The 144,179-nt window shown below is 40.9% G+C and overlaps 5 protein-coding genes across 12 annotated transcripts in view; 2 read left to right on the plus strand and 3 right to left on the minus strand.

Annotated features, from left to right (window-relative positions):
• Positions 1–11,763: 11,763 nt before the first annotated feature.
• Positions 11,764–73,277, plus strand: LOC108604759. The gene is made up of 7 exons (XM_017994349.1): positions 11,764–12,334; positions 38,988–39,033; positions 60,391–60,540; positions 62,281–62,372; positions 62,560–62,670; positions 72,502–72,771; positions 72,829–73,277. The coding sequence occupies exons 3-7, from the start codon at positions 60,420–60,422 to the stop codon at positions 73,204–73,206; spliced, it is 972 nt and encodes a 323-aa protein (XP_017849838.1). The 5' UTR covers positions 11,764–12,334; positions 38,988–39,033; positions 60,391–60,419; the 3' UTR covers positions 73,207–73,277.
• A 19,627-nt stretch (positions 73,278–92,904) lies between these two features.
• LOC108603535 (dynein heavy chain 10, axonemal) lies at positions 92,905–121,367 on the plus strand. Its single transcript, XM_017992434.1, has 42 exons — positions 92,905–93,003; positions 93,064–93,254; positions 93,307–93,901; positions 93,957–94,263; positions 94,319–94,717; positions 94,768–95,659; positions 95,711–95,872; positions 95,932–96,126; positions 96,184–96,475; positions 96,577–96,735; positions 98,106–98,258; positions 98,700–98,918; positions 98,978–99,112; positions 100,081–100,502; positions 100,924–101,119; positions 101,867–102,100; positions 102,485–102,590; positions 103,912–104,032; positions 104,329–105,073; positions 105,125–105,652; positions 106,263–106,421; positions 106,878–106,988; positions 107,972–108,805; positions 108,882–108,974; positions 109,036–109,196; positions 109,277–109,601; positions 110,775–110,963; positions 111,020–111,682; positions 111,747–111,889; positions 112,716–113,080; positions 113,137–115,442; positions 115,885–115,956; positions 116,625–117,093; positions 117,154–117,296; positions 117,537–117,867; positions 117,925–118,056; positions 119,748–119,959; positions 120,253–120,393; positions 120,493–120,597; positions 120,676–120,777; positions 120,920–121,066; positions 121,196–121,367. The coding sequence occupies exons 2-42, from the start codon at positions 93,091–93,093 to the stop codon at positions 121,343–121,345; spliced, it is 13,377 nt and encodes a 4,458-aa protein (XP_017847923.1). The 5' UTR covers positions 92,905–93,003; positions 93,064–93,090; the 3' UTR covers positions 121,346–121,367.
• Positions 121,368–121,550: 183 nt separating this feature from the next.
• LOC108603534 lies at positions 121,551–122,407 on the minus strand. 2 transcript variants are annotated; one of them, XM_017992433.2, is made up of 3 exons: positions 122,254–122,407; positions 121,960–122,181; positions 121,551–121,899 (listed from the first exon to the last, which is right to left on the minus strand). In XM_017992433.2, the coding sequence occupies exons 1-3, from the start codon at positions 122,323–122,325 to the stop codon at positions 121,567–121,569; spliced, it is 627 nt and encodes a 208-aa protein (XP_017847922.1). In that variant the 5' UTR covers positions 122,326–122,407; the 3' UTR covers positions 121,551–121,566. The 2 variants fall into 2 exon arrangements, with proteins under 2 accessions (XP_017847922.1, XP_033150099.1); XM_033294208.1 differs by having other exon boundaries at positions 121,551–122,181.
• A 287-nt stretch (positions 122,408–122,694) lies between these two features.
• LOC108603304 (papilin) lies at positions 122,695–141,991 on the minus strand. Of its 6 annotated transcripts, XM_017991980.1 has the most exons (18): positions 141,687–141,991; positions 133,466–133,526; positions 133,215–133,393; positions 132,132–133,160; positions 131,773–132,076; positions 128,073–131,715; positions 127,834–128,013; positions 127,449–127,619; positions 126,313–127,358; positions 126,070–126,253; positions 125,811–126,011; positions 125,576–125,746; positions 124,747–125,309; positions 124,534–124,684; positions 123,843–124,289; positions 123,584–123,742; positions 123,407–123,523; positions 122,695–123,112 (listed from the first exon to the last, which is right to left on the minus strand). In XM_017991980.1, exons 1-18 carry the CDS (start codon positions 141,707–141,709, stop codon positions 122,949–122,951), a joined length of 8,793 nt encoding a protein of 2,930 aa, XP_017847469.1. In that variant the 5' UTR covers positions 141,710–141,991; the 3' UTR covers positions 122,695–122,948. The 6 variants fall into 6 exon arrangements, with proteins under 6 accessions (XP_017847469.1, XP_017847470.1, XP_017847473.1 ...); XM_017991981.1 differs by lacking the exon at positions 127,449–127,619; XM_017991984.1 differs by lacking the exon at positions 123,843–124,289.
• Positions 141,992–143,466: 1,475 nt separating this feature from the next.
• The window catches only part of LOC108603306 (translation initiation factor IF-2, mitochondrial), a 2,868-nt gene continuing 2,155 nt past the window's right edge, over positions 143,467–144,179 (minus strand). Inside the window, exon 6 of one of the 2 annotated variants that reach the window (XM_017991988.2) lies at positions 143,467–144,179. This exon is cut by the window's right edge and continues 176 nt beyond it. In XM_017991988.2, coding sequence (XP_017847477.1) covers positions 143,996–144,179 — 184 coding nt within the window. In that variant the 3' untranslated portion in view covers positions 143,467–143,995. The other variant, XM_017991987.2, reaches the window with a different exon arrangement.

Below are 144,179 nucleotides of genomic sequence, written 5' to 3' on the forward strand. Positions count from 1 at the left end.
AGGCAAGCGGCGCTGCTCAAACTATAATGCACTACGCTTAAAATAATTATTGCTTCAACTACATAAAGAGCGTAGATATGATTTGCCTTTGTTATAAAGCAGCGATGTGTATAAGAGCACACATTGTATTAATCTGCTGCAAAACGGTGTAAATTAGTTAGCAAGTGTATCTAAAGGTTGCTCAAGAGCATGTAACAGTATGTAAAACAATAATTCATAAGCGATTTAATTAAAAGTAAAAATAATCTTACGATTGTAACTTCTTGTGCTACTATAAATTGTTTTTAAAGTGTATGTCAAAGTTGTCTGCATCTCACTTTAGCTTTACACTTGCTCCTGTGAAACTTTTGTCTACAAAAATACATTAACATTTTGTTCTCAAAGTGTATATCAATATCGGCAGCAGACCACTTTAGTCACAAACATGCTTCTATGAAACGAAAACCCACAAAAGTGTATAGCAAAGTTGTCTGCATGCCACTTTTGCTTTACAGCTTCTCATCTAAAACATTTACATACAAAGTCAATGAAGTTCTTTTAAAATTTCTTCCAAAGTGTATATCAAAGTTGCATACAGCCGATTCTAATGCAACTAAATTCATCAAAATATTAGTCAAAGTGTAACTCAAAGTTGCCTGCATCCCACTTTATCCTCTTGTAAAGATAAAGCAACTTCAACAACTAAATTCATCTTGATATACATTCATGTTTAATTAATTGTTTGCACTATACAGTGCTTGCAAAATAATACGCACATAATTAAATTTTATTTGCAAAGCGTTTATTTAAATTTTTGCATTAAATTCGCGCCCATTGTGCGCGACTGTCTAAAATACATGCGAACAATGCCCGCTGCCCTATGGGGTCATGTACAATTGTAAATAATACCGCTATCAATTAGTCAAGCATATGTTTCGATAATTCCAACGCTGCCACCCGCGCGCACTATGATCGAATTTTGGTTTATATAGAGAGACAGGCAGACAGACAGGTATACAAGCCGCCAAGAATAATGCAAATTGCAATTTGCAAAATTAAATTTGCTTGTTTGCTGCATAATTCGACTTTAAAGTCAAAGCTGTGCAAACAAATTTGGTTAAGAGGAGCAACAACAAAAAAAGGAAAGCAAGATATATACACTATATATATGTGCGCACACAATAATGTGAAGCATTGAGAGAGAGAGAGCGTAGCAACGGGGTTGCCAGGGCGGCAATTTCCGCAAAAGAACTGTTTAGCAATAAATGTGCAGAAAATATTCGGAAATAAGTATTCATTCACATGGAGTTTAAACTGACGGCAAATGAGGCCGTATGCGGGAGGGGGGAGGTGGCGCGCAACAGTGGCCGGAACTTAAAATGGATTTTGCGGGAATTCTCATTTGAATACGCAACGGGGAAGCAATTGCCATAAGTACAAAACCGAAGCGGCGATGCGCTTAAAGTCGCATAATTGTAGTGAAAAGCAAAAAGCAAAGCGCATTGCATAAACAAACAAAATGCTAAGCAATATAATATAGTTAACTGCAGCATAAAAGTGAATAGACTTGAAGTAAGCGTATGCAGCAGTTGACGGCCATTAATAGTTGAAGCAAGCTGGAGCCAGAGCCTGACCGTAATCGCATATGCCTGGCCGCAAAGCAACCAATGTGTGTGTGCGTGTGTATACAAGTCAACCCACACACACACACAGACACAGAGAGAGTGAAATTTGAACATACACACATACATTATGGTTGGTCATGGCTAACGGGGGGTGGGGGTTTGGGTGGGGCATAAAAAGCGTGTACCCATGCAGCCTAACCACAACATTATGTCGAATATCAGAGAATCTTCAATGCGCAGCGCCAGCCCCAGCCAGCCACTGGGGCCAAAGCGTAGCATAGTTTTGTGCGCTGAGTATCGATGATGGGGTTAGAGCCTGCACGGTTTAGAGTTTATGTTTGGCTTTGGCATGCTTCAAGGCATACATTTTCATTTTCAGTCCCGCCACACGCAAATGCAGTTCGCTGTTGCAGTTGCAGTTGCAGTTTTGGCCTTAACTAAGCCATAGACCAAGGCCAATAAGCGTTGGGGGCTTAATGAGTTGCCAGCAGCAGCGCCAGCGAAGAAAAAAAAATATTGTCGCAGCTGCTTGTTTATTAATTTGTTGTAAAACATTTATATCTATGCACTTTACGCTTTAGAGTTGGGGGCTAAAAAACAGCAACAAACTTAATTCAATTGCTACTCTTGCTGCTGCTGCACTCAAAGCAAAACTTTACTTCTTTTTTATTATTTGTTGGCAACAACAAAAAAATAACACAAAGCGTAAGCGAGAGAGCAACAGCAGCAGCAATTGCTGTACGACAGTCTCTGCTTCGTTTCGTTTGGGACCAAAGTCCATTAAGATGCTTTAATTATTTAGCAGTCTTAAAAGCAATGGCAATGCCTTTTGCCATTTTTTAATCGCAACGAGAGCGTTTGCATTTAATTATAAGCACCCTCAAACCCTAAAGCCCTAAGGCATACACACGAAACTAAAGTGAAGTTCAAACACAAGAGTGCGCGCATAAAAAGCCAAACATAATTGTTTGTCTACTTTAAATATACGACAGGACGACAAGACGCCCCGAGGTAGCAACGATTGACTTTTGTCACCTGACAGTGCAAAGTTTGCAAAAAAAACACAAACACGCACACACACACACACATGTATGAAATCATATTCACGCACAACAAACACAAATCTTTCAACACACACACACACACGTGTCACTGCGCTAGCCTTCAACGGCACAATTTCGTAATTTTTATGGCAAAAGTTCTCTAATCAAATTTAATGAATTGTGAAAAAGGCAACAAATAAGTATAGGACAACTTTGTTGCCAAAGTTTGTCCTGCTTTTGAACTCAACTGAAGCTGCTTAGCTTCAGCTAGAGCTTCAGCTGATTTTTTGCCTTGGCTCTCTGTCACTTGACAGCGTCATCATCAACAACGAGCATGTAGTCGACGAGTATAAGGACTTGGCTTCGATTTGCGTTGCGTTGCCAGCATTGTAAATTGGCGGATGTGATTGGGCCCTGTGACTGGGCCTGGGCATTATTAAATGCCGCATAAAATTTTGTGTGTGCCGAACTCTAACAAATGCGCCCACAGTTTGCTGGCTGCCTGCCTCTCTCTCTGTTATATATGAACAAACATATACACACCACTCATAATATACACAAGCAAACAAACATTTCGTGCTGACTTGTTGTTGTGTTCTTTTGTCAACACACACACACACAAACACACACACACAGACTTCCACTTGAGCCACTTTGGCTTTGGGCTGACTGTGGGCAAACTTTGTCAATGTAACGGAAAACTGCGTTTAAGTAAATTTTTCATCTAATTCGACTGGGACTAGGGCACGTAAATTAAATGTGAGTGTGTGTGTGTGTGTGTGTGTTCAGCTCAATGCCAGCTGTCTACCAAAAATTTCACATAAGCAAACAAATTAAGCAACAAAATTCACAACTTTTCACAATATTTAAACGGAATTTTTTTTGTTGGCGTGTGAGGCACCCTGTATGAGCATGTGTGTGTGTGCACTTATAATAGGCCAACCATAAATTCCAATATTTTATTAATGCGATTTGAACGCGTTGCCAGTTGCCATATGGCAGTATTAATCAAAAGCAAACAAAAAAAAAATGCTACAAAATTTAGGCTATTTTTCATTAAATTTTCTTTTGCTCAGCGCACAAAGTTTACTCGCACAAATATAATTTACACACACACAAATATGGGGGGGTCGGGTAGTCAAACTTGTAGCATCATTATGATTACTCATACGCAGCGTTTGCAACAATCATGCGTCGCGTTATTAGCTGTGTCAGCAACACAAAAGTAATGACAACGAAAATATGCCACGAGTATTTTTATTATTTGCGTTTTGCCGTTTGCTTTTGTCTGCTCGAGAAGCTGCCGAAACGTTTCACTAGCTGCTGCTGCTGCTCCAACTGCTGCTCGTTCTAGTATATAATATAGTGAATGACATTGATGTTAGTTTTCCAGCTTGGTACGGCCTTAAGCTGGCAGCGTAGTTGCTTCATCAACTGTTTGCTTGCTTTGCTTGCTCGCGCTTAAACTGAAATGTTGAGATTTATGTCTTGACATGATCTTTTGTGCCAGCAGCTAAGAAAATATTTTACGAAATAATACGCTCACATAAGCATGTGTGTGTGTCTGTATTCATATTTTGGGCGTTAAGTGCTTTCTGCTGTGTCATCCTTTTAGCATTTGCAGCATAATTAGCTCGCTGAGTGCGTGTCGAGTTGAGTTGAGCTCTATTGAGTTGAATCTGGGCATACAATCGTCGTCCTGCTGCTGCTCAAGCCTCTAAATAACGCCCATCATCATTACTTTTTTCTTCTTGGGCGCCGCTTCTTTGAGTGTTTGTCATGAAAATTGTTGCTGCGTTGCTTGCATGAGAAATCGCTGTGAATTTTGTGGGCACGTTTGATGACCTAGTGAATTTTATACGTTTAAAAAAAAAGGGTGTGTTTAAATTGAAGCACATAGCTAATTAAAAGTTTAAGGCATTTAATTTGTTATATATATGCTTTGTAATTTGTTAAGCTTAAACTTAAAGCGCTTGCAGTTTGTTTAATTATAAGTTAGAAAACTGTTATTATCTTTCTTTAATTGTGAACTATGAACACTGGACGCTAAAATTAAATGATTATAAAAATTATTTAAAATTAATTCATTTAAATATTAGGAATTTCTTGCTTTTATGACAGTCTAGCAGCTGCTCTAGCGTAAGCAGCAGCTTCAGTTAGTTCACATTAACTTTGTCGTTCGATTCGTCAAACATTAAAGATTTGCAGCCCAACAGTTTTTTTTGATTTATATATATTGCTCGCTGCTTTCTTTTTTTGTATAGCATAACAAGTCTGTGTTTGGCTTTTTTGTTATGTCTATAAGCTTTGGGTTACAGCAGGCGCGGCGGCCGACTTTGAGCTAATTAAACGTCAGCTGACTGGCCATTTTTGTATGGGCTGCGTTAGCTAAAAATTTTTATCGCAATATAAATGTTGTGCTCATAACTTTTGCATTTTTTTGTCGACTGTGATTCGTGCGCTGCAAATTGAGTTCATTGCACTTGTCAGGGCAGGCAGTCGTACCACGCGGCGTATGCGCAATATTTGCTAGTTGTGCAGCATTTTCTTTGGCAGTTGGTTGGCTGGCTGGCTGGCCAACGCAGTCAGCTGAACTTTGACAGTGCTGAGCTGTAATTTATGACTTGTTTTACAACACCCCCGCCAAAAGTCACACATACACACACACACACACACACACACTACATACTGCCATCGATAGATGGCGCCACTTGCGCGTTAGCTAGAATTGAAATATTTATGGAGTTTCTTTTTGGTTACATTTTTGTGGGTTTACACACTCGCCGAGCTTTGAGTTTTATCTATGATGCCACGCCCACACGACGCTTATGCTTACGCCCAGCAGCGCTTAGAACTGAGTGAGTGAACTGGTGGCAGCGACGGCGGCGCGCGCTTAGTCAACAGTTGACGTTGTCTTTGTTTATGACATGTCTCCTCATTCATTTTAATTAATTCCTGTACTTGGCCCACTGGCAATGACGGCGCAATGCAAACGCAAACAATAAAAAAAGAATTTATATATAAGTAAGTAAGAAGTGGCTTGGACACTGGTGTTGGTGTTGAAAAAATCACGAAGGCTTTTATGCTGGCCCAACTATTTTTATTTTCATTTTTATGCACGTTCGTTGCTTGGCCGCTGACTTACAAGTGCCCACGCTCGCTATGGCGAGACTATGGTTAAGATGTTGTCGTGCTCGGAGCGGGAACGTAGCCAGCAATTGATGTAGTTTATGGAGCCATTTATGACGATTCAACATTTTTATTCCAACCACAGCGCGGAGTGGAAGAGAGAGAGGGAGAGCGAGAGCAGCCACAACTTAAATTTACTGCCGTTTTGCCAAAGCCGTTGCGCCGGTGTGGGCAAATAAAAACAATGAGCGAACTCTCTGTGGCGAAAACAATGCCAAAACAACAGCACAAAATAAGTACGAATATGTTGGAAGAAGAAGCAGAAGTTCGTTGCTTCGTTGGAGGCTATAGATAAAGCTAAGATGCGCACAGCGTATCGAGTTTCTATTATCTCTGCAAAACGTCGCGACGTCTAGGAGTCGAAAAACTTTTTACGCACCCAGCGCCAGAACGCGGGAGAACTTAAAAAAATATAAAAATAAATATATATATATACATCAGTATGTAAGCATATTTATCTATGTACAGCAGCTAAGCAAGCGCGATGGAAACATAAAGCAAAAGTGCCGCAGGGCTCAACTTTGGGGGGGTTGGCAGGTGTTGGCAAAAGCAACGCGCACACAATCGCATAATGAAGAGTGCGTCATTATCCTGTAGATACATAAACAATACCAGCAACAACAACAACAACAAACAAACAAACAACAGACAACTCGCTGCACTAGCAACTATGCTCCAACTATAACAATTACAACAACAGACAAACTAGAGGTTACCAAAGCAAGCGAGTGGAAAATATTTTTGCATTGTTTTAACTTTGCGTTTAATTACCAGCGCCAAGTAAAAAGGCAGCGCTGAAATTGTTAGTCGAAGCGTAAGTCAAAGCAAAAGAAAAAAGCTGCAACAAACAAAAGTAAAAGCAGCAATATGACAAGCATAGCATAGAATAGTAACAATTGCATTAACTAGCTAATCGGCAATTAGCAGAGGCATAACAGTAAATTGCATTGCTTAAATTAAACGTTTTTCACAATTTTTATAGCGCATAAATTCGTAGCATGCGCATTCCACGTCGTTGCTATTTTATTTATTTAATGACAAATTTCTTGCATATTCACACTCAATTTTCAATTGAAAATATCAAGCGTATTTATTTAAAAAATACACACAAAAAGGTAATTTGCGCATTTTCTCGCTAGTGCTTATAAAAATATACAATTATCACGAAATGCAAATAATTTTTTTAATTTGAATCGAGTGCGAGTGCGATTTCTTTTATTGGCTGTTATATTTTATATTGCAAAGTTGTATAAACGCGTTTTACGTTTTTATTAAATATTACGCTTCAGCATTTGTTAGTGTTGCATGTTTTAATTAAAAATTGTTAGCTTGCGGCTTAGCAGTATAACAGTAAACTGGGCAATATATATTTTTTTAAATGCTGCGTAAAATACCAAAAAATCTATATGCGTCATATGAATTTAGTGCCGGCGCTCTAAATAAGGAATTTTGGCATGAGTATGCCAATTAAATTTTATTGAGCTAAACACAAAAAACACGCATAAGTTGCTCTCATTGTTGTTGTTGTTGTTAAGCTCAGGCAGCTGCTCATCAAGCTTGACTAAATGATGATGCGAACGAGAGCGAATGGTGAGGTGAGCGCATTTTCAGTTTTGCCACAAGTGTTCATTTGTGTTAAGCTTGCAAAATTGTTTTTCTTATGATTTCGCTGTGTGCTGCTGCACGCTGCACATGGCGTATGAGTGATGTTTATATGAAAATTATGCAAAATGCATATTAAAAAAAGGCAACAACAACAGCAAAGCTTGGCCCCCCCCAATGCCATTTGCTGCTGTTGTAAAAATGTAAGCCAAGCGCTGCTTACGGCTTAAGCATGCCAGCAAATTTTTGTAGCGTGCCACAATGCATAAAATTCATATAACATATACTTATGTATGTTTGTTTGTGTGCGCGTGGCCACAAAAATATTTAATAAATTTAACTAGCAAACAAGCGCTCAGGTCAAAAGCTGCAGTCGTAAAAAGCAACAACAGCAAAAAATGCAAGTTAAGCGTTCACTCCCATTTTTTTCTTTTTGTTGCTTGACTGTTGCCTACACCACATGTTAATGATAGTTGCCAAAGCCGCAAGCTGCTGCAACAAATCTGCAACATTCACTTTGCTACTGTGGGCGTGGCGTGGCGGGGGTCTGCTGGCATTTTTGTTAGCTGACATGTAAATAAAACTAAAGTGCGTATGCTTTGCACTTCATGCACGGCACATTTGGCTTTAATGCGGCATAATTACCAAACAATTTCATTTCTCACACACACACACGCACACGCACACATATGCTCTCAATAGTGACTGTCATTGTCATTGTCTCTAGACTGTGGTCTGTTGCGTTTGCTTGTTGACTTCTGGCTGCGAATTGTCAACAGCTCCTGCACGCAGCGCTATAAACATACAAAGGCTGTCTACTATGTCTACATGCATGCATGAGTGTGTATCTGTGTGTGTGTGTGTGTGTATTTTCGGGTCACTTAAGTTTTATGTGGCACAACGCGTTACCAAATTGCGTTCAAATTGCGCACACAGATAACAGTTTTTCATTACGGCACATAAAAGTGTTTGGTATCATTTTGGGCTGTCATTGTTGTTGTTGTTGCTGTTGCTGTTGCTGCTGCAAAGTGAAGCACGTGTTGGTGTAGCAATTTGCCAGAGCAGCAACAGCAGCAGCAGCTCATGTCATGCAACAGGCAGCGACGCTGCTGCGCTCAGTCCAGCTGCACGTTGGCCCTCTAGCACTCAAATTGCTCTACACACAATTACCCAAACCCAACAATCCAACAAACCCCACAGCAACCTATACAAAAGTCAAGCAATACACTGACAAAAAGTAAAAACTTCAATACAAAAATACAAAATTCAGCTAAAGTTATTTAAAAGAGAAGAACCTCAGAGCGATAGTAAAGTAAAAGAAAAAACTTCAATACAAAAATATAAATTTCAGCTAAAGTTATTCATAAGAGAAGAATCTCTTAAACTTTCCATTTAAATGTCTAGCCCAACAAATCATTTGTTTATTATGTTTTATAGCTAGTTACATATAGAACATATATTTGGTTTGTCCGCTTGCAGCAGCTCAGAGCGATCGAGCGCCAAAGAGCCAAAGGCGTGAGCAACGCTAAGCGATTCGGCTGATTATATCGCTCACACGCTCTAAGCGGCTTGCGCTCTCAGTACCAACGAGCGAAAGGCGCAAGCAGCGCTCCGCTCACTAGTAACGATTGGGATTATTGTATCGCTTAGGCTATCCAAGAGACTTGCGCTTGTATCGCTTACGCTCTTTAAGAGGCTTGCGCTATCAGCGCCAACGAGCGAAAGGCGTAAGCAGCGCTCCGCTCACGAGTAAACGATTGGGCTTATTGTATCGCTCTGGCTCTCCAAGAGGCTTGGGCTCCATTAGTAAGCGACTTTGCTGCTTGCTCTCGCAGTGCTAACGAGCGAAAGGCGTAAATCGCTCACGAGCTGTTTCCACTCTCAGCTTCACTAGTGTTCTGATTAATAGCTGATAAGACACTCTATTGAGTCGCTCACGCTCTCTAAAACGCTTACGCTCACAGCTTCTGATCTTGCACTTGCATATTGATGAGAGGCTGGCAGCTAAGCAGCAAGCGAAGCATTACGTAGATCAGTTGTGTCTGAACTGTAGGTGAGTAAACAAGCAGTGGATCAGTTATAATTTAATTTAACTTAAATTGTTCCCAACATCAATCCAATTAATTGTAATAGCTTTAGTATGTTTCTTATTTGGGATTTAACTAAATTGCTAATAACACTTGTTGAAAAATTAGGTAGATATTGCTTTCTTAATGATTTAATCGCACAGCAAAACATATGCAGCTCATTTTAATATTTCTAACTTATCCGTTCTGCTCTGCAATTTATGCTGTGAACTCTACATTTATAATTTTAAATTTACCATTAAATTATGTAGCTTATCATTTAAATTGAAACATTTTTTACACACTTAAGCTTCAATAAGTTTAAGCAAACTCTCATTTGTTTTGCTCAGTGCACGTTTGACATGCCCACAGCATTGTCAGCTGGTCAGAGCTGTAGCTTAGCACTTAGCCATCGCTGCTGCTGCCGCTGCCGCTGCTTTTTTTCATCTTGTTTGAAGGGCGAACACTTGTGCATATATAAAGCCTCAGCCTATAGCGCTGTGCTTGGTATTTTGTTGCTTTTGGGCGCATTTAGGCGCTGGCGCCAGTTGTCATTGTCGTTGGAGCGGGTGCTCGTCATTGTCGCACAAGTTAATTTTTCAACTGCCTAAGCGCGCGCACAGATTTAAATATGTTTGGCACTTTATACACAAGAGCAACATTTGTGTTATGCTGCGTGGGGTGGGTGGATCAGGCAGATTGATTGCTGGCGCCTGGCTTGTTGTCTCATAGCGAGACACTGACTGCGACTGCGACTGCTTAGCAAATTTTGCAATTTGTGAGCATAAAGTTTGCAGCTTTAGGCATTTGTTGTTGCCTTGCCCATTTTAGGCGCTGACAATGGTTCAACTTTTGTGCTTATCATGCGTGCAAGTTACGCCAACGTTTTAATTGAAAAATACTTTGGCGCAAAGTTTTGTATGCTCACTCGCTCTTGTTTTCATAGTTGGCGAAGCTGCCTCAAGTTCAAGTGAGTGTCAAATGGCAAGCACTTCAAGAGAGCGAGAGAGAGAGAGAGAGAGCAGCCAATGCTTGAGTGCACTTAGCACATGCCGTCTAGGTGTGAACTGCATGCCAAGACAACGCCTGCTGCTTAGTCAATAAAGCCAAACTCATTTTTAATTGCTGACTTAAGCAGCAGCAGCCGTCGACGCCGCCGCCAACATAGCCAAAGGCAATGCTATGGCCTGGCCCAGTAACCTAACTAACTTTTAGCTGAGAAAAACTCTTGCTCTTAACCGGCATTTTCTTTTGCATCGTTTGCTCTTGCAGTCAATGCGTGGCATATTAACTTTAAAACTAAGTTTAATAATTTGCTTAAGCTTAAAGCGGCCACAACAATTAAAGCATTTCAAATTAAATAAAATCATAGCCACAGCTTTATGTTGAATTAACATTAAATTATAACTCATATGACCTGCTTATCGTTCATGTTTAAAAATTAAGTCAAATTGATAACCGCTTTATGGCTTTCTGCGTTTTAAAGTCGCTGCTTTTGCATAAAGTCTTTTGGCACCGCAAAATGTATCAGCAGATAACATTTAACTTATCTTATTCAAGGTGTGCGTGTGTGTGCGTGGAGTGTTGCACACACACGCAGCACGTCCAGCTGTTGGCTGGTTGCACGTTTCGCTTGCCTCTTATTACGCTGCCTCGTAAAAAGCAACGACTGCCTTGCTGCGCTGTCTGCTTGGATTATTTCCATTAACTGTAGCACACACACACACACACACGCATCAACTAGTAAGTGTGTGTGTGTTTTGTCATTTGTAATAAAGTTTGGCAACAAATTGCCGCTCGTTGTCGCCCGTTGTCGTTGCCGCTGCAGTTAATCCTTTTCCTTGGCCAAGGCGTTAACATTTTGACACGCACGTGTCCGTCCGTCGTACATTTTTAAGTGATTAAAAAAAATAAAGCGACACAGCGCAAGAGTCAAAGCAGCAGCATTTAAATGCGCACAACGTGCAAAATATAAATTGTTGTCAATGCTAAGAGCAAACACCAATTGCAGCAGCAGCAGCGCCAGCAGCAGCAGCAGCAACAGCAACTTGTGTGCCACAAAGGCAAACGCGACGTCTTCTGCTTATCAGCGAAACGTTTTGGCAATGAAACGCGCCCACACAGCATCCACATTTCATTACCGAATCGTTTTTTCGGCTCTGCGCCTTCGGCTCGGCTGCTGTTGTTGGCGCTTCGTTCGTTTGTGCGCTCGTTTGTGCTGCCTGCAATCAGTTTGAAAATGCCTTTCGTGCGGTTCGGTTGACTCGTATCAGCGGCTCAGTTTTGTATTGCGGCAGAATAATGCGCCCTGTGTGCCACTGGGAACAGTTCTAAACTAAAGTAAACAACAACAATTGCGAGTGCACAAATATTAAGTAACAATTCGAGTGAAGAAGAAAATTCAACTCACTGTGAGTTCAATGCGCTTAACCGGCTACGGCTTCAATCAGCCCATAGCAATTTGCATTGATGAACTGAACTGAACTGTGTGTGCAGCATGTGCGGCATGCATAATAATAAAATCGTAAGCGATATACAAAACCAAAACCCTTAAATCGCCGCTGAGACGCAGCTCAAGACAAGCGTCATACAAGTCGCTCAGTTTCAGTTTGTGTGTGTGTTTGTGTGTGTGAAAGTGTGAAAAAGCGCAAAATAAATATTAAAAGCAAAACGTGCGTGGCTTAGAAAGGCAGCAGCAGCCGCCGCCGCACAACAATAACAACATATAGAAAAAACTGAAAGCTAACAAAATACGTGGAACGCAACAGCTAAAGCCAAAGCTAAGGCTAAAGCATAAGCAGCTTACTCAAGCCGCTTGTTTTGGAATCAGGTTAGTACTTGCAGTTGCTACAGCTATAAGTTTTATATTGGTTTGTGTTTAATTTGTAGACGGGGCTGTAGCTTTTATCTCTAAAGCACTTACACGCCCCCCAAACAAAAGCAGCAGTTGACACACTGCTCGGTCCACACACACACACACAGCTTGATTTATGGCAATCGAATGGCATATAAGCCTAGCAGCATATAGCAGCTGCCTGGCTGACGTTTTGGGCTATGCTTGGCCACCTGCTATTTACCTAGGGCAGCAACACACACACAATTTCCCTTCAGCTGGAAACTAAATAATTATGCGGCTCGAATGCCAGAGCCAGAGTCAGTGCCACTGCACACTGAGCAAGAAAGAGGCGCAGAGTGTTGTAGGGGGGGGCACACTTATGCCTGTGTGGTTGTTTATGCTAAGCTCGAGTTATGTGGAGTCAGAGCCACACGCATACGCTTTGTGGTGCCGCGTGCTTGGCTGCTGCAGTAGCTGCTCATCAAGAATGAATTAAAAGTTATTTTAAATTCGTGACACTCGCCTAATTTTGCATGTCGCTGCTTGTTGTTGCTGTTGTTGTTGTTGCTATGCTCAAGGGCTCTGTGTCATGGCAGTCAGCACAGCTGACACCTGCCAGACAGCCAGGACTAGCAGCAGGGACATGCATACACTAAAGAGTCACAGTCACACATTCTAATATGCACACACACACACAGGCACAGCCAGTCAGAGACCGTTAGGACAGCTCTGTGGCGCTCGCTTTGGCAAGTGAATTAAATTTCAAATGTTTCTTAATTTACTTTTTCGGTTTCGCGTTGACAGTTCAAATTGCTATAACAAATTTTCTAGCGCTACGCTTGCCATTCATTCATTTCACCGCACACATACATACGCATTACGTATACGCAGCGTATGCATAAGTGAAATATTATGTACAGCTGTCGAGTTTGTTTTGTTTGCTTCTTTTTTTTCCGTGCTTCGCTTTTTTGGCTTGAAGTCGTTGCTTTTTTTCTTTCGTGTTGCTGTTGTTGTTGTTGGCGCAAAATAAATGAAGCCATTCGAGCGCAATCAGAATTTCACATTAAAGCGTAGCACCACCCACTCATCGACATGGCGCATCGACGTTACGCATACGCATATAGGAAACGCATTACGGTATACAGCGACAGCTGACGCAAGCTGCTGAACTGTAAAGGTAATGTGCGCGCCTGGCACCGTAAGGTAACAAGTCATGTCAAGCGATAGGTTGATTGCCTCACTCACACTCACACACATTCAGAGACACACACACACACATATAAAACACTCAATGCGAACGTTTGATTTTTAGCTTTGATTGCATTAAGTCATCAGCTTACTTGTTTATTTGATATTTTTAATAATTTGAATGCGCATATCATAAAAAATAAATTGGAATTTATGACAGCTGAAAGCTTTAAAATTTAAATTTAAAATGTGTGTGAGCTGCGGCGCTTTTATATTTATTAATAAATTCTTAATTTTGGGACAGCAATGACAGCAAAATGTTGCATTAATTTGCTGTCTGCTAATAAATAATATTTATATTAGCTAATTAAGTTTTAAAGCTATGCATTAAATTTGCTAAAAAGTATGCTACATAAATTTGCACTCAAATTGAATTTGCAGCTACTCAGCAGAAATTCCAAGCAATTGCTATAACATCTAATAATATAAATTAAGTTGCATTCTTTTGTGGTTTTGACGCAAGTCTTTTGCTGTTGAGAGCGAGAGAAAACTTTGTTTTAAAACAAGTGCCAGCCAATGTCTAATCTGTCTAGCAATCTATTCATCTGGCTGGCTGTCTGTCTGTCTGTCCGTCTGTTTTGCTGCATTTGTCTATTTGCCTTTGGCTTGCTGTATTTTTTGTGAAATAAAAACCGTTTACAGTTTTTAGTTAACTCGAGCAGCAAACAAAATTACTGCGTGCAAAGTAAATAAATACGAGAGCTTCAGCCAAAGCACTTGAACAACTTTAACGCCCACGCCCACCACCCCTCGCCAACGCTGTTAAAACCAACTAACGCTGCTTTGACAGCTGCTTTTGGCAAATAGCAAACGAGCGCGCGCTCTCAAATTGAAATTAAATGTAGTGCAACTCAATTACAACTTATTTCAGTCATTGAAAATGCCCAATGCAAACAACAAATGTTGTGTGCGTAACGTTACTATGCAGCCACAAAAAAATAAAAAAAAAAACTCTGGATGCTTCAACGTAATGAAATTAGTGTCAAAAAGTTGCAACTTCAACTTGCGCCAAGTGGCGCCGCCGTTGCTATGCGCCGCAGCTCTTTAATTTAGACAACTAAGTGATAAGCCGCACCCCCAGCACTGGCAACGCTTCAACGAGTGCTTTGTGCAACTTGTGCAACAAATTGTAGGCTGTGCATAAAGTTGTGCTGCTGCCAGCTGAATGAAAATGTTGCGCTATCAAATAAGCTTAAAATGTCGCAGCAGTTCCACGTACAATTTCTAGCTTTGCGCTACGTTGGGCATTAGCGAATACATAAATAGATATAGCAGTTGAATATCTTGCATGCTGTTTTCTATAGCTATGCTTGCAATTTTATATAAAGCGAATGTGGGCAATAGTTCCAGGAATCGAAGCAATTTATTGTAATGAATGCTATCATTATTTTCTATTTATATATCAGCGATAATTAAATACTTCAGTGAAATGATATTTGTTGCAACTCAATTGTGCCAAGCAATTCAATTAAATTTTATATTAATGCTAGACTTACTTAATATTTAAAAATATGCCACATAATTAGGCAAACATAATTAAACAAATATAAAAGAAAATATATTGGCATGCTTACCCTTATATATAGTGCACATAATGAGGCATTCCTGCAAAATAAAATTCAATAAAGTTAATAGAGCTGCACAGCTATTCATAAAATTGCTGCGAAATTAGTATGCCCTGCTTTTTAGCAGTTAATAGAGTTGCTAAATAATAGTTGCTACTTGCATTTGCCTGCAGTTTTTCTATTTTTTGTTGCTGCTGCTTTTGTGCCGCCAACTTAGGCAGCCAGTCACGATAGCGACTTTCTTTGCCAAACAAGCGCGCGCGTAGCAAAAAACGCGCGTTGAATGAATTTGATGAAGTGGTTGGTAGTGCGCCAGTGGCAAACGAAAAAACACGACAACAAAAAGCAGAGCCCAAATAAAAAAAAATTTGGTATTCATTGGCTAAGGTGAGGCGGCGTTGTTTTTTGCCTTGCACTTTTGTTTTTGTTGTTTTGTATGCTGCAACTTGTTTAACGTTGAGCTGCGCGTGTTTTTTTCTTTCTTACGCGCAAATTGAATGGCTTTTGGGGCCAGAGTGCAATGGACCAGCAGCAGCAGCTGCAGCAGCTACAAGTAAATGAACTGACTGGCTGAATTGAGAATTTGGCGCTCGAGACTTTTGATTAACTTGAATCAAAGCCTGCAGGCTAAGTTTTCAAAATTAAAATTTATTGCCAATTTGCGGCAAATTCGATTAAACTTAAGCTACGCGCAGGGCGCACAAACGTAAAAGGCATAGGCAATAGCAAATTGTAGGCGTTGAGGTGAGATGCAAGCGCAAAAAGGAAAAAAAAACAGAATAACACGCAGCCGGACATGAAAGTGAGCTTGGGAATTTAAATCCAATAGATAAAGACAGACGGCCTAGCCGGGCACAGGGCAAGCACTTGCCACAGATTCCCCGTCTACACAAGTCTCTGCTCACAAACTGTTGAAAAGCTGTTGAAGTTTATTGGAAAAATATTCAAATCACGTGGGTGGTGCAAAACTTTTGCCCAAGCAGCAGCAGCAACCAGCACGACTGAGCAAAGGAGCGAGAAACACCCTCGACTCTCAGTCCTCTAGCCGAGTGATAAAAACGGCAAAGAAATTACTTATAGATTGAATGAAATTGTCAGCGGCCCCTCTAACCAAAGCGAACTCCACACACAGCAGGCCACTGAAAGTATTTTTTGATCAATTTAAATGCCAGGGCTAAGACAACGAAATCTCTAGACTACAAAGCCAAGGCCTAAGCTGTGGATTTCGAGTGCAGCAGCACTCCATGTAAATGTACATATATCTCCATAGCATAGCATGTAATTAAAATGGCACAGCAAATGCCTAAACGATGAACAGCAAACTGTTCAAGCCCCGCCCACAGCTCTCATATCACACACAGTTGCCAAAACTTATCTAATAAGTGCCAGTCGCTGCGTGACACAAGCGCAACAGCAATACTGTCAATATAGAACAACGTGCTATGGCTTTGGCTTTGGCTGACCTCGCAAATTATATGTCGAGCAACTTTAGCGCCAGCTGACGAAAAAAAAAATCAATGACTATAAATCGCTTGACGCCTGTTCACACTTATTTATAGCATTCTGTGGGGATTTATGCAGCGCATATTTATTTATGAACAACAATTTGCTGGCTACTTTAAGGCCAAGATCAGACTAGGCCTAGGCCTAGACTTTACTCATAAATTAGCTGCGGCGGCAGCAGCAGCAACAGCAGCGCTAAAAGCAACAAATGTAAATAGTTCAATAACAAGAGCCAAACAACCAATAACAATAACAAGCTGCCTGCAGCATGCTTAGTTCACACACACACACACATAGACATGCTGCCGTCTAAAGCAGCAATAACAAGGCTGACATGTTTTATTTATGGAGGAGCCAAACGTTTGCTATACGACGTAAATAACAAAGCGACAAACGAGCAAACGACAAGCGAGAGTAGCTGTTAAAATTGTTTTAATTTGCTCTACGTTTCGGTACAACAACAAGTACAACAATAACAACAACAAGAAAGAAAAGAATGGCACTCGAGGCAATGACTTAGAAAAGTGTATCAAGTGTTGGCAACTTGGCCTTTTAATAGCTAAATTTAACGTTGAAAGTTTAAGATTGATTTCAAAAGTTTTAAAAATATAGTAGACATTATCTGTTGACATTAAGCTACCTAGACAAGGTGAAGGGGGAGGAATTTTATATTGTTATTTTAAGTAAACGCTGTTATATTTTTATTACAATCAATCAATTGAATTCGAATATAACATTTAAAAAGAAAAATAGGCATTATGATTATTCTAATATTTTTTTGAAATTTATTTTTTATTTTAAATATTGTGCTGCATTTAAATTAAAACAATTACATTTACTTTGTATCTCATTTTATAGCAAAGAAATATTTTCTAGCGCACTTATGTGCGCTCAATAGTAGCAATCGCCCATTCAATTGATTTATCAAGCAATATTTCGTAATGCCTGCTAACTAATGAGAGCAAATATTTTCGCTCAAGTCTAGTCGAGTGAATTTTACACGACATCTCTGCTCTGTGAACAAGAAAACATAACATAAACAAACATGACTGCAAATGAGTGTCGCTCTGCTTCGCTTGTCCGTTGTTCTTGCTGTCAAAGTGGCTGTTGTTGCTGCTGCTGTTGCTGCTGCTGCTGCTGCCGGTTAAGTGACCAATGGCCAAAACGCTGTTCAAACGCACAGTAATAATTCAATTGCGCTGGGCGATAAACGTGCGCTGTTGTTCTTGTTGCTGTTGCTGTGGGGCGGAGGCAAACAGCAGCAAGATTGATGGCGAGCATTGAGAGCTGCTTTTGGCGACATTTGTGTGACGTGTCGCCAGCGTCTTTGCTGAATTATGTATGCCAGTGTAAGTGTCTGAGTGTGAGTGTGAGAGTGCGTTGAGGCGCAAATGTTTGGTAGATGCGAAAACTTTGCCAACTTCGACTGTGTGCTAAAAGAAAATAGAAGATGGCACGTAAAGCAAAGCTAAAGTCTGCACTGGATTTAAGTTGGCTTTGACACACACACACTAGAGTCGAGGCCTGGCAGGCTCAGCATTAAAGCTTCAACTTTTTGACCAACTTTCGCCGCTAGGCAAAAGTTATCAAAAATTCCACTTGCGCCCGTGAATCAAGTGCCGTTTACTGATTGTACCAAATGGGAAGCTTTGGGTGGGACGGCAGCTACGCTTAATCCGCTTCACATTTTATCAGCATTGTGACACTGCTTCAATGTGAGAGTATGAGTGTATGCTAGCTGTATATATATACGCCTGTCTGTGTGTGTGTGTGTGCTGCTGTGATCACGCGCATTCATAAGTTGAACTAAGCCTAGACCGAATCACTTTTAAGCGCATGGAAACTTGCCGTTTGTAGTCAAGCGCTCGCTCTGCCGTGTGGAGTGGCGTTGGTCTGGGTTGCTGCTGCTGCTAAATCGCTGCCTAATGCCGCAACTAAGCCCTTAACTACAACATTGACAACTGCCGCACATTGAGTAGAGAGTACGCTCTGCTGCTCACGCATAATGAATTAATCGAAGACTTTAGCCACGCATTTACATGCGGGCCACGACCCACCAAAATGCTTTAACACTAACCAGTTGCCCCCAAAAAGTGGACACAAACACACACACACACACACACACACACACACACAGACACACAGCAGGTGTGTTTTAGGGTTATCTTTGTGCCAAAAACTTTGCTCGTGCTGTTAAGCTGCTCAAAAGCTTGGCAACAGCGAAAGTCTTAGCACGTGTCTTCAAATGAAAAGCGCTACGGCGCATTATATGCAATAAATCAGATTAGTGGCATTTATTTAGCTACTAACTAGGTATAGTTTATTTTTAGCAGCGGCAAGTGTATTTTATTTGCTTTGAAGTTGTAATAAACAAAAGGCAAAGCTTTGAGCCCTTTGGGAGTTTAACATTTGTAATTTGTATAACTTTTAAAATAAAAATAATCAAAAATAAAACTTATGCTTCAATTTTTAGTATACAAATCAAACTAAAATTTATTTGTTGTTTATGCTGCATACAAAAATAAGTGAGCTGCTGTTTTTCAGAATTTTTTTCGCGCTTTGGCTTTGTTTATGCTAATTTAATTTGCTCTAATACTAAATTGCCAACAATTTATATTTAAGCAAGTAAAACAAACGTACAAAATTAATTTCAGTTTGTTAGCATTGTCATGATTTTGATGCCAACTTTCTGCTTTAGCCACATATGTGGCCATTGCTCGAAACAATTAACTCGAAACTTTTGTGCTATTTGGAAAATCAAATACTGCAGCAGCTACTGCAAATTGCAATAAACAGCGTGTAGTACAACATGTGTGGCTGCAGTATTTTATGAATTTGTAGCATGTTGTATTTGTTTGCAGAAATCAGAAATCAAAGTCATCATTGAGTCCTGCAGATAGCACTCGCAGCGACTTGGAATTCATTTTTCGGTTTGGTAGCTAAACATTTCCTCAATTTACTGCTGAAATATGCTTCGTGCCAAGAGAATTTTTGCGGGCAAAATGGCTGCTCTGCTGTTGCTTTTTTGGTGGTGGTGGTGGCCACACAGCATTTTATGCAAATATGGCAAGTTTATGGGCATTGTGTGTGTGTCGAGGCATATGAGTTTTAAGTGAACTTTTGACCATTATTACATGTGGAGCAAAAGCAAAAGCAAAAGCAGCTTAGGCAAAATGCACTGTGCACAGTGCAGAGAGAACTAATGTTAAAATATATTGCATAAATTTGCTACGCCAGCGGCCCTGTCCAAGGGCTCAAGGCTCAGGCACAAGCACAGCAAAGTGACAGTGCAGGCAGCTCAAATAGGCAGAAAATAGAGCACAGCACAAAATAACTAAAAATATAGTGCACACTTGGCTAGCAGAGAAAGAAGAAGAGACTGTGAGAGCTACATGTAAAGACAGTTGAGTTAACAATTGCAATTTTTACATACTAGTTGCTTTGGCTCTTATGCAAAGCTTTTTACTCCACTGACAGATAAATCAATCAAACTCTGATTTTGCTGTTGCTGCCTTTTTCTTGACTTTTTTTTAGCACACAGCTATATATATGCATATAGCTTAGCTCAAGTGTCTGTGTGCAGTCAAAGATTTCCAATTAAAATTCTTTGTTGCTTTTGTTTCATCTTGCAAAACAAAGCAAAAATTGTTAAATTAGCTCAAAGCTATGTAAAAAGCTACAGTGTGTGTGTGCTTGTGTTTGTGTGTGTGTGTATGTGTGTGTGCTTGACTGCAGCTCATATATAATCGAAAAAGTTTTGCGTTCACACGCTGAACTGCCAAAGGGGCAATGACTTATCAAATGTTATAGTTATGCTAATAATGCTAAGCGTCCCCAACTTTTCTCTCTCTCTCTCTCTCTCGCTGTTTCTCTTTGTCTGCAAGCAAAAATTTCAGCTTTGAGTTGCGCATAATTAATCATTGTCTGCGCGACTACTAAAGAAACTTTTCAACTTTTGCCAGCTAGAAATTGGCATTAGCATCAATTTTAATTTGCTTTAGTTGTGATCGAATTAGGCTCAGCCACACTAATGATACTCATGCAATTAGTTCATTGTGGACTTAGCCCAAAATGCTGCTGATTGCTAATAATCAAGTATACGCCGCATTTACTTTTGGCAGACAAAGTTTTTTTGTGTAGCACTTGCGTGATTTGCGTGCTTGACGCTTTTAGTTCAACACAAATTTGTGGTGCTTGAATATTTTCGCATTTTAAAACATTTTGTGGGCGTATCAATATTTGCCGAATGTGTTTTGAATCGCAAATGAGTAGCGAGCGCTCGCTTCTAGGAGTCAAACAACTCGCTGTGTTGTGTGACAAATCATGAATAAAAAAAGGTTCTCAAACAATTCCCACAACGTGTAAATTCATTAAAAATTTGCTGCCAACATGACGCACGCACACAGCCAAAAGCAAAGCCGCAATGCAAATAAAAATGTAAAGAAAAAAAAACTGGCTGAGTCTTCAAACTAAGCTCGTTGCTAAACGAACTATTTGAGCGCCTATAAATAAACATGGGCAACGTTGAGGAAACGATTTCACTTTGGGGTTAGCAGACTTACATAAATCGAATCTTATTTATTTTTGCTGCTTTTGCCTGTGCAATTTGTACCCCAAAGCGCCAAGGCAAAGCCTCGAGTGTTGCTTAGCGCTGATAAGATATATATGCGTAAAGATCCCATGCCAATGTCTCATGACCCCAAAAGCAGCAGCGAGTCCCAGCGCTGAATGAATTTCAAATGCCGCACACTTTTAGGCCAAAGCATATAGCCAAGGCTAAAAGGTGAAAGCAGCTTAAATTCAAATCAAATATGCAAGCTTAATATTTATATTTCGTAAGATAATTGCTTAAACTGATTGATTATCTAACTTTACTTTTCATTTAAATATATATATATATATATATAGTGTATATATGTTAGCGACTTGTTTGCATTTGCTTTTTATCTCTTGTTGCTTTATTTATTTGTACACAGTTTTTGGCAAAAATTCGGGTCAACATTATGGGCAGCTACGTTTCTAAAATATGTTTTTCTCTGTAGTTGAAGGGGTTGTGTGTGCTCTAGGGGGGTGGGGGCTGAGAGTTACTACAGTGCGTGCTGTCGCAGGCAGTCGTTGCTTTTGTGTCTGCTTACGGACATTTCTGCAATATCCTTTCACACAGAAAATTGCAAACAAATACGCATACACACACGAGTTGCTTGCGCGCAGCAAATGAATAAATAAATAAGCCAGCGACGCTGTAGCAGCAGCAGCAGCAGCTTCAGCTACTTCTACGCTTTGTTTGGGGTGCTCGACACTCGACTCGACTGTAACTGTGACTGACTGTGTTGGCATTTTGCTTTCGCTTTTTCTCTCTTTTATTTTTTGGGCAAATGGCAAATGAAATGCCGCGCAACAGAATTTATAGAAATTTATTTGTCCGACGCACTGGCTACAAAGTAAACAAATCTAGAAACGTGCCTCATGGCCAGGACCAACGCACACACACACACACATAGATACGCATACTTGTGTGCGCATGCATGCATGCTACAGTTATATGTGTGTGTGTGTGGGTGTAACACGCACGCACATTTGGCAAAGCATGAAAGCGAGCCTTAAATTAAATTTTCGTAAATTTGATTTGAAACGCGTGCGTGGAAATTCATTTAACGCTCCCAAGTACACACTCATGTAACAGTATGTGTGTGTGTGTGTTTGTCTCTCAATAGCAACAATTGCAACTGCTATTTATATTTAATTGCCTGTTTATGCGTCAATCAGACTAGCCACTGGTCTCTGTTTCCGAATCAAGCGTAACGTGCGGTTTTTTTTTGTGGTAATTGTTCCCCTGACTGCCAGCAGAGAGTTTTGGGCCGTGTGTGTCTTTAGCTTGCCAAGCACGTATTGTCACGTTCTTCAAAATATGAAACGTCTACTGATTTTTAATGAAGCAAAACTTTTGTTCGCCCAGGCCAAAAGGTACAAAAGTCAGAGCAAAACTAGCGAAGCCAAACAAAAAAAAACACGCAGCAGCACGAAAATGTCAAACCAAGGGGAACGCTTGTAAAAGTTCTCACACACACACGCGCTGATTAATACATATGTGTGCTAAACGTACTTGTTGGCTTGCCGTTTGTTCAGGTGTAGAGGCACTTGGACTCTATGGTCCGAGCCACAGCAACGTTACGGTCATGTACGTAATAATTAAAAGTATCGAGAGTAAAGCGTGTGTGTGTGTATTGGTATGTGTGTGTGTGTGTGTGTGGCACTTGTCGCATGGGCGCGCGCTCACCACTTCACTGCGGCTGATTGCAAAATAGTGGAACGAGTGAACAAAGATATGGCAACGTTACGTATACGACATGTTGGACGTTTGGGGTCTCTGTTGGCTTGTCTGTGTGTGCGCTACGTGAGCTTTAACAATCGTTGAGGATTCTTTCACTCTGTCTCTGCATGTGTGTTAGTGTGTGTGTGTGCCTGGCTAGTCAATTTAGTAGCCTAGCATAGATTGCCAGCACACGAAACAAAGCAAACGACAAATAAACAAACAAACAAACGTACAAACGAATGGAACGTAACAAACGAAATGTAGCTCACCACCCTGCACCCCTCTGGCCATACATGAAACGTGTGTATAAACAAAAACTTTGCAGCTAACGCTCGCAGAGAGCTTGAGGTAGATCTCTGGCTAGATATTGGCAGCGCAGCCAGCACACGTGACCCCCAACCCCTGCCTGCTGGCACAGACTATAGATTCTAATACACAAAGCACACTTAAGTTATTGTTACTGTTATTTAGTTAGTTTATGCCACTTTGTATTATGTTTGCTTGTATGTGTGCGTGTGTGAGTGTGCGCTTGTGTGCTCGCTTTTGTCTGCAAGCGTATTTGCTTTTTATTGTATTGCATTCCCAGTGATTTTTGTGCCGCCACAAAAACCCGAACCCCCAAGCCTCAATGTGTGTGTGTGTGTGTTTGTCTGTGTGTTGGGGCAGGCAGCCGCTACACATTGATTTGATTGATTTGAGCTGCGTCAGCTGTGCGCGTGTTTGGATAAGCGCAAGAGAAAAATGAAAGTGCCTGTCGATAAAAACAGCAGCAACAAACAAAACGAAATTGTTTAAAATTACAACAAAAACAGCGACCTACATATGCGTGCACACATTTAAAGCTACTTTATAAAAGCATAAAATTAACAACAGCTTAGTTTATTATTGTTGAACTCAGTGTTAAATCTTTGCATTTGCCACATGAATTTTTGATAGTTATTATTTTATTTTGGTAGTGCAACTCTTTTGCACCATTTGCTCTCTATTGATTTAAAAAGCACTCAAAAATGTACATGGCAAGGTATTATATATGCGTATATATTTCGCATAGGCTTAGGCGCACAAATCGACTTTAGTTTACTTTTTTTGCTATATTTTTATTTAGCGTGGCAGTTACATGAAAATGTACTTTGCATGAATTCGTACGTCACGCTTGATTTTTAATTTAAACAACAAGCGGCGCATATGTCACATAAGTGGGCGTAAGCTAAAGGTGATATAAATGGCTGAGGCTGTAGCTAATATATTTTCTTTGCCTACTTTATGAACGCGCTGAGTTAATAAGCTCAGCTGTAGCAGAGATAAAATCACTTAAATAAATATTGCCTTCTTTTGGAGCGCTCTTGAGATTATAAGCCCAAAAGAAGAGAAGTTAAGAGATAAATATAAACAACTAATAAAAGATTTTAAATGCAACTAATAAAAGCATTTTAATTGCAGCTATAAATACAACGTTGGCTTATGACTCCCTTTTCAATTCGCCTACTTATGATGCCTATTAGTTAATAAGGCCAACTTGCTGTAGAAAGACTTAGAGCTTACCTCGTTCCAATTAATCAGCTAATAAATACAAAGTGTGCCTTATGCTCACTTTAAGGCATTGCCTGGCTGTTGTTTTGTCTCCCGCTGCGTTGTCACATCATCATGCTGGCTGGTCAATCTGCAGTTAACTGGACAGTTGACAAATAACACGATTATAAAGTGAACAACCCAAAGATTTTCTTAAGCACAATATGTCTGAGCTGTGAGCGCTGTGCCCTGTTGACCGTTTTTTTGGGTGCTGGGTCTCTCTAAGCTGTCGCAGTTAATGCTCCCTGCGGAAACATTTTAATAAAAATGTCAGCTTATGGCTGCTGACAGGTCGCGTGACACGCTGCCAGCGACAGGCTCTCAGTTCAACCTGCCGCCGCCGCTGCTGCTGCTGATGCTGCCGCCGCCGCCTCCACTGCTGCGCCTGATGTATTTATGATGAGGATATGCGCCTAGGCAGCACAAAAATTTTCGTGTTACACAAATACAAACGTGTATGTGAAGCACGTTTTGTGATTTTTATTGTTGTCAGTGTCGTTGGAAAATCCATTTGAGGGCTTTTGCGTTGCGCCATCGGCTTACAGTTTAGTTTATTTGCGTAAAAAGATTTAAAGGGACGCGTGGCGGCGGCACGGCGACGGCGACGTCGGCAGCGCAGCATCAAAAATCAACGCATGTAGGCCTCATAATTCTGTCAGCGTCATAAACGCGTCGCCAGGCTCAACATGGCAGCTGCATGCGCTTGGAATAATAAACGAGTATATCCCAATACTAGCTACACACACACATGTATACATATGCCACATGCCACGCAGCAGCAACAACAACAAGAGCAACATGCATGCACGCTTTATGTTTTAATTTGATTTGATTTGTGCTTGTTCTTGGGGCGGGGGTAGTCCGCACCGAATGTGCGAATAATGTTGAAGCAACCAAATTTGATTTATCACGCGCCACTCGATGCGCCCCAAAGGGCACACAACATGCCGCAGGCGTCTTAATTGGTTTTCGTATGCGCATATTGGCAATGGCTAAATGCGCTGCCCAACGGGGGCGACAATTAGCCGCACTCAATTGCCTCACAAGCTGTTAAGTGTGTGTGTGTGTGTGTGTGTGCCCATAAGCGCTGCCAGACTGTAAAAAGAAATCGAAAAAATGCAAAACTGCCAAGTGCCAAAAATATATATGTGCGCCATATAGTCGAAGGCTGTAAAAACTTGCTTGGCAACAGTTCATAAGAAATTCATACGCACCAGCCATACGAATATATCAGTGCATATAAAATTCAAAGCGCTTTTACAGCTTAACATATACGCAGATAAATCAGTTTTATAAATTGCAAACAAACTTGATTGAAATATTTGCATAAATTCTATAAATTTCTTTTCTTAAATATGCGGCGCTTGCAATAGAAAATGTTTGCTCGCAAAGAACTCGCTCCCACGCTCTCTCTCTCTCTCTCTGTCTCTCTCTTTCCTTAACAAGTGAAAAATTTATATAAATATTTGAATTTCAAGTTAATTTAAAGTATTTTTACTTGCTCAATTTATTTTAGCAGTATACAAATGCCTTTGCAATTAAAGTTCATCATCATATTTGATGAACTGGCAAAAAAAGTTTTTGTTAGGCGAGTAAAATGGGGAATTTATTTTGGAGCAAGCCCAGGTCATTTAATTAGGCATATTAATTTTAAATACTGTAGTAGGAGGAGTACTTCTTACTATTAGAAAGAATCGAACGCAGCTCAATTGACAAGAAGATCGGACTCTTTGTATAGAATATTAGAATAAAGTATTTAAATTATAACAAAAGAGTCAACAAATTGCTTGCACAATTGATTTAGATGATTTAGATATTGATCTAAATAGTAACTCAGAAGATTTTCTCCGCCTCACATGTGAGCCGACGATCTAAATTCTTCATTACTTTGACTTGAAGCTTTGTTGATCTTTATAATAATACGAAATTATAGAAATTATATAAAGATGCCAGCATAAACTACTTTTGAACCAAATACAAGAGAACTCTACTAACAATTTTAATAAATAAAATTCATTTAAATATTTATTGCAAATGTTAATGCATTTAAACCAATTCCTAAACAATTGCATACCAATTGATATGAGTTGAAGCTTCTACTGAAGCCGCTGCAATGTTAACTGTCTGGCATATGCCACAACAGCTGCTGGTGTTGCTGCCTCAGCTGCTTTTGGTCTCTGCAACACCCAACAGCGCGTTTTAATTATGCAGCAGACGGCGACGCCAAGTGCTGACTGCCGACTGCAGTCGCGACTTGAAGCAGGCGCAAGGTTTTGCGTTTACTACTGTAGGTCGTAGTCGACGACGTCGCCAGCAGTTTGAAAATTAATATAAAATAGCAAAAACTTTTGCCTAGTGCATTACGAAATTTTGTGCGAGCAGCTACAGCAGGGGGCGTGGCATTTGGCTTGTGGCAGCGGCCAGCAGTCAGTAACGGTTTTTAGCGCCCCGTAGCCGTTTTTACAGCCCCGACAGCATTCAGAAACAATTTGCTACAGATTATGAAAATTGCTTAAGAAATTAAATTGCTGCAATAGCTGAGCGAATGCTGCTGCTGCTGTTGCTGCCTCTGCTGCTGCCATTTGGATATGCGGGTGGTGCATAGATTGTGGTCGCGGCTGCCTGCCTGGGCAAATTTGCATTTTCCATTTGCGGTTTTGCTGGTCAGGTTAGTAAGGGCCATAAGCAAATGCCTTTGATTTGCCAGAGCACGTAGCCTGAAAAGGCACGGCACGAATAAAAAGAAAAGGATTTTCAGGACCTAGTTCACAGAGGGCAGGCGGCACACTGTCGACTTTATGCTGTGGCTACTAATTCAATTTGCAATAACCACAAGCCTAGCAAACGGCAATGACAGCAACAGCAACAATCAGAAGAAATGGTTCTAATTATGTAGCCTCGGTAGCTGGTCAGCAGCTCTCTAAGCAGCTTAGGCCGAAAGAGAGCGAACTTTATTAAAAATATTTGACCGCCAAAAGCATTTGCATACTTTTGAGCGCCTGCGTGTAGTGAAATTTTTATGAGCCCATTTATTTATCTTTCGTTTTGGCCCTAAGCACGCACATTGCCTATAAAGTTGCGTTTGGGGTTTCGCTTTTACTTTGCTTCGTTTTCTTTATTTTTTTTTCGTTTTTGCTTTTGACTGTTTTACTGTTCAATTAGCATAATAGGCACACAATGAGTCGTAGCGCGAAGACGCGACTGATCCTTTTGGCAAATAAATAAATGCATAAATACTAAAACATACACACAACACAGCAGAAAAAAACAAGACACACACTGACTATTCATTTTATAAATGGACAGCGCAGGGTCGGTCAGGCCTTCATTTCCGGTTTTGTTTACGCAAATCGAGCACATTTCGCATAATTTGCCAGCGTTGTGCCTGGCATCCCGAAAAGTTCCACTTCAGCAGCCCCACATACAAGTATTGTGTATAAACATGCACAGCGAGAAAAAACAAAGCTATTAGGCTAATAAAACAATTAAATAAAATTATAGAAAAATATGTTAAATTAAGCTTGTGGATAGCTTAAGCTGCACGGGAAACAAAGTGCGGTATAAAAAGAGCGAATTCAGTTTGAAAAGATGTAAGCATTTGCTTAATTCCGTATAATCTCAACTTATTATGAAATACTTGAATTTTTCAATCCCAAATATTCATATACTCAATCCTAAGTGGACTTGCGCTATAAAAATACCAAATTCTATTCGAAACGATGTCAGCATATTCTATTCGAAACGATGTCCGTATAATCTCAACTTATATTATGAAGTACTTGAATTTTTCAATCCCAAGTGAACTTAAAAATTATTAAATAATTTTTGTTCATAAAAATATCTTAAGATATAAACAAAACTTAAGCAAATAGTGCAAGAAATATTCCTAAATACTCCTCAAACTATTTTGAATTCTTTTGTCGTATTTGGCAGCTCTTTCAATAAGTAATTGTAAATTTTTTATCAGAGGATTTTATAATTATTACAAGTATATTTCATGTAATCGTCATTTCAATTGTACAGACTATGCAAAGCAATTATGTCGCTTCCAAAATAAATTATAAATAAAATAATATTATGTATATTAGCTTAACAACTTAGTTTAGCATGCATACTTAACTACTTAGACTTAAACCAAATATTTTACACTTGATCTAATCGTACTTTTTTTATTTCTTTGTTTAACTTTTACAATTTCTTGCGGTGTATTTTTGTATAAGCATATACATTTATATATGCGCAATGTTTTTCTTGTGGGGGTAAATTCTTATGAAAATGCTTTGCAAATTGAATGAAAACATATTGACTATGCGCTCCGCAGCGGTAGCGGCAACGGCAATGGCTATAGCGCTGACGATGACGATGACGATGCTTGGGCTGATGTCAACGCTGGCAGCGGCTAAAGAAAACAACATCGTTGATGTTGGCAGCGCACAAACAGCAGCTCAACGTTACGATAGCAAAACGTTTGATGTTAGTGCTGTAAGCACATGTATATTTGCTCACACACACACACACACAGACACACACACACACTTTTGCATATGATTGTGAATGTCTGAGGTTTGCATTTGGTCGCTGCTTATTTGTATTTGTATTTGGCTTTGTTGTTGTGTGTTGCGGGATTTTCGAAGATTTTTGTTGGATTCTTTTTATTTTGAGCGAGGGTTACACTTGGGTTAACTGTATATTTGTGTGTGTGTGGGTTGGTTTTTGAATATGTCTCATTTGAAACTGTTTCTTTGCAATTTGCATGACAGTATATTTGCTTGTAGTTGTTGCTAGCCCGAGAGATAGAAAGAGAGAGAGAGCAACATTATAATGCCGTCTGCTGCATGCCGCACGTACGCGCCACAGTTTGCTGGAATTTGATCTTTAATGTGGCGCCCTGCTACACAAAAATATGCGCCAAGAACAAAGCAGAGACCGACAAGCGGCAAACATTGACCTTAATGGCTAATAGACAACAGGGCGCATAAATTCCTTGCTGGCCTGGACTGGGGCTCTACGCCACGGCCAATTGGCTGCAATATAACAAAGTGCAGCGGAGCGAGTGTGCTGAGAGCAAAAACTCAGACCTAAAAGGATGCCAGCCAAACGGCGACAAGCACAAGCGAACAAAAAGCATGCAGGCATAAAAAGCTCAACAATAACAAACAGACGGCAGGCAGGCAGCATTTTTGTATGCGTGTGTGTGTGTGTGTGTGTGTGTGTCTGTGCATGGCAAGTATTTTAGAATTGTGTAGGAGTTTGCTATGTAATTCCCATAGTATCAAGCGCAACAACAATGCTAATATGACAACAAATGCAAGAGCAGCAAGAAATGCTTTACTTTGGCTATAAAAACAAATTTAAGCATTGCAAATATGTTGATATTTGCAAATACAATGTGAAGGGCACCAACACAATTTATTTATGCTTGCTTTTGCTTATAAATACTAAGAAACAAACACACTGTGCTTCAGTTGAACTCAACAATGCAAATGCAAGAATTATTTTTAACAATGGTTAGAAATGAATACAACACTAGAAAAAGTTTAGGTAAAGCGCTGCTTAAACGACTTTTTATATGCAATTATAATATAAAAATGGCTAAAAGAATATTCTTAGCATTAGCATTGATTTAACTAAGCTTAAAATATGGTTCAACAATGGCTACAAATGAATACAAAATGTAGCTACAGTGGACAAATTAATAAAAGCAACTTTTTGATATCAAAATATTTGATAAATTATTAAATTAATTGAAGCTAAGAAAATTTCCACTCATTACTTTTCAATAATGACTAGAATTTAATTTAAGATTTCAATACTTATGATTACAAGCTTATTCTTATCATTAGCATTCATTTAACTTAGTTTAAAATACAAAATATTCCGACTTATTATTCTTAGCAATGGGTACAAATGCATACAAATTATATAAAAGCAACTTTTCTTATCAAGATATTTAATAAATTTGTTCATTATAATATTTTAATTATTAAATTAATTGAAGCTAAGCAGCTTCCCACTCTTATTTTTAAACAATGAAAATAATTTAAGATTTTTATGGATCTAATGCTAATTATAGGCATTATCTAAATATTTTGTATACAAGTGAACAAATTCATTGTCAGTTTTTAGTTTTTAGCAAACTAAATCAAGTTGTCATTAGAATTTTTTAATTATTAAGTTAGGCAAATTCCCACTCATTACTTTTTAATAGGGACTAGACTTTAATTTAAGATTTTGGCATAAATAATCTTAGAGCCATATGTGCCAAAACTAAAATAATTTAATCATAAGCATTGATTTAACTTAACTAAATATTTTGTATGCCAGTGAATTTAAAACCAAACAAATTCATTGTCAGTTTGCTAAAAACTAAATCAAGTTGTCATTAGAACTATGAACTTATTTGAAGTTAAGCAAATTCCCACTCATTACTTTTTAACAATGACTAGAATTTAATTTAACATTTTGATACGTATGGCTAAGCATTGATTTATACTAACTAAATAGTTTTGTATGTCATTGTCAGTTTGCTAAAAACTAAATCAAGTTGCCCGCTGCTTGGCAACCCTATTCCAATTTATAAAGACAAATTATATTTGCCGCAGAGCGTTTTGCAGCTTTTGCTTGCTGACTCGCTCGTTGGCACGTTGGGCGCCAAGCTCAACTAGATAACAAGTTTTTGCTAACATTTGCTTAAAGCGCAACTTGCGCTCGCTGGCATTATTTTGAGCTGTCTTGCATAATTAAATCAGATCACATTTTAAAATTCCATTTATATTTACCTCTGGCCGTGGCCGTTACTGCTGTTGTTGTTGCTGTTGTTGTGCTTGTCGTAGGCGCTCGTAAATCATGATTAAAAGCTTCGGGGCGAATGGGCGTAGCAACCAACAAGTACAGCGGACCCAATACAGAAACTACTATGCCTAACACGTAGCTAGCCAAAAAAAAAAGAAAATAAAGGGACAGCAAAAACTTCAAAATAAGCAGAGCAAAAAAGCAGCAGCAGCAGCTACTGCGGTGCTTGTTGTTGTTGTTGCTGCCGACTGACGAGGACGCCGACTGGGCGAGATTCAATTCTGTAGATACAAGTGGCAAACAAGCAAAAGCCAGGCAGAGCGTTAGAGAAGTCGAGTCGCAGCCAACAACTGCGGTGACTCACTTGCCACACACACACACACAGACACACACACATGTATGTGAGAGCGGCAAGAGCGCTGCGGCGACAACACAAAAACCAAGGCTGAGATAGAGCAGCGGCAAACGTTCCACAAAAAAAACTTGATATGGCTGCCATACATACTCATACTCTAGCTTACATAGCTATGCATGTGTGTGTGTCTGTGTGTGTGTGACTACTGTCTTGTATATAAGGCTGAGATAAATCAAATGTGGCGAGAAATTGCAACAACAAGACGACTGCCAGCCAGCCAGCCACAACAACAATAACTGCAAGCAGTTTGCCGCGTCGTCGTCGTCGTTGCAACGAGTGAAAAAAAAATAACATCAACGTGTATATAGCCAAAGCGAAAATGCGAAAAATTTATCCAATTTGGTAAAAATTTGGGTCACAAACGGGAGCGTGGACGCCTGGAAGCGTTCACAGCTCTCAAAAAGAAAAAGCGCAGCTGCTATTGTCTGTGTGTCATATGTGCTGCTGTCTGTGTGTGTGTGTGTGTGTGTGTGTGAGGAGGCCACAGGAAGCGCTCAAGTGCAGCTACAAGCAAGTGCTAAAGCCATTGTCCTGCTCCCTTTTTAACACACAAACACACACATATATATTATATATATATTTTATGCGCTTGCCTTGTTTGCAGCCCAAAACAAGTAAAACGCCTCAAAAAAAACGTGAGCTACAATAAATATGGCACAGCAGCAAGCATATATACTATATATATATACAAAAATATGAAATGTCGTGTGAGTTTGTGAGCAGCAACTAAGCAAATGAAAAGCGAAACGTTCTTCGCATTGCGTTGTCAGCGTTAATGGCAGCCGCCGACTCTTGACAGCTAATAGCACATGAAATGAGTAAATTATCACAAGCCACACACACACGCACACACACACACACATGGCTAATTTGCAGCATGCACCCTACCAAAAAAGAAATGTATGAAGCAGCAAGAAAAAAATGGCAGTAAAGTAAACTGACAAGCCACAACATTGCGTATACGTGATGTGAGCATTTACACTGTGTGATTTTTTGTGTGTCTGTGTGTGTGTGTGTGTTGCCTGCAGCGCTGCATTTACTGCCAGTTGGCAGCTGGCAGATAAGCGAAAAATGCAGCGTAAAAAATTGAACGCATATTTCGCAAACATAAATGACAAGCAACGTAGTGGGGATGGGCGTGGGCGTGGCCGCACCTTGGCTGACTTTCTACCTGGGACTGCGCTACAACAAGTCGCAATAATTCTCTTAGCTGCCATTGTGGCTTATAATGAAAGAAAAGCAGCTACTTCCTGCTGTATCCTGTTGCTGCTGTTGGGCTGCATTAAATCAATGAATCGAACGCAATGCGGATGTCAGCAAGTTGCCATTTTGAGAAATTAAAAGTGTCCGTTGCCGTTTTCATTTCCGCCCACTGGCCTTTTTCCTAGCAGCGTTGGTTTCCTGTTGTGCGCTCGTCGCGCCTAAACCGCCAGCCAGGTAATTCCCCAAAATGAAATCCTATTAAAAAGTAACGCAACGAGCGTTGAAATTGCCAAGCCAAAGCACTCGATAATGATGCCGCCGCAGTTGTCCCATAGTGGGGGGCGGCGCACACTGTTAATAAGCTGGCTAATAACCCAAGACGACCTGCTGCGGCAAGTTCTAGCCGCCGCAGCCCCATGCCCCCTTTACAGTTCGTCAATTTTAATGGTTGCGGCGGCACTTGGGAAAAATACTCGGAAATCGCTGCTTAAAAGTAATTCAGTTTTATATTAAAAAGATTTCAACGTTGCCGAAACTCATTTGCATTGCGCGACGCTCAAAAGTAATAAAATAAACAAGTATGCTCCAAAAAAAAAAAACAGAAAAAATGGTAAATGGTAAAAAATAAAAAGGACGCAACAAGGGGCGGCGCGTCCGTTGCGTTTGTGTGTGTTGTCGACGGGCCGCCGACAAAATGGTGTGAAAGTGATTTATATTTTAATTCAAAAATGAATTATTTAGCACACTTTTTAATTCCTTTTTGCTTTTAGAGTCGCCACTCGCGACTCGCACTTGTTTACTTGCTGGAAATCTGAAATTCTGATTACTTTTTATTTGCTTTTATTTTTTATCAAAGTTTATTGCATTTGCCCCGAAAAAAATAAACATAAAGCAATGTGAAATGCAAATTTCAAAACACTTAGTACGACTCATTAGCGCACGCCACATTTAACTTTCGAGCCTAAAAAGCTGTCGACACTTTGCCAGCAAACACTTGAAGGCAAAACTATACTTCAACTTTGTATAAACAAACGACTCAAGTATAAGAGACAACGCCAGCTAGTAATATAGCACTTGAGCCATAATATGCATAATCAAGTTGTTGGGATGCGCTGGATACGCGACTATTAAATACGCTATAGAAATTAAGGTGAGCAAGCGAGACGAGATATAAAAATTAAATAAATAATAATTAATATTTGTAGCAGCCAAAGTTAAGTAAGTGCTACAATTTAGACTTTGCGCTGTAAGTTTCTGCAGCTTTATTAATATTTTTGGCTGCTTGTTTTATAAAGAATTTCTGCACAGACGACCCTTGGCTTAGCTTTGGCATAGAATTATGTAGCAGCTATGCTTGTTATGCTTTGTCGTAGACAAACGACTCATATGTAAATAGAAAACTGCAAGCGCTTGTGTCACTTGCATAAATTTCTACAGATTTCGCTTGTGTGTACTAAAGCATGCGCTTTATAATATGAAAAACTTGTTATGGCTGAGTGGTTAACGCAGGGGGCAGCTAGTCATATATATGTGCATGTGTGTGTGTGTGTAAGTGCCTGTAAAATCGACACTAAATTTAAGCATAAGCGGGGGCGGCGGCAGCATTGTCAACTGATTATTATGAGCAGCATAAGCAGTCAGCAACGAATGCGGTGCAAAAGTCAACTACAGCAGCAGCCAGGGCTGCAAACAAAAAGTATGACAAAACTACTCGTTGAATTTGCAATGAGTGCTCAGACTGCAGCAGCAGCAGCAGCAAAAAAAAATTTGAATATAAAATGCGTTATGTGGCAAGAAGCAGAGACAGCGACAGTCAGACAGATGGGCCAGCGCTAGGGCCAACGCGACAACGAGCAGCACGACAATGGGCAGATCCTGCGGCAACAATGAAATTGCGTATGTAAATTTGATGTCGTTACCAGCGGCGTCGGCAGCATTGCAGAAATAATTAAAGTGGAATGCGCTCAGGCCAGCACACACAGCTCAGCAAAAAAAGGCAAGAGCAAGTGGAAGAAGTAGACCACACAGCAGTTAAAAAAAAGAAGCAAAGAATGTGAGTAACGCTAACTGCTGTGTAAACGAAACTGAGATACACTGAAAATTTCAACAAGCAAAGCTATAAATCTGCGCAAGAAATTGTAGCCACCAACTTGAGGCGCAACTATTGTTTAAATATACAAATAATTCAGGCAAGAATTTATATATATTTTGCTAGCTAGCGCATAAGCTTAGTTCGGCAGTTAGTGCAACTCAGCTGCAGCTTTGGTTTTGCTTGTTGTCTTCTCTGCCACTTGTGCGTCCATATGCAAAATAGCAACAGCAGCTGCTTCTAACTCGCATTGCAAATGCGACTATGACTCTGACTCTGACTCTGACTCTGAATATGGCGCTGACTGCTGCTGAGTGCAACTTGTCAAAAAATGCTGCTGCTGCTGCTGCTGCAATGGCTTTGGCAGTGGGAATGACAACGACGCTTTGCTTTGGCATAAATATGAGTGCCATCAAATTAATATGCGCGGCATATGGCTGACGATTTTGTGGTACAATATGTTAAGTGCGAGCGGCAACGACAGCAGCTGCTGCAACTGCTGCAACTGCTTGGGGACAGCTTGCATAATGCAATGGGTTGAGCTGCGACGCCTTTGGCTTGACTTGGCTCAGTGCGCAGCGCGTTCTTTTCCTTTTTTTTTTCTACACTTCACGCTACTTGAGTGACAAGGCGTTTGGGCACACGGCAGCGCCTTGAGTTATGATGCTTAGCCGCATCACTGCAAGCGCATAGATAACATAACAGCAGCAGCAGCAACTGCCACGACACTCACAAAGTGTGTCTCTGCCTAAAAGAGAGAGAGAGCGCACGAGTGTGAGCGGTGTAAGTAACAGGCGCATTTAATTTTCAGCTAGCAAAGCGCAAGTGTCCAAGAGCTGTAGCTTTTACTTGAATTGTCTGTGGCATGTAGCGCTGTTGACACGCAGCACATGTTGCACTGTCAGCTCAAGTGTGGCAAGCTTCACGCCACGCAGAGTAGCGAGCATACACTGCGCCGAAAAGTATGCTAAACAAGCAACTAAGCGCATGCTAAATAAAATAAAAAATATATAGTAAAATAGAGTAAGCAATATATAAAGGAAAATAGTAACAAAACTATATAATAAAAAAAAATAAAACATGTATGAAACTATTTAAAAATATGGAAAAAATACAAAAATAAATAAATACAAAAAAAAAATTATATATACAAAAAATTTTATAATTTAAAAAAATATATTAAAAAATAAAGTAAAACATGTTAATGAAGCTGTTAAAAAATATGGACAAAATGCAAGGAAACTTTATTACTTAACAAAATATAATAAAAAATATTTTGATAAAGACTACTCACCTCTAAAAAAATCTTGATATCTATTTTTTTTTATAATATAACAGAATCAAAATATAACAAAATCAAATGCACTCACCACTTTTAGTTATTATATTAGTTTGTATAAAATTAAGCCTGTAAATAAATAAATATAACAAAATATATTAGAAAATATAGTATAAAATTGCAAACAAAGTAGCTACACTAACAAAATGCTGTTATTTAAAGTTTATAAACAATTTTTTCTAAGCAACAATATTTTATTTTATTTCTGTGCAGCTTGAACTCGCTGTTTAGTTGCAGCTCTCGGGCTGGCGGCTGTTGCCCTTTTGTTGCTACTAATATCTCAAGTGTGTCTCACAGCAACAGATTTGTTGCTGCTGCTGTTGCTGCTGCTGCTGCTGTTTGTTGATCATCTAAGAGCTTTTCATTTTCTTATCGTTGCGCTGGCAACCACAAAAGGCACAGACATATACACAAAAAACAGTCGAAAGTTGTCGAACGTGTCAAGTACAAGGCGCAAAACAACACGAGATGGCGCCAAACAGTTTGATTTAGTTCACTAGCAAAATGCTATCCATTGCTTTGATTGCTGTTTAAGCCAGTTGAGGCTAATGGCATGTGAAATACGTATGACAAAAAGCGTGAAAACGATGCCGATGCCGATAGACAATATAAATTTGCGTGGCAAAACGCTTTGCCAGCTGTTGATTCACTTTCCTTTGAGGCTACGCAATGCTTCAGTGAGCAAAAAGTAGCCTTAGCTCCAAAAGCGAAACGTCTGAGGGCGTTGCGTCCAAGTTAGAGAAAGAAAGGCCACGCCCAGCTGCCCAGAGAGCTGTCACGCAATTGTTTGGTCAAAGTGGGCGTGTGCCGAGCGTACCAGCGCCAAAGGCGTATTAGTTACGCATCAGTGGGCAGCAGCAGCTGCTATAGCATTTGATTAGGCGTTTTGTCTGTGCTGCAAAGTATATTGATAAAGGCATAGCTATGTGCTTGTGTGTGTGTGTGAAGGTGCGTTAGACGGGTCAAAGGTTGACTTTGACTTGCAATTAATTTGCTTTGTTTTTTGCAGTTGACTGAGCAGCAGCAGCAGCAGCACGACGAGCTATGTGGCGTATGAAGTGAGGAGGGGGGGTGCACATTGTTGTTGCTTGGCAGCCCATTTCGCTCGTAACATAAATTATTTTATTAAGCCACTTTTGGCTACGGCCCTTTGGCACGCCCCAAAGTTATGCGAATTATTTTGTAAAAGTTAATTTCGTATAATAAATTCAAAATCGCGTTTGGCAACAACAACAACAACAACAAATACATGCAACAATGCCAAATGTCCAAAGGCGTTGAATTTTGTATTTGTGTGTATTTTATGGCCCAAACAGTTGTTGTTGTTGCAATTTGTTGGCCGTGTAATTAGTTGTAGACAGCGTAGTGCGTAGCGTTAGCGCCTGCCAGCCCCAAAAAGTATGCAACACAATTACAATTTCAGCAGGTGATTAAATGCGCTCTAATTGTTTTTGTTGCTACACTAATGGCCGCAATTAGTAGTAGCCCTGGCAAAAGGCGTCTCAACGTCTGTAGCTTCAAGTGTGTGTGTGTGTGTGTGTGGGTGTATAATTTATGCTTGCGTGTCTTGCCACAATTTGTTGCCCCCATCCCCACACACACAAAAGCTGGCAAAACATTTAAATAAAATCGACTCACATACACAAACAAAAAGAGAGAGCGAGCGCAATGAAAACTTTTTACTCAACACAACGATAATTGCCCGCATTTGTCGTTTTCGCCTTTGCCACACACTTGACTTTGTCTGCGCTAAACTGTATTTTTGACTGGCACCAAAGCGACGCCAACGCCAGCATATGTGGGCGTGTCTATGCCGCCCACTCGCAGCCGCTTGCTTACTCTCTGTCTGTGTGTGTGTGCATTTGTTTGTGCTTGGCGCTGACCGGCACTTGAGGCATCAATAAAAATCTCTTGATAAATGTTCAATTTAATTTTGTGCTTTTACTTATCTCTAGCCTGGACCCAGCAGCTCCGCCTGCTCTACTCGCTTGGATTTCATTTCATTTCATTTCTTTTATGTACAGTTTGCTGCGCTCGCTTTTCTTTAGCAATTTTTATACCATTTCATTGCGCGCTTGCCTTTCACACACACACACACACACACACATACAGTTGGCACTATCAAGATACGCTAGCAAATGGGCATATTTGTGCCACAGCTAAATGTCAAGCAGCACTTGAATTGATTGGTCAAACACAATGGGCTCTTTAGCTTATTACAAGTAAATAAGGGGTTAATTTTTAGTAGCAGCTGCTTTAAATGGCAGAAAAGGGTCACAAACAAATGCAGCTGGAGTTCAACTAATAATTTTATTATATTATTAAAAGTAGCTTCAAGTTTATTTCAATAGTTGCCAAGCTCAAGCTGCTTGACTCATTAACATAAGCTACGCAATTCAGTTTAAAGTTTAAGTTTTTTCTAGCAACTGCTCAAATTTTAAGCTGCACTTTCACTTTCTCTGCAACTAGCGCTCGCTTCATCAATTGCAATTTTTTTTGCTTTAGCTAGAATTTTGATTTTGCTTTGACTGCCTGCTATAAATCCATGTTTTTTTTTGCTCACTCTTGTACGTAATTTAATTTGTCTTTTCGCAATTTTCTTTACTTGCAGAAATTGCCGCCAGCAGACGGCGTCTGGCGCCGGAACTGTCTAACGGGTAAGAAATATGCTCAGGCTTTGATTTAATTGAACTTGCGCCAGTTGCTGCTGCTGCTACTTGCAACATGGCTGCTGCTCCATTTAAAATGCGGTGGCTTATTAAACATGAGCAGCTGAGCAGAGCAGAGCGAGGCGAAGCTAATGGCAGTCCGTTGTTGGCTGCATAGTCTGGCTGCTGCCACATGTGGCAACAAATATTGTCTCATTTTGTATGCTGTGTGCGCCAAAATCAATAAATCAAAGCCAGGCAGTGGCAGAGAGGCGTTGCCGCTCTAAGCCCATGCCCGAGCGTCTTGACAGGCGAGGGCAAGCGCTTGAATGTCACACGCCGGCGCGTGCCTTGGCCGTACAGCAGCTTGCGACATATTTGCGTGCGGCAATGCAAACAATGCTGCCACACAACCTGCAAACTAACAACACACATACGCCCAGTTGGCTGTTGGCTGTGGCTGATTCAAGGACAGCCCAGCCCAGCCCAGTGCTATCGATAGCGGCAACAGGTTGCTGCAGCACATGTCAGCAGAGAATTGAAAGCTGCACATAAGCCAATACAAGTTCAAATACTTTAATACATACAGCTCTATATATATAGTTGCTGCTACCGCAGAAGCAAATACACATGGCACTAACTTCGTTCGCTCGCGCGCAGCGGCTCAAAAGTTTTGCGTTTTAAAGGCTTAAACTCTATGGAGAGCGCACCGCAGGGCGCACCAGAGTGCCTAGGCGCTCGCTTTTTTGTTATGCAGCCGCGCGCTGTGGGCTTAAAAAGCAATTCCGCAACTGTTTTTGCCAAGCTCGACATACATATGCAATGGCTATGTGTGTGTGTGTGTTGGGGTAGCATGTGTAGCTCTCATACGTTCTGTACCCTTTGGGGTTGGCTGGCAACAAAAGCTATAGCAATGCCAACAAATGCTGTCGTTATCGTCGTTTTCACTTCAATTAAAAGTTGGCAACTTTTCTTTGCCTGCTTTTTAGCTAAACGACAACGACGAGCGAAGCTCGAGAAGCAGCAGCAGTAAGGCAAAGGCAATAGCTTGCTGCTACTTCAATTGCCATTATGCAGATTCGTATGGCTGATTACCAAATTACAAACTGTAATAGCAGCAATTGTTTTGTGTACGGGGCTGCCATATGGCATTGCCCCCTACGTTAAGTAGGCTGCAAGGCAGCGACGCAAGCAGCGCTGGCATGTCACATATGCTGCTGCTGCTGCTGCATGCCACACTGCAAGCTTAGAGTAAGCATACGCCGCGTGTGCCCTAAACGACTTCCGTGCTATTTACGCTGCAGCGCACTGTGTGGACTTAGCATTCAGTCTGACTGTCTGTCAGGAATTTCCGCGCTCGTCAATTGCCGACGTAGCCCCAACACTCGGGTGTTAATACGACAAAAGCTAAGAAATGCCAACTGTTTGAGTCGCAACTCATTACTCGAGGTCTCGCTACGCTTTAAGTTGAAGCAGCAGCTGTAGAAAACATAAAGTAAACTGTACAGTGGACACTTCAATGCTAATTTCAGTACAAATGTTCAAGCTCTGTCGATTCTACTCCTCAGTATTTATTCATTATTTTATTCATTGCTGTAAATTTAAATTTTTTAGAATTAGCAGAAATACGAACGCTATGCTGAGTATCCCGACCTTATATATTGTCTCGGCTTATTAATTTCTTTAATAAGAATTTTATTTGTTTCAAGCTGAAAACTGTCTGAAAGTCGACGCTACTTCTCAGTATTAAGACTTGCATTAAATTAATTATTTTATTCATTGCTGTAAATTTAAAACATTTGTTAGAATAAGCAGAAATACGACAACGTTATGCTGATTATTCCGATCTTATATATTGTCTCGGCTTATTAATTTCTTTAATAAGAATTTTATTTGTTTCAAGCTGAAAACTGTCTAAATGTTCAAACTCTGTCGACGCTACTTCTCAGTATAAAGATTTGCATTAAATAGCTAATTTATATTTTATTTACTGCTGTAAATTTAAAACATTTCTTAGAAGAACGAGAACGTTATGCTGATTATTCCGATCTTATGTATTGCCTCAGCTATTAGCTTATTAATTTCTTTATTATGAATTTTATTTGTTTTATTTTTGTTGTTTCAAGCTGAAAACTGTCTTAGAACTCAAACTCTGTCGACTTCTCAGCATAAAGAATTGCATTAAATAACTAATTTATTATTTTATTCATTGCTGTTAATTTAAATTTGTTAGAATTAGTATATTATGCTGATCTTATATAATGTCTCAGCAATTGGCTTATTAATTTCTTGCTTCGGAAATTTATTTGTTTTATTCTATTTGTTTCAAGCTGAAAACTGTCTTCGAATTTAAACTCTGTCGACTTAAAAAGCTAATTTATTATTTTATTCATTGCATTTAATTTAAGTTTATTAGAATTAGCATTATTACTCTGCTGATGCTGATCTTATAACAATTGGCTTATTAATTTCTTGCTTCGGAATTTTATTTGTTTATAGCTGCAAGCTTTGAACTTTACGTTGACAACGACTAATAATTCCCCTGAATTAGCTTTATCCAATTGCTAATTCAATAAGCCTTAACCCTAACAATTTCTTAGTATTGAGCAGCATATTAAATATTTATTTGCTTGCAACTGTTCATTGATTAGAAATACCAACAGACTGCAGTCTTGGCATAAGTGCAGCCTCCATATGTTGCCTACAGCATTGATTTGAAATATCCTTTGAGGCAACAATGGAGAGAAGTGTGCGCTGCCTTTAGTTTAACAAGCGGTTTGCCATAGACTGTATCATTAAAATTGATTTTGCAGCTGTGCTTAGAAATGAGTGAAAAAGAGAGGAGCAGCAGCAGCAGCAGCAACTATTTGCAGTTAGCTTTTCTATTTGCCAAACGACAAAGAATTTGCTAAATTGCTTTTCACACACACAGACAGACAAAGGCACACACCTTGGCAATAGCAGCTGCCACAACCGCTTGAGCGTGCGTTTGGCTTTGCAATTAGTTTTTGCCTTTGGCGGCAACTAAAAGTTGCAATGACTAAGCAGTCAGTAGAAAGAGAAAGAGACAGAGAATGAGACGCACGCAACATTCATTTCATTTTTATTGTATTGTCAAGTTATTGTTGTGACTTTGGCAACAGTAACAAAAGCGATTAAAACTGCCATAAAAACCTGAGCCCATTAATAGCGCAATAATATTATAAGCTTATGTTCAATGGGTGCCACACACACACACATACACACACATATGAGTGAAACTAAACTTTGTCTCTTTTGTATTTTCATTAACATTTATTGGTTTTTTACTTCTACTTCCGAACATAATAATTTTTGCTTGGCAAGCCGCTGAAAGCTTTGGGCACTGAGCCTTGAGCCTTGAGCCTTTGGGGGCTACGAGGCGTCCTTTATGCCCGTTAAGCCACTGCACACAAATATTCTTTTGCTGCGGTCGTAACCTAGCGTCATCATAAAATAACGTTAATGACACAAGGTCGTAAAATCAAAATTTTTGCTATTTCAAAAAACCAGCAAAGCGACTACGAACGTTACGCAAGCTGTGATAACTTACGCTACATTGTAAAGCAACCGCAAGATGAGATTTTTCCCGAGCACTAGAAATGGCATAAGAAAGAAGCAGCAGCAGAGAGCGAAGACTGTTTGGCATGCAAGTTATTTTAATTTTAAATGCAGCAATCTGTTTTGCCAAGCCACTGGGGCGTATGCGTAATACGCAAAAGAAAAAACCAATCGCTTAATAAAGTTATATAGAGCACTTGTGTATGCGTCACTGACCTACATTTGTGTTCTAAGCATTTATTTAAATAAATTTTTAGACATTGCACGTAAATTTCATTTAATGCGGTAACCCAGGACAGCAGCAGAGCCTGCAAACGCTCAAGTGTTCAAATCCTTGCTAGAATGAATACACTTAAGTATGTGTGTGTGTGTGCATGTTAAATATTCATTAGACAAGCTCAAGCAGGCAGGCCAGGCTGGAATGCTTAGTAACCCCTTTGCTTCTTTTTTTTTTGCTTTTTTTGGGGCACAGGTCAGGGTCGTCATGACAGCCGCACTGTTCACACGCAGGCACATTTAAAAAATTAATTTAAATCAAACGCAATGTGAGCTGGGCAAACTTCAAAAGGCAGCAAATCACAGCTACTTGGGTATTATATTTTATGCATTTAACACGCGGCCAGCAATTTTATCACATCGGCGTTAAAAGCTCGTAAGTTTCCACTGTCTGTGGCCCTAAGTAAATCAGCATAAAACTTAACTAAATGAAGACAATCAAAATGTGGCCAAGTTGCCTGTATGGCATATATATATAAACATATAGTATGTATACATAATAGCCGAGCAGCAGTCCTGTCTCCCAATTGAGTTACAGCTAAAACTGTTGGGGCTCTTGTTTGTCATACTCATTGTGCTCAATGCTCTCCAGCGTGGTTGCGGTTGCTGTTGCTGCTGTGCAGCAAATTATGTTGCTATGCCTAGAGTTTGCCTTTTGGCCTCATTCTCTTGAAAATATTTGCAGCAGCAGCAGCCCAACAACAAGCAATATGCTAAACTATATAAAAATTTGCCAGAGCAGCGTGCTTGGGGTTTTTCGTACAAAAGGTCGACACAACGTCACAGCGTCATTGTCGTCATTGTGCCTGGGCCTGGTCAAGTGGCTGCCATGGCCTGGACAACAGCTGCAACAACAACAATATATATGAGTAGTAGCTCTAGCAACGAGGCAGGCACAACAACAATAAAGTCTTTTACAGTCCTAATAAAAGACAAACAAAGGACTTTTGCTACTGCTGCTGCTGTTGCTTGGGAGCTTTTTCGTATCGCAATTTTCATTATTTTATTTGCCTATAAACGAAGCCATATTTTTGCACACACACACACACACACACACACATTGAAGTTGTGTCATCTATGTTGTATAAATCTATGGGGCACAAGCTCACACTAGTTGTTGCAACTAAATTTGTTTATTCGCCTACTCGACACAAAAATTTTTGCTGCAAAATAAGTAATTAAAAGAGTCATAAACTCAAGCTCACGCCCTTGCCACTCCCACTCGCTCGCTTACTCTATTTGTAGCCACTTTATATTATACTATAAAAATCAATGCCGTCAGCCTGGTGCCGACCACACGCTGCTGCTGCTGCTTAAACTTGGCGTTGTGGCAAGGGTTTTTGGCTCGCCATTTAAAACGATAAACATACTCCAAACGACAAGTACACAAAACGAACGAAAAAAATATAAAGAAAACACTTTGTAAGCAATTAAGGCTACTGTAAGCACTTACCGTAGATAGAGCGAGGCTCAAACTACCTTCAAGTGTAATTGTAACTGTATAATTAAGGCAGTATCCATGCATGTCCTGCGGCATATTTCACAGCTGTCAATTATACTTTGACGACGTTTATTTTCTTTGCCTTTTTAATTACAAGTCATTTAAGTCGTCAGTGACGTCAGCGCAGTAAGCAATAAGCTTAAATTATTTGCCAAATGTAAGCACAATTTGTTTTTATGTAAGCAATGAGTTTATATTGTATACATATTTGTATTTTAAGGTTGTTTAATGTTTGAAGTTACATTTCACATTTAGCGCAAATAAATGAAATAGAAACTTGCATTAAGTTTGGGTTAGGCTTTTGTTTAATCAAAAAGAAAAGTCTGCAGCGTTTTCTTATCTAAACAGCAGCGTCGCTCTCACTCTCTCTTATCTCTATCTCTCTCTCTCAAGCGATCCGCAGCATCAAACGAACGTCATGTCGCTGTCGCGTCGGCGCACGCAACAAAGCAGCGCAGTCGATAGCTAGCAAAGCAGTTTTAGCTATTAGCGAACAGTTCCATGCAACTCAGTGGAACTTAAAGACAAAGCTTAACTATATGAAATAAAGCCGAACACAATCTCATTGACATATGTATACCATAAATATACAATAAGCTAGATAACGATAGATAAAGTTACGATAGCTAAAGCAAACGCTTTTCAGCTGTTTTCATCTTTCTTACGCTTTAGCAGTCCCACATATATAAATATATATACGATATATATTATCTATCTTAATATATTTGAAGAATATTTAATTTTAAATATTTATTTTAATTAATAATAATTTTAAATATTTTTTCTTGGCAATTATTTTAATTTACCGACCACTCTTCATGGTCGACATAAAATAAATTACGTTTACTTTTACTTTTAAATATTTATTTTAATTTGTGTTAATTTAAAATATATTTTTATTTCAATTTACCGTTCACTCTTCATAGTTAGCATAAAATAAATTACTGAATAAAACAACTTAAAATGCTATTGCACATTTGTTTTTAATTACTTAAATGCAGTAACATTTTAAATTTTATATGCCCAATAATATAATTATAAAAACACAGACTAGGGTTTTCAGTCGTCGCTTGCTTAATTCAATCAACTTAAGTCTGCTTTAGTATTTACATACATAATCACATTAGACCCTTTCAAGCTTTATTGCCTTGAATTTTGTTGTTACTACGTCTGCGAAGAAACAAAAAGGTTGTTTGCTACATAGTCTGGCATTTGGATTAGCCCAAATATTGGCAATATAAAGCTTAACTGCCCAAGGCAATGATAACAAATAAAAAAGCTTAAAGCGCGTTGTATTTAAACAATTAACGCTAAATGCGCAGCAGTAATAAATTATTTGACTATTTGAGCTTAAAAATCTTAGCGCTAAATTGAGTTCGTTGGCTCTGCTCGCGTGTAACTTGAGCTTGGCTATAAAATGTGTGTCAGGCTTGCGGGGCTGAAGTGCCTGGGCACACAATTTCATGCTTGCTACTAGTTTTTTGTGCCTGTGTTAATGAAATGCGTTTTGGCAGTTGCCAGTTCGTAGTTTTCTTCAAAAACTTATGCCGCTTAAAGCGGCTCAAACGCCAACGCACCAAAGCACTTGGCTAAGAGCGCCGACGACGACGACGACGACGCCACTTGGGCAACTGTAATTAAATGCAGCGCCATAAATATAACTGCAACATACACAAACACACACATACATGCGCGTTTTAAAAACTTTGCGCTGACCTAAAATTTTTGTGAAGTCGGCACTAATGTCAAGTAGTGCAACAGCAAACAGCAATAGAGTTTTTATGCTGCTGCCAGTGTGCGACAATTAGGCGAACACATACACAGAGACACACACATACACACACACAGACAGGCATTTACTTTTACCGCAAAATGGCAACAACAATTGCCGCGTAATCAAGTAATGCTCATTTGGCAATCAAGCAGCAGCCAAACAGTTGATAAAGACATTAAGTTAGAATGTGTGTGTGTGTTTGCTTGTGTGTGTTTGCTTGTGTGTGTGTGTGCGTCAAATGTGACATGTTAATTCCAGCTGAGCCCACAGCAAACAACTTTGGCTGCTGCTGCCTTCAAAGCATTTGCTGATTGAAGTGCCACGCCTCAGCGATAAGCACATTTAACTGTGCAAACGTGCAAACGTCTTTTCTTTACTTTTTTGTAATCCTATTTAAAATTGCTGCCTGCTGCCTACATATGCGTGAAAGGTGTGCAAACTGAAGCATCATCCATACATATGTGTGCTCAAGTGTTTGAGCGTCTGTCTCAAATTTGTGGTTTAATTGCGAATTTTGACTGCGCATTAAGACGAAACTTTAAGCTCGTCAATTATTTAATGAAATTTGTTAAGTTGTACGCGAGGGTTGCTCTTGTAGTTGATAAATCAATTGCTTCAAGTGTTTTTAACAACTAATGCTCAACAGCTTGTCAATTTGCATTTTTCATGCGCCATAAACTTTATGCGCGTACCCCACACCCACGCCTAACATTTATTTTAATTTATTTGGCCTTTTTCTGCTCTCTGCTCGTTCAACATATGTATGGCTCTGAGGCAAAAGGCTAAGCGAAGAAGTTGTTGCCTTTTTTAAAAAGCAAACTTTTTGTAGCGCTTTGCTTTGAGCTCAGCACAAGAAAACATTTAGCTTGTGTGCGTGTGTGTGCGTGTGTGTGTGTGTGCTGAGCAGCAGCCTGTCAAAAAGTTACTTATTTTCTTTTAACAACTTGCATGAGACTTTTTAGCCGCTTGCATGGCGTCTCGCTCTCTCTCTCTCGCTCTACACTGATTGCCCAGCCCTCTGTGTGAGATGTTTACACTTCTTTTGCTTTTGATAAGGTTAATCAAAAGTTTTTTAATCCATTCTGCATACAAGCAAACATAGAAGACAGCACCACGCATGCCAGCCAGGCAGCCAAGTTAAAAGGGATCATCCGCCACGTTGGCTGCTCGCTTTACCTCACTGCTCGTTGCTTGCTCATTATGCTGGCCTATTTTGGCTACACTTTGTGCGCGGCAAAGTGAATTTCATTAATGTGAAATTATATGTATTTATTTGGCTTGATTTTTCGCCCAACTCGCAACAGCTGAGCTCTCGCTGCCGACGACTAACCGCTAAAACTGGGAGAGTCGCATAATTTATGCGCGCAAACTTCAACAAAAATCAATTTGCTGCAAAAAAAACTTTGCAATTAAGCGCTGCGAGACATTTGGGCTAAGTGAGCGCCGCCAAAGCGTAGCGAACGCTAGCGTTACCTTTACCGTTAGCATTGCCACCTGGCGCTGCCGCTGCCGCTGCTGCAGTCGCAACTTTTGCGATAACTTTAAATCATCTAATTATGAGTCAACCATTGGGCAGGCGGCAGCAACAACAACAACAAAAGCCGTGAGCATTTAATTTCCGCTGGTACCCCAAGCCCCCACCCCTTTGGCCAACTGACACTTTACTTCATTTCAGTTGACTGGAATTAATGGCTTTTGTTGGCATAGTTTTAACGCTTGAAGTTCGACTTTGGACTGTGTACAAAATTTATGTTCGAATTTATTGCAAAGTTTATTAGACAATTCTTTGGCTTCCACTAGTTTTTTTTTTTTTTGCCAGCACAAGAAAATGTTTTTGCAGCTTGGAAATTTATGAGCTTCATAAATGACCAAAACATAAAGCCAGCGCCAAAATAGTAGCAGCCAACAGTCTAACGCTGCGTATGAGCAACGTGCCAATTGCCTTGATTTCGGTTGCGGCCCACACTCCAAGGCGGCAACTGCTATTCGCATTACATTACGAAATGATGTTGGCTAAATGCAAAAATACCATAAATATGAATGAGCTGACGAGCCAACCCCTTAGCACAAGCCCAAGCCAAGGCAGGCCAACTGGTCCAACTGCTGTACTTTATTTGTTACAACATATTTAACTGTAGTTGGACTGCTTGCTGCACCTGCCTGTCGACTATCGTAGCTGCTGCTGCTGCTGCTGCTGCTGCTGCCTGTGGCAACCTTTTAGTTTCTGCTTTGATTTATGTTGGCAACGGCCAGCAGCAAAGTAAAAGCAAAAGCATTTCAAAAGCTGCAGAACAACAACAGAAACTGTGTCAGCGTTTGTTTGTGTGTGTATGTGTGTGTGTTTCAGAACTTTGCTCATAACTTGCCACTGCCTCGGCTCGGCCCTATGGCTGCCTGCCACTTGTTGTATCTCATCAAAAATGTATTAACGAGCTTGCAACGCCAAACGATTTTTATCTGCCAGCGTTGATTTCATTTTGAGCCCAGCCCCAACCCCAACCCACTAACTAAACACACAGAGCGAGCCGCAGCAAGTTTGACTTAGATTTGTATCGCTGGCATTTTCAACACGTGCACATGCAAAGTTAAGTTCCAAGGCAGCTGCGACTGCTCCCACAACCCACACAAGACTCTAACGCAAAACTTTTAATGGCGCATTATTTCATGCTATAAATTATAACAAAGAAAAAAATACAGTAGCAAGCATATGAGCAGCCATATACAGTGAACAAAAGTCAGACAGACGGACGTTGGGGGGGTCTAATCAGCCTCTAAATATAAATATAAGCAGCTAAGCTAAATGAAATTGTTAGCGTAAGCATCTGAAAATTGAAAGTAGCTCGTCATTTCAGTTTTCAAGAGATTTTATTATTTTTTGATTAAGTTTTACAGGGAATTTTGAAATGATTTTGCTGCATTTAATAAAAATAAAGCTACAGAATGCTTCTGTATTATCTTCAGGCTCAAAGGACCAAGCCCAAGCCTCAAAGGAACAATTTTCATATAGAATCTACATTTAAATTCTGCTTGACTGTCTTATAGACACCCAGGCCAGAAGATTTGCAGTTCTCAGCAGGAATGGAAAGAATACTCTAGTACCTAGGGAACACCTTTCTCAACAATTTATTGAAACTTTTCGCAATAGAAAATAACCGAAGTCTAAACTTTGTAGTGTCACCCACATAATTCAACGGGGAGCATGCGAATGTTCAATAGATGTTATATAGTAGCACACAGAGCAGCAAATTATTATTTTTGAAGAGATTTTATTATTTTTTGTTTAAGTTTTACAGGGAATTTTCAACTGATTTTGCTGCTGATTCTATCAATGAAGATAATTTAATAAAAATTATGGAAGCACTAGCCTCCTGGTGATATCTTCGGTCTCAAACAACCAAGCCCAAGGCTCAAATGAAGATTTACTATATATCATCTACAATTAAATTCTGTTTAACTGGCTTATAGGCACCCAAGTCAGTAGAAAAAAAGGAAAGAAGGCGACTCCAGTAAGTAGGCAACACTTTTCAGAACAATCCATTGCAGCTTTTCGATATTGGAAATAAGCAAATTCTTAAATTTGTAGTGGCAGCCAATTGATTCAGCGAGAAGCAAGCAAATGTTCAATAGTGAATTTATGGTAGCACAATAGCACAAGCTAGAGACAGTAATATAAAAATTAGCTGACAAATGATTAAGTTTATCATAGATATTGAGCTCTTGCTAATAAATTCATTTTATTGAATTATTGGCGCATTTGGCGCACAAATTCGAAGCAAAAGTAAAGTTTTGGAATATTTTAATGATGAATAATGCTATAAAATACATTTCTCATCTAAAAATATTTTATTTAATGAGTGAAATACAATATTCAATATTAGCTCGACTTCAATTATTATAAGTCAGCTGATATTTTTGCTAAGCTGGAACTCAAACTGACTCTGCAATTAAAACACAGCCCACCCGCAATCGTACGATGGAGAGAGGGAGAGAGAGAAAGAGCGCTCTCTCAGCAGTTCAGTTTCGTTCAGCAGCGCAGTCGATCGAGCGCATACGAATGCAAGACGCGAGCAGCGCAGCCCACGCTAGCTTACGCTCTCTGAGCGGCTTGCGCTCTCAGCTTTAGTTCTTGCACTAAGATCAATGAGGTAATGAGATAAGCGAGGCCACTTGCATTTCAGTTGTGCCTGTACTGTTGGCGACTAAGCAAGCAGCGGAGTGGGTGCGGCCACTGCTAGTGCAAACTAAACTAAGTTCACTTAAATTTAAGCAATTTTCATTTAGATTTCATTGGTACAAGCTCAACAGCAAATAAAATGCTGCTCACATTATTTTTATGCACAGACATTTGCTAAACATTTCACATAAATTTTTCAAACTAGCAGCGCAGTTTAAGTGCCACTGTGCTTGGCCGAAGTTTAGGCCTCCAAAACTAGCTTAAACATTGTTTTAAGTATGTGCGGCATGAGAAAAGTACAAATAGACGAAAAATAAAGGTAACATATACATGCTAGCCAAAGTTTCAAATGGCACTTTATCTTTTGCTGTGTGCGGCAAGGCAAGGCGCACACTTTATTTAGTGCATGCCACAGCAGGAGCAACGTAAAGCAGAAAAAATAGAAAAACCAAAATTGCAATGACGCCAGCGAGTTGTCTGTGAATTTATGTGGCAAGCGCAAAATAAGCAACGCTGCCTTGCTACACACACCCAAAAGTTATGAGTTTTGTGTCACAACAACAGCAGCGCAGCGGCAGCAGCGACGCCAGCTGCAAGGCCAAACTGTCGCTGTGTCTACCTTGGCTGTTTATGCAAAAAGCTCATTTCACGCTTCCGCTTCCGTTTTCTATTATGCGCGCGGTCAAAACACAAACGCGACAAAAAACAAAATCATAAATTTCAAATAAAAATAAATAAACGTATGCGCATACACTGAGCCGCAACTGTTGTAAATAAATGCGTTTTGCCAAAGCAAATTAGCTGTAATTAAATTAGGCAATGCGCTAATGAGAGCGTATGCGACAAATCAAATTAAATGCAGCCCAAAGAGCGAGAGAGACTGAGCTAAGCCAAGACTGCTGCAGCAGCTTTGCATGTCAAGCCGCATGAGAGACGAGGCTACAAACATTAACCTAAAAACGAGGCAGCCGCTCCACGCTCAGTCAATCTCAGTCAACATTGCTGTAGCCTTTGCTACGCAACGTGTTCGTGTTGCTGTTGTTGCTTACAATGTGGCAACATAAAACTATTACCACGACGACATGAACACAGCTCCTAATTACCCAGGGATTTGCATTTGTCTTGCGGCATGCACAACTGTCAGTTGTGTATGTGTGTGTTTGTGTGCGTGTGTGGCACGTTGCTCTCTTTCATAAACGACTCTTATCATGTGTGCTCCACCCACTTTTCGAGTCGCTAGGCAGCGCTTTGGTAACCGCCAGACTTGTTTAATTTTATGACTTGCCTTGGCGACAAAAGCCGCCATTTTCTTTTCAGCTCATTGCCGCCCCCGAAAAAAAATATATATAAGCGCAGAAAAACGATTTGCAGCTAACTATTAAAGCCTGCATGTCATTAGCTTGTCGCGTTTATCTTTTAATGAGTGTAAAATAAAAATCGCTCAAGTGTGGGCAACGCATAGCGCTCGCCAAATTGTCAAGTCTATTTAGGCTTGGGCGCAGCTATTAAAATGCCGAGCAGAGCGCTCGACAAATTTTCATTCATTACACACAAAGAAAAATAAAGTTAAACCCCAAAACTTTTTTAATTGGAATTGCATAGCTCAGGATATAGAATTTTTATACTAAATTATTGTCTAACAATATTAAATTGCTTTATCTATTGCATAGATCAGACTTTATATTTATGCTTCTATATTCTTCTTTCTAAAAATAAGAGTAAACTCTTCGCAAATATATAATTTGTATATTATTTTACAATATTATATTGTTTGTCTAGCTCACTTTATAATTTATGTTCATTTAATATAATTTTTATAATTTTCCTTTAATTTATATTCACTTAATTTCTATAAATAAATGTAAACTAATCGCAGATTTACTTTTTTATTGATTTGTATATATTTTACTTTATATTTATTCTTATATTATATATTAGTAAATAAATTTGCCCTTCGCAGTTATTGAATTTTTATTTTAAATTATTTAACAATATTCAATTGTTAGACTAACTTGCGCTGTCTATATTCAATAACTTTTGTAAATAATATTAAGTACATCACTCAGATGTATAATTTGTTTATTTAATAATTTATGAAAAATATTTAATTCTTGTGTATCGCTTTATATTTATTCTTACACTTTTCTCTCTTGAAATCAATTTAATTGCTTAATTTTTTTATATTTTCTCTCAGTGCATCGCTTTTTTAACAACACCACCCTCACTACACTAACTCACAATTTCGTAGGCAATAGCTTTGTCAGCTTTAATTTAATATATTGCACATACGCGTGTGTATCTTTATCTAGAGACATGCAGCTCACATAATCTAACTGGGGGCTATCAATCTAAATTTTTGCACACAAATGGCTCGACACACAATATGAGAGGCTTAGCTCGATGTGATCGATGTAATTAAAGCGCACTGCTTTGGGACTAATCGCCTGCCTAGCCACAATACGTTTAATGTTTGCAAATCAAGTATACGCAACGTCGCAACGCTGACCAGGGCAAACAATATTTTTAGTACACAACACAACACGAAACGAAAAACTTTTGTGTGTGTTCTCCCATGTTAAGGCTTAAGCTGCCACTTAATCCAGTCGCTGCCAATCAGCCCCCCAAAAACAAAACTCTCACTGGAGCTGGAGCTGGTGCTGGTGCTGGAGCACGCACTTTTGCCTGCGCCTTGGCTCCTTTTTTGTTTGTGTGCTGTGTGCTGCGGATGTTGCGAAAGCGATAGCTTGCAAGCTGTGTATTGCTGTAAGCCCTTAATTAAATATTAAATACGCCTAATTGCGCATTTCATAACTCAGGAAACGGCAAACTAATTAATTATTTAAGTTAAACTAAATTGAGCCTGCGCCAACACACACACACACACACACACACGCAAGCCAAAAAGTTTGGTAAACATTTTGCCAACGCTAGTAATAATTTTTTCACTGCCAGCACCAAGTCTAAAGTTATTAACACATTCAGGCAGTGCCGCTCACGCAGCTTGGGGCTTTGGCTTCATGTGTTGAGCAGGTTAAGTAATTCAAACTGTTGCTAGCTATGCACATAACAATGTTAAAGCAGCTTTGACTCATTTTATACAAGATTTGGGGTCAGCTGACTAGATATTAAAATAAAATAAAGCCATAAATCTAATGAGCAGCTTTGATTCTTTTAATTGAGGCTTGGGTCAGGCAATTTTTAATTTGATTAAAAAAACTCATAATAATATGAATTCAATTCTTAAACTATCTCAGTTAATATTCAAATTAAATAAAGCAATAAATGTAATGAAGGCTCGCTGCTTTTTTTGATTAAGACTTGCTGCTAAACTCAAATTAAAATGAAATTATAACTAACTAATGAGCGTCTTTGATGCTTTTAAACGATTAGCAAAAATGTGTGATAAAAAATAGTCAATTTAATATATTACATAGCATTAATATTTGTAGTCAACGTTTTTATGTCGTTTGATATGCAAATAAAACAATATAAAAGTCACTGCCTGTGGCTAAGTTTAAACTTTGATAACTGCTAAATCTATTTGCTAAATTGAGCTTAGGGTGATTGCAAATTAAAACCAATTTATTTGCTTATATTAATTTTTATATGCTTTGCTTTTTTGCTCATGTTGCAATATGCAAATAAAATAAATATAAAAGTCACAAGCAATGCCTGCGGCTAACTTTGAAGCGTTAATTAGACAAATGTCCTGTTGTAGTTGTGCAGGCAAACTAATTTTAAATTTGCAGCTAGCTAATATGTGTGTACGCACAATTAGCCACACACACACACGTTGATGATGCATAGAGCAGAGAAATCACAACAGAGTGTGAGAGAGCGAGTTAACCACAATTTGCACAACTTTTGCAGTGGTTTGGCTACAAACTTTTCACAGCAGCGACAGAGACAGCGACAGTATTAGCAGCTAAAGCTTTGGCAACGAACGAAAAACTATTTTCATAAATAGTAACAAACGAACATGGACAGTAGCGTTGGCGTCGTCTGGACTTCGTCAGCCCCAGCATACTTAAAGTTTCTTTTGTTACACCCCAAAAATAGAGAGAGCGAGTTCCCCAAAATGTAAATACTAATACCCGTTTTTCACTATGTGTGTGATTTATTGGTTTCTAGGTTCACAGTTCGAGTTGCAAATGCATTTTCCATGTTAGTCAAAGCCAGGCCGCAAGCCCAGAGCCCAGGCACAGAGCCCAAAGCATTCCAGCAACTCACTCTAATACAAACTTTAAATGGCTTTCAGCCTTGGCACTCTACGTTTCTTTTGCGGGCTTAAAAACACAGCGTGTGGCTCTACTTTTCACTCTCTCTATATACGTATTAGTGTGCGTGTGTGTGGGTGCACAAACTTTTTAGCTGGCAAAATGTCAACTCATTTAAGCTTCTAGTTTTTTTTTTTGTTGCTGTTGCCAGCCCTTCAATGACTTGGTGACAATAGTTTGAGCCACAATAGCAAAACAGCTGGCGCATACAATTTCATAATCATCATGACAAACCAAAATTTCAGCCACATCCGCTGCACTCAGCGTAGCAATTAGCCCACACACACACACATACAGAGGCAAAGTAACCAAATGGCCAACTTGTTTAAATATTAAACAAGTGGCTGCAAGTACTGACGGCAGCATTAATCTTATAATAAACTAGTTCAGCTTAAGCAGGCATTAATCTATATATAAGTTACTTGTTGAAATAAAGATGTTGCCAATTTCAATTGACACAGCTATTGAATTAATATTATTGAAGCAGCAGCGGTAACCAAAGAATCTGACTTTAGCTAATTGTTATGCCAAAGAATAATAATATCAAAAAGAAGCAAATGTTGCCAATTTTAATTGACTATTGAAGAAATATAATTAAAGCAGCAGCGCTAAGCAGGGAATCTTACTTATCCAAATTGTTATGCCAAAACAATGTTAGAAAAGCAATTGTTGAAATTTCTGAAAAGAATCTGACTTATGATAAGATACTTATTGCAATTGTTTAACAAACAATTGAAGTGCTGACACTCGCTACATTTTCTGATTAAATTTGTTAAGCTGGATTGATAATTATTAAGCGTTTGACTAAGGCTTTTATTAACAAACAATTGAAGCGCTGACACTCGCTACATTTTCTGATTATATTTGTTAAGTTGCTTTTATAATTATTTAGACTTTGGCTGCAGTTTTAGTTTGATTATAAATTATGTTAAGCAGCCTTAATAATTAATCGCCTTTGACTTAAACTTTGGCTTAAACTTTTGAGTGATTGTAAATTATGTTAAGTATCAAATCAAATTTAATAAGCTGTAAACTTTGCTTTAAGTTTTCCTTTGGCTATGAATTATATTGAACTATAAAGCGTCTCATTATCGTCACATGTCTAGTAGTTGTGCTTAAGTTGCTTTAATTCAAAGCTAAAGTGCAAATGTGCTTTCAATTTTTTTGCTTTTTTGTTTTACTTTTACAAAAGAGCCAAAAATCAATGTGGGGAAACTGTAGGAAGTGCCTTGGCAAATTTGCAAGCCTTTGTGTCATTACCCAAAAGCTTCCGTTTCAGGCGCCCTGGGGCAACAGGGCTACTCTCTGTGTGTGTGTGTGTATGTGTCGCCTGCAGCGGCGACACGCTGCTGCAATCAAAGCGTTTGCTACCCAATAGCAATCGGTACATTAATCCTTCATTGCCAATCAGGCAATACACTCACTGAACTGAACCTGTGTTCAGTTCCGAACTCAGTGCTCTCTTCTTTTGCACTTTGTCAGTCAGCGGAAGTTGTAAAAAAAAGAATGAAATAAAAAAACGCCAACGCCGCACAAAGCAAAACATAGAGACAGAACTGAGAGCTGCTGCTGCTGCTTCTGCTGGTGGCTGCTGCTGTTGGCTGCTGCTGTCTTGATGCTTTGGCTAACCAGTGGCACGGAACCGATTATAGTATTCACTGTATTTGGTTTTTGGGATTGAGATTTGCCTGAGGGCATGCGTCAAATAAGACGACGAGGCAATTGTTTCGCCAAGTTTTTCTTTCTTTGTTCATTATATGAACGACTGCCTGCCTCGACTCGCCTCGCACTTTTGTGAGCAGCATAAACACTGATTGATTGATTAGAGGCTCAAGCGCAAGGCGCATCATATAGGCGGGCGTTATCGTCTGCCGCACAGTGGCACTAAATCTAATGAGTGGCGATGGGTGGCGCGGCGCTTGCCACTTGAGCGAGTGTCGCATCAATCAAACGCGCATTTAGCGCTTTACTTTATATATATTGTATATATAAAATGTATTTGCTGTATTTGTATATTTGTTGCAAGCCTCTAACATGACGGCAGCGATTTCTCTTGACTTGCGTTTATTGTTTTTCGAGTAGGTGTGCGCTTAGCTGACAGCTGGCGATTAACAAATGAATCAAATATATATAAGTGAATGATGGCCTAGCACAAACGCCCAAAGGCACTTACTAACTGCATCATGTGTAGGCTGTTGGCCAGAAAAAAAGAAAAGGAATTGAATTGCTATACAAAATTAAAGTAAACAACAATCAAACAGTAAATAAAATGTTCATAAGTTGTGCTTAATGCAGCGTTTGTAATTGTTGTAGCTTTTAAAATACAAATTATGGAAAAAGGTTTGTTTGTCGTATTTAATTTAAATCAAAAGATTAATTAGCATGCAATTTATATTATAAAAAATAAAAAATAAGCGTTAAATTGCAATTAAAATGAAATGAATTACATTTTGATCGAAGCTGTGTACTAAATCATGAAAGTTATAACTTATCCTCTATTATTTTTATACAAAACAAATCATAAGAGTTACAAAATGTTACAGCATACAAGCTTATTATGCTAACTGTTGTTTACTCATGTTTCTTTGCTCTTGCTTTTAATGCCAAGCTGCTAATTATTATTAAGAAAGGAAAATTAAAAAGTTTTTGACTTGAAACGCTCAATTTGAATAACAAAAATCACAGCTATGAGTTGAATTGCAATTAAAATTGAAATGAATTACATTTTGATTAAAAGTGTGTACTAAATAATTGAAAGTTAATGCTTAGCTTGTATTTTTTTTATATAAAACAAATCATAAGCGTTACAAAATGTTACAGCATACAAGCTTAGCATGATAACTGCTATTTTCTTATGCTTCTAACTTATGTTGCTTTGCTTTTGGCTGCTAATTTTTATATAGAGACGAAAATTCAACAGCTTGCGACTTTAACTTGGACGCAGCAACGCTTAAAGCGCAATCTCTTGACTGTCTGTTAGTGCTGTGAATTGTCTACGTGTCCAGCTCAAATAGCATAGATTGACATGCGATAAACTGAAGTTGAAATCAATAGTGTGTGTGTGTGTGTCCTAGAGCTGCTGCCTCAGCAGAGTTGCATGTCATTGCCTGGACACAGTCTCTGCTCTCTCTCTCTCTCTCTCTGTAAATGTCAGTCCAACTGCCTAGCTACAAAAATGATTTCATCAAATGACTCAGTACATGGGACACTGGCTCTGAGTACATGCTGTAGATAATATGCTGAAACATCCGTTTGGGTAACAAGAGAGTGTAGAGCAGAGTAACAAAGCACTCATTATGTGTTGGAAATGTTGTCAATTGCGTATTTTTCGATTAACTTTTTCTACGTCTCTTCGATCGAAGGCACACAACACTGACTATAGCTTATAATCTATTGCAAACTTTGCACATCAAAAATTCATTTGATTATTTTTGTGTTGCAGCTTAGCAGCAGCGTTAATGATGCCATAATCAACTGTTTTATTACACTTTTAAAAAGTTAAGCTCACACACACACACACAGACATACGCATAAGCTATGGCTGTGGTAGCTTTAATAGGCTTAGTTACAAACTTATTTTAATTATGTTTGTGCGCTGCTGCTGTTTTTTTCACAATTGAAAAACATTCGCATTAGGCACTTAATAAATTGATTTGTGCGCCAGATTTATTGTATTTAATGCATTAATAATGCACAAAACTGTGTTTTCGACATTGTTTTTGCTACGCAAAGTTTATGCGGCTGATTGAAAAATTTTAATTAAATTTTGTAATGAAATATTTGCAGCATTTTGTTGTCATAGAATTTATGCGTAATAGCAATTTGCCTAAAATTCCCCAGCCATAAGCAATAACAATAGGGCCCAGCCAACAATAACAATCAAGCCTGGGCCAGCAGCAGCAACTACACTAACATTGCATAGCTAGCATTGCTAGTTGATAACACCGACAAACTCAAGCTCAAAACACAAACCACAGGCACAGTTCGAGTCGAGTTCGTGGTAGATCATAAGCATGGCTGGGCTCTGGCTCTGGCTCTGGTTCTAAGGACTGGCATTCGACAATAAAACAAAGGCATTAAATTGGGAATGATGACCCGAGCTTAATCGACTTGCCTACAATAATATTTAAATTTAATTTAAATGCTCACATGAGAGCAAACTCGAAGGTTTTTGTGTGTTGTCTGGCGCGCTCAATCTGCCGGACAATTTGCAAAATGTTATGGGTCCGGCTAAATGCAATAGCTTGCCTCTAAACGAAGTTGTTTGGGTTAATGGCTTTGTTGTTGTTGTTGTTGTGGCAAAGGGACAATAACTTTTGCAGTCTTTTCGCTTAAAAGCACAAAATGATTGGAGTGGAGTTTAAGCCAAACGTTAAGGCCAAACTAAGGCCAATTTAATGGCTTACTATGCAGCGCTGTAAGCACATTTAGCTATTTTATAGCTAGCTTAAGCTATTGCCTAAATGCAATTGATAGCAAAAATATTAAATTATCTTTAATTCGATACAATTAAAATAGCAACTTAAGGTCTTAAACTATTTGCCTCTGAATGCAGCGGCTTTCACGCTAACAATTTAGCTGTGCAGCTAGATATTTTATAGCTAGTTTAAGCTATGGCCTAAATGCAATTGATAAGCAACTAAAGCAAATATATTAAATCAGCTTTAGTTAAGTACTAATTAAAATTGGAAGTTATTCTTAAACTATTTGTTGTTAGCATGTAGCGTTTTTTACGCTAAATTTAGCTGTGCAGCTTGCGTCGCTGTAAGCACATTTATTTAGCTATTTTATAGCTAGCTTAAGCTATACCCTAGATGAAATTGATAAGCAACTAAAGCAAAAATATGAAATTAACTTTAGTTTGATACAATAAAAATAACAAATTAAAGTCTTCAACTATTTGCTTTTAAATGCAGCGTTTTTCAAGCTAAAATTAGCTGTGCAGCTTGCAGCGCTGTAAATACATTTGGCTATTTTATAGCTAGACTAAGCTATTGCCTAAATCCAATTGATAAGCAACTAAAGCAAATATATTAAATTAGCTTTAGTTCAGTACTAATTAAAATTGGAACTTAGTCTTAAACTATTTGCTTTTAAATGCAGCGTTTTTCACGCTAAATTTAGCTTGCAATAGTTTGCAACTTCGTTGCTTTACTCTGCTGTTTCTCACTCTGTTGCGCTGCAAGTTTATGTTTTGCTTTAAATGGCAAAATTTCGCATTGCTAAAGCTTTGGGGCAGCGCTTAAGTTCTCAAGTCGCTTTGAATTAATGCGCTGCGATACTGAAAGCAACATTATCAACATCTCATGTTGTATTTGTTGCTTTTACTGGCTGCATGCCACATTTTGTAACTTTTGACCATTAGCTTTTGTTTTTGTGGCCTGGCCAAAACAAGCACTCGAGCTAGCCATATATAGAGCTGTTGCTCCAGCTATTTGTGGTCTAATTGATACAAGCGCAGCAACAACAACAACAACAACAAGAGCAACACTCAACAGTCAAGCAGTCAGCAAAGTTGGAACTGCAGCTAGCAGCTGACAATTGTTTTCAATGCTGTGTGGTCAGTTGTCTGTGTCAGTCACACACTCACACTTGTCTTCAATCAGTTGGTTGCACGCTGCGTATGTGCAATGTGCTTTTTGATGTCACGTCGTGGCGCCAACTTTAGCTACATTTGACATTTCAATTTGCTGTTGAGCAAGCTATCAATAAGCCCAAGCGTATTAGAGACTATAATATGCTTATGACTTGATAATAATATCGCTTAACTCTTTTCTTTTTCCAGCTGAACAGCAACAACAAGAAATAAAAAAAATGTGCACTGGCAGCCTGAAACGCGCCTGCCACGCTCTGTGGCAAGCTCTACGCACAACGCATGCAATATTCCATATGCTGGCACTGAGCTGTATTATTATCTCCGATTTATTGCAAAGCGGTAAGTATAAATATATATGCATAATACATAATAATAACTGTGCATTAAGCTAGTGTACTGCATATGACTTTAGCACTTGGGCTGACATTTTAAAGCAGGCGGCAGCAGGCGCATTTATTATGCCAACTGCGTGCGCAAATTGTGGTTAAAATTGATTATTTAATTTGCCAAATAACTGCAAAATGTTATGCAATGCACACAGACACACAAACAGCACGCATACATGCACAAAAGCGCGTTAAGTAGTCAATTTATAAAATATTACGCAACATGCAACACGCGTTTTTCGTAGCCACATGTCGCTGTGTGCGTGTGTGTGTGTGTGTGTGTTAACTAGGCCTACAGCCTCTGATTAATAACAGCTTGTTTAATTTAAGCTCCCATAATTTGGCCTACCACAGGCCAATTCAAACAAATTGAGTTTAAATGAATGAACTGCTCGTCAGTTTAATTACTGTGCACTTGAATAAACAACAAATCCAGCCATATATATAACTCTTATAACTGCAGTTTTATGCTTTAGCTGCGTGTTAAGTAATTACTACACAAAAGTTGCTACACACAAATGTTTATTTGTGTAATTTATAAGTTCATTTATAGCCTTAATTACGGTATGCAAATTAAATTAAAAAGCAGCAAAATACAAAAGTTATATCAACTTACCTTGCAGCGTTGAGTGAGTTTCATTTAAGGGCAGGCTGTAATATAAAAAAACGCAATAAATTTTATAAGCTAAAATTCAAGCTGCAAATTCATAAATTTACTAACATTAGAAGCAAGCAAAGCTTATGCTGCAAAAAATATATAAATTTCTTATTTATAAGAAATAATTATTATAGAATAAATGCAAAAAATAAATTTCAATTATGCATTCGAAAGACAAAAACTGCAATTTGTTTTTTTTTTTTTTTTGATTATATTTTCACGGAATCGTTTAACAATTGGAAAGTGAGATATGGTACAAGGAGCCTTAACTATTTACAATTATTAAAAAAAATGTACAAAACTATGATATTATACGGGTAGAGAGATCAGTGGGATGTATTCTTCTAAAATTAAATAACAAACAAGCAAAGCAAAGCAACAACTACAATTAAGCAGAAAAATGTATAAATTCCTTATTAGACGCATTCATTTGCTCAAGCTGTGCTAACTAAACACATTGCTTATTGCATTTCGTAGTTAATTAGTGACTGACATTGCGCATACGCCATGCTAAGCATGCTGCTCTTTGTTCTGCTTAATAATTTAACACTGCACATTGGCTAGCAATTTCAATTAAAGCTGCCAGGCGAACAAAAGGGTCAACGCTAGAGAAAGAACGCAGCGAGCAATGAATATATGATAATAAAAGCGTATAAATTGCATTAAATGCAAACCAATTCGAACAGCGCCAGCAGCTCACACACAGAGCTCAGAGCACTCTGCCTGGCCCATTGCATTGTCATAAATTAACATGCAGCGAAAGCGCCCACACTTGCCACACAGCCAGTCGTACGGCCAACAGCCTACGGCAATTTTAAAAATTGCACTTGAACGCGCAACAGAACGTATTGTAATTAAGTTTTTATTTTATATATCAACTTTTTTCTTCTCTCTCTCTCTCTCTCTCTGCCAATAATCGAATTGAAATTACGCACTGAAATTACGCACTGCAATTGCAGCTTTAACTTACGCGTAAGCCGCTTACGCACATTTACTTAAAGCTATATTTGTTCTCTCTTTTCTTTTGTGGCACAGCTCATGGGCTGAAAGATCTGAAGATATTTGTGCCGGATGCTGTCATCATGGGCAATGCAGCAACATTGTCTTGTCAATATGATTTGGAGAAGGTAAGTGAAACTTCCCAGCAGCGGCAGCAGCAGCCGCTGAGTGAGGCAACGTCAAGAGCAATGGCTTGCTTAATTATTATAATTACTAGCACTTTATCTTCGCTGTCTGTCGCACACTCTGTCCTGTGTGTGCTGTGCTATTCATTTAGCCGTCTTTTTATATTAACGCTTCTTACTCATTTCGCAGGCACAACTTTACTCGGTGCGCTGGTACTTTGGCCAGGAGGAATTCTATCGCTATGTGCCGCGCGAGGCAAAGCCCGTATTAGTCTTCAACGTTGCTGGCATTAATGTTGATGTAAGTGAAATTAAGCATTGTCAAGCGTACCATTGTTACCTTTAGCTCGCTCTGTCTAGTGCTATTGTCGCTTTATTATCATCAGTTTAATGAACAAATCAGTGCAACTGTAGCCTGCGGATATGCTTACAATTGGCAGGCACTGTTTGCAATTGAAAATGTGAAAAAAACATTCAAAAATATTGTGCAAATATTTATTTAAATGTGCACAATGGCGACAGCGGCGCCAATGGCAGTCGTTGCTGCTGCTAATAACAACAACAACTACAACACTGCAGGTCAAATACACACACACACACTAACACTAACACATAGTGGCAGCATTTTTATTTACAAATTTTTCTATGGCTGCAGCCAGTAAAATTTTGAAAAGTGTCAGTGCACTGCAAAAAAATATTATAAAAAAAAAATAAAATTTTATTACTGCCAAAAGTTTGCAACTTAAAGTCGCACATTTAATATATTTGAAATTCTTTTTTGATATGCAAGCAACATTTGTACATTTGTTTGTTTACTGTGTACCCAACCCGAAATATTGCGCAACGTGCAAAATAGTTTATGGCGCGACTGCAAGCGCAGAATAACAACAAAAATATTGCCACCTCTCCTCTTTGCTGAATTCATTTTGCATTCATGTTTATTTAAAATACCGCGCATACAAAGTCCCATGCACACGCCAATGCACATAAACAACAAATTGTTGGTTCAAGTTTAACTTTATGAAAAAATATTTCACTACGTTCCTTGCGTCGAGCATGCAGCGCGTCTAAACGAGCACAGGGCATGAGAACTCATTAATAAAAAGCGAGCGCCGCAAAGTATGCAATAAATTGTTGGTTGAGCGCAGCGCGACAAACAACTCGCTGATGTTGTTGTTGTTGTTGTTGGAAATCCGCATTTAAAATGCAACTCGACCAACACACACACACATTTCCTAAACCACTAAGCCACGTGCAGTCAGCCCCAGTTTGGTTTACTAGCTGTCTCTTTCGCACGCTTGTGTCGCTTAAATTAAAAGTTCAACATCAGTTGTTGGGCATTACATATAATTAATTTCTATTGAGCAAACAATACTTGTTGAAATCCGCACATCAGCTGCATTACATTTCTAGTTTATTTATTAAATATTATGCATGAATTTTTAAATTTCTACTGCTATAAATTGCATTTTAACAACAGTTGTAGCTAAGTTTGCTGTGTGCGCTTATTGCTTATCGCATAAACATAAATAAATAAAATTGTATACGCCATAAAAATACAAAACACAATATATAAATTGAAAACTCATTCGCCCGCATATAAAAATTTCGCCCCAACATTTTTCAAATAACGCAAAATTGGGGGATGCCTTTAAATAATAATAAATAATGGCATAAAGTGAAGCGTCGTTGGAGCTGGGGAGTGAGTGAATTGCTTGTCGAAATGTTTGTTTTATGTTAGCGAAACAAAGCGCAAAACGTGCGCTTATGAAAATAATTTGCCAGCCTCTCGTTTTTACGCTCTTACACTGTCTGCTTCACTCTCAGCAGTGACAAGTTGGGCGTGGCTGGGGGGGCACAGGCCACATCAATCAGCAAAAGTAGCAATCGGACTTGATTAATTTGCTCTGATTGTGTCTTTAATTTGCACTCGACGCAAGCGTCGGTGGTAACGAATCAAAAAATAAAATCAAATAAAATAAAAAATAAAATACGACAGCAGCAGCGGCAGCAGTGGCAAATGCAAAGCAACAGAGGAAAAATATGCAAAAAAGAGGAAGCACTGCTCAAATGTTAATTTGCCACTAATTGGCAATGAAAAGCATTTTCGCACTAATTAAATATTTCGATTACAGTTCGAGCAGCAGCATTGAGTAGTGGGTGGCTGGGTGGTTGGGTGGTTGGTTGGTTTTTGAGCTTCAAGCAGTGCATGTTAATTATATTTAATTTTTTATATTTCTTTTCTTTTGCATTGGCTCACATAAGCAACGAATTGGAAACTATTCAATTCAAAAAGGAGAGTGCGCCTCGCCTGGATAGTTAATGCGCCAAATGCTGTTGCCTACTTATGTGCGCTGGCATACACGAAAAAAAGCAGAAAAAACGAATTTAATTTAAGCAAATTCACGCAACAGCAATACTCTCAATTTAGCTATAGAAACAAGCGAACTACTTGAGATGCAATGAGCTATAAACCGCAAAAGGTAAAACGAGAGAGAGAGAGAGCAAGCACTTCAATGTGGTGTTGGGGGGGCTGGGGGGTTGGACAGCTGCCGTCCATTGCTTAATGCAAATGATTTAGCAAAACTAGAGAGAGCGTTGTGCAATTAAGTTTGAAGGTTATGCGCTGTGCTGCTAACCGCAATGCATATTGAAAGGCAGCGCCAGCTTTTGCTTTTGCTTTTGAAATGTACAAAAAGCCAAAGCAAAGGCAGCAGCCACGCCCACGCCCACGCCTGTTGCCCCTAAAGGCAACGAATCGAAATGAAGCGCTCAGTTTTCTAATTTACATTGATAGTTGCCTGCTAACGAAGGCAAATTTCAAAGGCCAAGCAAACCGACAACACCTCAAACCCAACAGCAGCAAACCACAAATGCAAATGGAATTTTTAAGTTATGCCAAGGCAAATAGCAAAGTAATGGGCGTGGGCGTGAGCCACATACATGTTGTAGTAGAAATTGTGGCAAGTGCCGTAATTGAGGATTAAAACATTATAACTTGACTTGTTTTCATTTTTGCTGCAGTGTTTTACTTTTTTTTTCTTTGCCTTGGCTAAATCATTTCAAGCAGCTAAGCACGCTTAATGAGAAAAGTTCAGGCGGCGCTTTATGTTTAAACATACACACGTACACACACACATATAGCAGTCATATGCATGTGTGCTGAGTGTGTGTGCAGGCGCACTTGAATGACAGTCGACGTCAACCTACTGCTGCTGCTGCTGCTGCTGTGACTGACATGCAATACACTTGTGAGGCGTGTGGGCGTGGCACTGGGGCCGAGCAGCAAGTACACTTCTGTGCCGTCCACTTGAGCGTTATTGGAATGCAAATTGTATGCACATTAAAGACGCGCCAGCCGCAAAGTCGCGTCGCGTCAACAAACTTCAAAAGTCAGCCAAAGCTTCAGCCCCTCAACTCTACACGAGGGTCACATGTCACATGCCAAACGTTAACTGCTGCCTGTCATTATAGCAAGTGGCTCAAAAAAATGGCAAGCAACTGACTAACAGATACACTTTGAGGCATATAAAGCAAGCAATAAATTTTGAAGCTAAACTTCAAGCTCAAAAATGAATTGCAACTGATTTTCAATACTTTAATCAGCAAGTAGAGTACAAATTGCATGCAACTGACTAGTATATACACTTTGGGGCATAGAGCAGCAACTTGCATATTTCTTGTTTGCTTTAATTTCATGCAGCAATAAATTTCAATGCTAAACTTCAAGCTCAATCTCTCTCTCACTTTCTGCTCTACAACAAGCAGAGTAAAAATGAGCAGCAACTGACTTGCATATATACTTTAATGCAAAATAGTAATGAACTTCACTATTTTAATTGCATTAGCGCAAAAGTTCCCACCAACACTTCATTCTTTCTCACTCTCTCTTGCTGTTACTCAAGCTTAAGCTACCCTTTGTCGCATTTATTGTATGACCAAAGTGTATGCAAAAACAATAATAATTATAATCAGCATGTTAAGTGTAATTAAATTTTTAATTTAGAGCCAGCGCGCATGGCAGCGACGACGACGTTGACAATCTTCAATTAAAACACACAATTAACCGCCCGCTGTGCCGCCTGCCAAGAGACATGCAAAAAGTTTCGCTCACACACACACTGACAATGTCTCTGCTAGCTCTTTGGCAATGGGCCTGTGAACAGGAATAGGATATGCCAAGTGCTTCAAAAACTTTTGCGGCTTATTCATTGTCCGCAACAACAACAAAAGCGGCAAAAATACTGCGCCTCGTCTCGCTCTACTGCACACACACACACACACACACAGCGAGGAGTTACCAAAAAAAAAGAAAGAAGAAGCAGCAGCGACTTGTTTTTTGCGCACACTGTCAACACGGAAGGAATTATTCCGCATTAAGTTTTGCGGTAATGGCAACGCCACTCAGCGCCAGCAAGTGTACTTTTGCTCTAGTGTCCTGTTCTGTGCTGTACTGTCCTGTGCTGTCCTGGGCATTGTTATTGTACACAGAGTGCGACTGAGAGCGGCGCTGTTAATAACCCGACACGCCCACATAAGAATGTCTCTGCTCACTTAACATTTATGCATAGAGCAATGTGCGGTTAAAATTAATGCACTCGCTGCTTAGCTAAAAGAAGCAGCAGCAGCAGCAGCAGTGGCCAAAAAACTTTGTGGGTGTTGGCAGCAGGCGCATAACTGTAACTGTTGTTAATTAGATGCACACTGGGAAGCCAAAGTCTGTGTGTGCTGCTGCTGCTGCGCCTTGTCGTCGTCCTCGTCGTCGTCGCCTTCGTCTTAGTCCTCGCCGCGTTGTCTTTTGGCCTTGTAAGACGCGAAAGTTTAATTGAGCACCCAAGCAAAGTAATTTTTTTTATTTACTTTCTTTTTTGGCGCAGCAGCTAACTAGCTTAAATTTAAAAAATATTAATGAGCGCCAAGCTCAAACTGCGAGTCATAGAAAAACATGCAGCGAAATATAATTGCAGCTGTTAGTTTATTTAAGCAACTGTTTTTATATTTTAAAGCTTGAGCTAAATAAATTTATTGGCATTTAATAATGTTTTTGGTATTGCTATAAATTATAAATTAAAGTACGAGTAATAGAATATATATAGTCATAGAATAATATCAGAAAAATATAATTGGAGTTTAGTTTACTGTACGATTTGCTTTATTTTAAAGCTTGAGATTAATAAATTTTAAATTTATATTTATTGTTTTTGGCATTACTTTTGGACCAACTAATATTATAAATTAAAGTACGAGTTTAGAAAAAGCATAAACAAATAATTGAAGCTTTTAAAGCTTGAGCTTAATACATTTATTAGCATTTTATATTGTTTTTGACATTGCCATTTTTCTAACTAATATTATTAATTTAAGAATGAATCACAGATCATGCGCTTAATAGCAGAAAAATAAATTTGGAGTACGATTTGCTTTTTTATATTAAAGCTTGAGTTTAACAAATTTATTTGCATTTAATATTGTTTTTGGCATTGCTATTTTACTAACTAATATTATTAATCCAAGAATGGGTCATAGATCATAGAAAAACATGCGCTTAAAAGCAGAAAATAAATTTGGAGCTTTTAGTTTACTGTACGATTTGCTTTTTTATTTCAAAGCTTGAGTTTAAAAAATTTATTTGCATTTAATATTGTTTTTGGCATTGCTATTTGCCCAACTAATATTGATTAATTAATGAATGAGTCAAAATATAATAAATAATAATAATAATAAATATAATTGAAGCTTTTAGTTTATTTTACAAGCTGTTTATTTATTAGCATTTAATATGGTTTTTGAATTTATTATTTTACTAACTATTAAGATAAATTAGCATAGTCTGCAGTTCTTAATTTGTTGCTGCTTTAAATTTGCATTCAGGCTCATAAATAACTTTAGCTTTTGCCTGCTATTTTTTATCTCTTAATATTTGATTAGCTAGTTGCACTGCTTCTAGTCGTAGTCGCAGTTTGTGTGTGCTAAGTGCTATTTATTAAATTATGGCTGCCAGACGACGACGTCGAGCACTGTTGGCCAGCTGCCCAGTTCAATTACCATGATAGCCCCAGCCCCAGCTCCAGTTAGTTGCATGCCACATACTTCATGTGCTGCAGTTGCAGTTGCTGTTGTTATTATTATTGTCTGGCTTGGCTGGCGGCCTTGGCGAAAAATGTTTTTGACAAATGGCAACAAATAAACATAATAAATAAAAATGTGAAATACAAAAATACGAAAATCCTCAACACACACCAAGCTCAGCCCCAGCTGCTGCTAGTCGGAGTGCAATTCTCAGTTGGCAGCAGCGTGTGCGAGCCTCGAACAATGCGAGGCACAATAAAAAGCGATGCATTTTCCAAACACCAAAAATTGTTCACAGCAGTCGACGACGACTGCGACGACGACGACGACAACCGCACCGGAAACATCTCATTCACTAAATTTGTGGTCGGTTTTTGCCAAGAGCCGCTGCCGCTGCCGCTTGCTGCTGCAGCAACGCGTTAGGCAGTCGAAGTTGTGAAAATGCCAACGGGATAAACTGGCAACGAAGAAGATGCGAGGCGGGGGGAGCTTGGGCTAAGTTTCGAAGCTAACGCCAACGCGTGGGCTGCCGTTAGTTGCAACAAAGCTCGAGGCAGCGGAAATTCGAAATGACATAATACGTGCTCATGTGTGTGTGTGTGTGTGTGAGAGAGAGCAAGGCAAGCTGCGCATATGAGTGTGGCTGGCTACCGCGACTTGAGTTGATACAGCAATAATTCATAAAGTGTTGCATGCAAACGAGGCTGCAGCTGAGCCACACACACACACACACAGGCACACATACACATGCATGCATAACACTGCGTGCGTTTGCTTGTGCCTGCGACAGCGTTGGAAAAATTAAAATTGCTGCACAACAAACAGCGGAAACTCAGCGAGCAGCAACAGCAACAGTAACAACAAATGACGCTGCAGCCCTAGCACACAGGCGTAGTTTTTTATTTTGGTTAGTGTGAGTGTGCGGCTGTGTGTGTGTTGCAATGAAATTCATTGTATTCTTACAACTCGTTGCTGACGTCGCTGCCAACAGCTTCGCCCCCCTCAAGCGCAGCGCTTTTGCAGCAGAGTTATTATTTCATAAAGCCAGAATTATTGAAACAATACTTTACACTCACACACACACACACACACACACATGAGTGTATGCTAGAGTAGCATAATTTTTTATATGACTACAGTAGTCACAGCTGCGGTAGCTAAAGTACCATAAAATATAAATAGAAATTAAAAGCCAACAAATAAATGCGCAGCATAATAAAAAATAAAGACAGACGACAAAAAACTTTTGCACAACAACAACAACAAAAGCGGCAACTTTAACTCGCTGCTGCTGCTGAGTTACGAGTTGAGTTGCGATTTGAGTTTAGGACTTAGTTAGTCGCATGTGAGTTGAGTGCACATAATTCCTCAAAAACGGGCACAGACATTTGCGTTTTGTTTGGCGCGCGCTTCCTGGCGCTGCCACTTCCGTTTCCTGGCGCAAGCCCAAGCGGCAGCAACAAAAGACACATGCAATTAAATAAATATGACAACAACAAACGTCAGCAACAGCAGCAGCAGCAACAAATCGCTTGCATAAGTTGTAGCCAAGCTACATTTATTTGCATTTTATTTATGCAATTAATAGCAGCGAGACAGCGACTTGACATGAGCTCCGCTTATTATATAGCAAATTAGCATAAGCTACTACATTGTTGCCACAGCGTTGTGGCATGTTCAAAGCTCTGCACTCGATGGCACAACAATGTGTAGCTAGAGAGACTTTCGCATATAGATGAGCTTATCAATACGTTACACATTTGTTTTCATTTTACGATTGCGTAACAAGATCAAAGTCGACAAATCCAATAGCCACAACAACGTGCAACGTGCAACTCGTTGCAAATGCCAATATGGCAGCAACATCTGTGGCTTGTGGCTTGCTGCATGCCGCTGGCTGTGTGGCAAGCTCTCTGGACCTTATCGACAGCGTTATCTGCGAAATGAACTAACAATGCTTGCAACTAAAAAGAAAAACAAAGCAATCGGCAATGGCAATGGCAATGGCAACTAAATATAAAGCCAGCGTTGAAAGTGTTGAAACAATCGTAAAAAGCTGCAACAGCAACAATCGACTGGCAACCAACAATAGTAAAAGCAACAACAGCAATTCCAGGGATTAGTTTAGATGCAAATGAACAGCGCGCGCGGGCACTGCTTGCAACATTGGGGCAGCATATACGCTACGTTAAAAGCCATGTCTGCACTTAAATGCAACACACACACGCTAATCGCAACAACCATACGCCCCATGCGCCCAGCGAAGTGCTGCAGCTCTAAGCTACGCGGCACACACAGCATTGCGCTTAAGTTTTGGCCAGAGACCTAACGGTTTGCTGCCAATTATCAGCACAAATGGAAATCCATGACCGCTAAGAGCAAAATGCAAAAAGCCAAATCCCATGCGCTCTTTGCACATAAAGCTCGAGCATTGAACAGCGCGCATAACCAGCGGCAATCCACTCATGCAGCTGAGTAAGCTAAAGCCTAAAGCTCAATATTGTTCAAATATCAAAAGAGCGAGATCGAAAATGTAATGTGCTTAGCTACAAAAACAAGCGTAAATAAATATTTTAAAAAATATGAGCATAACATACAAGTTAACAAGAGTTAAGCGACTATAGCATTATCTAACTCCAGCAATGCTAAGTCGGTTAGACCATGATACAGTAATACAAGGTAGCGGACTGCGCTGTGTCGGCTACTTATCTTCAGTCACTCGCTGGCGACCTGCACAAACTAAGTAACTAACTAAGCGCAGTCTGCTACCTTGTATTATTCTATCATGGGTTAGACTTCGTGATAGAGTGGTACTCATGATAGAGTATGATACACTACGACTGTAAAGTTTGATGCTGTGGTGTTAGAAAGAAGAGAAGAAAAAATAGAAGAAGCTTGAGCGTGGACTGAGGGTAATTTAAGTAAGTCTAAGTTAATTGAGCTCAGTTGTGGAAACGTGATCGTGACACATTCAATAAACAAGCAACACTAACAATACGACTATATTTCATGTGATGGAGATCACACATGCGGGCTTCAGTAACAGCTATTGGCAGCTCCATCGAGACGCGACTATTGGCACAAAGATAACCGCATGCCTTCGCCACTGGTTCTAGCTTGGAAGCCGCAACCAACAGGAGAAGATTAATTAATTTACACATGATTTAAAAAATATTTCACAACTAGTAGCAGCAACCTGCAAAGAATTACTTCAGCAGTAAGATTTATGTATACTAGAATATATTTTTTATTAAGCTCATGGAGCAGCACTTGTAGATTTAGCTATTTTGCTTTACATTTAGCCGGAATTTCTGCTATTTTAGGAGCTGTAATTTTTAATACAACGCTAATAAATATGGGATCTTCAGTTATTACTTTAGAGCGAATACCTTTATTTGTGTGAAGAATTGTAATTACAGCTCTTTCACTTCCTTTATCTTTAGCAGTATTAGCCGCAGCTATTACAATACTTTTAACTGAACGAAATTTAAATACTTCATTCTTTAATACAGCTGGGGGAGCAGATCCAATTTTATACCAACATTTAACTTGATTTTTCGCACAGCCTGAAATTTATATATTAATTTTAGCTGTATTTGGAATGTGCAAATGCTGATGTGATAATCGATTAACGCGTATTGCCGCTGATATGAAATGAAAATATGTAGAGGGCTCTAAGCTTAAAATCAATAAAAATATTTTACTTAAGTAAAGTCTTAAAAGACTCGCAAGACATAATTTGAGGTACCTTATCTATAAGTTGCTCTGCTCGGACGAGCTATGAAGTTAACTTCATTCAAAAATCGAAAAGCTCTTTAAGCAGCTTAACGCTGTTAGACGAAGAACAAAAGTAGAGCAGCTATAGCTTTAGATTCAAGGCGCATATTTGCATAAATCTACGCTTAAAATACTTTAATTGATGAAGAGTATTAAAGAAAGAATTCAATAGTCATGGGTCACTATGCTTTACAGCTTATGCGATGCTTGAAACTAAATTTATGCCCTCAAATTTAAGCAAACTCTTCTAATATTTTTCTGTGCCATTTTCTCTTTTCCCTTGCAGATGGCAAACTCCGATGCAACATCTGTAACCTTAAAAGGCGTCACACGCGATCTAACGGGTAGCTATCAATGCGAAGTGAGCGAGGATGCGCCGCTTTTCCACACAGACATACGCTCCGCGCATATGCAGGTGGTTGAGCTGCCCAAGGACGAGCCCGTGATGAAGGTGGAGAAGAAGGTGATTGGTGTGAATGACAATTTCCATGCTGCCTGCAGTGTGGGGCCCTCGTATCCGCCCGCGAACATAACCTGGTACATCAATGGACGCAAGGTGAGTGAGCTGCACCAAATTGAAGCAACTCTATGTTTATTTATTTGAAACTGACAGATTTACAAGACGCCAATGCAACGCATAACGCTGGACGCATTCGAAGGTTCGCCCACTTACAGCTCGCTGGACATTGCTCCGCATAGTCAAGTGCTGCAGGGTTTCTTTCAGGCCATACCCAAGTATCTACCCAATATATTGCTGTCCTGCGAAGTGTCCATACTGCAAATGTTCCACAAGAATGTGCAGCAGCGCATTGCGCTGAGCATGGCACCGCCCACAACTGTGTCGCCCAATTTGCTGGGACTCGAGGGCTCCAAGCGTTATGCCAATGGCGATCCGGACAATTCGGCGCTCACTGGCGCCGCCCAGTGCAGTTCCAGCGCCGTGGGTGTGCTCCTGCTAGCGGTGGCAACACTCACAGTGGCTCAGCTGTGACCAGCCACAGCCACATAAGCAACAACAGCAACAACAACAACAACTACAGCAGCAGCAGCGTTGGCTTGCAGTCCGAAAAGTGTAATTAAAAAATAACAAATGCAAACAATGCACACAGCGAAAAATATTAAAAAACAAGCAGAAAACCGTGCAAAATTAAAAAACAGCAAATTACCAAATTAAACAACAAACAAAAAAAATTGTTTTTCGAAATGTTTGGCAAGCAGCATGTCCTTGTGCATAACCCTTGAAATTGTTTCCGTTATCAACAAAAGCAAACAATGTTTGCTGCATTTAAAATAAATAATTTCAGCCCCCCACTACTTTAAACACTAACTAATGTATGTTTGTTGTCAAGCACAAACAGCAACTAAAAATTAAATTTATAATACGCCAAACATTGAACAAAATTATTGAATCTGAGCAGCAAAAGCAAAAAAAAAAGGATAAACACGTGATTATAAATTGTTGGCGATTAATTGCGAAATTAGCAGACGGCGCTGTTTAAAATAAATATAAAATTAATAAAAAGCAAACTTACAGTTGAGAGCGTTGCAAAGAAAATACAAAAATCAATAAACTAATAGCTAAATAAAAAAAACGTCACTTTGCGAAAAAAACGTACGCAAACTAATTTACATAAAATACAATTAATAATATAAGTCAATAAATAATTATACTTTAAGTACACCCTACCCTCCAAAAAAAAACAACAAAAAAAAAAGATAAAACTGCCGCCTAGACATTAAGCTATGTAAATAATATTTGTAAAAAAAACAGCAGCTACACACACAATTTAAATAAAAGGATAATAAACACACAAAGCAGTCGAACAATTGGTAAATTGTTGGGGAGCGTTTTAAGTAAAATAAACAAATATTAATTAAAGTTGAAATGCAAGCCTAATTATGCCATAATAATAAATCGATGGATATGCAAAATATATATATATATATAAATTTGATGTGTGTGGTGAGGTCTTGTTATAGTTTTTGTTTCTCTTTTTTTCTGTGCAAAATATTTGCATTGTGTGTGCTTATTTGAACTGTTTATGCCATTGTTTGTTATTGTAAAACAAAGTTTTTTTACGTTTTTAGCATAAATTTTTAACGTAAATTTCGAAAAATTCCAAACTAACATAAAGCGTCGAAGCCAATGAAGAATTTAGCAAGTAAAACTGTTAGTTGCATTTAAAATAAATAAATAAATAGCACAACTAACAGCGAGTTGAGCAACTCTGTTTAGTATTTAGCGCAATTAATTCGTACAAAACTAAGAAACGAATCAAAAGCCACACGTCAACAATTGTAAATCAAAATGAGAGATAATGATAAATGTAAAATCAAATCAAACTACAGGTAAAGCGCGCAGCATAACGAAAGAGCAAGAGCAAAAAATGTCAAAGCAAAAAGTAAATATAAATATAAAGTATGCGTAATTATTATTAAATATATGAGATTTAAGAAATGCCAAAAACAAAAAAAACAAATGTAAAAGATTGTAATAGCACGCCATAAAAAAAAACACACGCCATAAAATGCGTTAAGAACTTAGCTCATATTTAATGGCAGAAAAACAAAACAAAAATTATATGATGATGAAATAAAGAAATTAAATAAAAGCGGTGTTTTATTTTAAATTTTAGTGGCACAAACTTGCAACAATTCTGTTCATTTGTGGCACAAACTTAATTAGCTTGTTGCAACTTAATTTAAGCAGCTTAAGTTTGTGCTTGAGAGTTGCAAGCAGCGCTTAATGCTGCTCAATGCTCGATTGCAGCCAGTACTACATATATATAGAGAGCATATATATGCTTAGTCAGAGGTCAGGTTAGCATATATGTAATGTAGGCCATACAAGCCGCCGCTTCCCGTGGGAGTTGTAGCCTGTTTTGGCCTTGTTCTTGTTGTTTTCTGGCCAACACTTGGGCGTACATGCAGCCAGCAGTGGCAGCTGCTGACGCAAGCGTTGAGTGCTAAACAAACAAGCAGCAAAACAGACTTAGCAGCAGCAAGAGCAAGTGTAACAAGGTAGCAAGTATTACCAACAGCAGCAGCAGCAGCAGGCAGCGCAGCCATTGGCAGCAACGTCTCATGTTTTGTAAATTAAGCAAACAAATTAAGTGCACTTGGCGCTGAGGTCTTAGACACGACGCACTCTCTGTGGCTCTAGCTCTTTAACGCTCTCGCTTCGTGTGTTCTGCGCCATGTAAACACATTTTGATTGTAACAAAGCCGTAGCCGTATATCAAAGCACTCGCAACACACCCCAGGAGCAACATTGCCGCACGCAGCTCCAGCTCAAGGCTGCCAAGAGTCTCCTGTGTAGCCAGCACACACACATAGATAGACGCACACACACAGCATGTTAGTTGTCTTAATTAGCTAGCGCTGTTGCCTTCGTTGCTGCTGCTTGAGCTTGAGCTGCATGCGCATCAATTGCAGACACCGCAGCAAGCAAAACGTCTGCCAGCCACCTTGGCCTTTTGCTAACATAAAACCACTATCGCTAACCCCCCACCCCCACACTTGAACGCACCGCATTATTTACGATCCATTGGCTGCAGGCAAGATGCAGCCAATTTTGCAACCTCAACCTCAATGTGCAGTCATTCTCAATGCTAGCACAGACTTTATGCCAGCCAACACACACACGTCGTATGCGTAACGCAAAATGTTGCCACGTGCACGCATGGGGATTAAAGTGCCACAAGAAATAGCTAACCACAACTTCAAACAGAATGTCTATAATGCAGCTTACAATGAAGCAAAAAAAAAAAACAAAACTAATTTAAGAATGAGCATAAACTACAGAGATTTTAGTTTAAAAACGCAGCAGGCGCAGCTATATTTTATTATGTGGCATATAAAGTCTACAAAATTGATATAAGCAAATAGCTTAAAGCGCGACTTGACTCGACTTTAAGTTATAAATTTGCAAGCAGTAAAAATTTTAGTTGAGAATTTCCAAGAAAAATGTTAAGCAGTTGCTTATAGTATAAAAAATTAACTTATATAAGAATTTGCAATTTCAGAAATGAGCTCATGTTATAGAAATATCGAAAGATTTTAGTTTTAAGCTGCTAGATATTTATTTACTAATAAATACTAATTTATAACAAAGTCTTGTCCATAATTTTCCATGATTTGAGATATAACAAATTCCTAGAATTTAGCTTTTGACTTAAAGTAATTTTAATACTTAGAGCAGCAACTGCCGCACAGCAATTAAAATATTAAGCAGCTTTAGCAACACAACATACGTTGCGTATGCGTAATTTTGGCAAAACAAAAAGCATTACTCAAGTCGCTGCAAGCTGTGTGTGTGTGCTAAACAAAGCTAATACACAAATTAATTGCTTTAAATTGCCGCCATTGTTTAAATTGTTCAGCATTAGCATGTCTAAACAAATTGCGTATACGCATTCCAATAATTAAATGCGTATTGAGGACAACAAATAATGCAAATGTGTGTGTGTGCTACAAACATATATTCTTTTGGAGTTTTGGTATAGCTGCTGTTTGTTTTATGGCTCTCAATGGGGCGTGGCTGCGTTGAATGATTTGCTTTATGCTGCTGCTGCATGCAGAAAGAGATAGCGCATAAAAGAGTGAGAGAGCATTGCAAAAAACATTGTTAAAATTGCAGCAGCAACATTTGTAGATTTATAGCGCGCTAATCGCGGCCAAACAACAACCAAGAGCAAAGACACTGACACTGAGGGGTGGGGGTAGCAGTGGGTTCGACTGTGGGCGGCCTGTGCGCTGCGAATTGTAAATCGTAATGGAAATTGAAATGCAAATGCATGGCCTGACATTTACGAGTGCAGCAGCCAGTGACAGCATGCACAACAACTTGCAACAAATACGAATAGAATAATAACAATAGCAATGGCAGCAGCAGCAGCAGCAAAACTTTGCCAAAAACTCACCAATAAAATGTTGCAACTAAATGCGGCGCCATTGTTGTCGGCGCATTACTTGGCAGGCGGCGGTGGCAGGCACTTGGCTAGCATATTTTCAATTTGTAAAATGCAAAACAACTTGCCACGCCCACAAGCACCAGCCCAGCCCAAGACAATATACAAAGCCTATAAATATTGCCTAAATACTCAGTGCAAGAGCCTTGCAAGCTACAATTAGTAAATGCAACCATTTGCGTTATATATGTCTGCATATAACTATGTGTGTGTGTGTGTGTGTGAGGCGTGCCATTTGATGACTGCCTGCCACTGAGCTGAGGTTTGCAACCATAAACGTTTTACAGCACGTTAACTACAGCAAGTGCTTTTGCTCTTTCGCTTGTTCCTGGCTCCTGCTCCTGCTCCTGCTCCTTGCCCGCCAGACAATTTGATGAGCGTGCTTTATGACAAGGCAGCAGCAGCAGCCCAACGACTTGGACATTCAACTGACGCGCCAACGTGATGAATGTAGCACATTGCGACTGCATTGACAGCGCTGCCATAAATTCAGCCAAAAGTGTTGCGCTTAACAGACCAAGCGACGTGCAAGCGATTTGCAAAGCCAAACGCGCATCTCATAAATACTTATGTTCAATTCCGTATTGATAGTCAGTCACAGTCTCCTTGCCTTAACAAAGATTAAACAGGCTGCCGCAATTCAATTTTGATTTAACTTACTCAGTGAAGTAAGAAGTCCCATTGAACATCAGGCAGTTTAACAATAAACAACAGTATGTAACTTATGCGCTTCACTAGAATTAATTTACTGTGGAGTCTTTTATTTAGTGATAAAAATCATTATTTGTAGTACAAGGAATTCTTTTTGCATAAATTTGTTTAAAAATAAAATTGTTTTCACACATTTATCCCAAACAATTTGTATTTGAAGCATTTGGTATGAAAAGCAAGAGTAAATCTTAAGAATATTTTATGGAATTGTTCTTTAATTATTATGAAAATATTCTACAATTCAGTTATAACGAAAATATTATTATTATTATGAAATATTCAACGTTTCTACAACTCAGTTACTTTTCAAAATTAATTTCAACGCTGTGACAACTTTGCTTAAGTGGTCTGATTTTATTAAGTCCAATACCTTTCCACTCACAGCTATAGAAAGCGCTCTCAGCAACAGTAGAGCGAACCTTTTCTTCAGATCTCTCATGCTCAGTTTCCATACGCAGCCAACACAAAACTCAGTCCCATCGTATGATGAGCGCTCTCTCAGCAACAAAGCAGTGAAACTCTCGTTCAGTCGCAGGAGACCGCCAAGCGAACGAACGCTCAGAGCAATTGAGAGCAGGACAGAGACACGAGCAGCTCTGCTCCCGCTAGTAAGCAAGTGAGCTGATTACTGTCGCTCACGCTCTCTGAGAGGCTTGCGCGCTCACTTGCTATTATTGAGATCTAAGATGAAGTATACGAGCGAAGAGCTGTAGAGCACAAGCAGCGTACATGAGTGTGAGAGGTTAAGTAGCAAGTGAGGTCAATTGCAGGTCAGTTGAGTTTAGACTGTTGGCGACTAAACACACAGCAAACGATTTGCGCTTAGCGCGCCAAAATCTATAGCAGTTAAATATAAACAGCTGCTAGGCAAAATGACTGTGACTATTTTTTTAATTATATTTTTCATTATATTTTCACACATTGAGCCTAAGCGAGTTGTATTTTTTGAGTATTTGGAGCATAAAATTGAAGCAAGAGTAAAGCTCAGGAATATTTTATTGAATTTTTCTACACATACATTTTTTATTATTATGAAAATATTCTACGAATCTAAAATTCATAAAAAAACATTTTATTTAACAATTATTAATGACTAAATAAGCAGTGAACGGGCTGCCAGCATAATAATAATAAATTGTTTCACTATATTAACTTACAATCAAACTATTGAGCTAGTTTAACGAACTTAGTCTATAACAGCCGCTCTAGATGATCTCGCTGGCAAATGTTAAGTTTTAAACTAAACACACTAACATTTTGTTCAACTACATATATATTTATGTTTATTGCGACACAATCTATAGGATAAAAGTATAAAGAGATCTGAGGCAATATGATTTATATTTATCTATTTCAATTTGTAAGCGTGTGGCTGCTTATTTAAAAATATATATTATTTACGATTACTGATGTTCTGCACTTGCCTCAAGGCCTTCCACTGAATATGTCTTGCCATAAATCTAAGCTGCATGTACTTTGCGCACTGAGCGACTTTTCCTCGTAAATAGTTTGAATTTTCTAAATCATTTGACATTTGTGACACACACACGCTGAAAACAGCTTAAACTTTAACGTAACTGAACGACGAAAATCAAACTTTAAAGATTTGTTTTTTTTTAAATGTTACCAAAAGTTTGTGCGTTGCGTTTGCTTTAAACGACAGGCACTCGTGCATAACTTAAAAATGATTTTGTTGTTGGCGGCGGCGGCGGGGGCGTCGGCGACAGGTAAAGTTTTCAAACGCCTGACAATGGCAATCATTTTAACAAATTGACTTGGCTGTTTGTGTCAGGCGTTGTTTGTCTTTTGTGGAAGCCGAAAAATGTTGTTAATTCTGCATTGAATTAAGATCAAATCAGCTTACATTGCTGCTTAGCCAAAACTAAGCTACCCCTTTTCCCCAGTCTCTCTGGCTAACAAACAAGTCAACAACACAGAAAATGTTGCTGTTTTGCTTTTATTGTTTGCTTGCAGTGCTGGCCGGAAGGCATTCGTGTGATTGTTTTCACATCAGACAGCGCTGCCGGCAGCGACGAGAGCAGAGCAACAACAGCAACAACAACAACATCGCAACTGTTTGTAGTTGCCAATTTCTTCGGCTACAGTTTATTATTTTTGTTCATCAAGCTTTCTGCTGAAAATCTCTGTTGAACGGGCGGCGGCTACAAATTTTGTGTTGCAAAGATTAAAACTTTTAATTTGCTTTTAATTAATTAAGTTGAAATTCGCGGCTAGAAGTCACTGGCAATTGCTCGCCGCCCACACACAGCCAACCAAGGCGCCGCCCCAACTCCCAACTTATCAGCTTAACCCTAAAAGCTTGCTACGCTTTATTGTTCACACACACACACACACACACAAAGAGAAGAGCGCTGTGGCCGCTTGAAGCGTTTGGTTTCAGCAAATTAGTGCAGAATTCTGTTTTGAGGTCGCTTAACTTCATTTGTCTTGCGGTTTAGTTTGCTGCCATTGATGTTCAACTTGTTTGGCTTTCCACTTCAATATGGCTCTGGCCATAAACGTGTGCGCGCTGCGGCGTGTGGAAGAGGAAGACGCATCAAGAGCAGCTTGTTGAGCTGTGTGGCTGATAACCATACAGAGGAGAGCAATGCTTCAAACTTATGGCTTTGTTAATTTAAAGGCTGGCAGCAAAAAATTGTTGCTCCAAATCAAAAAACTTTAATTATGGCTTTTGATTGCCTTTTTAACTTGCAGTCAAATAAAGTTCATATTCAATAACCCATGAGCAAAGCTAAAACTACAACAATTTTTAGTTTGTCTAAAGTGAGAAACCAAACAAATTCCACAAAAAAATAAAAAAAAAAACGAAACTAAACTGTGAAAATACAGGCAAAGCGTTTGAAAGGTTTGCTATTTAATCCTTTTGGTAACACAAAATGAAGGTACAGTGAATGCTCTAAAAGCAAAATGCAATTGCAGAAAAGCAAAGTGAGAGTTTCTACATGCAAGAAAATAAAGAAATGCGAATAAGTCAAGTATAAAATACTGAATAAACTTTAATAATATGGAATCTAAATCTAATTTATGCATATATATGCTAATTAGAAACATATATTCTATTTACTACAAAGCTATATATGCAAATTATGTACAAAATATATTGTTAGCTGCACTTGGGATTGAATTTAAGAATTTTTGGCATTGAAAAAATTAAGCATTTCATATTTGGTTTATAGTAAAATCTGAAACTAGCCATATCGACATCGATTCGATTTGAGTTCTGACTATTTATTGCTGATTTTTGTTGCTGTTAAGGAACTGACTATGAAATTTGTAGCTTTTAATTAAATGGAAACTTTGTTTTGCAGCAATTTTAAATTTACAATTTCATATTTACTGCCAGAGCTTAAAGCGAGCGTACACTGTAATTACAAGTTAGTTTCTCTTTATGCTTGCCCATGTGCATTTTTGTATTGCAAAACATAAACGTTGCCAGGTATACATTTTATATCAAATCGAAGCTGCAGAACTCTTAACATTTGTAGTTGCATTTATATGCGCAAATCTATGGGATATTAGAAGTAACTTTTGGAGAGCATTTTAAAGCGCACTCCACACAGAGACTTAAAGTGTAGAGTCGTTGTAACTTTTGGCCAAATGCCTTTTCACAGTACAGTGCCACTCAATGCCAGAGAGAGCTTTGTGTGTGTGTGTGTGTTACCAAGTCGACTTACAGACACCCAGACAACATACAGACAGTTCAACTGACAGACACAAAGCACACACACACACAGAGAAGAGCGAGAATTTTTATGTCTGCGTCTCACGTGCCCGGCAGCTGCGTTGTGTGCTCAACGTGACGGAAATTAGCGCAGCGACTGCCTATGTATGCGTGTGTGTGTGTGTCTGTTTGATCGTGAATCGGAAGCATATTTATTTTTCCACTGCGCTGCAGTTATGATTGTACACACACACACATACACATATACTTATGCCTATATTTATTGCGCATCTTTTGAATTTCAAAATGGTTGCTACTTATTTCATGCTTTGTATAAACTCCTCACTATCTGTGTATCTGTGTGTGTGTGTGCTTGTGCTCATTCCAATTGCTTTGCGTTGTGATTGATGTTTGCACGCAAGCTAAAGCAGCCAAGGGGGTACCCACCCAATGCCACCCACTTTACCGCCAAGCGCATAGCCCAGACCAGGCCAGGCCACAAACAAACATTTTACATTTGAGTACGCGCCACTTTTGGTTCGCTGCTTCGTTTTATACAGCTGCCAAAACACGAAATTGCGCATATTTGCTTTGCACACATAGCTGCGAGTGAAAATTCACATGCATACATACATACATACGTACTTGAAATCTTTTATCATAATTTTGGCATAGCACGCCTCATAAATTTGTTTGCTCAAAACATTTTCACTTCATTTATTAGAAAAACGCCCAGACCCGCTCAGCTGCAGTTGCCAGCAGCAGCAGTGGCAACACTTTCGGAAATGTTCCTCTTGAGGTCCTTAGCCTCAAGCATACTCGGAAAAAGTATGTTTCGAAAATTAAGCGAAATAAAGAGTTTTGAATTATGCAAATAAGCAGAGTTTATATTTTGATAAAGTTCAAATGCGTACAGCCTTTAAAATTGTTTAAGCAACAAATTAATACATAATAAAGAATAAGAAGAATGATTTTTTAATTGCTGCATTTTCAACATTCAAAAAAAATTAACATAAATTGCTAAGGTAATGGATGTCCAACTTTAATTTAAAATTTAAATAGCTGTCAGTCGTACTAAATTTAAAAACTTGCCAGCAATTTAGCAAAGTTTTAATGTAATTTATTTTATTAAATTTTGAGTAGAAAGTCTCTTTTAAATGCGTGTGGGCGGCTGCAGTTTATCCAAACAACTTGGGCCAGTTATTGCCGCCATAGCTTGCGTTAATTGCTTGAAAATTGAAACATGAAATTAAATAAAAACAACGTTGGAAGCAAAAAGTGTCTTGCACACAAGCATTTCATATATATAACGCATACGCCTCGTGTGACCGGCAACTGCCGCATGCAGGTAATTAATAAAAAACTATCTGCAATGGCCACGAACCACAGCAGTTATTTTCACACACAAGCATGCGCACGTACACATATTTTCATATTTTGTATGTGTGTGTGTGTGTGTCGCAGACAATCAAGTAAAATTCTTCAGGCCGCTGCGGGGCTGCTGCTTGCACACGTATGGAAATTATAAAGCGCCTATCGACGCTGTTGCCAGCCCCGTGTGACAAGTGACAAATAAATGCGACGCTCTCTTGTTGTATTCACTGGCTGTCTGTTTATTCCTTTACTCAAACTGCAACTGCAACTGCAACGCCCTGACAGTTGCAGCAGCAGCAGCAGCAGCAGCCACTGCAACGAGCGTTAAATATTGCAATATATTTTGCTTCTACGTAACGCTGGAAAATTATGAAAAATTCAAGAAAAACATCAGCGTGCGTGCGGCGTTGTGTCTGTCGCATTTTCCGTTTTCTTTTTTGGTTTTTTGTGTATAATTTCGTGTTTTTATGCCGCAAAAATTGCTTGCATATTTTAATGAAACTACCACATGACGGCTGCCAGAACATATGCCCAGGACCCAGGACCCAAGCACACGACCTGCGAACCGAGCAGTTGATGCTGCTGCTGCTGCTGCTGGTGCAACGTTGACTGACAGCCTGTCAAACAAACATGCCCACACACAATGCAAGTGGCAACAACAACAACAATAATAACAACAATTACGCATTTAATAATATATATGTGCATTTTTAAAAAACGTATATGATTAATGCGCTACTGCCAAAATTTAGCAGCTGTAGTTATATTGATACTTGTTATCGGCAGTTTATATTAATTACAGCTTAGTCAACGCAAATCCTTGCTGCTTGTTGTCTCCTTAGATTGCTAGCCTAGCCTATTTTCCTAATTATAATTAACTGTACATTTTAACTTCAATATTATACTTGTGCTCAGCTGTGGCAACAGCCAAAGGCTATTGCAAAATTATTTTACAACGAAATTCAAACTTTGCTATTCAAACAAATGCATAGAAATCGATCAAACTGCACACAGTGCACAGTGTGCCCAAATGCACAGTCGCCTGCGATTTTCGTGACAACATCCAAAGCAAAGCTAAGGAGGCAGCGTCAAGGAGTCAGACGAAGTAAGCAGTAAGCAAATCCCAATGAAAGGCACGTGATGCGCGCTGGCAATTGGTAAGCAAGAAAGCTCTAGGTTTTGAATTATGGCTGCAAAAGCAAACACAGCAAAGTGAGATAGAGCTAGAGACTGTCTCTAGACCACTGCAGGCCACGTTTGCATTTCAATTTACGTTTTTGTGCGCTTTACTTATATATTTTCTTTTTTGTTTTTGCATTGCGTTGCTCCTTGATAAAATCATAAATCAACGCTGAATCAGGTAAATAAAAATAATGTTCAGCGTGTGTATGCAAATTGAACTGAAACCGTGCGACTGAGACTCTTCAGCTGAGATTTGCAGCTGCAAAAATATGATAAAACTTGAGAGTCAGTCAAAAACTTTTTGACTTTATAGCGCTATCTCGCTCTAGCACACACATTCGCTTGGTTTTTGGCGCTCGCGCTGTTTTTTTTCCATAATAATGCAGCAAACTTTTTAAGCTCACCTGTCTGTGTGTTTGTGCACTTTGTGTTTATACAGTGCAAATGGAAATAAGTGGTCAATCAGTGCCTCGGCTGTTAATTAGCACTCTAAACGGCATAACTAATGCACATCAGTTTATGTCAGGCACATGTTGGCAACATTTTGGCCAAATAATGAAAGGGTCCAGCTTAGACTAACACACTGCAACGCGAGCAGCAATATTTACAATGTTTCACTTAAAAAAAAAACAAAAAACACATTTCACTTTTATAACAACGCACACACCCACGCACAGTATTAATATACGATCGATATGCGCTTATCGCTTTTGGTATTTTATGCACAAAAGTTATCGAACGCATGCGGCGCGACTGTCATCTCGTTACATCGTTAAGTGTTCGTTAACTAATTCAAATTGTTGTTTTTAAGCTTTTGCAATTGTGTGCGCTATTAGAGTTTTTTTTGTTGCAGCTAACCCACATGTAATGGCAGCTCGACCAGCGCTTTATTAGTGAAAAAATGTTTGCATTGGGCAGATTTGTTTTGATCAAAGGATGCGCATTCTCTGTTTCTCTTTTTGGCGCTCACAGCGGTTGAAGGGATTGGAGTTTTGGGTTTCGTTTGCGTTTAGCTCTTAGTCCCAGGCGTCGACTCATTAAATAACCACAAAGCTCACCGGCTACAGTAACTTGGCTTCTCCTATGTTGGCCTTTGTGCAATGGAATTGCATTGAATCGATGTGGTTGCAAATGTGCATGCCGTTCCAATTGAGCATTGCAGGCGTTTTCTCAAAGCAGACTATGCTTATTAATGAACACATAGAGACACACACACACACACAGATACACAGACCGCAGACACATACAGTGAAGGCGGCAAAATCTGTGCACACTAATGAACAAATTTGCTAGCTTATTTGGGCCTTTGCATTGCAAAATGCCTGCTGCCAACGATTGCCACAGAATTTCAAGCAAGAGGTACAAAAACAACCAGAAATCCAGGGCTGTAACATTCACAAAATTTCTGCATTGCGGAAACGGATGTTGCATATATGTGCACCTCCAATGCAAACTGCAGGTCACTGTCTGGCCCAGATAAGCAGCTTGACGCAGCTTCACAAACACACACACGTGCACACACAGAAACAGGCTTAGAAATAGACGTAGGTGTGAATAGCCAGTGCTCTTAATGTTAGCCCAGGCCAGCAATCATTTGCTAATTAAACTGACGAAGAGAGAGAGCATAAGCCTTAGAGCCTACTTAACGTTAGTTTCCGTTAATAGCATCTCAGATGCAAGAACTCAAGGCTGCTCATTGTTGGGCATCCGCTTCGTTACTGCAGTAAATCTACTTTATCAAAAATTACTAACTTATTTATGGTTTGGGCAATTTGAAAAGCTGTTACTTTAAATAATTCTTATTGAGTACTTTTTGAATTTAAATTGCAGTGATCGTTGTGCAAACGATACGAGTCACGTCTTAAGTAACGATTGCTCACGCGCTTATCGATATTGGTACACAAAACAAGTACTTTTTGAATTTAAATTGCAGTGATCGTATCAATACCAAAGTAACGAGTTACCTTTAAAGTAACGATTGCAGCCAAAACAAAACAGACGCTTAAAGTTTCTGCGTTTTCTTATAGAAAATTACGTTGTGCATTAATAATAAATAGTTGACTGCTTCGTACCTGTAATTAAACTGTTTGCCTGCGGCTAATTGTGTGTTGCCCTTACGCGCGACTTGCGTGCGCAAGTTATTAGACGGAATATGCAAACAGCTGCAAGTTTGTCTCAAAGCAGCGACATGTTTATCAAACACATGCCAGAGAGTCAGGCAGATAAATAGATGTTGCTGCCAGGACGAATAAGAAGAACAAGCAGCAGCGCCAGACTGAGGACGCAAATAACGCAACGCAAACAGCAGAGACACTTATAGAAGAGGCAAACAAAAACATGCAAACAGCGACACACACACACACACAGACATGGAAGTCAATAAATTCTCATTTCGCAGCAGCATTTACCTTAAAGCAAAATGCGTACACACATGGCGACTTACACATCTGCATATATCTTTGGGTGGGGTGACAATGTAAGCAGCGCAATAATAAATACAAATAAAAACATGACGCATAAAAATTACACCCACAGCACCTCGAAGCTGCCCAGCCTCCCCAACCAATCTATATTAAGTGTACGCAGCGTTTGAAACCATGCATTTTAATGATGCCACAACGTTGCCTGTGGCAGCCTCTTCAAACAGCCTCAGCCATGCTACACCTGCCTTGGCGATGACAAAACATTCATTTATTTCAATTAGAATCGAACTCTCGGCTGACGCTGACGCTGACACTGACGCCCTCGGCTAAAATAGATCAAGTAAATCCTTATTGTGCCTGTGGTAATGTCAACAACAAGTAGCTGTTGTCTGTCTGTCTGGCTGGCTGTCTTACTTATTGCTTTGCTATTTAATACACTTAATTTTGTAGCTATACACAGTTAATGATTTTGGCCAAAGGCTGGCTTGAACTTAATATGGTCTAGTTTTGCAAGCAAATCGAATTTTCAATTTGATATTGCAACAAGTTGAAATTAGTTTGTTTTAGCAATTGCCAAGCACAAAGCTATGCCCATGTAAGCTTTATATAGATACAAGCGCAGGCAATTTGAATTGCAGCAAGCAAACTTTGATTGAATGCAAACACAGAACGCGTTGTGGCATGCCCCAAGCCATTGGCTGCTGCTTTGCCTTTGCGCCAGCTGACGCATTAACTTTTATAGAGCACACTACACTTGTGCTAAGTCTACACTAAAAAAAAAACTTCATATAAATCTAAGCGCCATTTAAGTTTACAAGCCAATGCGGTAATTTCTTTAGCTGACTGTAGCAGCTGCACACTTCTAGACTCTAGAGTCAACTTGCCATAAAGGCAATTTATATAGTTTACTATTGCTCAGCAAATAAATACATATATAACTGTTTATGCACTTTATGCAATTATTAGGCCAATGACGACGACGACGACGACGAGCATGCAGCTACTTGACCTGTGGCAACAGCAACTGTAGCTGCTGCCAGTGGCAACACTGGGGCCTGGGCTTGGGGCACGTTGCTAATGTGCTTGGCCATTAAGTTGGCGCTGCGTGTTTTGTTTACGCAACGCACAAACGACTGCTGCAAGTGCCTGCAGCTGTGGCTGACAAGGTAAGGCAGCGAGGTTTGTTGCTTAGCCAGCAACAAATAGCCAAGGCAACAGCCATAACAACAGCAAGCCAACCAAACATGCCTTAAATTATATTTTACAGCACTTTGCTCAAATATATTATACAAAATAACAGCGTAAGCTACAAAACTGAGCAACGCTCTCAAAAATTTCGTAAAGCTCAAAGCGTTTGCTTATACGTTTGTCTATATACAGACAGACAGGACTCTGCAGACGCCACAAACAAACCGGAATTGATTGCAAACACAACAAGCTCAGGCAGCTGCTACTGCTGCTGCTGCTACTGCTGCTGTGTGTGAAACAAACAACAGAAGCTGCAAATGTCGACACTAACTGCGAGCGCCTCGGAAAAGTCGGAAAATCTTAGCAATGGCAGCAATCGTGAGTCGACAATGTCGGCGGGCTCGATGGGACGAGATGAGCCGCGCGTTACTTGGCTCAAGACAATGGTATCCAACCTGCTGGGCATCTTTGATCCGGTCTATGTAAACGCGATGATGGCCAACCATAAGCCGGCGGTGGATAATTTCCTAAATGCGCGCTATGAGCGCCAAGCTCAATTGGATCGCGTTATAATGTTTGTGTGGCGCACTTTCTACGATAAGCTGGTGGAGGAGGAGATAACGGTGCTGGAAGAGGTGCCGCGTCCGCCGCCTGTGGTGCCGGATAAAAAGGATAAGAAGGGTAAGCGTGCCAAAGGCGGCGCCAACAAGGCGGCGCGCAAGAAAAGCGGTCAGGATGCAGATCCCAGCGTGCCAGCTGAACCCGAAGCAACAGACACTGATGGCGAGGCGGTAGCTGATATGGAGGGTGAGCTCGAAGGCGAAGGCGAGGGCATGGAGGAGGAAACTATTGCAAGCAGTGGCAAAAGCTCGGGACGCTCCAAACGTAAGTGCAAAGCTTATAAAATACGCTCAAGTATTTGAAAACAAATGCAATAATTATTTTATATGCATTCTCCCTGCTTTTCTTTTGTATTTTCTCTAACACATTCTTGCAGCCGGCTCAGCTAAGGAAAATGGTAAATATAATGACGCAATCACTCGTCAGGCTTTTGAGTTCTTTTGTGCTTTTTTTTCTTCTGCTGTGTGGGCAATTTTTTAATTTGCAAAAGTTTGTGTTTTTTCTTCGCACAGTGCATTTGCCACAGTGGTGCATTCAACGCTTCACTAAAATCGCATAAATTTGTTGGCCCGTCCAACTTAATATCAAACGCAAATCTTTGTGCGCGCTTTTGATGCCGCGCGTTCCCTTTTTTCATATCATAAATATTTAAGAGCCTCATTTTGAGCGCTGACTGCCCAATATTCATTTCTTTTGTAACTTTTAATTTGAATTCACGCCACGCCTTCCCCAACCTCCACCCCCACCAGTGCCCAACTCATTTAAGATTTGCCTTTTTGCCTGCCAGCAAGATAACACCAAAAACTTTCATTGCGCTCATTGCATTTAAATGGGCAAACTCTGTGTGCACGACAATGACAATGCAAATGCCTGCGCCCAGCGCCCAAAAAACATTCATTTACCTATTCCCACTTGCCACGCCCACACGCCTACATAGGCGGTCACGCCCAATTTTTCCATGCTAATGCGCTCAATATCAATTTCACATCATAACAGGTCGCAAAACCAAAAAGAAGAGTATCTATGTGCCTGTCTACGTGGAGGTTAAGGTAAGTCCACATGCTAAGCAAAACAATTGAACTTGCTCACATGTCGAATGCTTAATAATTCACAGAAAATTGTGCCAACCTATGTGAAGACGCCGATATTGCATTGCCATTTCGGCGAAATGGAATCACAGAATATGGATACTAAGGTCAAATATGTTTACATATTACGCAAGAATGCCAGAGAAATACGTAAGTAAATATAAGCAAAACAAAATGCAAGCATAGGAAAACATTTCTTAGAATAGAGCAAAACATTTTTGAGGTTTACTTGTCCGTTTTCTTGTGAAAAGATATTTTGACCTGCTGGATAAATTATTCTTAAAGTTGAGGAATGAACATGAGCTTAGTATGTGTTGAAGAACTCTTAAATATATTTCCAATTATATATAAAAATATTACAAATTTGAATAAGTAAATTGATGAACAGATTTTTTTGTAATTAATTCGATAAAGTAGCAAAGTCCATGGCTCTGCTTCTTTCTTACTTATGTTAAACTAAAATAAAATAATTGTTTTCATACTTGGCAGCAATTATTATTTATTTAGATTTAATTTATTATTTTTGTTAGAGCTTTTGCTTTGAAATTCTACAAAATGCAATTTGTAAATTGATAAATGTTGCAACAAATTTTTATTTCTTAGAAAAGTAAATTTTTTGTTTTTATAAATTATACGCAGCATAGTCCAGTGGCTTCGGCTCTTGCTTACTTAAAGTCAAAACTAACTTGAAATTGCTTTGAGCGCATGCACACAAGCTGACCATAAATTATATTAATTTAATTGCGTGCCGCTCTTAACGCTGGCTTAAGCTCTTGCTGCTCTATATATATGTATGTATGCTACAGATTAGCAAGCATTATGCCCAAGCATTCTACTGTGTAATGTGTGATTAATTTAATTCAATGCTTTTGCTTTTGCTTTTGCAGCTCGCTTCGATGATGTATCCAGATGCTTTGCCGAAATGCCGTTACTCTTTATTTTTGGCTCCATACGCGGCTCGCTCATTGATTCGCTGCGGAACGACTTGAACATGGTAAGCTATAGCAGTTAGCAGTTGGAGCCATCTTTTCATAGTTCTATACAAAAATCACTCAAATTTGCGCCCTTTCGCTCATTTCACACGCCATAAAACGTTATTCAATCAATCAAGGGTTTCCTTGTAGCCATTGCCAGTGCGCTATTGTTTCAAAAAAAGGACTTTTGCGTTGGCTGCTGTGCATTTCATGTTGTGCCTGCCTTGCTGTCCCTGCTTAACCGCAAAACAAAATGTGACGAATTGTAATTAATTCCTAAAACAAGGCAGTCATCTATCAAAATGGACGCTGTGGCAAAAGATTTTTGCGCTTCGGCGCACAATAGGCGAATGCAGAGGGAGAGAGTGGGTGGGGAGCATCGACCACGCCTTAAGCGGTCGCCGACAAACGCAAATTGCTTCATCATAGCCCCCAAAAATATGCTGCGGTTTCCATTAGGCTTGCGCACAAATCCTACAACCCACACACCCACTTTGCTGCCCACCACTTAAGTTGGCAGCTTGCAAAATTTGCGGTTTTGTGCGCCAAGAAAAGCTGTTTGGGCCCACTGGCTGCCATAATATTTGCTTTCTGCATGCAAATAAATTGGAAATTTGGTTGTTGAACATCGGTTTTGGGGCGAATCAATTAGAATATGCCTATATAACAGACTGATAGCTGCATTGTTGTCTTTATTGTTGTTGCTACATGTGGAATTTTTTGTGATTTTTTAATTTTAATCTACTTTTGTCTGTTGTAGGTTTATAAAAGTGCTTTTCAATTTCAATTTCGCGAACCGGACACCGTCGATACGCAGCAGAGCGATGCCCCAACTGGCGCTGGCGGTGGTGGCGGCGGCGGCGGCGACGGCGATGCTGCTAGAGCTGGCGGTGGCGAGAATGTATCCAGCGAGACTAAGGAATCAGGCCCGGGTCTATTGGAGCTATCCAAACCATCGGAATTTCGTTTGAAAGCGCTTAAACAACAAAAGTATTTAACTTTTAACAAAGGCAAACGGCAAACGCGGCATTCGCTATCGCTGAGCGGCTGGGGGGCGGCAGGGTTTGAACTTGCTATTGCCAATTGTAGGTTAAGGGGGTAGCAACTGTAGGGGCTGGCGCTTTATTGGTTTTATGCTGACTGAAGTGTGCGCTGACTGTGCCGCGATTTCTTTTTTTTTAATTTTTTGTTTTTTTCCATGCACATTTTTTGTTTGCCCTTTGTTTTGCGTTTATCACTGGTTGCCATCGACGCGGCCACAGTTCCTTTTTTAAAAATCCGTACGTATGTATGTGTGTGTGTGTTTTTTTTTTATTTTGTCTTGTTTGAGCATAACCCTTTTCGCACATAAATTACAGCGCATCCGATAAGAAATTTTTATTTTTAATCGGATTTCATGCTGCCATCAACGGCGCCAGCTTCGTTGTTTACCGCGAACCCATTGCCATTCCATTTGCGCCCAACATTTATGGCACATCCTCTTTGAGTTGCAAGCAAAAATATCATTGCTGTCGCGCAGCAGCAACCACTTGACCATTGCCCATTGCCCATTGTTGCGTCGTCGCTTCTTGTGTGTTAAAAAAAAAAAAATCCTTTCTCGGAGCCAGCGGGGATGCCGCCTCAGTTGCTTTGTTACGCTTTTGTTTTACGCGTAGCCTGCTGCTCATTTGGCTTATCAGCTGCCGCTTTTCGAGCTACTCTGTTAATTTTACATGTCGAGTGCCTTTAATTATGTTTATATTTATTTTGCAGAAAACTGAAGCAACTCGCAGCGCAGGCGAAAAAGGCGGAAAAGGCTAAAAAGGAAGCGCAAGGCGCTGGCGCCGATGATGAAGAGGAGGAACAGCAAGTGCAAGTAGTGGAGGTGCTGTCATCATCAGAGGAAGAAGGTTAGCTATAGCTTCACATGCATGTTGCAGTAATAACAAAACTTTTACTTATAGCTGCGGAAAAGAAACCTGAGAAGCTTACCATAGGTGAGCGCTGGGAGAATCTACTTAATGAAACCAAAGCCAAGGTGGAGGCAGAGCATGCGGCAGAGGAGGCGACACCACCACGCATTAAGCCCATACAGCGGCAATTGCTTAAGGAGATTGATGAATTCGATAGTGAAATCGATTGGACAATTAATCACATAGTCTGGGCCTTTAATTTACCTTCATCCTATGTGCTGCCAGGACAGGAGGAGACGGAATTCGAAGAAGCTGTCATACGTGTGCCTGTCGATCCTAAGCGATTAGATCTTTTACCTAATTATTCGCAAGTGCAGCTGGAGGATGTTGTAGATGGCTGGATGAAGTATTTAAACAAAACTATGAAAGCTTTAAAGGATGCTAAACTAGAAGAGTTTACGCCCATGGCTGAGTATAACTATTGGCATAAAATGGAAATTGATTTGTATAGCACATTGGAGCAGCTTAAAACTGAATTTGTTACTGCAGTGCTGGCGCGTTTGGCTAGCGATGGCTCCGGCGTGCTCAAAGATTGGCAAAGTGTGCATAAGAAAACCGAAGAGCGCTTCAAATTGGCTAAAGATAATTCTGATTATCTAGGCACTATAACAGATTACTTGGAGGTGATTCTTACGTGTTAAGCTATGTGTTATTTTTAATAATTTTGCTGTGTTTGCTTATAGAAAATACGCAACTATGATAGCTTCAAGATGACGGTGCTGCAAATACCCAATGTTATGGTTGGGCTGCGTCATATATGGACCATGTCCAGCTACTATTGCCGCGATGCTGAAATGCAAGTGCTGCTTTGTGAAATTTCCAATGTCTTTGTGCAGAAAGTTAAGAACATCATCAATTTTGATAATATATTTCGGTAAGTTAAGGTATTATTCATAAATTAAATGTTACTCATGCATTTTCTTTAGTTACTCAGCCACTTATACCTATGAAACTGCTACAAACTGCGCCAATTTGCTGCGCTGCTGGAAACAAGCTTATAAGACCAGCCGCCAGCATATAGAAGAATCTGGTGCTGGCTCGCGTTGGGAATTTGATCGCGTGGCGCTGTTCAATGAGGTCAATCATATACATCGCGTAGCTGGCGATATTGCTTATGTTGGACGCGTGTTTATACAATATGAGAATCTATTTGGACGCAATCTCAAAGCGCTTATAACCGATCCAGCTATTGTGGACAATTTAATGCGTAAAATTTATCGTTTGCTGGATGATCTCATACGCACTGTGGACTACGATATGTTTATGCCTAGCAATTGGGAAAACTGGGAGTATTCGCTGGAGCAGTTCAATAAGCGTCTAGAAAATTTGGAGCTAGAAGCAAAGACTGTAATAGATCAAAGCATTAACTCGCTGCTCTCCGCAGAAAAAGGACTTAAGCTAGTTATTAATGCTAGTCAAATAGATACGCGCAAAATGCTGCAGGATTTTGTTTCCACCAAGCATGAAAATCTGCTGAGATTTTTTGTTACCGAAATTAATAATGTGGAAGCTGTTTTTACGGTAATAGCAGTTAAATCAGTTACTTTTATAAATGTTATAATTTTTGTATTTACAGCGCTTTAAAAAAACGCCACCCATGCCCAAGCTGCAGCCTGCAAAGATAAGCGCTGTTTGTTGGGCGCGCTTGCTGGGCAGAAAGCTGAAAAACTCGGTTATGGCTTTTAAAAAAGTTGAAGATGATCCTGCTTTAAAAAATAGTTTTCTTAAACGCAGCGCTTTTAAACAATATTTCGAATTGATGACTGTATTCTTTCAGTTTGAAAAGATACTATTCGAAAAATATATGCAGAACTCAACGTTTATTGTTAATCATACCAATCGCGCTAACATACTTAGCATAGAAATCTGTGATGCTGCCATAAGTAAGTTGATTGTCAAAGCTCTCTTGAATAATTAAAACGATTAAAACTCTTATAGTCAGCTATATATCGGAGTCAACGCAAACATTGAAGTCGCAACGCAAAAGCTCACTTAATGTTACCAGCTCGAATTATGGCACTGGCCAAGTGCTAAGCCTTATGGACATGGAGTCTGAGGGCATGAGCATGAGCGGCATGAGCACATACAGCGTCTTTGAGAAGGAGGAGGACGAGGATGATTTGTCGCTGACAGCAGTCAGCGAGGCAACACAAATGAATTTTGTGTGCAAAGTCAATCGCTTTACAGTGTTAACTGCCATGATTATGTGGATGGTGGGCAAGACGCGTCATTCGAATGAGCAGCTACGCAATGCGCGCAATTTTCTTGCAAATATAAAGGAGAAGAAGGCTAAGGATATAACAGCACGCGATCGCGAGTGTGTGCAAGTTTGCGAGCGTAAGTAGCAATTTTAGTTAAAACTTATGTTACTCATATATTTACTTTAGTGCTCATACGCGCTGAATCGCAGCGCAATTTACCCATTTGGCGTGAACTTGTGGCTGACAAGGTGCTCATCGAATATGGCATGCAGTTTGTTGTGAATTTGGATCGCGAAGTATTCGATACCATGTTCGAGGGTCAGCTGTTTGAATATCTTGGCTTTAGTTTGCCCTCAGTGCTGCGCACTGCTATAATGAAAAAGGATTTGCTGTTTAAGGACTACGAAAAGCTGTCCGAGGTAATCAATCGCTACAACAATATCATTGGCAATCTGTCGCTATCCGAGGTTGTCTTTCTACGCGAACATATCTACGACACTGAGCTGTTTATACAAATGGGCGTAGGTCGCTATAGCTGGATATCGTTTAATATAAGCAAATTCTGCGATCAAATCAACTCGCAGCTGCGCAAGTTGACGTCGATAGTGTCGCAAATAAATTTTATACGCATGGATTTGCGCAGTCGCATTGATATGATCAAAGGCTACAATCTGTTTAATCTGGACGATGAAACGGAGGAGCAAAGCAAGGCTATGGTGCCAGTATCTTTCAGTAGATCGCGCAGCATAGCCGACAATGCGAGCATTTCGTCGCGCACTTTTAAATCCAGCACTGGGGAAAGTATCACCATAATGACAGCAGAGGACGAGCACGATGTGGAGAAGAAAGCGCAGGCTATAACTTGCGGCTCGGGCGTTTACGAATGTCAGGGCTACTTTGAAATGTTGGAGGCTTCACGCAATCGCAAAACGGCGCAAATGAAGCGACTTTACGATTCGCTGGGGCCAGTGCTTATCAAATTGGAAAGCTTAGTGCTGGGCACATTTAGCGGGCGTTCCGACAAAATGCGCAACTACTATGAATTCTGGGAGGAGGAGACCTACAAATGCATTTTAGAGTAAGCACGCATATAGCTTATGTCTATATATATTAAATATTTGCTTTACAGCATGACCTATCAGAATCTCAAGTGCTATGTTAGTCGTTTGCTATCGGAAAATCCCATGTTTGAAGTCAAAGCTGTGCTGCTTATGTCTGAAATTGTGCTGGAGCCCTCAGCTAATGAGCTGCAAAATATTATTATAACAGCAGCTAAGGATTATTTAACGCGGCAAGTATTTGTTTGTTATAACTTTGGCTACAATTTAATTTGTTTGATTTAATTTGCAGCATTAAAATATTTACGCGCTGGATGAGCGGCACTTGTCTCAACTGTCCGCTCATCGATGCTGGTGGCAATCAATGGAAATACAATTATACCTTCTATGAGGATATAGTGCAAATCAAATATATTATTGATATTGTTATACAAATACAAGAGCTGGCTGCCAAGATTGTTTCTGAAGCCAAAGGCTTTGTCGTGCAGTAAGTTTGTCAACACTTGTGCATAATTTTTTCGCTCAACTCTTTTACTCTGCACAGATTTCGCAAATACTTTAATCTGTGGGCCTATGAGAAGGACATGATATGCCAAAAGTTTGTCGAACGCCAAGTGACGCTCATCGAAATCGATGAGAAATTTACATTTTACTCGACCATTGTCGAGAACATGCGGCAAATGCGCAAGTATCACGACGTCAGATGTGTGCGCATAAATTTGACACCATTGCTGAATAGCATTACGCAACATGCACAGGAATGGTGTCGAATCCTGGGCGAGGAGCTGCTGCGCCATGTTAACGACAACACAAAGGCAATGCGTAACGAAATCAAAGTGAGTAACCACTTGATCAACAACAAAAACAATAACAATAAAAACAACTCAATCACACAACTCTCACTCTCTCTCTCTCTCTGTTTTAATCTGTGCTGCAGCTGCTTAGCTTGAATCTGAACAAAGCCACACGCGAGCTGGAGGACTTTAAGCTGGTGATGCAAACTATTGCAACAGTGCAGGCAACAACGCTAACAAATGAGCAAAAGATCCATGAGATGCAAGAGACATTCACAGTGCTAAGTGAGCATGAGATACCCGTAAGTGTGCAGAGCTTAATATAACAATTTTAGTTTAGTTTAGTTTTATAATTATTATCAACAGCCAATGCAAAACACTAAATGACAGATATATGCTTGAAATTCAATAATATATTCCTCTATTTTTAATGGTGCGATATTCTCTTATGAAAATCAAATTAGTTAAATAGCAGCAGATTCCATATTTTTATATTCATTCACATTCAATATCCAACGAACTTACATAAGCAAAGCGCAAATAAAGAGAAATCAGCTACATATTAAATCTATAAATTTAAAATCAAATCTAAATCAATTTTCAATAAAACCCTTACAGATAATAGGTTCAATTTATAATTTAATGCTCATTAACATAATTATTGTAAATACAAATATTGGAATATCGAATTAGTTAAAGGAAATTGCCATTTAAATGCACATGCTATATTTTTAAATTGGTTCTAATTGAATTTCCAATGTACATAACTTAAAGGGAAGTCAAAATTAATCGAAAGCAGCTACGTATTAAATTTGTAAAATTGAAATCAAATCATTGAACATCAAGAGAGTTTAACAGCAATTCTTTTAGTATTTATTTCTATTATAAAGTTAACACTGTGCTGTGTTCTATGTGCTTTGTTAAATCGTTTGATATTCCAGCGAGTTCCTTAAGTTCATTGCTCGCTGTATTTGTGTATGCAAATGAGCGTTTTTTTTTTTTGCAATTTTGTTTCTTGTTGCCACCCACCGCACCCACAATGTTTACATATGCATATTTTACTGTACACTGAGCGTCATTTGAAAATGGTTTTTACGTATTTTGGCGCACACACACAATCAGTAAAGCGTTACATAAAGTCAGTGGCCAACGAGCCTCGGATTTTATACTGTCAATCCACTAGCCAACAGTTTATATGTGCATGTGCATGTGTGTGTCTGTGTGTGTGCGCAGCATTTTTCGGTTTGCGTTCATTTATTGATGGCATTTCGTTGTGGTAACGGCGCTTAGCTCTGGCCAGACAAAACGGAATTAACTTGCATTTTATATAAATTAATGAATGAATGCACAGACACACACACACACACACAAATGCATATATGCATGCATGCCGGCCACATGAAAATTTATGCAACGCCAACCAATTGCGGCGGCCCTGAAAGCTATGCTACATTTTTTTCATAGCGCTTTTTTTTGTTACGCTTTTGTGCATGCATATGTCTGTGTGTGTGTGTGTGTGTAGCGAAAACAGCGGCAGCTCGTTAGTAAAATCCGGCACTATTCATGATTATTATTTGCACTCAGCTATAATTGAAGGACATTGCTTAATTTGCTGTTACATAGGTGCGTTTACATTTCAATTTCTCTGTACGCATTTCTTTCTTTTTCGCAGTTTAACTACGAGGACATGCTGATAGCACATCACTTGGAGAAGCGTTGGAAGCGTCTCTTTCTATCAGCGCTATATCGGTCGGAGAAGCTGCAGCCAATTAAGCAAAAATTTGCCGAAATGACTTCCGGCGAAATCGACGTATTTTGCGATGATGTAAGTTGACAGCCAGCAACCAAATGAAAGGCAACATCTTTGTGCTGTGGGCACAAGGCATAGAGTGAGCGGTGGGTTGGGCTGGGTTGTGTTGAAGGGTAGGCGATTTTGCTGTTGTGGGACTCTGCATTTCCGCCATTTTGCGTTTTCTGCAATTCTGTTTTGTTTCCCTCTATTATTATTTCCTTTCAATGGCATTTTAATTGGATTTTTCCGCGCGCTCAACCATTATTGTCAATTGTTAGCGGGCAAGGCAATAGCAGCGCGCGCCGTCAGCGTAAAATGAATTAACTTGAAGTGTTTATTATTTGAATTAAGGCAGGAAGCAGAGAGTGGGTGGGCTCTGAGGCCCCCAACCAGAGCAAGAGCCAGCGCAAAGCGCAACAATCAAATGCTGCACTAACTTTGCTTTTCTCTCTCTCACTCTCGCACGTTACGCAGCTGGACGAGTTCATTAAGGACTGGGACGAGAACGGACCAGGCTCTGTGGGCGCTGAGCTAGAGCGCGGCATACGCCTGATGGATCCTTATGGCCAAAAGTTGGGCGAGCGTGAGCTGCGACGCCAGGAGCTGGCCAATGCGGAGCGTCTATTCGATATGCCCATGGTGGACTATCACGAATTTGCGCGCGTGCAAACGGAGTACGAGGGACTGCAGCAGGTGAAAAACTTATAACAAATACAATAATTAAACTATTTACCTAAGCAGTTAACTTGCAGATCTTCAAGCTTTATCGCTCGCAAAAGAATGGACGCGAAATCTGGGGCAAGACGCTGTGGGTGGACCTGGACCCCAATGTATTAACCGAGGGTGTGGAAAGCTATTTGAAAGAATTTCGCAAGTTGCCAAAGCAGGCAAGTTGATGCGTTAAAAACTTGCACTAATTGGCAAAGTTTTTTCGGGGGAGCCTTACAAAAAACAATAACAGCGGGCGGTACGGGGTGGGGGCATAAAAATGGTTGTATGTAGTAAATTTATGCTGCATAAGGTTAAGGCCAAGTTGCCAGTTCGTTGTAAAATTTTTGCACCTAAACTGATTATGACAAATTGATTTATTTAGTTGACTAACAAGTTACAAAAAACTTTGCGCTGCGTACAAATGAAGTGAGCTGCAGCTGCTGCTGGTTTGGCTTATCTGCCGCTTGCATAGATTTGAGCCAGGCAAACACACACACACACACATAAATGCATTACTTTATCGTTAACATAAATAGTGTTGTCAGGCGGCCCGAGGCTGACGCTAAAATTAGAATATAATCAGTTGGAATGCAAACATTTTAATGAAATTTTTATCAGCGCATAACATTTTGGCAGGCACAGCACAAAGCGTGTCATAAATATGTGCCGTTTGCATAATCAGCGCACATGTGTGTCTATGTGTGTGTGTGTGTGTGCCAAAAATGCAAATATTGAAAATAATTAAAATGCCAGCGGGGTGCCGATTGAGCAACAGACTGATGTTGCCATACAGCAATTTGTTGACAAGCTTGCCTGCCGAGCCGAACGAGCGCCGCTCTATTTAATTCATGCTCGATACAGCGTTGCGCCTGTCTGCCATGCATATTGCATGTATACGTGTGTGTGTGTGTGTGTGTGTGTTCTAAGGGCTGCACACATGGGGGGTATGCAAACAAACTGCGCTTTTTGAACAGCAGCTGCGGCTGTTGCTGTCGACCAAAAACTCACCGCAGTACGCAGCCTTTTGTCATAATTCAATGCAGCGAGCGGGCCGCCGCCGCCGTTACCACACTATTGTTTCAACTGATTTGACGTCGCTAACTAACCGTTTACATCCATTTATCGCCCCTGACGCTGACCACAGGTACGCACACAGCCCGTGGGGCAGCAGCTGGAGATTCACATGAAGCAGTTCAAGGCCACAGTGCCGCTGATGGTGAGCCTCAAAAACGAGGCACTGCGCGAACGCCATTGGCGACAGCTGATGGAGAAGACGGGTCAGTTCTTCGACATGTCGCCAGCACGTTTCACCCTGGAGAATATGTTTGGCATGCAGCTGCATAAATATCAAGAGATAGCCGAGCAGATATTAACCAATGCCATCAAGGAGTTGCAAATTGAGCGTGGCGTGCAGGCTGTAATTGAAACCTGGGCGACCATGAGCTTCAAGGTGCTGAAGCATCACAAGGGCATGGAGGATCGTGGCTGGATATTGGGGCCAGTGGATGAAATTATGCAAGTACTGGAGGACAATGCAATGAATCTGCAGTCCATGGGCGCGAGTCAGTAAGTAACAAAAGTATTTTATTTATTTGCATATTTTGAAGTTCATTTTATATTTGCAAGAACAAATTTAAAAACGATTTATATCCCAAATTTAAATATTTTTAATCTTTTAACTTGTCTTTAGCTATAGTTGTCTATAGCTGAAAGATTTTAGACAACTCGGCTCTAGTGCTAAAGCATTAGCATGGTCATGTAGCCTATTTATGTATCTCTCTGATTTTGACTTTGTTTTATCTTTAACCAGTGATACTTTTATAACATTAACTCTAGTACAACTGCAGAATTTATTAACATGATTAATTATAATACAAAATTAGTATATAATAAGTAAAAGAAGCGAGTGCTAGCCAACGAATCTAACCTCTTTATGTATAAAGCTAAACTTTAATGCATTATTTTAATTAACTTATGTTCTTCACAGATTCATTGGTCCCTTTCTGGAAACTGTAAACAAATGGGAGCGTCTGTTGGCGCTTGTATCGGAGATCATAGACGAGTGGCTGGTGGTGCAGCGCAAGTGGCTTTATCTGGAGGGCATATTCATTGGCGGCGATATACGCACACAGCTGCCGGAGGAGGCGCGTAAATTTGATGACATTGATAAGTCCTATAGGCGTGTAAGTATTGACAGTTTGCTCAACAGTAGGCAAAAATATATATATTTGTATACTCCACACAGTCAATTTATTTGAGTTGATTTAATGTGCGCCGACAATATGGCGACGCCTTACTTAACGGTAAACATAATACGCATGCAAACGACCACTTTGCGTATACGTAATTGTGTTGGCGAACAAACAAACCCAGGCGCACTACTTACAAACACACAGACAAGCACAGGCGTAACATATACATCATATATTACACATACGCACAGTTGGGCACAGTGTTTACCAAAGCCAAACGCTTTCACCTTCAGCAATGTATGTTTGTATTTGTGTCTGTGTGTGTGTGTGTGTGTGTTTATATGCTGGTGCTTAACTTCACTTAACCTTGCTCGCCATTTGGCTCGTTTGCTTGCTTTACGTTTCATTTGCAACACTTGCTCGAAATATTTGATGCCATTTATGAAATGATTTATTATTTTGATTTGCTCTCGACACATGTATTATGCTTATACACTGCCACAAAAGGCTGCCAGACATTGTTGCTGCAACTCAAAAAGTCAAACTTTAATTGTGGCTAAGCAACACTTGTAGATTTAACAATATATATATAATAATTGCATGCCAAGCTTAAATTAGTGCATGTCAAATTCAATATGCCAAGCTATTTATTAGAATGTTTTGTTGCTATTGCTACTGCTGCAGTCATTGGCTGCTACTAATAATTTACTGCCTTCGTTTCCCTCTAACCACTTGCAGATCATGGTCGATTGTGCCAAAAATCCGTTAGTGGCGCCATTTTGTTCAGTGCCCGGACGTTTATTGGATATACAAAGTCTGGGAGTTGGCTTGGAAAATTGTCAGAAGTCGTTAAACGAATATTTGGACTCGAAACGTCGCATTTTTCCGCGTTTCTATTTCATATCCACAGATGAGCTGCTCTCAATTTTGGGCAGCAGTGAGCCATCTGCAGTGCAGAACCACATCATTAAGGTGGGTACGACACACGAACGGATGTATGTGTGTGTGTGGGTGTGACAACAACAGATTTGGCAAAACTGTTACCAACATTATTTTTATGTATGACTGGGCTGTGAGCATAAGTGTGAGTGTGAGTGTGAGTGTGAATGTGTGAGCGAGTGAGTGGGCAAAAAAAAATGGAGAGTTGGGTCGAAAATCTTGCCATAAAAGTTAATGTCACTGTTTATGCGCTCTGGCCAATGTCCAGGGCGGAAATTACAGCATTTTCTGCAACACATGCACTCTCGACTACGAACACTTGAACGTACTAGTAAATTTTTATGAATTTATTTGTGCTTGTAAATAACAAAATATATTATATTATTCTCAATTGCACACATACGCACACACACACAGATGTACGACAATATCAAGTCGCTGCGCCTAGTGAAGGAGGGAAATCTGACACTGGTTACCGCCATGATATCCAGTGAGGGAGAGGTCATGGAGTTTCGCTATCCACGTAAGTACCCCCCCACACCTCGAGCTTCAATCAGCAGCGGCAGAGCCAAACGCACTGATTGCCAATTTTAAAATTGAACTTTTTTATGGCACTGCCTTGTCTGTCTCTTCATCCGTCTGTCTCTCTGTCTGTCTGTCTGGCTGGCTGGGCGAGCTGGCCAATTTCTTTTAATTAATTTGTAGCCAGTCGGTGCTGGCAGTTGCCAGTTTGCCCCGCTGGAGATGATTGCGCATTCTGTTCCTGTTCTACTTATTGTATTATTATTATTGTGCCTTTGTTGTTGTCACTGCTGCCTTCCTTCTCCTCTCTGGTTACTGTATCCAGTTGTTGTTGCTGTTGTTGTAATTTGGGTACTTTCGAGTTTTATTGTTTTTGTATACACTTATTGATATTGGCGACTGGGGTTTATTTATGTGGTTATTGGCTTTACTTTTTATTTTTATTACCATACACTGGCAGCCGCGGGTATAACGCCAATACATAAGAGCAAGTGCAGCAGACAGTGGCATGAAGTTTATATGCTTAACAGTCGGAGCTGAGTTTGTTTACAGTTTGGAGCTGTAGGGCATGCTGAAAATTTAGAATTAATCAGCAGTAGCATCAACTGGAATTTACTTGAAGGGAATATAAATTTTAAATATTTTTGCTGGAGTTCAAAGGTGGAAACCTTTTGTATATATATTGTAGTTAAATCCAGCTAGAGTATCTGCTATGCAGTCTGCAAAATTAATCAGCAATTGAATAATATTGATTACTCTTATTCATTTAGTATATTTATTTATTTTTAATTGTAGCCTAGAATTAAATTCTATGGTACAATTGGTATAGCCAGAGCAACAAATGCGTTCAGGGTGATTTTTTTGTTATTCTAATTTCTTATTTTTAATTTGTTTGCTAATTTCATAAAGACTCTTATGTTGTTTGGGTTCACCTCTTATTGAATAAGAGAATACAAATTTGAAATATTCTTTGCTTTTATTCCACCTTTAATATAAATACTTAACTCCACGCTAAAGTATCTGCTCTGCCGACTGCAACCTTGTTATTCTTCAACTTATTGAAGAAGACTATAAATTTAAAAAAAATCTCTCCTTTTCCACCTTTTGTATTAAATACAATGATTATGATGATTAAATACTAAAGTATATACTCGTTTGTCTGTTAACTTATTGAGAGAGAATATAAATTTGAAAGTCTCTATCTATGCACCTTTGATATAAATACATAACTTCAGAGTATCCACTCTTTTGTCTGCCAGCTTGTTAACTTATTGACATGCAACATTTTTATTTTGATTTTCTTTTTCCTTGCTGCTGGACAGAGCGCGCGCAAGGACGTGTGGAGCATTGGATGAACGATGTATTGGATGAAATGCGTCGCTCGAATCGCTACATAACAAAGACGTGCATCTACGACTTTGGCACTGATCTGGTAATTGCAAGGTAAGTGAAAAACATAAAAACAAGCACACACACACACACACACATAATATGTGTGCGCTGAAAAAAATCAAAGCCACAATCGTTTGGTTGCTGTCGCTGACTTTTTATGGCCTGCGATTTACATTGAACGCCTGCGCTGGCTGCTGCCTCGCAACCTCGCTGGGCTGTATAATTCAGCAATTTCTTGCGATTTATTATTTTATTTGTTTGTAAGCCCTCGGTCTGGTCATGTCTGCGCAATATTTATGGCCAATTGTATTAAATTGACAGTCATTGGCCACTTTCGATTTCCACAGGCCAGAGTGGTTAATGAACTACCAAGGCGGCGTAGGCCTGGGCGCCAGTCAAGTTTGGTGGACGGCCGAGGTAGAGGAAGCATTCGATCAGGCACAAAATCATGGCAATATGCGTGCCATGAAGGATTTTCTGCACAAGAGTAACTATCAAATTGAGGAGCTTGTGTTGACAGTGCGTTCGAATTTGTCACGCAATGATCGTTTAAAGTTTAAGGCAATGTGCACAATCGATGTGCATGCTAGAGATATTATCGATAACTTTGTGCGCGATAATATTCTGGATGCTGGCGAGTTTAGCTGGGAGAGTCAGCTGCGCTTCTACTGGGTCAAGTTCTATGATAATTTGCATGTGCTGCAGTGTTCGGGCAGCTTTGACTATGGCTATGAGTATATGGGACTGAATGGACGTTTGGTTATAACGCCGCTAACCGATCGCATATACTTGACTATAACACAAGCGCTGCTAATGAATTTAGGCGGCGCTCCTGCGGGTCCAGCAGGCACAGGCAAAACGGAGACAGTTAAGGACTTGGCCAAGGCAATGGGTTTGCTTTGTGTTGTCACCAATTGCGGCGAGGGCATGGACTACAGAGCTGTGGGCACCATCCTGTCTGGTTTGGTGCAGTGCGGCGCTTGGGGCTGCTTTGATGAATTCAATCGCATTGATATATCCGTGCTTAGTGTTATCTCCACACAGCTGCAGACAATACGCAATGGACTCATACGCAAGCTGGAACGCTTTGTCGTAAGTCTGACAACATATTTATTTTTCTATATTTAATTTTATACTACGCAGTTTGAAGGCGTTGAAATTAAGCTGGATCCCAAGTGCGGAGTGTTTGTTACTATGAATCCTGGTTATGCAGGCCGCACTGAGCTGCCCGAATCGGTCAAGGCGCTGTTTCGTCCAGTTACTTGCATTAAGCCCGATCTGGAGCTCATTTGCTTAATTTCGCTGTTCTCTGATGGTTTCCTCACAGCCAAAGTGTTGGCCAAAAAGATGACTGTGTTGTATTCGCTTGCACAGGAGCAGCTATCCAAGCAATGCCATTACGATTGGGGCTTGCGCTCCTTGAACTCAGTGCTACGCATGGCGGGCGTAATGAAGCGTCAATCGGAGGATCTGCCTGAAGCTGTTGTGCTGATGCGTGTGCTGCGTGACATGAACTTTCCCAAATTTGTGTTTGAGGATGTGCCGCTTTTCCTGGGGCTCATTAAGGATCTGTTTCCAGGCATTGATTGTCCACGCATTGGCTATCCGGATTTTAATGCAGCTGTGCGTCATGTGCTTGTCAACGATGGCTACATACTGCTGGCCGATCAGGTGGGTGTCTGCTTGAACTCAAATACTGCAGCGTCAGCAGTGGAGCTGACAGGCAAAAAGTAGCTAAAAGTACCTATGACTATGCCGGCTGTGCTGTGTCCTGTTGGGCATTGGTAATGGCTGCTGCTCCGCTGTCAACGTTGACACTTTGACACTTTCTAAATTGCGCTTTGACGCATAATCGCAAATGGCGGAAATGTTACAAAGCATTTTGCAGCAACAGCAACAACAAGCAGCGCAAAAGTAAAAGCAACAAGGACAACAGGAAGTCAGTCTCTCACCCCCGCTAGCAACTAATTTCAACTTTTCTGCTGCTGCTGCTGCTGCTCCTGCTACTATTTGCTCTTATACAATTTCGTCTCTCGCCCATGACAATCTTGCAACTATTTTTGCCATTTTCATCAAACAAAACGTTGCACAAATGGCACAAACTGTCACACACACAATGTCAACTCTTGGCCCCAACTGATGTCCTGATCCCTGCCCCCGAGCTGACTGCCAGGCAACATCATTTATGACAACGAAATCCCTACAACGGCAACGCCTTCACCTTTACCTTTTTTCTCATCTCCCTCACTCTCTCTTTCTTTCTTTCTCGCCCCGCACACAGGAAGACAAAGTGGTGCAAATGTACGAAACCATGATGACCCGACACTCGACCATGATTGTGGGCCCAACAGGTGGCGGCAAAACTGTCGTCATAAATGCTCTGGTCAAAGCGCAAATCCACATGGGCCTGCCCACCAAGTGCATTGTGCTTAACCCCAAGGTAAGTGCCACCAACTAGCTCTCATCTACTAGAGCAGCAGATTGCTTGAGTCAAAGTAAACAGCGCGTTGTATACTCTACACTTGGCTATAGTTTATTTTATTTATTTGCCAACTTTAAGATTTATTACAGCTCGAATTAACTTTTAATTGCTAAGATTTGTGCCAACCAAAGTTAGTGTATAATATAAATTGCTTCATGCCGAGCCATGCAAGTTACCTTTTTGTTCATTTCTCTGCTGCTTTCTTTGTATGTCAAGTTCGCCCATTATGAGCGACATTGTTGTAGTTGTTGCTGCTCTCCTTTATTGTTAGTTTAAAGCAGTAATGAATTTCAATGCAATCGTCGGCACTCGCAAGCAATTAGCAGTATTTACAACAATTTTATTTGCTATCAAATTCCCTTTTGGGTTTCAATTGCGCACATCGATTGACAATATTTCAATTTACACACACAGGCTTGCTCGGTTATTGAGCTATACGGATTTTTGGATATGGAGACACGAGACTGGATCGATGGATTATTTTCAAATATATTCCGTGAAATGAATAAACCAATAGAGCGTGAGGTAAGTGAAACCAAGCAACCGACTTAAGTTACACTTGGCAAAAACAATAAGCTTAATATTAATATGCGTTAGATAGTTAAATTAAATTTACTTTTGATTAATATTTTTATAGATAGATGAGACACTTAAGGTGCAAAGCAAATTTAATTTAGTGGCTATTTGAATTAATTTATGCATTTAATATTAAAATAAGTTAGATAGATTTTAGTTAGCAAAGCACAATAATAAATTAATATTTTGTAAATATATTTTAAGTATTATTTTATAATAATTAAAATACTCTGCAGTGCTAATTAAGTTTCATTTAATATATTTCTAGTTAGCTTACTTTTAGTTTACTTTATATTTAGTAAAATATTTGCAACTATACATTTCACTTAAATTGTTGAAATGTATGCACTTTTTTCCCAAGTGCATTAGTGTGTGTGTGGGTGTGTGTGTGTGTATAGTGCAGAAGCTGAAGCTGTCACTGTGTGCTATCAAATCGTTAGACAGGTTGTAGGTCACATGTCGCGCAACTGCTGCCGCAATAGTAATCCCATTTGAATTGAAGCGCAACAGCAGCTAATCTCCACACACACACACGCATGCATATGCACTCTAATACACACACACACACATACACACTTGCGCGCCAAAATGGCTCAATGTTAGCTTGGCATACGCTTGGCTCTGTTGAAGGGACAGCAAAGTTGCGGTTGCAACTCCGGACTGAGAGCGCGCCCCGAGTGTGAGAAATTGAAGTGCGTTTGGGTGTGCATCATTCATGCGGAAATCGCGCCATTCGCTAATAAATCCCTTTGCACAAACTGCAGCCGCTCGCTCCACTCCACTCTCAACTCTGTAACTTGGCCATTATGCCTTGGCAGTCTTTGCTGGCAGCCCTGGAAGCCAGGCGGGCATTGCATAACACACTCAACGCTAATGCAATTCAACACCTAACTCAAATTTTCATGTGTGTGTGTGTGTGTTTGTGTTCGTAGGAGCGTCGCTATGCCTGCTTTGATGGCGACGTCGATGCACTCTGGATTGAGAACATGAACTCTGTTATGGATGACAACAAGCTGTTGACTTTGGCCAACGGCGAGCGCATACGGCTCGAGAATTATTGTGCGCTGCTCTTTGAGGTGGGCAATTTGAATTATGCCTCGCCCGCAACAGTCTCGCGTGCCGGCATGGTCTATGTGGATCCCAAGAATCTGCGCTACAGTCCGTTCTGGGAGCGTTGGGTGCTGACACGCCCGGAGGCGCAGCACGAGATGCTGAATGACTTTTTCGAAAAGATTATAACGCAGGCTATAGCATTCATACTGGAAGGTTTAGACGGCACTACGCAGGGCAATCCGCTGAAGTTGGTTATAATGCAAACGGATTTGAATATGGTGACGCAGTTTTGTAATCTCTACGATGCTATGCTGCCCACTTATGGACCAGCTGAGAATAAGAAGAGTGATGAGCCTGAGCTGAAAACCTATACTGTCGATAGCTTGGAGTGCTGCTTTTTGCAGGCAGTGTACGGCTCGCTGGGCGCTTGCTTGCTGGAAAAGCATCAGATTATATTCGATGAATTTATGAAGCGCATTGCAGGCTTTCCACTGGTGCAGGATACGGAAGCAAATCCAGCGCAGGGCGGGCAGTTTCCTCAAGGCAAGCCCACGTTGTATGATTACTACTGGGACATACCTGACAATTGCTGGAAGGCATGGGAGTGGGTGGTCAAGCCTTATGTGCACGATCCGGCTGTCAAATTTAGTGAGATTCTAGTGCCCACTGTGGATAATACGCGCACCAATCGACTGCTGGGACTTATGAGCGATGTAAGCTAAGCTGCTTTTAATTTCGAACTTTCGAGCAAACATTGATTTGTGGTTTACTTGCTCCTCTCTGTGGCAGATTAAACGACCTGTGCTGCTGGTTGGTGAGGCGGGCACATCAAAGACAGCGACCATCATGCAATATTTGCGCAATCTGAATCCGACAACCAATGTATGTAATTGAAAAAGAAAAAAAAAAAGAGTGAGGCTTTGATTACCCCCCCCATTTACAGATCATACTCAATATTAATTTTTCATCGAGAACTTCGTCATTGGATGTGCAACGCACGTTGGAGGCAGCTGTGGAGAAGCGCACCAAGGACACATACGGGCCACCAATGGGCAAGAAAATTGCCTGCTTTATTGATGACATGAACATGCCGCAGGTCGATGAGTGAGTATATTGCAGCAACAAACTGACAACTGATAGACACTGACGCACACACACACACATGCACACACATACGCTTGCAGCTATGGCACACAGCAGCCAATTGCATTGCTGAAGCTGTTCTTTGAGCGTGGCGGCATGTACGACCGTGACAAGGATCTCAACTGGAAAAAGTTTAAGGATATGACATTCTATGCTGCCATGGGCACAGCTGGCGGCGGTCGCAACGAGGTCGATCCACGCTTCATCAGCATGTTCTCCACCTACAACATTGTGTTCCCCAATGATGAATCGCTTATACAAATCTATTCGTCTATATTCAAAGGACATTTGGTATTTGTACAGTTCCAGCCACGTTTTCTACCAATTGCTGATATGATTGTGCAAATGACGCTCAAACTGTTTAAGGTGCGTATAAACTTTAAGCTCAAAAGTTAGTTTAGTTCACATTTTCAACTCACAGCTTACAGCTTATTTTGCTCTAATGTTTATATTTTATTTCTAACATTTTTAAATGTTGCCGGCTGTCAATATGCAAGCGCAAAAAATAGTAAAAATCTATAGCTTTAACAAAAACTCTCACAAATTTTATGAAATTCGATTTACATATGCAAATAACAGCAATTTTTCATAATCTGCTTGCCTGCCGCTCGTACCTCGCACTTCCATATACAATGGAAATTATTCAATGGTCTGTAATGCACTACGAAGCGAACAACCCCCTGCCCAACCCCTAGTCATCATGCTCTAGCTGCTCCATTGCTTTCTCGAGTGCCAGTGCCATTGCCATTGCTTTCTACTCTGCATGTTAGAGCTGCTGCTGCTGCTTGGCCTTTTACACAATGGTCAGCCGCTTCGACTGCTGCCTAGTTGACTGTGCTCTCTGTCTGTCGCTCTGTCGTTCGTTTGGTTTGCTATCTTAAGCAGCACATCTTGGTTGCAGCAAAAATTTGATTATGCTCAAGTATTGAGCTGTAGTCTGGTGCTCTTTTAGCAGGCGCTAGGCATTAGTTTATGGTGCTTTTAACAATTGTTGACACTAAAATATTATCGCATTTCATTGCGTGCAGATAAAAATGCATTTGTCGCCGCAATTGCCGCAAGCAGCAGGCGCCAAGGCACAAGCAGCTGCCGTCCCAGCACCCAAATCGAAAAGAAAATATGATTTACTTACACCTGGAGTGCGAGTGGAGCAAGCAGCAGGCAGCTCGGGTTCGTATGTCTTCTCTTTACACACTCGACGCGCCAGGCCAAAGATATTAATGTCCCACGAAATGGAATAAAATGAATTATTTGAATAGAATTGCCGTTACTCAGGACATGGGCTGCAACTCGATAATGGCTGTAAATTCAGCGTGCTCTCTATACCTCCACTTACAGTCCAAGTGTAGAGGCTGCTGCTTGACATTTTCCAATGCATATTGCTTGCAATCTACACACACACACACACACACACACATATATATGCTTGCTATTCTTGCTGTCTATGTGTGTGTGCTTGAACAAGATAAAATTGATTTGTAGCAACTTCTATGGCCTGCGCTGACTTTAATTACAATGCAACTGCTTTTTCTTTTATAGATGGTTATTGTAGATCTGCCGCCGACGCCTTCAAAGTTTCATTATATATTCAATCTGAAGGATCTGTCGCGCATATTTGCGGGCATGCTGCTAATACAGCCGCCAAGCTTTAAGAACTTGCGTGAATTTGTGCGCGTTTGGCGCAATGAGTTTACCCGCATTATATGCGATCGTCTTATATCGGATGTGGTAAGTTGTACTGCACTTGACTAAGCTCACACACATATCACATTTTTGCCTTACAGGACTTGAAGCTAGTGCGGCGTAACTTAGCTGACGAAGTAGCGCTACGTTTTCCACCTGAATTTGAAGAAGAAAACGGTTGGATAGACGAGGAAGCAGCAGCTGCTGAAGCACAAGGACGCTTGCTAATGGAAGCTTATGCAGATGACGCTGCCGCTGCTGCCGCCGAAGAAGAAGGCGAGGAGGAGGAGGAAGAAGCTGAGGAGGAAGGCCCACAGGTTGTCCTCTCGCTCAAGGACTATGTGCTACGCGATCCGCAGGTCTTTGGCGATTTTCGCAACTTTACCAACGAGTCTGAGCCACGTTTATACGAGGATTTGCTTGATTATAATGCAGTCTTTGCTTTGTTTACCGAAATACTCGATGAGTATTGTGAGCGTCGTCAGAAAATGACGCTAGTGCTGTTTGAGGATTGTCTGGAGCATTTGACGCGTGTGCATCGCACATTGCGCATGAATCGCGGTCATGTGCTGCTCATTGGCGTTGGCGGCTGTGGCAAGAAGTGTGTCACTCGCTTGGCTTCCTTTGCAGCCGAGTGTGAAGTCTTTGAAATTACCATATCACGTGGCTACAATGAAACCTCCTTCCGTGAGGATCTTAAAATCTTGTACACCATTGCGGGTGTCAAGCGCAAGAAGATTGTGTTTTTGTTTACTGCAGCGCAGGTGCGTTGCATTTATACATTTTTAATTGTTTATAAGCTTGAGCGCTAATATTTTTATTTTGCAGATAGCTGAGGAGGGCTTCTTGGAGCTGATCAATAATATTCTGACAGTGGGTCAAGTGCCAGCGCTGTTTGCAGATGAGGATAAGGATGGCATTGTTAATCAAGTGCGCAAGTTTGCTGAAGAGGAAGGACTATCAGCCTCAAAGTATGCTACAATTACACTTTACACTTATTTAGTTAGCAGACTCAGAGCTCTTTATATTGGCGTCATTGTGTTTAGCTCTTTGACAAACGATTTGTATTTTAAGCATTTGTAGCCAAAGTATGACTCAGAAGTAATTTATTCAATTGTTAGTAGACACATTTTATTTTACAGCCTCAGAGTTCAGAGTTTATATTGGCTTCATATTATTTAGTTCGTTAACAAACGATTTGTATTTTAAATAATTATAGACATATTTTATTAATTTGCTCTACAGTTTGACACATTAATATCATCAATGTACAATTAAATTATTATTTAAATGAGAGCATTTTAATATTAACTTCAACGCTGTGACAAACAACTTTGTTTATGTGGCGTGACTTTTTGCTAAGCCTAAGCCCACAATTGTAAGATGCACATTGAGTGCTCTCTCAGCAACAAAGCAGCGACACTCTCTTTCAGTCGCAGGAGCGCGCAGCTCAGAGCGATCAAACGCAAAGACACGAGCGCAGCTCTTCTCCCTTTAGTAGGCGAGTGGGCTGATTACAAAGCTCAGCACAAGAAATTGCTGTCACTCATGTTCTGTAAGAGGCTTGCGCGCTCACTTGCTATTATTAATCTGAGATCAAGTATACGAGCGAAGAGCTGTATAGCAAAAGCAGCTCTCACTTGCATCAGGGGTTAGGTTGCTAAGTCAGTTGAGCTTAGACTGTTGGCGACTAAACAAGCAGCAAACGATTACCGCGCGGAAATCTGTAAACAGCTCCTAAGCAAAATAACTGTGACTATTTGTTTAATTATATATTTTATTATAATTTCTTTACAGAGACTCTGTTTGGGCTTACTTCCTGCGCACCTGTGCTGAGAATCTGCATGTGGTGCTTTGCATGTCGCCCGCCGGCGATGCGCTGCGTAATCGTTGTCGCAGTTTTCCTGGACTCATTGGCAGCACCTACATTGATTGGGTGTTCCCGTGGCCCAAGCAGGCGCTTTATGCTGTAGGCAGACTATTCCTTACCGAACACCCACGCATTCCGCCGCCACATCGCGAGGCAATCATTGAGCATGTGGTGCATGTGCATACAACTATACAGGATTACTCCAAGGAGTATCAGGTGAAGCTGCGGCGCAGTAACTTTGTAACACCCAAGCATTATCTGGACTATATAAACATTTATCTAGGTTTGCTGGGTAAGTTTGCTGCGCGACTTAAGCTACGCTATTTATTATTTAACTGCTGCTTGCAGAGGAGAAATTCAAACTGATTACGATGCAACGCGAGCGCCTGGGTGAGGGCATAAAGAAAATTGAGGAAGCTTCAGTGCAAATCGACGAACTGCGTCTCATAGTCACAGAGCAAAAGAAGAATGTGGCGATTGCCTCAGAGGAATGCGAGGCTATGCTGGTGACCATTGAAGCCTCCACGCAAAAGGCCAACACTAAGAAAGCCGAAGCTTCTGAGAAATCCGTTGAGGTTGAAATAAAGGGCAAGCAGATTGCCATAGAAAAGGACGAGGCAGAGGAAATTCTAGCTGAGGCTATGCCGGCTTTAGAGGAAGCGCGACGCGCGCTGAGCGAGTTGGAAAAGGCGCAGATTACTGAGATTCGTTCCTTTGCCACGCCACCGCCGGCGGTGCAGGTTGTATGCGAATGTGTGGCCATCTTAAAAGGCATTAAGGAGATCAACTGGAAGAGCGCCAAGGGCATGATGAGCGATGTGAACTTCTTGAAGAGCTTAATGGAAATGAACACTGAGGCTCTAACGCAGCGTCAAATTACTGCGTGCCGCAATCACATGAAGACACAAAATCTGGATGATATGAGTAAAATCTCTATAGCTGGTGCAGGCTTGCTGAAGTTTGTTAAAGCCGTGCTGGGCTTCTTCGAGGTCTACAAGGAGGTGAAGCCCAAGAAGGAGCGCTTGGAGTACTTGGTGGAGGAGCAGGACATACAAATCAAACTGCTTAATCATTTGAATAATGAAATACAAAAACTGGAGGATAAACTGGATGCGCTGAATCAGAATTATGCCACATCCATGCGGCAAATGAAAGCGCTGACTGAAATGATGCAGCAGGCTGAGCGTCGGCTGATAGCGTCTGATAAGCTCATAAGCGGCTTGACTTCCGAGTTAATACGCTGGAGCAAGGAGATGGCCAGCCTGGGGCAGCAGCTGATTGACAGCGTGGGCTGTTCCCTTATAAGCGCCTCATTTTTGGCATACACGGGCGCGTTTACATGGGAGTTTCGCAAGACGATGGTGTTCGACGACTGGCTGGAGGATATTATAGAGCTGGGCATACCGGTTGCTATGCCCTTTAAGATTGACAGCTATCTGACCACCGATGTGGAGATATCGCTGTGGAGCAGCGAGGGCTTGCCACCCGATGAGCTGTCCATACAGAACGGCATACTAACAATGCGCGCCTCACGCTTTCCACTCTGCATAGATCCGCAGCTGCAGGCGCTGATGTGGATACGCAAAAAGGAATATCGCAATAATCTGAAGGTGCTGGCGTTCAGCGATGCGGACTTTCTCAAGCAACTGGAGATGGCTATAATGTATGGCCTGCCGGTGCTATTCGAGGATGTGGATGACTATATAGATCCGGTTATAGACGATATATTGCAAAAGAATGTGCGCACACAGGGCGGACGCAAATTTGTTATGCTGGGCGACAAGGAAGTGGACTGGGATCCCAAGTTTCGTTTGTATTTGACTACAAAGTTTGCTAATCCCAAATTTGATCCGGCTGTGTATGCCAAAGCTTTGGTTATAAACTATACAGTGACTCAAACTGGTCTGGAGGATCAGCTGCTAAGCGTTGTGGTTGGCACAGAGCGTCCTGATTTGGAGCAGCAGCGCGAATCGTTGATAGCGCAAACCAGCGAGAACAAGCAGCTGCTGCAGCAGCTTGAGGATTCACTGCTGCGTGAGCTGGCCACTTCGACAGGCAACATGCTGGACAACACTGAGCTAATCGAAACGCTGGAGAACACCAAGTCCAAGGCTGGGCTGGTTATGGAGCAGCTGAAGCTTGCAAGCGACACTGCTGCTGATATTGAAATTCTACGCAATGGCTATAGACCTGCTGCCAAGCGTGGCGCAGTGCTGTTCTTTGCGCTCGCCGACATGGCCACCGTCAATAGCATGTATCAATATGCGCTGGCCGCTTACCTGGATGTGTTTGTTTACTCGCTGCGCAAGGCTGTGCCGGATACGGTGCTGTCCAAGCGCTTGAATAATATTATCAAAACGTTAACCGAGAATGTTTACTCATACGGCTGCACGGGCATCTTTGAGCGCCACAAGCTGCTGTTCTCCTTCCAAATTGCCACCAAGCTGGCACAGCGTGATGGAATTTTATCGCAAGCGGAAATCGATTTCTTTATCAAAGGCAGCATAGCGTTGACCAAAAGCGAACGCACCAATCCCAGCAAGTGGTTGTCCGAGAAGAGCTGGGAGGATGTGCTTAAGCTGTCGCTAGACTTTCCCGATAGTTTTGGCTCGCTGCCTGATCATTTTGGTGTCAATCTAAACGAATGGAAGGAGGTGAGCTCATCATTTTTATAACTAAGTAAATCAGCCATGATTCGCTTTTATCTCGCTGTGCGCACATTAATGGTTGTTTGCTATTTATATATATTTTTTTTTCGCTTTATATATATTTGTGTCTCGATGTTTTTTTTGGAACGCCATCTTTGCCTGTCAACCGTCAACTTCAATGCTGTTATCAAACTGCTCTTACGCCATAAAATGCATAACAACAACAACAACAACAATAATAATGGTAACAACAACATGGACGACGACTACACAACTTGGCTTGGATGGACGCTGAAAACTGCTGCTTGACTGGCATGTGGCATTCACTGGCTTCCGCTTTTGCTGCTGCTGCTGCTCATTTTGTTTGCACTTATCGACGAATGCCCATGGTACCACCAATGGACGACGCAAACGAAACGAAACCCATTGGCTCATGTGGCTCTTGCAGTGGTTCGATTTGGAGAATCCCGAGGAGGTGGCATGTCCGGGTGGCTACAACATCAAATGCAATGCATTCCAGGCAAGTGTCCTTTCGCTCGCTCTCTCTCTCTCACTCTTCGCTCTGTGTACTTTCGTTTTGCATGCTTTCAACGTTCAAGTGGCGAACGCTGAGGCGAATCCTTGCCAGGAGTTGGCGTTGCTGTTGTCGTTGTCGTTGCCATTGCCATCGAGCGTTATTGGATTTCGTACTTTATGCTCGTTTCAAGTGGATTATTATGTACAAGCCACACACACACACAGAGACACACACACATACAGACGCTAGCGTCACAGTCAGTGGGCGTTTAGTTTTACTCGACTTTTGCTACGTCCTGCAACTTTGGCGCACATTTTCTGCTCAAGTTATTAGCAGCCTGTTTTTGTCAGCTAGCGTGCCACTGTCTATATATATATCTATGTGTGTGTGTGTGTGTGCGTGTGTTTGTGTGTGTGCATTACCATATTTTATCAATTTTCCAAGCCATTAGATGAGCGGCAATTTACGCCCGCAGTCGCACTTGAAACCAGCACAAGGCGAGCCCAATTTGCACTTGAGCTCTCCAAGCTGAAACTCAAACTAAACTACTACAGTTCCAGCAACTAAAAATAAACTACAGCCAACGACAGCAGCAACACACACAACCAAGTCCACCAAGTCTTGTCCTTTTTGCCTTCATAAATTTAAGCCATTTTTTATGCTCAACACAGAAACTGTTGTTCCTGCGCTGCTTCCGCGTGGATCGCATATTCCGCTGCATCAATCAATACATTGTGGACACCATGGATGAGTTCTTCATCATGCCGCCAGTTGTTAGCTTCTCAGCGGTTTACGAGCAAACCACTTGCAATATACCTGTTTGCTTTATACTCAGCGCTGGCTCGGATCCCACCAATGATCTCATAAAGTTAGCAGATGCTGTTATTGGCGGCATGGCTAACTTCTGTCACATCAGCTTGGGTCAGGGTCAGGAGAAGGCGGCTATGAATCTGCTGGACAATGCGCTGCGTCAGGGCATGTGGCTGATGCTGCAGAATGGACATTTGCTGGTGCGTTTTATACGCGAGCTGGAAAAGTTTCTGGACAAAGTGGAGAATCCGCATCCGGACTTTAGATTATGGATTACAACAGATCCAACACCTACTTTTCCCATAGGCATACTACAAAAGTCGCTTAAGGGTATGCGCTGCGTTTGTTTATTGTTTATTTGGCAATTAATTTGTTTACTTTGCTTTGCAGTGGTCACTGAGCCGCCCAATGGCTTAAAGCTGAATCTGCGCTCTACTTATTTCAAGGTGCGTCAAGATCGTCTGGAGGCCTGCACTCATCCCGCCTATCGTCCATTGATTTATGTGCTTGCCTTCTTTCATGCTGTGGTGCAAGTAAGTTCGAAACTCTCTGTACAGCTCCAACAATTTATTGCCTGCCATTGTGGCAGCTGTTGCAGCCAATGCACTTGCTTATTTATTAAAATTGTAGCTGCTGCTGCTGCTTTGTTAGAGCTGCAACTATTTGTTGAAAGCACTTTAGGCCACACACACATTGTTGCTGCCGAAAAGTTGCTGTTGCATTGTGAAACAAATTGTTATAGATAGTTGCAACAATTAATTTGTATTTTTAAGGAACGTCGCAAATACGACAAGCTGGGCTGGAACATTGCATACGATTTCAACGATACGGACTTTGAGGTGTGCTCCGAAATTCTGCGCAACTATTTGAGTCGCTATGCGGACGATAAAGTGCCCTGGAACAGCTTGAAGTATCTCATTGGCGAGGTCATGTACGGCGGGCGTGTTATTGATGACTTCGATCGTCGCATTACCAACTGCTATATGAACGAGTATATGGGTGACTTTTTGTTCGATGTGTTCCAAACATTCCATTTCTATGAGGATGAAAATGTCGACTATTGTCTGCCCGATAAGGAGACGGTGCTGAAAGAGGACTACATAGGTAAGTTGGGCGACGTTAATTGAAAGGCTATTTACATACGTAATGCATTGATAACAGCGCACATTGACAAACTGCCGCTGGTCAATAAGCCGGATGTATTTGGTTTGCATCCAAACGCGGAAATCGGTTATTACACAATGGCCGCGCGCAATATTTGGATCAGTCTGATTGAGTTGCAGCCACAAACTGGTAAGTGGCTCTGGCCTGGCCAAATGATATACTACAGCCAAAGCAGAGCTTATTAAACATAGCACACAGCTTAACTATAGCTACTAACTACGGAAACTACAGCTACATGCATTAGTTAGTCAGCGCGCTTATTATGAATTCAATTTATGCCTTATCAATAAATTTATGTTTGTCTCTTAAAGTGTTTGACAGTTCGGTTTACAAAACGTTCACGTTACTACTGCATAAATTGGTTTAATTTACATGCAATGCAACGTGTGCCAATTGTCAGCCGTTTATTACATTTTATCTTGTTGTTGATTTTCATTGCTGTTGCATTTTTGGCATGTTAAATTTTTAATTTAATTTAATTAATTAGTTGCGGTTTTGCAATTAACTTTATTGCATGCGCCATTACAATAGCCGAGCGTGCATTAAAAATTAAAATAGATGCACAACACACACACACACACATGCATCTATAGCATGCATATGCTGACAAAAACAAATATTCATTTAAACACCCGCTTGGCACCCGCAAATCGCAGCGAATCGAGTACAAACCACACACACACCACCGCACCGCACCACGCACCACTCGCCGCCAATGCGCGCATTCACAATTGCGCACAAACAAAAGCAACAAAAACTTGTGAAAACGTCACCAGAAAGTCGATAATTTTGCGTTACAAGCTTAAGCGTGTTAAAACCGCCATCAGTGCGCACTTTTCACCAAATTGCCTGATACACCCCCCCACCCAACCCCACACAAGTTGCATGACATACATACAAACAACTTCATATATAACACTCTTGTATATAAACCTTTTCATTCTGCACACCTACAAAAGTGACCAAGTGGACACCGAGCCTTGTCAAAGCCGGTAAAGTATAATAAGCAAACAGAACACGCCACGGCTCACGACTCTTGCAACTCTTGAATGAAAATAATAATAAAATTGACAGTAAAAAAAAAAAAAGAAATACAAACTGTTGATACTGACAAAACATTTACCGAGCACTGCTGAAAAATTCTTAAAAATTTCATTCAATTTCACATGAACAGCACAAATTAAATTTAAAGAACGACAGTTTCAAAAGATAAGACTGCAACGACTTGGGCTTAAGCTATAGCTAATGGGTTAAACTATTAGATTTCAACTAGTTAAAGTTTAAATAAAGTTGAAAGTGTGGGACGAATATATTTTTTTATTAATTTTTACAGATTGGGGAAATCTTTTTCATAGCAATGGGTCAAACTATTCGTAGCTTAGTGTTAGATTCATCTTTATCGATTTGAGTGTTCACTGTACATCAACAAATAGTTGCAAACACATTGTTAGCATTACTTTACCCAACTGCATATACCTTCTCTTGATTGCGTAGGGTGCCACTGTGATAATTTGCATATTCATGAGCTTTTACTATTTGCTAATTGACAATTTAAAAAACAGAAATAAACGTTGCATTTGTAACAGTACAATTAAAGTAAGATAAAAACGCAAATTAATAAAAATTGCTATTTACCAATAGCAAAAAATAAATAAAGCGAATGGCAGAAAGACAGATAAAATGCTTAAACGACACAGATAGAGACAAAGCGAAAGAGTGAGAGAGAGAGAGATAACCACGAAGCAGTGCATACATTACTGCGGTTTTCTCTGAACTCCGCTGTCAATCCTCGCACTAAAGCCTTTTATACTCGCCTTTAGGTGAAGGCACCGGCGGCATAAGCCGAGACGATTTCATAGACTCAGTGGCAGCTGGAATACTGAAAAAGCTGCCGCCGGCATTCGAAACGTGGCGCATACGCAAGCAAGTGCAGATGAGTCTGTCACCCACCGGTGTGGTGCTGCTGCAGGAGCTGGATCGTTTCAATTTGCTGGTGGTGCGCATTAAGAAGACACTGGAGCTGCTACGCAAGGTAAGTTTGCACACACATAAATCCTTCAGCTTTGCCATTGTGCATTGTGTTTATGCAATTGCCAAACTTGGCGTTCGACCAAAAGGCGAATGCGCTCCGCGCGTGGTAACCACACTAAGCAAATTTTGTTGTTTTGCTTGCCAAGAAAATAAAATGCAAATGAACTGCAAATGCTTGCCAGCGAGCAGCCAAAGCATTGGGATGTGTGTAGGTTGACGATGACATGTGTAGAGCAATGGCATGTTGACATTTCTTAATTTAATTGCATGCTCTGCTCTGCTCTCTGCTCGCAGGCCATAGCTGGTGAAATCGGCATGGACACTGTGCTGGACAACATTGCCAACTCGTTATTTAATGGCCTGCTGCCAGCCGTATGGAGCAAACTGGCGCCGGCCACATGCAAGCAGCTCGCCAGCTGGCTAGAACATTTGCAGGTAAGTCGGGGGCCAAGCTGTGTGCTCATTAATCAGCTTGGACTGAAACATCAGTCAAAGAGCGCTCTACTAATCGGCATACGCTTTTCATATATATAGAAACGCGCCACACAGTACAAGTACTGGTCGCTCTCGGGTGAGCCACTGGTCATGTGGTTGTCTGGACTGCATATACCGCAGAGCTATCTAACAGCGCTGGTGCAGGTGAGTGCGCCACCCACTCACGACCCCCCAACGAATATTAAAAACAAAATACGTTTGTTTGTTTGTTTGCTTTTGCAGATAGCCTGCCGCAAGAATGCCTGGCCACTGGATCGCTCCACGCTGTTCACCTATGTAACCACCTATATGGAGCCAGACGATGTGGAGGAACGCCCTGCTACAGTAAGTACTCGTTCATGCTCTAAATACAAAACTATAAGCAACTGTGGGCGAAACTTTTAGCACAGCCAAAGGCACTAATTTTGTCATTAAGTATGCTGTTTGCATTTTAAGCTTCATTCGCTCTCTCTCTCTTTTATTCTAGGGCTGCTTTGTGCATGGTTTGTACATAGAGGGCGCACGCTTTGATATGGGCACTAATCAGTTGGCGCGTTCGGAGCCCAAAATTCTGGTAGAGGAGCTGGCCATATTAGCAGTGGTGCCCATTGAGGCGCACAGGCTTAAGCTACAGGTTCGTACAGCAGCTGTTAGTGACAAGTACTAATGTGCCACACACACTGATATTTGTTTAAATGCTGCCATGGCTAAATTAACAGCCGCACCTGCTGTTGTTGCTAATTGTTTCTTCATTTGTTTGCAGAACACTTTTCTGGCTCCAGTGTATACCACATCGCTGCGACGCAATGCGATGGGCGTTGGACTCGTATTTGAAGCTAATTTGGCAACCTCTGAGGATCTTAGCCACTGGATATTGCAGGGCGTTTGCCTTACCTTAAATACAGATACATAATGTGTTAGATTTAAAAGACTGCAGCCACTTGTTTTTAAAAGATTATCTTTAGCATTTTTCTAGCTGAATTTTAACAGCAAATACACGCGCATACATTTTTAACTACATTGGCAAATCAATTTTTGTTTTTTTATGTTAAATGTAATCCTTGGAAATTCCAGTGCCTTGCAATAATGTGCTGTCTGCTTTGTGGACTGGACTGTAGTGGACATTGGTCGACATTACCTGCGTCGATAGCAGCATAGACAGCTCTTAAGCTTGTCCAGCACATTCGACTTCATGGAGGGCAGCAACAGTTCCAGATTCTGTGTGCCACCGCTGTCGTCAGACTCCAAATCAGACTCAATGGTCATCTCTTGTATGCTAAACGTATCAGTGAGCTCGGATTGCTGCTGACGACGCTTGGCGCGCTTAAGCTGCGCTGGAAAGAAACTAATCTCCTCGGCCTCGTCGCTGCTCTCGGATTTGTAGTCCACCAGCGGCTTCTGCTCCTGCTCACCCGGTATGGGCAAACGATTAATGGGTATAAGCGTTGCAGCCTGTGTTTTTGTTGCCTGGCAAATTAAAAAAGCAATGCACACTCTACACTCTTTTTGTATTTTTTCTATGCTTACCTGCTCCTCCTGATATTGTGTATAGTTGCGCCTGGCACGCTCGACCTTCAGCTCCAGTTTGCGTTGCAGTATGCGGCAGGTGTTTGGTGGCTCGTTGCGCTCCGCATTGCGCGCCTGTTCATCGATTTCAATTGTTGTGGGCGCGTACACTTTGCTGGCGCCCCTGAATGCCACCTCAAACTCCAGATCTGACATATGTTTGGGTGCTCCGCTTGCGCTTTTCTGCAGAGCAGCAGCGGCGCAGGCTGCATTAGAAACTTTTCTTTGTTTGGCACAAACACACGAAATACTCACCAACAAACCAGCTGCACCATCTTCATAAATATTCGACTGTCTATCTTCGCTATCGATGCCGCTGTCCTCCATGCTGCGATTTAAACTAAACTACAACTTACTTTATGTTGTTTAAAAAAAACTTCTATGTGTATAAAAATAGCTCGAAATGACAACACAAACAGTTTTATATTTTATTATCACGCTGTGTACCACTCCGTACTCCCCAAAAAAGTCAAAGCCACCCCAAATAGCGCGCACAGCGCAGAATCCAGCAAACAGCTGTGACGCCAACATTGGGGTAAAAATCAATAACCCCTTGCCTGCCAGCGTTGCCAGACTGCCGCACATAGCGCGCCAATGCAAATACAATACGCAATACGCATTTATAAATATGCACTGTTTATTTATTATGTAATTTTAATTTATTTACAAATAGTATTTTAAAACTTAAATTGCTTTAATCGTTGTTTGCACAAGAAACTAAAAAATATATATTTGCAGAAATTCGTTTTTTAGCCACTTTTCTTCTATGGATTGAATTCAAATCAAGCATAAATAGGAACACAATTTAAAACACTAATACTATTTTCATTTTGTGCTGTTAAGTATTTGGAAAATGTTTCGTTATTAAATGCTGCAGTGTGGGCTATTAGCAATTTTTTGTGTAGTTTTCAGAAATCAAATTAAAAAGAAAATGTGTGTGTTATGTGGAATTAAAGCGCATTGGGATGTGGCTGCGCGATTTGGCCAGCCAATGTGCAGGATCTGCAGCAGAACTGGGCGTAGTACTTGTTCACACAATACTGGCCCTGGACAATCAGCTTGCAGTTGGCAAAGTACGGATTGTCAATGCACTCGGGCGATACCGGTATCATAGCTGCGAAAGTAAAGGAAATAAATTAGTAAAGAAATATTTAACTTTCTCTTTAAGTGTAGTAAATATTTTTGTAGTCACTTTATTGTAAACCAAACGATTTTAATTTGATTTACAATTTTTCAGCTTGACCAATTAAATCCCAACTAACTAGCATTTTGATTTTTATATGTTACCAATTCAAGGGTAGATTTACTTGTAGAACTCTCATGAGTATACAAAATTGTAATTCAATCAAATCAAAATTAATATCACTAAGCTACGAGAAATATGTCCCTTAACTATGTTGAAACTTACATTCAATGGTAATCTGCTCCTGGCTGGTGCTGTAGCTGTATGCATTGCGGGCAGTGCAACCATAGACGCCGCTATCCTCGGTGGTAACATCGCTGATAACCATGCGATGTGGTTCAGCTGCTTAACAAAAATGTAATTATTTATTTGCTTGCATATTTGCATTTTATATTTGCTTACAAGTAATTTGCACGCGCTCGTTGCTGTACAGCGGCGTATTGTCCTTGGTCCAGGTTACATTAGGCGCTGGATAGCCCTGCACGGAGCAGCCAATGGCAATAGTGGAGCCAGGCGTGTATTTATTATGCGGATCCAAGCCAATGATAGCTTGAGCATTGACTAGTTAAGATATAAATGCAAAGTTATTTATATAGTTTATAGCTGATTATTTAAACAAACACAAAGCATAACCAAAAGCTTAAGCATGCGCGCTACTTACTTGTGGGCGTCTGCACACTTGGCGGTGGCACATAAACTGGACGCGATGGTCTATACGGATACCTGGGACGTTGCGTTACGGGCGCTCTAGCCGGATCTATAATGTAACGCAAGTACTTGTCTTCTTCAGCATTCAGCGCATACGCTGGACCAAATGCCTTGAGCGTAACGTACAGTGAAACAGGACGCTGCTGATTGTTGTACACCTCACAGGTATACAAGCCCAGATCGCTCAACTGTATGGAGCGGAAGAATAGCGAGAAATCGCGATTCATTTCACCGCGATCCGTATCGCGATTCATGCCAAAGTTGCGATCGTTGCGCCACCAGCTTACATGTGGTGCGGGCACACCACCAGCTGGACAACGCACCAGCGCGGGCTGATTCAATTGCACAATCTGTGTGGAGTTCATATCACCAGCGATATAGGCGGGCATATTCTGAGACTCTGCACCAGCACCAAATTAAAAGCAACATGCATTTGTTTTAAGCAAGCAGCAGTTAAAAAAATAAGAGTTAGTTATTTAAGCCAGCACCAAAAAACATGCAGCAAGCAGTTTAAGTTTATACACAAGAATAACTTGCAATTAAAAATTAAGTGAAATTAAATTTGAATGAAGTTCATATAGTCGTATACTTAATATTTTTAATTGCAGGTAATGTGTATGCGTTATATGAAAACTAGCGCTTACCTGTTACTTTCAGCTCCACCTCACGACGCACAGGCTCGCCTAGGCCATTGCTAGCGACGCAAACATAAGTGCCATCATCTGTTTGACGCACCTGCACAATAGTCAAATCACCATTCGATGTAAGCACATAGCGGCCTTGATTGGTGTCAATCTAAGCGAGAAAATGTTTATTAAGACTTTAAATGATGCAAGAGCTAAGCAGTTGCCACTTACCACCAGATTTTTGAGTGACCAAGTGATATTTGGTGATGGATTGCCGGTAGCAAAGCAGCGCAGCACTGCAATGCCGCCAATGGAGCTCTGCACATCCAATTCGGGCTTGCCCTTGGGCTCCAGCATGGCACGCACTTCGCCTGGATAGATAACAGCAGGCGCTGGTGTATTGGGACGTTGTGTGGGACGCGCTGGATGCACGCAAATGAAGCCACAGCCATCGCTGCAGCACTTGTTGTCACCACGGCAATCGGCATCGGTGTAACATTCACGGGCGCATTCGCTGGCATTGGCCACGAGCTGTGGGCAGGCGCCAGCCTTCAACTTATCACGGCAAACGGCAACAAACTGGCGATCAGCTGTGTTGCTAAGGTCAATGGCACATTGTTGGCTATCGGGGCACTCATGATCATCGCAGGGATTCTCGCATTCGCATTTCTGGCAGTCGGGCTGCTCGTTGACAGCGACGCGACGCACGCCATAGGGACAGCGCAGTTCGCGGCATTCGTTTTCGTAGTGTTCACAGCTGCTGGCTGGAATTTCGTTGCCAGGCTCAATAGGCGCTGTGAAAAGTATCAAATAGCATGAGTAATCGAACAACAAAAGCGTGAGCGTGCAGCTTAATTTTAGTGAAAAGTGCATAAGTAGTTTACTACCAAGTGGAAATGCTTAAAGCTAAACCAAGCTAGAATACGTGCCAAACTTAAAACTAGTGAAAAGTGCAGTAAAGTGCTAACTACAGGGGTTTGGGAGTTCAAAGTGCAGGACGTGTGTGTGTTTTTTTTTTGGTAGTGCAATCTTGAAATTGTGTGCTTGGAGCTGCTCTTACATCCGCATTGATTAATGCATGCTTCAAATGAACGGAAATTGTTCTGATTGCCAGAGCAACCGGAGTAAATGAATGCCACACAATTGCCGCGCTCATCATCATAATACCAACGACGCTCCTCATTCGATTGCCCATTGCAGCGACCAACGATCAAAGGTAAACGGCAAATTTCTACTCATAATAAATAAAAGTTTTAACAAATTGCAGCACACAGTCGGTGAGAGTACTGCGTTACCTTTGGATGCACCTGCTGCTGGTGCTGGCTCGCGACCAGCTATGCAAACCGTTTCGCACTCGCTGCGATCATTAAAGCGATTGCCAGTGCCATCGCAGCCGCCATAGGTGAAGGGCTCACAGCTTTGGCTATCGCGATTGTAATAATAACGCGTCTGCCACTGCACACAAGGACCCGTTGTAACAGGCTCATTGCATACGTCTTGAGCGTAGCAGGTTAGTCATAAAGTTTATTCAAAATTAAAAATTAAGCTACTTACCAATTCCTCTGAACTCGCCGCACTGGCGCTCGCATTGATCGCGCGTCTGGAAGCGATTGCCATTGCCGCCACAGCCGCTGTAGGTAAAAGCGGTGCAAGCCATTTTCTCATTGTCATAGAACCAAGCGGTGGTGTGATTGTCGCACTCGCCAGCCTCAGCAGGCTGTGTGCACACAGAGTAGGCCTAAGAGTAACACAAAATATTAAAATATGAATGTTAGCATACGATCTTCAACAACTTACAGGTGCTGGTGGCTCTGGCTGTGGTTGCGGCTCTGCATCATGACGACAGAAGCTCAAGCATTCGCGCTCGGAGACAAAGTTGTTACGATTGCCGCGGCAGCCAGTGAACTCAAACTCGTAGCAGCTGCCGCTGCGACTGTCGAAGTACCAGCGACGTGAGATGTCATTGCAGCGACCGCGTATGGGACGCAGTGAGCAGGTGTCCTGTGCAGCAAAGCATTCGTTCTGGCAATCCTCTTCGCTGGCGTAATTGTTCTCATTGCCGCCGCAGCCCGTGTAGACAAACTGATCGCAAATGCCCTCCTGGGAGTCATAGAACCAGCGTGTTACATTATCGCGACAATTGCCAGCCTCAGCCGACTTGAAGCACTTGGCAGTGCTGGGCTCAGGCTCAGGCTCGGGCTCGGGCTCTGGTTGTGGCTGTGGCTCGTTATGAAGGCGATTGTCAATGTTTGGCAAGCAATGTGCAGCGCAGTCAGTTTCGGTTTCAAAGCGATTGTCATTGCCACCGCAGCCGCCATAATAGAACTGCTGGCAGCGTCCGGCTGTAGCGTTAAAGTTCCACAGCAACTTATAATCAGCGCAATCGCCCACAGCAGCAGGTTGATCGCACACATGAACAGCAGGCTGTGCTGGAGGCTGAGGTTGTGGCTCTGGCTGCGGCGCTGGTCTGTTGCAACGCTGCAAGCATTCATCTTCGGTGGCAAAGTTGTTGCCATTGCCGCCACAGCCGCCGTAGTAGAACTGACGACAGGTGCCTGCAGTTTTGTCAAACAGCCACTTGAGCACATATTTATCGCAGTCGCCAATACTCTCTGGCTCGCTGCAAACGTCCACCTGACTGGGTGGTGGTGGTGGCGTTGTCGGCTCGGGCTTCTTCTCGCAACGCGCCATGCAGGCCTGCTCGCTGGTAAAGCGATTCTCGTTGCCACCGCAGCCGCCGTAGTAGAACTGACGACAGGCAGTATCCTTGGTATCATAGTACCAGGCAAACTCATAGTTGGCGCATTCGCCCATCTCAGCAGGCAAGTCGCAAAGGTCTTTGGCTAGCATAAAATAAATTATTTAATAAAGCAGCTCTTGGGCCTAAGTGTTAGCACATTGAAAGCAGTTGCCACAACATATAAAAAGCTTACCAACTTTGCGTGGACAATGAGTTTCGCATGATTCCAATGATGGGAAATTGTTCTTGTTGCCACCACAACCGGTGTAATAGAATGGCAGACAACGCTGTGATGTTTCGGAATAATGCCATCTGGCATGCTTCTCGCTGCAATCACCAGTTTGCTTAGGCAATGAGCAGTGTTCTATGTGTGTTGTGGGGTGTTGGAGTGTGTGTGTGTGGAAGCCACATGCGTTTGGGTATAACAAGCAAGAAAGCAAAGCATGCACATGCATAAAACCAAGTTAAGGGAAAAGTAAGCAAAAGTCAAACCATTAACCAGTATAAAGTTGAGTTAACTTAAACCATTTAGACAAGCAAAACAAAAGCATTTGCAATAATTAAATCAAATTTCATACCTTTAAGCACGCCGGGCTCGCGGCAGCTGTATTTGCAGGCATGTTCCGTTGGATAGTTGTTCTTGTTGCCCTTGCAGCCGCCATAGGCAAATGGACGGCAAACATCTGTCTGATTGTCGTAGTACCAACGCTCATAGTTGCCAGCACATGGTCCACTCTCCACTGGCTGCTCGCAAGGTGCTGTTTAAATTTAAACATATGTACATATATGCCACTTGCATATTGCTAGCGTTACTTACGCATTGTTTCGCTAATGGCACAGGTGCCCTGGCAAGCTTCGAGGCTATCAAAGCGATTGTTGGTGCCGTAGCAGCCACCGTATTGGAATTCCTCACAGCGATTTCTGTCCGTATCGAAGTACCACTTCTTGACGAAGCCCTGGCAGGGACCTGCGCTCTTGGGCAGCAGGCAAATATGTTGTCCTGTGTACTCCTGGCAGGTATCCTTGCACTCGGCCTCAGTCTCGAAGCGATTGTCGTTGCCATCACAGCCACCATACCAGAAACGCGCACAGCCGCCATAGGAAGTGTCGAAGTAATACTTGACGCTAAAGTTGCCGCAGCTGCCAGTTTCCTTGGGCAGGCCGCAAGCCTTTTGCGCAGGCTGTTGAACATTTTCGCAGCCGCCGAACTTCTCATCCGTCGCCTTGGTAACGCCATCGGGACAGCAACCAAACTCTGTTTCCACGCAAGTGCAGCCCTGCATGTCTGGTCCCTTGGCAGGAGTCTTACCATCTTCACAGCATTTGAACTCAGTTTGTGTGCAGTGGCAGCCTTGTTGATGTGGGCCCTTGGCAAAGCTAAGGCCATCGGCGCAGCAACCAAACTGCATTGTTTCGCATGGGCAGCCTTCAAACTTGGCACCCTTGGCGGCGGTAATCTTGTCGGGACAGCAGCCATGCTGGGTCGTTTCACAAGCGCATCCTTCTTGTTCGGGTCCACGTGCAGCGGTTCTTTGATCGGGACAGCAGCCATAGGGCGCGTCTCTGCACTCACAGCCCTCAGCGTTAGGTCCATAGGCAGGTCGTAGATTATCGGGACAGCAACCATAGGCTGAATTAATGCAGCAACCTTCACCGCTTGGACCATGCGCAGGCGTCTCGTTGTCTGGGCAGCAGCCGAAGGGCTCGCTGGTGCAAGCTGCGCAGCCCTGTCTGTTGGGACCCGCAGCTGGTGTGCGACCATCTGGACAGCAGCCATGCTCTGAAGAGCGACAATCCTGACCTTGACCAACCTTTGGTGGCTCACAGCCGGCAAAGTCTTTGCCCTGAGCTGGCGTCTCGCCATCGGGACAGCAGGCGAATTCAGAAAAGGCACAGGAAGTGACAAGATCTGATGCCTGTGTAGTATCACCTGAGCCTTCAAATTCGGTGGTAGCTTCTGTAGTTGTCGTTGGCGGTACTGTGGTAGGCTCTGGGCAACCTTCGTTGTCTTCACCCTCAGCAGTTGTGTACTTGTCGGGGCAGCAGCCAAAGAGCGTTTCAGCGCATTCTGATTTGGGACAATCCTTGTTCTTTTTGCCACCAGCTGGAGAAACGCCATCAGGACAGCAACCAAACTCTGTCTCTGCGCAGGTCTTTGCAATTGGGCAACCCTCATCGAAAGGTCCTTTAGGTGTAGACTTTCCATCCGGACAGCAGCCAAAGACAGACTTTGAACAATCCTTCTTCTTCGACTTACATTTACGTAGCTTCTCTGTCCTAAGAGTTGTTTCCCAAGTATGTGGTGTGCTAGTCTCTTCAGATGAGCCCCATATATCACTGGTGGAGCCTTCCTCCGTTGAAAGTGAGCTGTCAGTCGATCCTGAGGAAGTATCTGAGGTGGCACCACTTTCTGTAGTCGCGGTGGAGTCCGAAGTGTCTGTTGAGGATTCACCAGATACAGAAGATGTAATTTCTGTAGACGAGGACTCAGTAGTGGCTGGAGACTCTCTAGATCCTGTGGATTCAGTGGATTCTGAAGCTTCAGTTGAGCCGCTAACTTCCGTTGAGCTTGATAGATCCGTTGACTTGGAGCTGTCAGTGGAGACAGAGCTAGAGTCAACAGTGCTGCCTCCTGTAGTTGATTCGGTGCTTCCGCCTTCGACGGTGCTCTCAGTCGAAATGGAGCTTCCAGCATCTGTAGATCCACTAACGTCTGTGGACTTGGATGATTCGGTGGAGCTGTCAGATGAAACATCAGTTGAACCGTCAGTGGAGCCATCAGTTGAGCTATCATTTGATACATCTGTTGAGCTATCGGTAGTAACATCGCTTGAGCTATCAGTCGATAGCGTGGACATATCAGTGGAGCCATCGCTGGAGCCATCAGAGACGCCTTCTGTAGTACTGTCAGTTGCATCATTTGTTGATGAATCAGTGGACGCACTAGATCCATTTTCAGTGGTAGATTCTTCACTCGACTTTGTGGCATCAGAAGTTGAAGCAGATGACTCGCTTGAAGATACGCTGGATGCATCAGTAGATGAAGTAGACTGTGAGCTTGTTGATTCGGTTGTATCCGTAGTTGTACTTTCAGTTGATGATGATACTGTTGTATCTGTAGCAGCAGACGAGTCAGTTGATATGTCAGATGAGGTTGAGCTGGATGAATCAGTAGAAGAGGAAGCATCTGAAGTGGATTTGGATGAGTCGCTGGTAGCCTCTGACGATGAGGACACATTTTCTGTCGACTCGGTAGCTGCTGTTGAATCACTAGCGTCTGAGGAGCCCACAGTTGGACTGGATCCATCACTTGAGCTTGACACATCAGTTGAGCCTGAGCTTTCTGTTGAAAGTGAGCTGTCAGTGGAACCAGATGACTCGGTTGATAGGGAACTTTCGGTTGCAGCTGAGCTATCGGTTGCTGCAGAGCTGTCAGTAGATACAGAGCTATCTGTGCTGGCGGAAGCATCTGTAGACGATGAAGCGTCTGTAGAAGCTGAAGCATCTGTTGAGGCTGAGCTGTCTGTGGAGACGGAGCTGTCTGTTGAGCTTGATGCAGCTGTGGTATCATCAGAGGAGGATGACACATCAGTCGAAGCTTCAGAAGTCGCTCCACTGCTCTCAGTGGACAAGTCAGATGACTCAGAAGTGTCCATCGTTGAGTCAGTTTCCTCATCATCACCGCTGCCTTCACTTGTGGAAATTCCGCTATCTGTTGTACTATCTGATCCAGAGCCTTCGATTGTGCTGTCTGTCGAGGCAGATGCATCCACTGAGGAGGAGTATGGACCATCACTCATCATACCGTCCGTTGAGAGAGTGGATTGCATATCATCATCCATATCAGTGGTGTCACTAGCCTTCTCGTCGTCAGTTATATCGGTGGTTACCAACTCAAAGTCCTCATCAGAACATTCTTCATCATCATCTTCAATGGACTTATCAGTACTTGTGAGTGGCAAAACTTCGTCCTTTGAGCAAGGATCTGGGTTGCATTTTTCAGAAATTGCCTCAACCTTGGACTTGTCACAGTTAAGAGACTTTTCGCCATTAGACAGACATAAAACTTCACGCGTGCGCTCGCCACCACCACATGGCTTACTGCAAAGACCAAATGGTCCTGTGAACCATTCACCAGGGCATTCCTTCTGCTCGGCCTCGCATTCCTGTTCTGACTTGGGCTTCATTTCAGCATTACATTTGGAATCATCTGCCGCTGGTGTAACTGTCTTGCCATCAAATTCACCACAGATAACAATACGTGATTGCACGCCCTTTCCGCATTTTGCTGAGCACTTGCTCCACTCTGATGTGAACCACTGTGTCTCACACTTGGCCGATTTGCATGGTCTGGTCAGCTCTGGACGCTCTGAGGCGCAAAACTTTTCAGGGTACACTTTGCCGTCCTTAGAGCCACAAATGGCGGTACGAGTCTCGGTATTTTGGCCGCAAGCATCACACTGCAGGCATTAAATGTTAAGCGCTTATACAAAGCGTTAAAAAAATATTTAACTTACGCCACTCCATTGGGAAACAATCCAGTCGACACCTTCGCAAGGAGCCAGCAGGCAAGTTCTTTCTTCTTCAGGCTTTTCCTCAACACAGTCATCATTAGGCAAAACACGCTTTTTGCCATTCTCCTTGATAAAGCAAGTTACCTTACGTGTTTGCTTGCCCTCACCGCAAAGCTTATCACATGGTTTCCATGGGCCCAAGTGATACTTGGGGCAGTTCTTCACATCACGATTGCATTCCTGTTGTGTAGCTGGCTTGTTGCCAACTTCCTTAAGGCAAACAGCATCTTCTTCCTTGGTATGTTCGCTGTAAAAATTATAATTAAATATTAAAATACAAATATAATAATATAACAGCTTACCCATTGGTAGAAATACGCTCACAGGTAACAGTGCGATTTTGGAAGCCATCTGAGCCGCAGCCCTTTGAACACTTTGTCCATTCACCTTCAACCCAATGCGGCGCACAGGGCTCCACGCCACAGGCTTGTGTCTCCACGGGCTTAGCCTCGGGATCGCAGAGCGCAGCATCAACTTCTTGCAAATTCATGCGATTGTTGCAGCTCACCTGGCGCGACTGAGTGCCGCCGCCGCAAGAAACGCTGCAAGCACCAAACTCGCGATGTGTCCAGGTATGCGCATCTGGCTGACTATGGCTCAGAGATTCGGGTATGCTATACTCGTAGTCCACGCTAATGTTCTTGTCTTGCACCAACATGACGATATAAATGCTCTCGGTGATGGGGCCAGCGCAGGTGAGCTGATCAGGTGCCGCAAAGCCCATGGGCTTGCGCTGATAGTTCCACCAGGCGCCAGCATATTGCATGGGACGTGGGAAATCAATGCGCCAATTGCCGTTCAGATAGTATGTGCCCTCCTGATTGCGGCAGGCCAAATAGTTGTTCGATGGCATCGACTCCTGTATGCGTATATTTGTAGCGCCTTGTGGTATGAGCAGCAGATCGTTGTAGCCTGCAGCCAGATCACTGGAGGTATAGGTATTCTGTATGGTCTTGCAGGTGCTGCCATCGCCGCCACACTTGCGGCACTTGTCCTCCTTGGCATCGCTGCCCAACATCATGTCACAGCCCACAGGCATGCACTGACCGTTGACGCACACATCCAGATCCTTGTCATTGCAGCGTGTGCCATCAACGACCTTCTCACGCTGGCGATAGTAGAAACGCTCGCCCTTGGGCATGCAGTTTAGCTCACAGGGATTGGCTGCATTGGTATAAGGCACCCACTCATAGAGCACGCCATCAAACTTGGTGTCGTCATAGCGTGAACACTGCTGTGCTCTGAAGTCAGGCTCCTCCTCCGGACAGTCTTGGGTGTTGCAGGAATAGTAGCGCACCCGACCGCCCGTGCAGGCAGCATCGCCATTGGAGCTGCAAATAAAATTCGTAACTAACTCATAGTTTTGTTAGTGGGCTTGAACTTACTCGCGTCGTCGACACTCGCGTGTCTGATAGGACACACCGCCGCCGCAGGTGCGCGAGCACTCTGAGGGGGAACTCCAGTCGGTCCACTCGTTGGGATCGTTACCCTCACCGCCTGGTGTCACATAATTGGCCGATAAATACAAATTGGCGCCGTATTGTCTTTTAGCACGCAGTCCAGGCTGTGTTTGTTAGCATATGCGAAAGCGAAAGCATTAAAAACTGTTTGTAATCGAGCATCTGTTTATACTTACGAATCTACTTTGTGATTGTTGTATGCCAATCAGTACAATGAATGCTATCAAGGCAGTTGAGCTGTAAGAGATCGAAAGAGTGGTATTGACTTAATGAAATGCTTTGCTAGTAAATGCGTTTATTGTTTGCTGGACACACGCCCCATTCACTAAAAGCGCTGAGAGACACTTCGCGTCACGTGTTGACTTGTTGCAAATATTTGTTTACTTTGCCGCATGCCTCGTCGCACAGACTCATTAAAGAGGCCCCACAGCGATAGTCAGTCAGTCACTTGTCACAAACGACACAGAGACTTTCTCAAAAAAAGGCAGAGCACGTCCAGCGAAGGTGTATAAATAAACTTTACTAGGGCTTCGCAACAACAATAACAAAAGCGGCAGCAATAAGAGCGACAACAACAATGCGTGCAACATGAACTTGTTTTTCCCTAGTGGTCAGCGCAAACAAACATTGAACTTGTTAAAGTCTTTGCACAGCTTGAGCTTTTAAAAAAGACAAATGGGTATATTGAAATTGTTTATACGACAAATTCTTCAAACAAATAAATTTCCAATAGAGTTTTGATTACAAAATGGCTGAAAATCTGACTGAAAGGCAATAGTTGGTTATAAAAGTTTTGCATTTAAGAATTCTTTATGGCTTAATTTGCATTTAACTGAAAATTTCATAAACGCATAAGTCTTTGGTATTTGATTCCATTTTGGAAACTAATTTGTTAGACTTTTGGCTGCAGCTCGAGTTCTAAACGTTCGATTTATTATTTGCTTGGGACACATAGGAACTTCAAAGTGTATATCATAGTCAACTGCGCTTGTCATCTGTCAACTACTTGTTTTTTGCATTGCCATTGTTATTGTTATTGTGCTTGTTGTTGCTGGGCGATCTTTAGTGGAAGTTGGTCAAGTAAAATTTTGCAATTTCTTTTAGCTAACTGGTAACAATTTTTTATTGTGCGCCTTGCTGGTCATAAATATGCAATGCCACATAAACAAGACATAATTTAGCAGCGCTTCCTGCCGATTTGCCAAAAAAAAAAAAAAAAACAAAAACCAAAGCAAAAAGAAAAGAAAAGCAGCAGCAAAAGTATAAGAACAAGCAAATAATAAGTACCCGCCAGCAGTAGAATATATGATTATGCCACAGACAGGGAGACGCCACAGACTCAGCAACGACAACTCGCCCCGAGGACAACTTGCGTGAATATGTCAAAAGCGTTCAATGTTGCAAGCAGTGGCGCCCCGCCAATCCCGCCCCAAAGCAAAAAAAAAACCGTTTGCATCATTGTTTGGTGGCTTGCCAATTTAATTTTAGACGCTGCGTGCGCAAGGAGCCTGCGTTTTGTTACACTTGGACGCCTCCGACTGACTGCGCTGACTGCGACTTGAGGCCACAGCAGGCGTGCTGCTTATGACAGGGCACAGGACTTGGATGGCACGCCAAGTGTGGCCATAATTTTTATGCTTCTGTGTTGGCATTTTAATGCAATTTGAGCGCATTTCCCTTTTGAAGCCAATGCCAGGACACCTATTGCTTTGGCAACTGCCAGCAGCGACAGCAACAGTGAGCAACCAGCAACAACAGCAACATTTTACAGTCCATTGAGCTGCTGCTGCCGCTGCTGCCTAAAAGCTACAAGCGGCGTCGCTCAGACGCCGCCGCGACGGCCTGCGGCATTGCGTCATGCGCACAGGATAAAACACAATCATGGACACAGCGTACGCGTATTAATTGAGCCAAGAATAAAAATATGCTGAGATTGCATATGGGGGTCGCCGAATATTATTTTTATAAGCGACTGCTGCTGATTACGCAGAAATTTGCGCCACGTGAAAGAGTTTAACCCCCAAAAAAAAGGAAAAGAGGGGAAAATTACATATGTACGCATAATTGTTGTGGCTGCCACATGTGGCGAATGCCACGTGACACAATAACATAAACATGGCAAACAATTGTCAAAATATGCGTGACATGAAAGCCACAAGCAGCAGCAGCAGCAGCCACAGCGATGTTAAACAACAAACGTATTTCCGTTCAAAGGCAACAACAATCGTTTAAAGCAAAATAATTGAAGTCTCTAGCACGATGCACTAATGGCAGCAAGATCAAGGCAGCTGCTTGCCACACGTGCTTATGTGCAATTAACAGGCGGCCAAAAGAAAGGATTCCATTTACACAGCAGCCAAACAATGCATTGCTATTGTTTTATTTTTTAGATCAGCGCTCTTTGCTCGTTGCAGCGCGTTAAACAATGCAGGATGCTTGCAATGAAAGGCGCTGCTATCTGTCTGCCTGTCTGTGTTTAACAAATTGCCACTTAAATTTACACAAAGGCCACGAGCTGCGCTGGCCTGAGAGAGCAAATGTAGGTGAACTTCAACGCGAGTGTGAGAAAAATTAAGCAAGCCCAAGCATTGTCTATAAATAGTTCAATATTTGCTTCACACCCTTTTGGGGGTCTGTGTGGCTTTTTAATGATGTTTGTTCAGATTCACTTAACATCCGCAACAAGTGCATTAGTTGCCCCCAAATGTTGCAATGCGTTGCTCATAAATAAAGCCGCGAGCTCTAATGAGGCAGCCACCACACCACTTATGACTACAAGTGCGTGCCCACTTAGCCGTCAAGTTAGAATAACCCCCAAAAAGCCAAAAACAAATTTACACTTAAAAGCTGTATATGCTAAACAAAAGTCTAAAAACTAACAAAAAAAAATTATGTGGCAAGTTGTAGAATAAAAATCTAAACAAAATGCCTGGCCAACAAAAATAAATGCCTGGAGAACACCTGAGCGCAGACAGCGGGCAGGCATTTGATTTGTTTACAATGCGTGTAAATGACTCATCGCTTAGGCTGTGCTGCTGTAGCTGAAACGCCTCCACTTAGAGCACTTGTTCCCATGCCACTTGATTAACCCAGTGCAATCGAAAAGTGCAGCAAGCTGCAACATTTGTGCTTGCCTCACTTCGGTTTGGCTCTTTGATGAAGATGGAATGCAGGCGCTGCAGCCAGCTGCAATCATTTAACTTTAGCTGCCCTTTTTTAATACACTTTGGTATTTGAAATATGCCAAAGGGCATGCCACATGCACAAACTGCTGTCAAGTTGCTGACAAAGTGTATTTGTAAGTCGATTGCTGTGCGCTCATTTGTTTGTTGCTTTTAGTGTTGATTGTAAAATATGTAGGCCTGCCTCTTGCTTCGATTAAAATTGCAACTGATTTTATTGCCTACATGCTGATGCTGCTGCTGTTGCTGCTGCAAGTGACCCCTTTCAACACATGCCACCCATGCCACGCCACGTTGTGGTGTGTAAGACGACAAGGCAACAAATTGAGTTGCTTTATCAAATGGCAATTGTTGTTTGCTTTGTTCTGTTAATCAGGCTCATTAGACTGCGGTGCCTGGTTGCGTTTGCCAGCAATTATGTGCAGCCTCATAGTTTCATTAAGCGAAAGGATGCATAGCAAACACACACACACACGCACGCACACACCCGCAGTTGCAAATATAATTACATATATATATAGTCATACAATTATCAGAAGACAAACATAGACTAATGCGAAACGCCAAATTGTGGCTCGACTGCGGCCAGGTAAATGCCAACTGATGTTGCTGCCTGCGCTGCTGCTGCTGTTGCTGGCTGTGTGATGACGATGCGTCAACATTTGTTGCAACAGAAGTAAAAAGTAAATGTTTGCATTGTTGAAATTTTAATTGCATTTGCATAAAGCAATGCACACACACACACACGCACACGCTTCCAAGGCTATGTTGACGACAACTGCTGCTGCTGCTTGGATTTTGTGCAGCAGGAAAGTTTTGCCTGGCTTACTGCCATTTTGCCACAGTTATAAATTTCAAAATTAATTAAACTTAATTGAGCGTGGCATATAATAAACATTACACGCAGGCCAGCCCACCCACACCTGCTAGTGCTTTGGGGTTATGCAACAGTCAGTCAGCTTAGTATGTGCCACAAAGTTGCAGCATGCATAAATGTCTAATGGAATCTTTGTCACGCATTTGAGGCAACGACAACGAGCGCAGCAAATGCGCAAACAGCATGCGTGCTTAAGCCTAGGAAAGAGAGAGAGTGTTAGAAAGAGATAGCAGCTGCATTTCACTTTGACTGACTGACTAACTGACTGACTGACTGACTGACTGACTGGCAACAGCAGCTTACTGACCCATAAATTTCACTGCAGTGAAAGAAAAAATAGTTTGCAGTAAACAAATTTCAAAGGCAAATGTTGCATCGGCACTCGAGCAGCAGCAACAGCAACAACAGCAACAGTTGCCTATAGCTAATTAGAGACATCATAATGTCAGACGCCCAACTCTACACATAGGCAAACATTAGCAATTTTCTATTTGCTCAACTCATTTGGGCTCGAGATTGCAACAAGCTGCGGCCAGCCTCAAGTGCCTTGAAGTTTTGTACACTTGTACACAATCACAGCACTGAGTTGAGTTGAGTGCTCAGCTAGCTAATAGCACGGCGAAAAATAAAGCATTTTGAATATGGTATATACTAGTTTCTGAACTTTGTACCCCCCAGCTGAGCATGAGCAATGTATCGTTAGTTTAACAAGTTGTATAAACAGTGCGCTGGCTGCTGCTGCTGAATCTGATGCTGTTGCTATTTTCGAGCAGCAGCAGCAGCAGCAACACACAGGATGCTCTGGCATTTTTCAGCACATAATTAGCTGCAAAAAATATTCTTTTTTATAGACACAATGATGCTGCATAGCTCATAAACTACTACATAAAATAAATATATAATCTAAAGCTAGAAACAGATTTCGTTCAAGATTTGCGTGTATGCAATTGTTATTGAAATGAAATATTTGTGTCTGCTTGAACAAATTATGGAAATTAGTATAAGTCTTAAGACATATGTTTACACAGCTAGCTAAAATGTGTGTGTTGCTCTAGGCTATGCATTAAGATCTATTACTAGATTGCTAGTTTTTAAATACATTTTGATGATTTTCAAATATTTGCACAAAGCTTCGTTTATTTGTTATACCAAATATAAATCAATTACTTTTCAACAATTACTTATATTTACTGTTAAACGGCTAACTACCTAACTGACAGCCAAATATGTAGCACAGTCTCTGATTTATAGCGTCTATAATTAGCCTCAATTGTTATGCTTAGCACTGACGGCAATAATTCTTGCAAATTTCAAATACAGCCGCAGGCTGTTGATGATGTTGCCGAAAGTTGTTGAAAGTAATTCAATGTTGCAACTTCATGCAACTTGCTAAATATTGCAAAATTTATGCCGTGTCCAGTTTTGTGTCCGCATTTGATATCAATTTTCGGAGCTTCAATTCGCTTCTGTTCTTGTCACTTGGCATGTGAGTCACGTTGCCAGCAGCAGCAGCAGCAACAACAACAAACAGTTTGTGTCTTTAGCCAACAGTCAAAACATTTTTATGGGTTTTTTTTTGCTCATTCATTCTGTCTGTCTGTCGTTTGCTGCTGCCTCTGCTCTGCTGCTGCTCTGCTTCACTTGTTGCTGCGCAGCAAGTTTTTAGGCATATTTTACTGTCTCTGCTGCTGCTGCGGCTGCTGCATGTGACGCAGCTCGTTGCATGCCCCGCGCTCTACACACTGGGCACACAAATTTTGGATATTTTTGCCATCAACTGACGTTTTTGTTGTTGCTTTTAGTTTGTGTCTGTCGTACGGCCTCTGCAATTTTTAGTGACGGCAGAGATTTTTTGCTGGTGTTTTTGTTTTGGGGCATCCTTTTTATCTTCCGCGTTGCAGCGTACGACGACCTCATGAAAAATGCTATAGCCTCTGACTATATATCGATTTAATTATGCACACATGTACACATATGTATGTGTGTATGTATATGTGCTATGAAAAATTAACATATTTGCAACTTGGGGGCAGGCAGGCATTTGATTTAAGGCAATGCTGAATAATTAAACAGCGGCAGCCTTTGTTAATTAAGCATAATGCACAAAGTCGTGGGAAACTGAACGAAGAAACTCAGCTCATAATCATTAACAGCCTGCCGACGGTCCAAGGGGTCGGCACACACACACATGTTGCCAATGCAGCGTGCAACATGGCTGCCCTGAACTTGGTGGCACTTAATTGAGCTAAGAGAGCAAGGAGCAAATTTGTTTGCTTGTGTTGCAATTAATTTGTTGCTCATTTGCCGCATCATCATACAATACGATATTCTTGGTATTTGCCACAAGTGCATGCGTTCAACATCAGATTTCAGCCACATATCCGGCGCAGAATTTGCGCAAGCAGCAGCAGCAACAGCAGCAGCAATGGCCAAACCCCCCATGGCGCAATCTGATTAGATCAGCAATCGAACAATTTATTTATAGTGCTAAAGGCTCAATTATGCAATCGGAGTGTTTATGTTTGCCTCGCGCTACGTTTAGTGCATGATCTTGACGCTAGTTTGGTGGCACACTCTTGGCTCTTCTATTGGATGTGTATCATTTTCATTTTCAAAGCATAAATTTGGGGAATTTAGTGTTTATACTTGCTGAAAAGTATACAAAACACTTAATAAACAATTTAGTCATGCCAAGCAGCTATGTGTGTGTTATTTAGTGGTTTTCTGCGAAATTATAGTTAAAACATAACAAACCATGGGCATCTATCATTTTGGGAACACACACATGCCAATTATATGCCCAAGTAGCTTGCTTTGAATTTCTTGCGGCTAACGCTGATCGACAACTGAGTCAAGTTCAAAGCCAACGACGTCAACGACGGCATTTAATGGCCCAGTCTGTGTTGCCATTAAGCGCAAGACATAAAATTGTAAGCAGCTGTTTGTTGACCCGTCTTAAAAGCTAGCCAGCCAGCTAAAGCTAAGCTGCCTAGACAACAACAGCGCCACAACTTTCATTTGAATTCAAATTTTCATTTATCAAATCCCACTTTTTGGGAAAATTCATAATTCGCCAGAATTTTAATATCACGTGTTGTCAAGCAGCTCATATGTTGACCACATTTTGAGGCTAGTACGCAGAACAAAGCAACAGCAACAGCAACATCAACAACAGCAGCAGCAGCAGCTTCTGTGCTGTGTTTTTGGCTCTGTTGACAACGAATACGAAAATTTTTGCTTTCTAGTGGCCAACGCAATGTTTTTCGCGAAAAACTTTAAAATGCTTGATAAATGTTTGTGCTAACTGCCTGGGCTGGCTACAAGGGAACAAGTTTCTCAGCGCTTTAAACTCATATGTGCGTGTGTGTTGTACGCCCGGCAAAGTTTATGACTTTGGCTTTAGTCAAAAAATAAAATAAAAATGCGTGTGAGGCACGCAGGCAAAAATTTCTTGCGGTCAATTGCCAAATGCTTCAGATTAAACGCAAGATATACAATAGTTAAAGTCAACTTGACGGCAAAGTTAAATATTTTTTAATTTTGCTGCTTTGTGTTAACTTCAAAGCACACGCACTTTAACTCAAAGTTAGCCACATAAATATTTACATTTTCAAAATTTTGATTTGATTTCTGTGTTCGCATACAAAAAACACTAACAAAAAAGGCAAACTGTTGCTGTTGTTGTTGTTGCTTGAGTTGCAGGTGAAGCAACCGGAAATTTCAATGATGAATTTCTAAAGACTTCAAACGCATATGCACTAATCAAATCAGTTTAAGGCATTTGGCTTAAATTATTTAAATCTGTGCAAAATATCTTAGCCAAATGGCTAAGCAAATATTTGTGCATTTAAACACATTTAGAGCTCAATAGCATATTAATTGTGTTATATGCTGTCTAAAAATTGACAGCAATCAAGGCGAAGCATATAGTATGTGTATATATATGTTTGCGGATTTCATTAACAAACTTCAATTAAGTGGAAAATGTAATTTGGCATGCAAACAAAATGTGCTTGGCCAGGATAATAGCAGTCGGTGGCAGTGTCAATAACGCAAGCGCCTGTTGCACACTCAGCACGTAGCAAACACCCACGCACACATATACATGTCTATGTGTGTGTGGGTGTGTGTGGCAGCAGCAGCCAAGGCAAGCAGCTCCCCAGTGAAGTGTTTGTGCATGTAGTTCAAATGAAATTAAAATTTCGCATTGACACTGTAATTTGTGTGGCGAACACAAAAGGAATCAATTTCGTGCCCAGCGTAGCTGTAGCTACTACTGTCGCTACTATCGCTATTGTATCTCTTAGTATGTTATGTAGTTATTTGTCAGATGCTTACCGCAACCGCCTCGATAAATCCATTTTGTCGCTGTTGCCAATTGACAGCGTTTGTTGCTGCACGCACAAAACTTTGAGTATATAACTTTTTTATTTCTGTTTCTGCTATTTGATGCAATGTGTGTTTGTATTTGAGTTTGAATTATATTGCACGCTTAATCACTTGTAAAATTGTTTGCACTTTACGTTTGCGCATTGCCAACTTAAGGATAACGATTGTGTCCTGGCCAAACCGTAATGGCAAATCGTTTCGTATCTCGACACACACCAACAACACACCCGCAGGGTTAGAGCGCACGCCAGCAACTGAACGATCAACGATCGCTCTAATTCTGTGGAAGCACCACAAGGCGTCGACGTCGCCGTCGCTGTCGCGTCGCTGCAGCGTCGCACATACAATGTGATAGCGCCACGATCTCTGTTGGGATTGTTGTGCTTCCGTTTTTGCTGCTGCTGCTGCTACTGCTGCTGCTGCTGTGTCTAATCAGCCCCAAACTGGATAAAGGGTTTTGAGTTTAGCTTTGACTGCGGCGTTTTTTTTTGTGTTGTTTCTGTATTTTTGTTTTATGTGTAGCAATCTGAACACGAGCTTGCTTTAAATGCTTAAGCCGCTAACCCTTACAACCGGCTGCTTTAAGTAGCGACTTGCAACTAAGTTCAAGACTGCTGCAACAGTGCGAACCTGCAACTGGTTGCGCGTCTGCTGTCTGCAACTCTTGCCACCGATCGCATCGCATGTGTGTGTGACTGAACGATCGCGCTGCTGGCTGCTGATTTACTGTGGCCTGCTTCACATGTTGCTCGCACTAATTGCAGTCAAGTTCCTTTAACGCCCCTAACAAGCGCACACATGTCGTTGTCGTCGCTGCGAGGGAGTATCCTTTACACTTGTCATAACAACAACACATGTGCTAACTATATTTACATTGATTTTAGTCGCACACAATTATATAGTCTGCACATGATCTGCAGCTGTTGCTGCTGCAATTGCTCTAACAGTCTGATGAATTCATTCTAGAAATTGACATTGCCATGGCATATCGTATAACTATATTGATTACGCTTTAATTATACAAAATTCATTCATAAAAATGAATGCAAGCCATAGTTGGAGACTGTCTGCCATTTAGTCTGCTGTTAGTTTCCGCATTCCAAAATTCTATATTTTTGACTTCCGTGCTTAATCACAGCAACTTGCGCTTAATCTTTTAACTAATTCTACATCCTGCTTTTTTTGAAGTTAAGCTGCTATTTTTGGCGTCTAATCATGCCGCAACGGAAGAACTTGTGGTGAGAATTCGGAGTAGAAACATGACAATCTGATTTGGGCTTAGTCTTAAGTATATAATTTCCATGAGCTCGACAAACTTTAAAAAAAAAAACACATAAAAATATATGCTACTTATCGTTTAACATTACAGTTTTAATAGTTTTAATTGCTTATCAGCACTTGGTTACTATTTAATGTGTTCCGTATAACTTTCGATTGCGTCAAATTCCCAACACACAATCAATTGATTTTCTTAAAAAGCATTTGGCACATTCGATCAAACACTCAACATAAACAAATTGCATGCTAATGTGCTTGTCGAATATGCGATTACGTTGTATTTAGTTATATAAATTAGCCAGTTCATTCCTAAAAATACATTGTATTTTATCAAGTCCAAGCCTCTCGGGGGAAAGTTGCCTTCATAGTTAGCACAACTATGTCGCAGCGCAAAAAATAAAGCGAAAAATTCAAGGCAAGGCATTTAATGAGATTAAATATGAAACATAAGTATAAAGCTATTCGTATTAAATACAAATCATTCATGAATGAATGAGAGCTGGCTGGTGCTTAGGACGGAAATTGTTTATCAGAAAGGCGAGAAGAAAACGCGCTTTGGCTCTTCTCTAGCTTATGCCTTGCTGGTGTGGGTGAACTCCAATTAGCATTGCTTTGACCCATTTAGACAGCTTCCGTCACGGCATGGACATGGCATAGCCAGGGGCGCATGTTGATGATGATGCTGCTGCTGCTGCCGTCGTCGTCGTCGTCGTCGCAGTCGGCGCAGTTGTCAACCGCTTATCGGCAGCAGTTCCGCTGCGGCAGCGCTGTTATCCTAAGCTAGCTAGCTAGGCATGTGGGTGAAGGGTGGCTGTGTAGCTGTAGCAGCGGCAGCATTAAGATCAACAGGAAGTCGCATAGTGAATTTGTTTAATATATATAATACAAAATAAAAAACTATAGATATGCGTAACGCGACGATAACAAAAGCAGCGAGGAACAACAATAGAAAGGCAGCGCGCGCTTATGCACTAGTTAAACTAAAAGCCAGGATCCCAATCCGTTTGCTGTGCCTCCATGTGCGTCGTGTAGCATTGCAGCGTGTCGCCCGCTTCAGGCAGCACTTTGACATCCTTGAAGCGCAGTCCACACTCTACATCTTTCTTTATGGTATCCACTTCGTTCTTTAAATGCCGCATAGACTCCAAGGCACCATCGTAGACA

This window comes from Drosophila busckii, chromosome 3R, assembly GCF_011750605.1.
Source record: "Drosophila busckii strain San Diego stock center, stock number 13000-0081.31 chromosome 3R, ASM1175060v1, whole genome shotgun sequence".
Lineage (NCBI taxonomy): Eukaryota > Metazoa > Arthropoda > Insecta > Diptera > Drosophilidae > Drosophila > Drosophila busckii.

Excerpts from the sequence above, each read along its gene's own strand:
- LOC108604759 (XM_017994349.1), top strand. The coding sequence starts at position 60,420 with ATGTGCACTGGCAGCCTGAAACGCGCCTGCCACGCTCTGTGGCAAGCT. Across the intron at positions 62,373-62,559 it reads GTCAATATGATTTGGAGAAG|GCACAACTTTACTCGGTGCG; the intron begins GTAAGTGAAACT and ends CTCATTTCGCAG. Across the intron at positions 72,772-72,828 it reads GGTACATCAATGGACGCAAG|ATTTACAAGACGCCAATGCA; the intron begins GTGAGTGAGCTG and ends TGAAACTGACAG.
- LOC108603535 (XM_017992434.1), top strand. The coding sequence starts at position 93,091 with ATGACGGTGCTGCAAATACCCAATGTTATGGTTGGGCTGCGTCATATA. Across the intron at positions 108,806-108,881 it reads TGCTGGGACTTATGAGCGAT|ATTAAACGACCTGTGCTGCT; the intron begins GTAAGCTAAGCT and ends TCTCTGTGGCAG. Across the intron at positions 111,683-111,746 it reads TTTTGTTTACTGCAGCGCAG|ATAGCTGAGGAGGGCTTCTT; the intron begins GTGCGTTGCATT and ends TTTATTTTGCAG.
- LOC108603534 (XM_033294208.1), bottom strand. The coding sequence starts at position 122,325 with ATGGAGGACAGCGGCATCGATAGCGAAGATAGACAGTCGAATATTTAT. Across the intron at positions 122,182-122,253 it reads ATGGTGCAGCTGGTTTGTTG|AAAAGCGCAAGCGGAGCACC; the intron begins GTGAGTATTTCG and ends GCTGCTCTGCAG.
- LOC108603304 (XM_017991980.1), bottom strand. The coding sequence starts at position 141,709 with ATGGATTTATCGAGGCGGTTGCG. Across the intron at positions 133,527-141,686 it reads GATTTATCGAGGCGGTTGCG|CTCAACTGCCTTGATAGCAT; the intron begins GTAAGCATCTGA and ends GATCTCTTACAG. Across the intron at positions 131,716-131,772 it reads TTGTTTCCCAATGGAGTGGC|TGTGATGCTTGCGGCCAAAA; the intron begins GTAAGTTAAATA and ends TAATGCCTGCAG.